The sequence below is a fragment of the Pipistrellus kuhlii genome, unplaced genomic scaffold (assembly GCF_014108245.1).
Source record: "Pipistrellus kuhlii isolate mPipKuh1 unplaced genomic scaffold, mPipKuh1.p scaffold_m20_p_4, whole genome shotgun sequence".
Classification (NCBI taxonomy): Eukaryota; Metazoa; Chordata; class Mammalia; order Chiroptera; family Vespertilionidae; genus Pipistrellus; species Pipistrellus kuhlii.
The window spans coordinates 759,239-897,576 of NW_023425540.1; the positions used below are offsets into that span (position 1 = coordinate 759,239).

Sequence of the window (138,338 nt, forward strand, 5' to 3'; positions counted from 1 at the left end):
GGCTTTCCGTCGGCCAGCTCCCTGCAGACCAGGCCAGGGTTTGGTGACTCCAGTGCCATGCCTCTGGCTGTCTTCCTGGTTTTGTGGTCAGTCCCACCTGCTGTGGCCTCGGTGGGTGACCTTCAGTGTTCGGTCTGACTGCCATCCATCGCCCCCTGTCCCCCTTCCCTCCTCCTTGGAGAGGTGGCCACTCATCAGGGGCCACAGGGCTGGAATCAGGGCCCTGGGAGAGCCTCTCGAGGGGGTACCATATATGGACTGTGGTGTCTGGGATTCACATTCTGGGCATCACTAGTCCGCTGCAGAAACATGCCTGGCATAGTCAGAGAAAGACAAGGATCACATTGTGCCTCGCCAACATGGCCAAGGGGAAGGCTTACAGAAGACAGACAAGAGAATAACTCGGGGGCTAGATTAGAGAGACAGTGCCATGGCCTGCAGGCTGAGTCTTTATTTTTTTATTTTATTTTTAAAATATATTTTATTGATTTTTTTTTTTTTTTACAGAGAGGAAGGGAGAGAAGGATAGAGAGCTAGAAACATCCACCAGTTGCCTCCTGCATACCTCCTACTAGGGATGTGCCCGCAACCAATGTACATGCCCTTGACCGGAATCGAATCTGGGACCTTTCAGTCCGCAGACCGACGCTCTATCCGCTGAGCCAAACCGGTTTTGGCGAGTCTTTATTTTATAGCCAGATCCCACGAGGCAAAGCAAGGGCGTGGCTAAAACATTTACAAGGTTCTCTCGGGTTTCGAATCTACTCAATTACAGGCACCTGATCAAGCTTTGTTTACTTGCTGCACCTCCCACAGCCAACATCACTCAGCCATGTGGGACCACAGGCTCGGACCAGAAGGTCCAGCTCACAGCCATAGCTCCTTAGTCTGAGGCTTGAACCTGTCCAAACGCTGTGGCCGCTCTCCCATACCATATGATCTCACTCATAGGTGGAATCTAATGAACCAAGTCAACTGATGGTGGAAAACAGACCCAGAGTCATGGAAGCAGGAACAGACTGTTGAGCCTCAGAGGGAAGGCAGGGGATTGTTGGTGGGAAGAGATCAACCATTGAACTGGTATACACACGTGCACCACCCAGGGACACTGACAATGGGGGGTGGTGAGGGTCTAGATGGGGACGGGAGTGGGCTGGAAGAGGATCATGGGAAAAGGAGGACCCAGGTAATACTTTCAACAATAACGGTTTAAAAGAAGAAGAAACAGCCAAAACCAGTTTGGCTCAGTGGATAGAGAATTGGCCTGTGGTCTGAAGGGTCCCGGGTTCGATTCCGGTCAGGGGCATGGACGTTGGTTGCTGGCACATCCCCAGTAGGAGGTGTGCAGGAGGCAGCTGATGGATGTTTCTCTCTCATTGATATCTCTAAGTCTCTATCCCTCTCCCTTCCTCTCTGTAAAAAAATAAAATAAAATAAATAAATCAATTATATATATAGTAGAAAACCAGGCCTATGAACTAAGAATTGATTGTTATCTACCTGGCAATGAACATCCATCAGTATCTTACTTTTGCAATAGCACGTGCTAATAAGATGAGCAATACCAGATGCTTGTCACATTAAATTTCCACCACAGTTGTGTCTGTTTTTTAACTTGATTGCAGAGAGGAAGGAAGAGGGAAAGAGAAACATCAGTGATGAGAGAGAATCATGGATCGGCTGCCTCCTGCACGCTCAACTGCTGAGCCTGACTCCTTCCCACTCCCCCACCCCCGGCTCCACCTCAGTGTGTAGTCAGTGTTACTGCTCGGGAGAACGTGAGAGTCTAACATCATGGGGAGAACAGTGAAGACTCGGGAGAAAAGAAAACGTCTTGAGCCTGAGGGTTAACTTGTCAGTGCAGGCTGGTACATTTAATATTCACACACTGATGTTCTGTGTATTAAAGAAACGGGCTCCCCTCCCCCCAGCTCCTCCGCGGGGAGCACCTGGCCGCAGCCGCAGGCAGGGACACCTGTGGGATGACAGGGCTGAGCTGGGACGCACTGGGCTGAGCACTCGGTGCCGCAGTAACTTTCCTGCTGCTGGAAACGCAGCCTTCCCCACGTCACAGGAGACCACGTCCGCCTTCTCCTGACGGTGAGGGAAGCACTCCTGTGGCCGCCTGCCCCCTCGTTGTTGGCAGGGATGGGGGTTTCGAACGCTGGTGGCTGGGATGCAGTGATGGGCTGAGCTGAGTCCCAGCAGCTGTGCAGGAGTGAGGGTGCGGGCTGGTGGCCGCCACGGGCTCCAGCGGAGGTGTGTGTGTGTGTGGCACAGAGGCCACTGTGCTCGCCGAGCGCTGCTCCTGGCCGACGCAGGTGGGTTCACAAACCAGGATCCCTGCCGGCCAGTGACCTCAGCCCCATTCCTGCGCGAACTGGCTCTGCCTCCCGGACCAGAGCCCACAGCACCGCGTCTCCCAGGCCCCAGCAGCAAGCGGTGCCACAGCCACCGGAGGGGGCGGTTGTGGTTAACAAGCTGCAGAGGGATGGCTGTGCGTGTGCAGGCCGTGGAGACCAATCTCTACCCACATTCTTTGGAGGTTTTATCTCAATTTTTAAAAGTTGATTCTGAGAGAGAGATGAACATCCATCAGCTGCCTCCTGTACCTGACTCAATCGGAGAATAAGTCTGCACCCCGGGCCTGTGCCCTGTCCGGGAATCCATCCAACCGAGACCTCCTCGTTCATAGGTCAGTGCTCAACCACTGAGCGATGCCGACCGGGCACTGAATATATATATATTTAAAGACCAGAGATAACGAATCAGAACTTCTAAGGAAGACCCCAGGTCCTGGGCATGGTTAACAAGCACACTGCGTGATTGTCCTTAGCGGGGAAATGTGGGAAATCTCTGGCACGGCTTCTCCAGCAGCACTGTGCTGAGGACTCACTGGGGTGCCGCTGACGCACACATCTGGACTCGGCCCCGGGGGAGGCTGAGTCAGCCCTCTGACAGGCCTGGGGCCCGCAGACTCCCCGGGCGGCCCAGGCACAATGGAGCAGCAGCTTCTATTGTACTTGGAGAATCGGGGAGAATTACCGTAGGCTCACTCACAGCAGGCGGCGGGAGCACGGAGGTTAGCCGCGACGGCGAGAGATCAGAAGGCCGAGCACCGTCCTCAGGCCACGGCGCACAGGACACCTGCCAGCCCAGTGCTGAGGAGGAAGGGACCGGCCGTGGGAGGGACAGCCAGTGTTTAGGACCGTGGTCCTCACCCTTCCTCATGCCGCGGCCCTTCAATACAGCAACTCACTGGTGGTGACCCCAGCCATCACATTATCTTCGTTGTACTTGATAACTGTAATGTTGCCACTGTTATGAATCGTAATGTATTTATCTGTGTATTTATCGATATTTATCTGTGTTTCCCGATGGTCTTAGGAGACCCTGCTAGCGGCTCTCACCCTGTGGGTCGCCTAAGACCATCGGGAAACACAGATACTGACATTACAGTCCATTAGCAGTGGCAACATTACAGTTAGGAAGTAGCAGCGAAAATGGTTTTATGGCTGGAGGACACCACCACCTGAGGAGCTGTAGTGAAGGGTCGCGGCATCAGGAAGGCTGAGAGCGGGCCTTGGGAGCACCTGCTGCTCCAGTTCACTCCTCACAACACGCCCTGGAGGTGGACACTTCTCCCATCCTCACCGGGAAACGCCCCGCCAGGATCGTGTGACCCGCTGGAGGGCAGGGGCCCGCCTCCCGGGCCAGGCGTGCGGCTGCCGTCACCATGTGTGGCAATCACGCGGCAGAGCGCGGCTCTGCTTTATTACATTTTTCCTGGAGGGTAACCTGGGGGCTCACTGGACCTGAGGTTTCCAAATCCTGATGGGCACCCGTCTCCTGGTCACGAGACAGGCCTGGCCACACCCCAGGCCCGCCTCGGACCTCACCGCCTCGGGGCGGAGCCGGCGCTGCTGGTTAACCAGAGCCTGGGGTGACCCCAATGTCGGAGCCTCGGTGTCAGGCCCTTTCGAAGGCCCACGGAAGCTGCACGGAATTTATAATGTGCGGAACCGAGAGGGAGGTGCCGTGTGCGGGAGGAGGCGGAGGACCCGAATTCTCAGTCCCAGACGGGTGTCCCCGAGCCAGTGGCTGAGAAGGGGGACCCCCTCTGTACAGTGGCCCCCGCGGAGGAGGACACGGGAAGCCTTCCCGAGCGGGGCCTGCAACCGTGAGAACAGGCAGGAGAGCAGCCTGCCCCGCCCGCACCCAGGACAGCCCGCACCCAGGACAGCCTGCACCTGGGCCAGGACAGCCCGCACCCGGGACAGCCCGCACCCGGGACAGCCGCACCCGGGACAGGGCAGCCCGCACCCGGGACAGCCCACACCTGCCCCCGCCCACACCCAGGACAGCTGCACCTGGGCCAGGGCAGCCCGCACCCAGGCCAGCTGCACCTGGGCGAGGGAACCCCGGGCTGGCACAGCCTCTCCTCTCCACCTCCTGTTCACGCCACTCTCACCTGCTGGTTCACCAGGGCCTTTTCCAGCGGCAGGTGCAGCCACTGCTGGGGATGGGCCTGGGACTGAGAGAGAGTGCGGGCGGGGCCTCCCTCTGCTCTTGGGAGCGGGCACAGCGGCAGGGCAGGGAGAGGCCGGGAGGGACGAGCACAGGGCACGGAGTGCAGAGCTGGATCAGAATCAGGGAACCGTGTTGATTCTAAAACGGAGGGAGAAGCCGGGTTCCGGGTGAAGACCGGAGCTGATGGCGATCTCACCCACTGTGTTTCTAAAGGGAATGTACTGAGGCCTGGAGTCTGGGTACCCACCGGCAGCTGGCGTCTGTGTCTTCGGGGACGTGTCTGCAGAGACGGCTGACGGGCGTGGGGGAGTCTCCCGGGAGAGGAAGTGGTGCCCCGGGCCCAGGTGTGGATTTACCGGGAACCAGTCCAGCACCAGCCGCGGGGAAAGGGAAGCAGGGGTGTCAGGGAGTGTGCAGCAGGGAAGGGGATGTCGATCCGCAGAGGTCTCTGGGAAGGTAGGTGTGAGGGTGCACGTCTGCTGGGCAGTTACTCCCACACTGTGTTCGTCCTCACAGGAAGTCTGTGAAGAAAATGCCATCCTCCCAGGACACAACGGGAGCTCAGGCCCCAAGTCCACCCTGGGAGAGCCGTGGGAGTGTCTCACCCAGAGGAGAATCTTGGGGAGTTTCTCACCCTGAAGGAGAGCCGTGGGGAGTGTCTCACCCTGAGGAGAGCCTTGGGGTGTGTCTCACCCTGAAGGAGAGCCGTGGGGAGTGTCTCACCCAGAGGAGAATCTTGGGGAGTGTCTTGGAGCAGGTGGCCCCCCGTGAGGCCCCAGCCCTGAGCGCAGAGGTCTCAGGGTTTTCACTTGTGGACGGGATCCAGAGATCACAGAGACCTTCCCTCCAGGCCCCGGCAAAGTGAGGGGAGGCGGGAAGCCATCCACGCGGCTCCAGGAAGACAGGCGGAGCAGCAGGCAGCACGGACAGGCCCGGACGCTGTGCAGCCCCGGCCGCAGACCGAGGCCCCCGAGCCTTTGGTTTCCCGCCGCCGAGAAGCTGCGGCTTCCTCTCACGTCAGATCCCGCACGTCCTCCGAGAAGGCCGGCACCGCATGAGCACTGACACGTGGTGTCTGATGAGCAGGATGAGTGGCGAGCCCAGTGGAGCCGGAGCGTGGACACCAGGAACAGACGACGGGGTCGAGGGGCCGGGGAGGGACTGGATGCAGGAAGGTGAAGGGAAATGCCGAAACCGGTTTGGCTCAGTGGATGGAGCGTCAGCCTGCGGATGAAAGGTCCCGGGTTCAATTCCGGTCAAGGGCATGTATCTTGGTTGCAGACACATCCCAGGTGGGAGGTGTGGAGGAGGCGGCTGATCGATGTTTCTCTCTCATCTATGTTCCTAGCTCTCTGTCCCTCTCCCTTCCTCTCTGTAAAGAAATCAATAAAATATATTTAAAAAAAAAAAAAAAAAAAAGGTGAAGGGATGAGCCAAAGCCATATTTGCACAGCCATGGCACAGACTGCAGCGTGGGGGCCGCCAGAGGGAGGGGTGGGCTGGGGGAGGGACTGGGGGACATCTGTATTAGTACATCTGTATAATTTAAAAAAGAATTGATAAAAAAAAAAAATAGAAGACTGTCTTCAGTGAGTCACTCTGTATTTTTAGCCATTTTTCTTTCCTCCGGACACACTTTTTAGCAACAAACTTTCCTTCTAGAACCTTCCGCGAGCCCTCAATGTGAGTCCTTGTTTCCAGGCTTTGCCTCCTCAGGGCTTCAGGCTCTGCCCTCTGCGTGGCCTCTGTGCTCAGACGGCTCTGCATCTTCTGAGCTCATTCCCGGCATTTTCTCTTTCCATCGACCCAGCCTGTTCTCCGCGGGCTCTGTGGCTGCAGGGACCAGACATTCCGCTGTGTTAGCGCCAGCACGGGGCTGTCTCAGAATAAATGGCGTGTGGTTTCTCGGTAACAGGATCCACAGTGCGGAGCCTGAACCAGCGCTGGCTCTGAGGCTCTCACCTGAATCCCTGAGGGGCCGAAGCTGCTACCCTCAACACTAGGAGGACCAGGGACCCTGTCCTCGACCCTGTCCTCCTCTTCCCCCGCCCCCCGCCCCCTCCAGTGTTCACAAACCACTGTGTCCCCGCCAAGGACGGGCAACAGGAAGGCAGGACTCAGCTTCCCCTCGGTCAGGGGAGCGAGTCCAGCCCAGAATCCTGTCGGGAGACTTCTGCTTCCATCACGTTTATTTTTTAATTTTTATTTTTTAAACATATTTTATTGATTTTTTTTTTTTCTTAGAGGAGGGGAGAGGGATAGAGAGTTAGAAACACCGATGAGAGAGAATCATCAATCAGCTGCCTCCTGCACCCCCCCCCCACTGGGGATATGCCTGCAACCAAGGTACATGCCCTTGACCGGAATCAAACCTGGGACCCCTCAGTCTGCAGGCTGACGCTCTATCCGCTGAGCCACACCGGTTTCAGCTGCTTCCATCACGTTTAGAAAATGCTGCCGCAGAGCCGCCCGGAGGGAGGCGGGACTGCAGCTGGGCAGTCCTGGGAGGGGAAACGTGATCGCACCAAGAACCTGTGTCGCAGATGCACCAAGAACTGGCACCCCTTGGGAACAGTAAGATAACCCAATAGGAAAACGGGCAGAAGATGGGAGTAGGCAAGTGACAGCGAATACTTTCAGGAAAAGATGTCCAACCACGTGAGTGATCGGGGAAGTGCAAATGGTGGCAGTACTGAGATGTACAGTATGCCCACCAAATTAGCAGAGACCAAAAAAACCTCAAAAAATGAGATGTGCATGTGAAAATGCGGAGTCTTACCCACCCTGGCGAGGGGAGGGTAAAACAGTGTGACCCCTAGGGAGACGATCTGGGGTCACCTGGGGGGCCAGAGGAGGGCGTACCCACAGCGATCCGCTCCCTGCGGGGGCAGGCACACAGCAGCACGTCCGCAACCTCAAAAGCAGAAATAACCCGGTACTCGCTGTCAGAAGGATGAAGGCAGTGTGTCCATATGGCAGACTACAACTGCTGCAGCAACAGGAATGCAAGAAGGGGCATTCTGCCCGGCCGGTGTGGCTCAGTGGTTGAGCCTTGAACTATGAACCAGGAGGTCACAATTTGATTCCTGGTCAGGGCACATGCCTGGGTTGCGGGCTCGATCCCCAGTGTGGGACGTACAGGAGGCAGCCGATCCATGGTTCTTTCCCATCATGGATGTTTCTCTCTCTCTCCCTCTCCCTTCCTCTCTGGAATCAGTAAAAAAATATATAGGGGGGAAAAGGTAATTCTGAGTGAAAAAAAATCAAGGGCCGATGATTGCATATACGGCGTAATGTTTTTAAAAGCTAAAAAACAATATATACTTTCAGAGGTACACACACATGCAGAAATGACGGAGCCAGGAGATAAACAGGAAATTCAGAGGAGCGGCCACCTGGCCCGCGGCGGGGCGTAAAGGGCCGGAGCGCACAGAGTCGATGACGCTGAGGTGGAGCATGTATTAAAGCCAGCAGTGGGCTCGCAGCTGCTTGTGATATTACTGTCTCCAGGACCTCCTTATATATATGTCTGCATTCTCTATATTTGTGTGTCAGGCATCACATGAAACTTTAATAAGGGGAGACACAAACCGCGTGGCAATGTGTGCTAAGAGGGCTATAATGTGCGTGAATTGTGGGGGGTGGGGCGCGGCAAACACACTAGGGAAGGAGGCATTGTCTGCTGTTTGAGTTCACAATGCTTCCTGCGAAGAAGAAGGAGAGACTCGGCTGCTTCCGTGCAGGTGGGGAGAAGGGACGTGAGCACATGCAAGCCCAGCACCTTCTGCAGACATGGATGAAACAAGCAGCAGCTGTGGGGACGAGCGGGAGGAGGCCCAGCGAGAGGACGGTGACGGCACGCAGAGGAGGGGAGCAGAGGGAGGACCCAGAGTCTGAAGAGAAAGTGAAAATGGAGGCAGGAAAAACCAGTCTCCTCTTCAGAATGGTTGGTGATGAAGCAGAACAGAAAGCCAGAATCAAAACAAAACCACGCTGCCCAGCCCTTCTCCTCAGTGGGGCCTGCATTGCTGTCATGGGCACAAGTCACAGGTCCCCTTTTAAACCCAGGCCAGCATGACTTAACACATTTTAATGGACTTTGTTTTGCTGATCTATTTTTAAAGCTGTTCTCTGTAACTCTTCCAAAGGGCAAAGAAAAAAAATATCTGTTAATATATCAACTATTTCTTTTAATATATTTTATTGACTCTCCACAGAGAGGAAGGAAGAGGGACAGAGAGCCAGAAACATCGTCCATGAGAGAGAGAAACATCCATCAGCTGCCTCCTGCAAGCCCCCCAATGGGGACGTGCCCGTAACCAAGGCACATGCCCCTGGCTGGAACCGAACCCAGGACCCTTCAGTCCGAAGACCGACGCTCTATCCACTGAGCCAAACCGGTCAGAGCTATCTGACTGCCTTCTCCCCTAAGAAAATGCCTGCTGGCGTGGGAGAGAGAAGGGAAGTACCAGGCACGTGTCACTCTGGGACCTTTCCAGAGCTCCCTGCAAACCCCACTCGTCTCCGTGTGCTTACTGTGTACCCATGCACTGCCCGCTTAACCCCAAGCCAGGCTTCCTCCCTCTGCACCGTCTGCAGGGGGAGACGGTGCAGAGGTCCTGTCTCCCTCGTCTAAGTCTGCCCCCGCCTGTGCAGGGCGTCTCCTGTACTGGGGGCTCCACAGATGCTGAGTAAATGAGTGAGCAAACAACAAACATATGCGTAAGGTTCTTTGAATGCTCGATTCTGAAAAAGTATTTCCAAAGTAAATGTTTACTTATTTCAAAAGCTGTTTAACGCCGTCCCTAGACTGTGCCTGGCCCACATTCCCATCAAGGTGCTTGGAAGGAACACCTCATAATGGTTCCATTTCTGTGGCCCTGCCATCTGGGGGCCTTTGAACCCGGAAGGAAGTCAGAGAAGCCACAGAAGGAAGGAGGCACAGCTATCTCAGGGATAAACTGCCCGAAGCTTTTAAAAGATAAAAAACAAAGGTGCAACCCCCAAATCACATTCCTTTCCCAGAAAAGCCTGCTTCTTCCAATTCGTGTTTGGCTGCGGGGGATCAGGCGGTACTCAGACTCCCGAAGGGCGGCACTGCTATCTCTCCGTTGGTTTTATTTTAGGGGCGTTTCGCAAGAAGCGTTTTAGAAGCAGGGAGTCCAGTTTTCCATCGGCATCTTACGTGTTTGTATGAGGAGGTATGAGTAAGAAGGAAAGACTGATCATGAACATCTATAGAGGGCTTAGTTTAAAAAAAAATTGATTTCACAGAGGGAGAGGGAGAGGGAGAAACATCAGTGATGAGAGAGAATTATTGCTCGGCTGCCTCCTCCCACCCGCCTCGGCGTCGAGCCCAGCCCGGGCCTGTGCCCGGACCTGAGCCCGGACTGGAATGGACCTGTGACCTCCGGGGTCAGAGGTCAGCCTCAGCCGGAGCCACGCCGGCCGCGGTCATTAACCTTCTATCACTCAATCACTCTTCCCGCAGCGCAGGGATGAGCAACAGCCCCTTCCCCAGATCAGGAAACTGAGGCGCCATCTCCCCGGGTTCCTCCGGCGCCGGGAGAGAAGCCGCGGACACTGGCTCGGGCCGGGACGCTGACCCCAGGCCGCGGAGGCCGTGTGGGCTCCGGGACCGCCAGGACAGCGCCGGCGGGTGGAAAACTACCAGGGGAGCAGCGGGCCGGCAGCCCCGGGCGCCCCCACGGGAGGAGGGGCGGCGCCGGCCTGACGCGCAGGCCCCGGGGGCGGCCTCACGGGAGCGAGGGCAGCCGCAGGCCCCGGCCCTGCGCCGGGTGCGGGGGAAGCCGGGCGGCGGCCGCGGGGTCCGGGCGGCCCAGGCGCAGGTCGCAGCGCCGCCGCCCGCAACGCACCGCGTGGGAGACGCCCCCGCCCCGCCCGCGCCGCGCGGCCTGCTGGGGGCGGGCTCCGCCGGGGGCGTGGCCTCGGCGCTGATTGGCCGGAGCGCCCGAGCGGCGGCCGCAGCCCCGCCCCCCGCTCGCAGCCCCGCCCCCCGCGCTCGCTGCGCCGGCGAGGCCGCCGCCGCCCCGCGCCCCTCCCGCGGCCTCGCGGCCTCCCCGCCTCCCCGCCTCCCCGCCTCCCCGCCTCCCCGCCTCCCCGCGCCCGTCCTTAAAGCCCGGCGCGGGCCCCGCCTGTTGAGGGTGCGGGCTCCGGCGGGCTGGCCGCTCTCAGGCCCCGGCAGCGCAGGTCGGAGGAGCGCCGCTGAGGGGAGGGTCCGGCGCCATTGCCGCCCGCCCGGCCGCCACCATGTTCGACAAGACGCGGCTGCCGTTCGTGGCGCTGGACATGCTGTGTGTGCTGCTCGGTAGGTCCGCGCCCGCCCGCCCGCCCGCCCGCGGCACCCGCTTCGCCGCCGCCGCCCCTGAGGAGCCGCGGCGGGGACGCCGTCGCGGGGCCGGGGCCAGCTTCCCGGTCCGCGGAGCTTGCTTTGCTTGGGCGCCCACACCCCGCTGCCCGCCTCACCTGCCTGCGCTCCGCCCGCGCTGCCGGTGCTCCCGCCTGCGGAGCGGGGTGCAGGGCCCCTTCCCCTTCCCGGCGTGTGTGTGCGGCCCGGGTGCGGAGCCCGTGTGCATGGAGACCCGGGGACCGGGAGGTGCGCGCAGCCCCCGCAGGCCAGGCGGCAGGCCAGGCCGGCCAGGCGGCTTCAGGTGACAGGTCCGTGACCTCAGAGCACCCCGGGGGCAGGTCCGTGACCTCAGAGCACCCCGGGGGCAGGTCCGTGACCTCAGAGGGAGCACCCAGCTGGTAGGTCCGTGACCTCAGAGGGAGCACCTGGTGGCAGGTCCGTGACCTCAGAGCACCCCGACGGCAGGTCCGTGACCTCAGAGGGAGCACCCCGTTGCAGGTCCGTGACCTCAGAGCACCCCGGGGGCAGGTCTATGACCTCAGAGGGTGCACCTGGTGGCAGGTCCGTGGCCTCAGAGAGCACCCGGCGCAGGGCACTCCCGGTGAGGCCGGGCCGGGCTGGCAGGCCTGCCGGAGACTCACACTGTTCCCTGGTGGGTCGAGAGGGAAACCCTTTCGGTTTCGGATGTGAACCAGGACCCTGCGCTGTCTCGCAGGGAGCTCTGGGAAGCAAGATTAGGAATGGGCACCACTTTTATAGAGACAGGTGCCAGGACGTTTATCATTACAGTAAAGTATGTTAACATTTACTTACTTCCAACAAAAAGCTTACCTTTGGCAGAGATATTAAATTTTAAGATGGATTTTGATTTTCACTCGATGTCGTTACCCTTCACCTATACTTTCACGGAGGAAGAGGAAGTTTCAGGCAGGACCAATCCGGATAATTCTGAAGTACAGGGTGGTACCCTGCCATTGCCAAGTGACACGCCACCTCCCCCTGTTCCGACCTCACACGACAGACGTGTGTGTGTGTGTGTGTGTGTGTGTGTGTGTGTCTGTGAGAGAGAGAGAGAGAGAGAGAGAGATCTGTGCTGTTGGCTGGTGAAACTTCACGCTCGGAGGTGCTCAGGCTCATACTGTTACACGCAGGCCATGCGGTGGGTGTCCGTTCTGTTTGCTTTTTACACGTGTGCATATCGGAGGGACCGTGTGCAGGCGGTCTGAGAGGGTGGCCCCGGGGTCTGCTCCCAGGGGGATGCTAAGGGCAGTGTGAGCTAAGGGCAGTCACGGGATATCCATCGATGGCTCAGAAAGATAAGGCTGGCCTGGGGCTGAATGCCTGTGATGGTTTTGGAAGAGGCTTGGTCTGGGGTTTATGCTTTCGGTATATTCAGGAAAAGATCTATCTGAAACGTGTTTTGTCTGTTTTTGTTACTAGAGTCTCACTGAAGGCAGTTCAGTGTGTGGTGACGAGACCCCCACCCCCCTTTTCTAACCAGAAATGCAGTACTGCCGGTTCATGTGGTTCTGAGGTGACAGAGGTGACCACACCCGCTGGCAGACAGCAGTGAGGGGACCCAGTGCAGCAGAGAACCTGTCCGCGCAGAGTTCGGGAAAACAGTCTGTTATGGCAAACTCCTTTCTGGGGGAGGCTGTCCTTTATGCTTGTTCCTGTTCCCCCTCCTGGCGGCAGGCGGTGGGCAGCCAGAAGCCCTGGGAGCGGAGGGGGCGTGAGCCTGGCATGGGCTTTCTTCCCACGTGGGGAGGCCTGCAGTTGAGGGCTGACAGAACACTTCCCACGTGCAGGCTGTGTGAGCACGGTCACAGCTCGGACATGAACGTGTCCCATCCCACATGGTGCGGTGTGCCCGCTGTTCTGGGCAGTGCTGCTTTATCGCTTTACAGAAGGTGACCATTAGACGTGTCCTCTGTGTGTGATATGAGGGTACATGTGTGCGTGCAAGCAAGCATTTCTGCCCCCAAGTCAAGGCATCATCTCTGGAAACACGAATTCCACACCCGGGTTCTTCCTGGCATCGGTGGGTCGGCCTGACAGCGCTCGGAGAGGCTGCGGACGGCTCCTTCTGGGGGAGGGTGTCCCGCCCTCTTTGCCGCCGTCGTGGCTCGTGGCGATGAGCTCGGGGATTGCAGGAGCGGCCACGGCATCCTCGAGGGCACTGGAGGCTGTGTTTGTCCAGGTGTGAAGCCAGGGGCGAATAACACCCACAGGTGCTTCCTTGCTGAGGCTCTTCCCAGGCTCACCCCCAGGGCTCCAGGTGGCCAGCAAGTGGGCGCCGAGTCCAGGAATGGGCTCGGTGTGTGCTGGAGGAAGGCTCCCTCTGCCCGGTCCCCGGGAGGGGCCAGGGGCACAGAGGTGACTAACACTGCCCCTGCCCGGTAGGCGCTCGGGTCTAATGAGGGAGGAGAAATAAGAGGCTACAGTCCATCGTGATAAACATAATGATGGGGTTGGAAGAGGTGCCCTTTGAGTGGAGCGAAGGGAGTGGTCTCATGTGATTCACTGTAGGTAAACGGTCCTCTGTTTACTCTCGGGGATGCAGAGGTGACAGAAGTCACTGGATGCTCTTGGACGCCCGCCGTCCCTTCCCCCGCAGGAGGGGAGTGGGAACTCCAGGAGGTGCTGTGTTTAGGGCTGCTCTGCGGGCCGCCCAGGAGGTGCGGGTTTGGTGGGCTGGCAGGCCTTTCCGCTGTGTGCGTGTTTCCGGGGAGGTGGCCACTGAGAAGACTGTTCTGTGCCCTCCAGCCCTTTCGCCACCTGCCCTGTGCTCTGGGAATGACCTCCGGGGAATGAGGGCCTGGGAGAGCCAGCTCCCGCGCTGCTTGTGTTGCCAGAGCTGCTCTGGGTGTGGTGAGCAGTCACGGCGATTCGTGGCCTCCCTGCCGGCCAGCTACGGTTACAGGGCTTGCCGGGTCTGGTCCCTCTGGTCCCTGTGGGCCTGGTCTCGCTAGCCTGGGGGTGTCACCCCTTTACGTCCGCAAGTCCTGCTGCACCTGGAAGATGGAAGATGGTGCGTCCCTGAGTCCTCTCGAATCCTCCGTTGGGTGTGCTGGGTTTTGTGTTTGCCTGGGCACTGCTGATAAGACACTTGCTGCATTTGGCGCCAATGACAGCTGCCCTAGCAGCAGGTGTAGCAGGAGCTCATGGCCGCCCCTGGGCTTCCGGGAAGGGAGCGGGGTTTCCTCGGTGAGCTCCGGCGTGGCTCGCCGTGTGCCGAATCAGAGTCGGTGGTCAGATGACACCTGGCATCTAGACCTGGGCAATGACCACGAGGGGCTGTGGAGTTGTGTTGCTGCTTCTCCCTGTGGGGATCACCAGGATGCAGCCTCGTTCTGCCCCCGTCGTACCCCTGAGGAGCCGTCTCGCTCCTGACCCACCGCCTGGCCCCCTTTCCCTGGGGGACCAAGGAGTTAGCGAGAGGCACTTGCTAAATAGCCCCTAGCACCTTGGGCCCTCTTTTCTCTTAACCTTTGTTTATTCACTCGTTATCGAGTACATTTTTTTTTAATATATTTTATTCATTTCTTACAGAGAGGAAGAGAGAGGGCCAGAGAGTTAGAAACATCGATGAGAGAGAATCATCGACCAGCTGCCTCTTGCACACACCCCCCCCCCCCCACTGGGGATGTGCCTGCAACCAAGGTACATGCCCTTGACCGGAATTGAACCTGGGACCTTTCAGTTCACAGGCCGACGCTCTATCCAGTGAGCCAAACCGGTTTCGGCTCGAGTACACATTTGTTCACTCTTTAGTAGGTGCTGTGCATTGTGTTAGGGACGGAAGAGAAAAAAAAGTAAATAAGTAAGTACAGACAGCCCCGTCAGGACGGTTCGATTTTACAATGGTGTGACAGCAATATGCATTCGGTAAAGCCATATTTGGAGTGCTAAATGTTGGTGAGAGGCGGGCGTCCCTCCTGTGCTGCTGGGCAGGGCACCTCGGATAGTGAGGGTAAGAACAGGCATCCACAGGGCACCACAGGCCAGCGGTTTGGGATCTTGTGTTTTCCATCCCGTTACCCTGGGGCTGAAATTCAAGATGGTTGTCCAAGCCCAGGCCAGTGTCCGTGTCTGAGCACGCTTCCGGGCGGCGGGGCTAAGCAGTGAGGTTCGGCAGGTCAGGTGTAGTAAATGCATTTTCAACCTAAGATCTGTTTGACTTATGATGGGTCTGCGGGGCCTTAACCCCAGGTAAGTTGAGAGGCTCCTCCATGCCAGTGAGCAAGTAGGACAGTGTGTATGCTGGCTGCTGGCCGTGCGGCTTCGAGGACCAAACTGCTTTCGCTGCTGGAATCTCAGGAAGGAGCAAGAAGGGCCTCGCCTGGCATCGGGGCCAGACGGCAGTCCTGCCGGGCGTCCCCTCTCCAAGTGGCCTGGTGGGTCTGTGCCGTGCACTCTCCCTGCACCGCCCTGCTGGAGCAGAGGGAGCTGTTCCCGAAGGCTCCCTCTGTGGCTTTAAGAAATGTGAATTCCTCCTTCAGATTCTCTTGGGTTGCATTCTTTGTGAACTCATGTGCACTCTGTGAGTCTTTATCACTTTGTAGTCATTTTGGCTGAGCTTTACCAACGTTTCCTAGTGTTACTCGGCTGGGGGTCATCCTGATTCTGTCGGGCGAGGAGTTTAAGTGTAATTGCTGCTGCTCACCCCACTAAAAAAGGCAGACATTAGCAGAAAGTCACTGAACTCCAAGAGTTTAAATAAACCCAGTTACCATGTAGTTTCCGTTTTACGGGGAGGAATTTGGAATGTTAATTGTTTGCTTCCTCCTAATTTAGGTGCTTAATTCGGCATTTAGGATAGAAACACACAGTCCTGGTGACAAGCTAGTTCGGGGAATAAAGGCCTGATCTTGTCTCTCTTTTCAAAAAAGCACACAAGCAGTGGCTCCTCCTTCCTTCTGCCCTCCTTGCTCTGTGGGCCCTCTTTCATTTCCACTCCTTCCCCTCCTCCTCCTCCTCCTGCTGCCTTCTCCCTTCTTGCTGTCTGGGTATAAGCCCGGAGGTGCGGAGTTGTTTTTACTCAGTGGAAACCAGGCTAACGCTGGGAATGGCTCATTCTTTATAACTGTACACTTTTCTCTAAGACGTTAGAGGCCTCGGAGTCAGTGATGGACGGTGAGCTCACGTTCCAGCCTCCCCCACCAGCGGGGGCTCTGGGCCTCAGTTTCCCCGCTGCAGTGAGGCCAGGCCCTGCCTCCCACGGTTGCTGTGCGGCCCGAGCGAGTCCACTTGGGAGGGCTGAGCGCAGGGCCTGCACCAGGTGCAGGATGTTTGCGAATGAGTTCTCTGTAATCTACCAACGTAACCTAGTTGATTTAGTAGAAGTAACCAATTAATTTTGTTTTAGGGCACAAACACTTTCAGACTTTAAAACCTCTCCCGTGAGCAGTCGTGGAATGTCCTGAAGTTGACGGCATCTCGCAAGGGGTAGAGTCTTATCAGTCACGTGTGAAACCACAGGTGTGACCTCCGGGTGGAGGTAACCCGCGGTGGTGGAAACTGATCTGCCTGGGAGTGTGCTGGTGTGTGATTAAACAAATGGGGAGCTCTCTCTCTGTGCAGTGGGCATTCCCGATGTCCGCTCCCCCAGAGAATGGAGCTGCGGCTCTCCCTCCGCTCGCCGTGCTGTTCTTACTGCCGGCCGTGGAAATGGCCTCTCCGGGAAAAGTACGCTCAACGGCTCTGACGTTGTTTAATGGCCTTAATTGTACATCGTCTTTGTGTAAATCCTACGCATTTAATTCCGCTCTGCCAGGAAGCAGGAGCTACGGAGGGGGGCGGGGAGGGGGAGGGACACCGCTGTGCACACTCTCTGTGCCCCTCTGCCTTTTCCAAGTCCGGTGGGTTTGCTGTGATGCGCTGTGATGTGGCATGAGCAGTGTTAGGCTCTGAAGTGCTGGCTTGTCTCCATCTCTCACTTGGTTCTCTGTGAGCACCATCATGCGTGGTGCCGTGCTGGGAGCTGCTCCTGTCCCTGGAGAAGGCGGCCTCTGCTGGTGTTGGGGTTTGCACGTGCGGTGGGCGAGTGAGGCCAGCTGGGAGAGGTGTTTGGGGCCTTGGGGACGGCTCCGGGGGAGGGGGCCTCCGGGAGGGGCTGTGATGAGATTTACAGATGAAGGCAAGTGGGACGTGCCGAGCAGAAGGAGGAGGAGTCCAGACCGAGGGAGGGCCAAGGGGCAAAGGGCATTGTCACAGGACGAGGCCAGCGTGGCCGGAATATGGTAGCATCTGGTGTTCTCAGCAGTGACTTCTAGAACTCATTTCTAAATGTCGTTTGTTCAGTGCCCACCGGGCCCTGGGCAGCCTCTGCTGCACCTGCTCAGGGAGGGCCTTGGCCATGTCCGTTCTGTAGATGGTGGGTGGTGGGAAACGCCCCATGACAGCAGGTAGATGTGGGGTGGTTAGGAACTGGGGTACAGTTTGAGGATGGTGACGTCTGGGTTTGGGAAGGTGGTGAAGGGAGAGGGCGGAAGGAGGGATGGGGATTCCCTGGCTGTGAAGGCAGTGGTCAGACTAGGAGGCGGATGTTTTAGGCTGCCGGCTCTGGTGAGGGGTCCCGGGCCTGTGTGTGCTCCCTGTATCTTGAGATGAGCCTGCTGTCTGAAGGTGGCGCTTTAATGTTCCTAACTCATTCCTGACGCCCGCGGAGAGCACCAGGAGGGTGAGCGTCCTGGAAGGTGGTGCTGAGGGGCCCTGTGGGGAGAACGGACCTCCTCAACAGCGCCGCCGCTGGCGTGGGCACCGCCGAGGGCAGGCCTCTGCTCTCCACGGAGCCCACTGCCCCTCAGGGTCCCAGCCCAGCTGAGCGCTCAGCTGTCACTGCTGGGCAGTGGGTCCAGCTTCTGCAGGGCAGGGCGCCCAGGAGATGACACACAGAACCGTAGATGAGCCTGGAGGTAATGGGCAGCTTGGTCCAGCCTTGCCTGGGCTCATGGAGCTCCGCTGGAAGGGGAAGGGCTGCTCGCCTGGTGCTGGAGAGGCGGACCAGGAGGGCGGAGAGCCGGGCCCTGCTCACCGAATGCCTGACCGGTCCTTGTAAACGCCTGAGGAACGCCTGTGGTCTTCCCAGCACTGAGCAGGGCGCCCCGTCTACAGGGCGGGGACGAGGTCTGTTCTCCCCACAGGGCACCTCGGCCTTGTTCCCGGGAAGGGGAGAAGACGGCAGACCCAGACCAGGCCTCCAGGGGCTCCTGCTCGCTGCGCCGGAGCCTGGAGGAGGGGCCGTGCGGTGTGGCCGTAGGAGGGCCGGACGGCAGCCGAGGCGTGAGAGAGCTGCAGGTGTGACGAAGACCCATTCGTGATTGCTCCCGAGACCCAGCTCATCTGGCGAGCAGGGACCTGCAGACCTCTGGGCGCATGCTCTTGGCCAGTCAGGGTGCTGCACGGAGCTCCTTAGACGGGTGCAGGCTGGGGGCTCAGCGTGTGGGCGGCGGGTGGAGGCACTCGGGCCTCTGCTGCCCCTGAACGCCACACCCCTGAGCCCGCCGCTCTGCAGGCCGGTCCTCCCGTCTGTTCTGACTCCCTGTGCGGCTTGGTCCCTGCTCGGGGAGGGCCGGGCGCTCTGACGCTGCTGCGTGTCCTGTCTCAGAGTCCCTGTGTGCCACGGGTGGGGCGGGCGTGGCCAGCCCTGCCTGGGCTGCTGTCATCCTGAGAGGGAAGCTCGGGAACCAGTTGGGTCCCGCTCACCCAGTGTGGTCTTGACATTTGGTGCCGGTGCTGGCTGCTCTTCTGGAACATTACTTGGTGAGGTTTTGGCTTCAGCTTAAATGGCATTGAAGTGGACCCCTGGTGTGTATTTTCAGATTTTTGGTGGGCTAAAGAGATGTCTTGATTGCTTGTAACCTATTTCTCTCTGGAAGCAGATACTGCAGTCAGATCTGACTTTTTAAAAAACACGTTTTTATTAATTTTTAGAGAGAGAAAGAGGAGGGAAGAGGAATAGAGAGAGAGAGAGAGACATCTGGGAGAGAGGAACACCATTGATTGGCTGCCTCCTGCAGGGCCCCTCCTGGGGGCTTAGCCCACAGCCGGTGACCTTGTGGTCCTAGGTTGGCACTTGGCTGCTGAGCCACACCTGCTGGGCAGGTCTTTTGATTAAACAAACATTGTAAAGTCCTCACCTGGGGGTGTATTTATTGAAGCTAGGGGGCAGGTGTCGGGGGAGAGGCACAGGAAGAGAAGGAGAAACAGGAAATCCATCGGCTGCCTCTGGCTCATGTCCCAGCCAGAGATCGAATCCATAGCCTAGTTTCTGAACCGAAATTGAACCCGAGACTCGGTTGGTTGGAGCATCACCCTGCACTGAGAGGCACCTGTTTGGGTTAGGGGTACACCTAGCAGGTGATGCCGTGTGGCAGAAGCAAGCAACCGTGGTGTTTTTTTACTTTTTTTTCAAAACAGCATGGATAAGAGAAAGGAATTTTCAATGTCTCCTTTCCAAGTACTGTCTCTGTCTGACCCAATGGCCCGATTGGAGAAAAGGTTTCTTAAATTGTGATGTTATCAGAACTTGTTGGACAGGTTATGGGTACCACTTCACAGCTGGTGTGGAGAGCTCTGCCAGCGCGGCTGCCTCGTCCCCTGCTGCACCGACGCTGCCGTTACTAGCGAGTCCAGAAGCGAGTGAGTCGGTGCCTCCCAAGAAGATGCCCGTTTCTGCACGGACCCGCTCACTTAGGGTGACACTGTGGGTGGTTCCAGTGAGTGGCAGTTTGCTTGTGTCACTGTATTTATGGGCTGGAGGGGTGCGCTAGCAGTGGAAGTGGTTGCTTTGTCTCAGCTGGTTGAGATGCAAAGTAAAGAAATGAACCCGTAAGTGTAGGATGGGGACCTACGGGTGCTGTGGGGTTTTGGGGAGAGGGATCTGGATAAGAATGGGCAGCTTTGTAAGGTGATGCCTGGTTCAGGGTGGAGCAGCGATTAGAGCAGGGAGAGGGGTGTGGGGATCGGTTAGGGGCTGTTCACGTGGCGCAGCGAGCAGGAGCCCCTGGCAGACTAGCAGCCGGGGCCGGCCCTGCCGGGGCCGGAGCTGGGCCAGGGCTTTTCCTGCGGGAGTGACCCTGCCGGAGAGTGGGACGGGGAGGCCGAGATGGTCGAATGCCTCCCAGATGCTCTTGGCCCAGAGCAGGGGGTCCTGATGCCGCCGTTTCCCTGCAGCAGGTGCCAGGGGGGCGTGGAGCTGTGGGCGTGGCTTCACGGCTGCTTTCTGCCCGATCTTGTTGGGGTCGCAGGCGTGGTCACTGGGTCCGGCGAGGGTGAGGCTCCGAGAGGGCTGCCGCCTGGCCGCCCGGTCAGCACGGTGTGTGCTGAGCCCTAGGAACGCTGTCTGGGAGTTTCCGCCGTCTTCACTCACCTTCTACCTAAAATCACCGAGTGACACAGACGTGCCCTTCTGAGGAAACATATGATTTGCTACTGCAATAATCATAACCATTAAAAAAAGAAATTTACCAAACGCTTTTGGCTTGTGTGCCTTTAAAAAAAAGTGTGTGTGTATTTTAAACAAAGCTTACTAATTTAGATATGCCACTTTGGGGACTTCCTGCCAGAGTAGAGTTTTTATACTTTCCTCTGGGACACACCTTAGTATGACTTTATTTTAGCTTCTGGTCCCTTGCTGTTGGCATAATTTCAGGCTAGACATAATGCAATTTACATAGCACTCTTCAAATCTAAAATACACAATATACCCCGTAGTGGGGTGGGGGCATGAAAAAGGAAAAGCAGTTGAGGTCTCAGGTCCGGGTTTTATTTGGTTGTTTATTTAAAATTTTTATTTGTAGTTTTGGTTGTTGAATTATTTCCTAGTACATTTGAGGCACTGAGATAACCATGTTTGTCCTGGAATGGTGGCATCCGGCAGTCTGACTTCTTCTTCCAAGTTGTCTCCTTAAAGGGTAAGAGCTGGCCCTCCCACCATACCAGCCCCTCCAGAGGCCTCTGTGCTGGCTTTTCCGGGAGATGGCGGCGTCTGCACTTTATCCAGGAGGCATGGCTCGCTCTGTGGACGGCGGGCCTGCTGCCACGGGTGTGGGGAGGGGTGTGTGTGTGGGGGAGGCTCTTGCCCAGCCTCTCTGCGGGGACTTGTCAGGTGGGTTTCTGAGCTGGGAAGGTCTCACCTGAACACAGGGTGCTTCGTTTTACAAGCCAAAAGGACTCCAGTGAGCCCTGCCCGTCACACTCTGGTTAAACTGCAGACTAAACAGGCGGTAGAAACACCTCAGAGAGGAGCCTCGCTCTGATCGCTCCTGCGCTCCCTGTGAGGGTGGCTGGTTACCAGACGCCTTTTGAGCCGGTGCGGGGCCTTCTTTCCCAAGCACCGATGGACGACGTATCGCCACCATTCACGCCCTGCGCGTGGTCAGCTTACAGTCAGCCTGTGCTACGGTCACACATTTCATAAGCTCACCCGAGGCCCGGCAGGGCCAGACCCGCGAGCTCGCGCCCCGGCTCCAGCTCTGGAGAAAGGCGTGTGGGGGGCCTGGGCAGCGCTCCTGTGCACCTGCTCCCGGGCCTCCGTCAGGCCGGGTTCAGGACAAGGTTGGGATAGACTGCTTGGCTTTGGAAATGGATGGCGTTTCGTTGTGTGTGGTTAGCATCATGTACTTATGATGTGGAATACTCTCCTCATAAGATCTAGATTAGCCTTTTTCTTTAAAAGAATTATTAATTTCCAAACTTTCTAAAATTAACATGTAATACATTGGTAAACTCTAGAAAACCCAGGAAATAAAATAAAATCACTACTAATCTTCCCATCACCAAGACACACACACACACACCCCTTTTTTTTTTTTTTTTTTTTAACATTTTGGTTATATATCTTCACAGAGCTTTCTTCATGTGTTCGAATTCACACTTGAAAAAAAACAACAAAAACACATGCTTTAAAAATATTGGGATATTGTTGCATATACTCTTTAATTTTATTTTTTAAAATATATTTTATTGATTTTTTCACAGAGAGGAAGAGGGATAGAGAGTTAGAAACATCGATGAGAGCGAATCATCCGTCAGCTGCCTCTTGCACACCCCCTACTCTTTAATTTTAACCATAGTTTTCTACCAAATACTTTGAATGTTTATGTGATCTTCTGTTTGTATTTGGCATAATCCACTTTAACTTCCATTGTTTATATTTAGATTATTTGCTTTTTCTGTGCTGCTGTTCTGTATACAGCACCCTTTGTACACTGGGAGCTCTGGGGCACCCGTCCGGCCATCTCACTGGGTTCTTGCCTTTTCTGTGCCCCTCCTCCCAACACTCCCTGCTCTCTCACAGTGAGACCACCTCAGGGACACACCATTCTCACGCCGACGATGGACTATCGGCAGGAACGTGCTGGCCTCTGCTGAGTCGGGTCAGATGACACAGACTCGTTTTATTTGCTGGAGAGGAACTGCTCATTACATGCTACATGTCGGGGCAGGTCTGTGTGTCCGGGCCGCTGGGACTCGGAGAGGCCGCGGTGGCTGTGCAGGTGGCAGGCAGAGGTCCGTCGGTGAGAGCGTTTATTATTAAGTCCTCTTCCTGTGCCAGGTGCTGTGTCAGGCACATGGCTGGGTTCTGAGCGTGGGGTTCTGGGAGGTATGTAATTAGGACTTGTTCCCATTCGCCGTAAGGGGAGGCTGAGCTCAGATGGCAGGTAATTTGCCATGCACACTCGGGGGGGTAGAGGTGGATGGGAGGGTGCCAGAGCTAAGCCCAGGGCATCAGACTGCAGAGCCAGCGCTGCCCAGCACCCGCCCTGCGCGCACACTGTGACAGGCCTGTGGAGGAAGCTGGGTGGGGCGTGGGGTGTGGGGCAGGAGGGAGGAACAGAGGGGGTGGCAGCTGAAGCCAGCATTCGAGCTGGTTTGTATTCTGCATAGTGAAATCCACTTTGGGTACCAGTCCGTGGATTCAGACATGCTAGGATGTGGAGAGGGAGCCTCCACCATCAAGATACAGAGGAGCAGAAAAGCCCCTCCAGCTGCGCTCTCCCAGGCAGCGCCTCCCAGGCCCTCCCCTTCCAGATCCTCCCTCACAGGCCCTCCCCCCAAGGCCCCTCCCCCAGGCCCTACCTTCCAAGATCCTCCCTCTCAGACCCTCCCAGATCCTCCCCTCCCAGGCCCTCCCTCCCAGATCCTCCCCTCCCAGGCCCTCCCCCCCAGGCCCCTCCCCCAGGCCCTCCCTTCCCAGATCCTCCCTCTCAGACCCTCCCAGATCCTCCCCTCCCAGGCCCTCCCTCCCAGGCCCTCCCTCCCAGGCCCCTCCCTCCCAGATCCTCCCCTCCCAGGCCCTCCCTCCCAGATCCTCCCCTCCCAGGCCCTCCCCCCCCAGGCCCCTCCCCCAGGCCCTCCCTTCCCAGATCCTCCCTCTCAGACCCTCCCAGATCCTGCCCTCCCTCCCAGGCCCTCCCTCCCAGGCCCCTCCCTCCCAGACCCTCCCCTCCCGGGCCCTCCCTCCCAGGCCCTCCCTCCCAGGCCCTCCCTCCCAGACCCTCCCCTCCCAGGCTCTCCCTCCCAGACCCCTCCCTCCCAGGCCCTCCCTCCCAGGCCCCTCCCTCCCAGATCCTCCCCTCCCAGGCCCTCCCTCCCAGGCCCTCCCTCCCAGGCCCCTCCCTCCCAGGCCCCTCCCTCCCAGATCCTCCCCTCCCAGGCCCTCCCTTCCCAGATCCTCCCTCTCAGACCCTCCCAGATCCTCCCCTCCCAGGCCCTCCCTCCCAGGCCCTCCCTCCCAGGCCCTCCCTCCCAGGCCCTCCCTCCCAGGCTCTCCCTCCCAGACCCTGCCTCCCAAGCCCTCCCCTGGGCAGCCACCTCTCTTATCACATCCATGGGATGGTGCCCTGCAGCCTCCGCACCCAGCATCCTTCACTTCTAACGGGACAGCCGCTCATGTACTGCACGTGACTATGTGGTTTGCTGTCGTTTTTGCCTCTTTCAAAATGTGCTTGTGTGACCCCCAAACTCTAATTCCATGTCAATGGCGTGTGTTTGGGCTGAGAAATTATTATAGCTGTCGCTTCAAATACCAAAGAAGCCCAGAATAGATTCCTGATCAGGGCCGAGGAGAAAGTCAAGTAGAAAACAAATCAGCCGTCTCTCCCCACACCCCGTCCGTCAGCCTCCGCCTCGCTGCGGAGCCCAGCCCGTGGCCGAGCTGCCGTGACCTCTGGGGAGGAGGGACAGCTGTGGCGGGCGGCGGAGGGTGTGCGGCTGGCTCTGCCTCCGGCCGGGGCGGGACAGCAGGTGACAGATCCGTGTCTGTGTTTGTCCGCAACGGAGACCTGCCCGCACGGTCACTGGGAGTGTTTAAAAAGCTCGGTAAGTATATACGTGCTTATTTTAAGTGTCTTAATGGACTCAGACTCCAGGGTTGAGGATATTATAGGTAATTGTTGACAGAAAACCACAGAAAGTGAAAACCTTCTTTGGTAAATGTCACTTACATTCAGTGTCTTTTCCCCTTTGTCCAACTTAAGCACAAAACAAAAGCCAGCAAGACAGCTGGTCCTGTATAGGAGAGCGTGCCAGCCAGAGAGCGGTGCCTCGCCGTGACAGGCAGGTGCCATCGCCGAGTCATTCTCAAATACACCCCCATCACCGGGAGTGCCTCCCGGGCCCCAGGGGTGCCTGAGCCGGAGCGTACTGAGCCCCGTATGTGCTGGGCTTTTCCTGTGCACACGGACCTTCCCCCAGTTCACAAGCGAGGCGCCCTCAGGTCAGCCGCAGCAGCCAGCAGTGACACGCAACGTCCTGACCCCTACAGGACGGCACAGGACAGGTCCCCCACCCCTCCCCGTGACGGCGGAGCTTTCTGCCTCACACTTGTGGACCAGGCTGACCACTGAAAACCTCGGGGTGAGGGCACCTCTACCACTGACCTCCCCCTCCCCTGTGTCTGCACACCGACTCATCTGTGCCAAGTGCAGCTTCAGGCCTTCGCTCAGAGCCGTGCGGACTTCTCACTTCCTGGGGTCAGACCCTTCCTACCGCAGCTCTGCTGCCCCCATACTCTGGTGCCTCCTCCCCTCGCCTGATGTCTGTCCCCTAGCTTTCTGCTGGGCGGGGCTGGGCTCAGGCCCCCCTCGCCTGCATTTGGCAGCGGCAGCACTCGTGCGCCTCCTCCTGGGGACTCTCCGCACCCGCGCCCCTCACTTTCCAGCAGGCGGTGCTGTCTCCAGTGCTTTCAGGACTGAGCGTCAGACAGGTACCTGCTAATCCTGGAGCCCCGCTGACAGTGAGGTCAGCGCCCACCCGCGGCTCCCCGGCCCCTCTTTATTATATCGATAATTACACTGTCTCTCCTGCATTCACCCCTCCCTTCTGCTCCTCCCACGGCTGCGGCCTCTGTCAGCCCTCCAGGACCTGCGTCCCGTCCTCTTCCTGCTCAGCTCTTTGGAGAGGCACCCAGGCCACCGGCCCGTGGACAGAGCCGCCGTGCTGGGCGGCCGTGCTGGGCGGCTGGCGTGGGCACGGTTGATGTCTCCTGTATTGTACGGCGGCTGTGATCACGCTGTGGTCCTCTCTGAGTCACCTCGCCTGTCAGGCAGGGTGATAATACCTGTTTTACAAGGTGCTCTTTGTTGTTCAGCTTGTGCCCAGGGCCTGCTGGCGTTAAGCACTCACTTGGGTGCTGGGATCTGTCCGTGAACACAGCTCAGCTCCCGCTGCGCCTGGAGCTGGCGTGCCAGTGTGGGGAGGGCAGATGCGGTGTGTGCAGACACAGGCGGCGTCCGTGCTCCGCCCTCTCTCCCCTTTGCCATCGGCCACAGGGCCAAGGGCAGTGTGCAGCCTGGGAGAGGGTGGGGCCAGCTCATAACTGGACTTGGCTTTGCTAGAGAGGACCCGGGCCTGACTGAACTGCCGAGCAGCACAACGCGAGCCACCTGGAGGGGGTGGCCTTGTCCCTGTGCTGGCATCTCCTCCCTGCTCCCTTGGAGCTAGCTCCCCACCCTTATTCTAACCCTCCCCCCATCACCTCCTCCCACTCCCTATACTGACAAAAACAAAACAACTAATTTGCCTTTGAAGTGCGGGCAGTTCTCCCCTCCCTTCCTTTTCATTAGAAGACCAGTAGCCCTGCGCACAAATCTGTGCGCCAGTAGCTGTCCGCTGCCTCCTCAGCTCTCTGCCCACTTCCCGCCCTCTGTAGCTCCCCCACCCCCTCTCACAGCTTGTGCCCTGCCCCCTCCTGTAGCTCACTGCCCACTGCCCCGCCCTCTGTAGCTCCCCCACCCCCTCTCACAGCTTGTGCCCTGCCCCCTCCTGTAGCTCACTGCCTCACCCTCCTGCTGATCCGTGATCCGGTAGTGACGTGGTCGGCCATTAAGCTTCACGGCGGCGTAACGAGTAAGGACCACTTGCATATTGCATCTTTATTCTATCGGATAATTACACTGTCTCTCCTCCTACCTTCACCCCTTTCTTCTGTCAGGCTGCTCCTCCCACGGCTGCGGCCTCTGTCAGCCCTCCATGACCTGCTTCCCGTCCTCTTCCTACTCGGCTCTTTGAAGTGGCGCCTGTCCTTGGCCTGCGGGGCGTCCGTGGGCTCACGGCCTCTTGACCGCGTGGCCCGGGGCAGGATCTCCACCTCCAGCTGCTGGGATGTTCACCTTTACCTGCTGGAGCAGTGACGCCGGGGGCCGGCGGGGGCCGTGAGAGGCACTCCTGTTGGGCACATTGCATCGGCTGGCCCTTCCTCCCCGCAGCTCCTCCCTGTGGTGGGCTCTGCGGCCTGGTCTTCTTCCCGGGCATGGCTGTGTCCCCGCGGGCCCGGCCGCACCGCCTGGCACAGCCCCCGCTGCTCCAAGAGTGCAGACACTCGTCGTGAGCCTGAGTGCCCGTGTGAGCGCCCAGCAGTGCTGGCACGGCGCTGCGTCGAGGGCAGAGCCAGCAGGACCGTGTCCGCATGTGCTGTGGCTCTCCCCTGGCACATCCGTGTGCTCCGTGGGTGAAAGCCTGATGGCCCTCTCCTGCGGACACCGGACACCCGTTCCCCAAGGGGGCACAGAGCTGTCCCTCAGCAGGAGGCTCTCCGTGGTCTGGGAAGAATCGCAGCACCTGTTTCCAAAGAAAGCGAGAAAACGGGGTGCATTTTGTTTGAACCGAATTAGACACCAAACAAAGGACATCCCTTAAGTTTGCAATGACTAGAACTTTCTAAAAACGGCTCAGGTAGCTCCGAGTAGCACAGAGCTCACTTGGTTTAGGTCGTCTGGCTTTTCCTTTGTTTTCCATTGTATTCATTCCTGTTCTATATTCCTTTCACTCTGCTGAGCTTTTTAAAAATAAGTAACTGAATGTTCCATTAATTTCTAAGGTATGCGTTTAAGGCTCTAGTTTTCATGTGTAATGTTTTAGCTGTGCACTTTAAAATATATTTTAAAAAAAAAACTTATTGATTTTGTACAGAGAGGAAGGGAGAGAGATAGAGAGCTAGAAACATCGATGAGAGAGAGTCATCGATCAGCTGCCTCTTGCACACCCCCTACTGGGGATATGCCCGCAGCCAAGGTACATGCCCTTGACCGGAATCGAACCCGAGTCCCTCAGTCCCCAAGCCGACGCTCTATCCATTGAGCCAAACCGGTCTCGGCTGCACTTTAAGTTTTGATTTGTATTTTCATGTTCACTTCAGGCTGTTTTATGATTTACATTTTAGCTTTTCTAGACCTATGACCTAGATTTTTAAGTTTTCAAATGTCAGAATTTGGGCACTGTCTTCCCTTCGTGAAATTGTTAGAGAGAATGTATAGGCCAACGCCTGGCAATCGTAGGCACTCGAGAAAGGCTCTCACTTTTCCATAGAAACATTAAACGCTTTTGAGATTAGAGCTTTTTCAGTAAGTGCCATTTGTAGCATAATTTTAGGAAACACAGCAAAAAAAGAAAAAACATCATTTTCATGGTGATAAAGCAGTTCTTCAAAGTCAAAATTAATGATCTTGATTTTTTTGTTGTCATAAAACATTCAAATGCGGAAGTATGTGCAGTGGGAGTGAGGTGTCTGTCTGGTTTTATAGTAAGTGCCGTCTCTGCAGTTGACTACCTGGAAGCTGGTTATGTCTTTTTCTAGGCTTTCTAATGTTTGTTTTAGACACAAAGACCAGTACTTTTTCATACAAGTGAAATACTAATCGTAACGTTCTTGCAGGCCATTTTGCCTTGTTGTCGGTACATTGGACATATTGCTATGTATGAGTTGCTTGTTCTAATACTAATACTACTGGTTAGGTTTAAATTGTTCCCAGGTTCCGGGCGGGCAGTCTGCGTGCAGATGCCTGTGTTAAATGAGGGCGGCGGGTGGCCGTGCTGCGTGCAGGGCCGGTGGGCGGGAGGGCGGCCCTCATCCATCCTTCACGCAGGTCTTCTCGGGCATGCCTGGGGGCCGGGACGTGAAGACCTAGTCACCCGCACAGCAGCTTTGGTCCTCACCACAGAGCAGCCTTGCCTGAGCGTGTGTGTGCGTGTGCGTGTGCGTGTGTGTGTGTGTGAGAGAGAGAGAGAGAGACAGACAGACAGACTCGGGGTTACACATGGCTGCAGGCCAGCAGGTGCTATTTCAGTGTCCTGTAGGCGGGCTGCCTGGTTATTCTAGGGCTTCCCGTCAGCTGACCTTTGCTACGGGAACGGGCCATGTGATCACGCTCTGAGCTGAGGGTGACAGCAAGTGTCCCACGTGGTGCAGTGGTGAGTGTCTCACCCGGGCCTGGAGTGGGCCTGGAGCGCAGCCTGTGCTGCATGGACGGGGTGCTCACGCGTGTGTGCGTGTGTGTGTGTGTGTGTGTGTGTGCGTGTGTGTGCGTGTGTGTGTGTGCGTGTGTGCGTGTGCGCTCTGTGGCCGCTGCAGGTCTGACCGTGGCTAGTGGCTCTGGAGAGGCGGCTGGAGGAGCCGGCCTGAGGGGGCTGTGATGGCGAAGCCTGGCTGAAGGGTTCCTGCTCTGCTCTCTGCCGCCTCCCTGCAGGGGAGCCGCGGGCCTGGGGGAGCTAGGGGAGGAGGTAACAGATTGAATTGGGGTCCACCTTCCCTTCTCGGGGAAGAGGGAGAGCAGTGCTCCTGGCAGGCAGCTCTGTGGGAAGCCGGCTCGCGCGCGGGCTGGCAGGGCCCGGGACCCGCTGTCGGTGCAGGCCCGTGTCCACAGTTGCCGTGTGAGGTGCTCCCCGTGGAGCGTGAGCAGGGACTGTCAGTGCAGGATTGGAAGTGCCTCCCTCGTGGGCTGGGGCCTGAGAGCTCGCTGACCTCCCCTTTCCTTGGTTTGTTCTCACGAGTCTTCTGGAGAGAAATCCCTTACGACTCTTCAGGCCGGAGTTGCTGGTGCACAGATTGTGGTTTCCGTGCCTCAGGCGTGTGCTGCCTGTGTGCTCACTTGTGCATTACGGCGAGTTCTCCGAGGGTCCCAGTGAGCCGCCACCTGTTCCCACGCCGGGCCTCCCCGGGGAAATGACACACTTATTAGTGATAATAACACAGAATAAACTCTGTTTTACGCATTCACACTGTAAACCTACTTTTGCCCATCTGTAATAACCTATAATAACAAAAGCATAACATGCTAATGAGACTGGACGGCCTTCTGGACGAAGCCGGGCTGCGAGGGCCGCAGGGGCTGAGCCCCTGGCTCGGAGTTCGTGCATCGGGCCGCTAGTCCTATATATTAAGGCACCTGTGGTGTGTTTTTTTTTTAATTAATTGATTTGTTAAATTTTTTATTTTATTGATTTTTTTACAGAAAGGAAGGGAGAGGGACAGAGAGTTAGAAACATCGATGAGAGAGAAACATCGACCAGCTGCCTCCTGCACCCCCCCCACTGGGGTTGTGGCCGCAACCAAGATACAGGCCCTTGACCAGAATCAAACCTGGGACCCTTCAGTCCGCAGGCCAATGCTCTATCCACTGAGCCAAACCACTCAGGGCAAGGCATCTATGGTTTTTAAAAATATGTATTTTTATTGATTCCAGAGAGGAAGGGAGAAGGAGGCAGAGAAAAACATCAATGATGAGAGAGAATCCCCAGCACACCCCACACAACCCGGGCGTGTGCCCTGGCCGGGAATTGGACTGTAACCTCTTGGTTCACAGGTCAGTGGTCAACCTTGCCGGCCAGGTGGCACCTGTGGTTTTGAAAACATACTATGTTCAGGCACCAGCAAATGGTTCTGTGTGATTGGGCCCTGAGGGCTGGGGTGAGGGAGACGGAGATGAGGCTGCGGTTTAAGAAGGTGCAGACCACCCCAAAGTCAGTCTTCTTAACACTGAACTCACTTCCTTCCCCCCAACTCCACACTCTGCCAGTCGCCGCCTCAGTGCCCCGCCTGCCTTCTGGGCCGGTCCGCACGCCCCCTTCCCGTGTTGGTCAGCACACACTGACCGCTGATTGCCACGCTATTTCAGAGCGGCATTCCAGCCACGTTCCTGCTTTTTAAACATGTAACCCTGAAGCCCCGTCTCACGCCGTGGCCGACCCCACGCAGAGGGACAGACTTTCCTCCTCCAGGACACGCTCCTTGGAGGCCTGTATTTCAAACCAGAACTTCTCCTTGAATGCGCGTCTGCAGGCACGTCCTCCCGATAGAAGAGACAGCAGGGTCAGAGCAGTCTGCAGAGGCTTTTACTGGGACCGTCACGGCTCCATGCCGAGCGAGCGCCTCGAAGGCAGGCCTCCCCGCCGTCCTGCGTCGCCCATCCCAGTTCTGCCTGGTCCTGAGCCCGCCCGCCCGCCCCCTGAGGCCATGCCCCCCCAGAGCAGCCTGTGCTGCCCTCTGGGTCCCCCGTGCTGGTCTCAGCAGGGTCCACAGCTCTGCGCCTCCGTGATGGATGTGACCAATGGGGGTCTGGTCCCTGTTCCCCGGGGAGGGAGGCTGGTGAGTGCCTGTCGCTCCTGCCTGGCGTGTGAGCACACGAGCATGCTGGCTGTGAGCACCGCTCTGCGCAGCTGTCCGTGTGCTGGGCCGTCTCCCTGGCCTCCCCGGCCGCCCCGGCCGCCGACCGCTCCTCCCGCGGCTCTGCTGCCCACGGTTTACCCGTTCTCTCCATCTGCCTTTTCCTCTTAGCTGTTCCAGCTCAGGGTGACCTCTGAATTCCCAGAGGGCCTGTTAAACCATCTTAGAAGTTAGTCATGCTTTGTCTTTTATGGTATTTCCTTTAAATTCCACACACAGTAGATTGAGTTTTTGGTTGTACAGTTCTTCGAGTTTTGACAAATGCTTAGAGTTGCAGAATTACCATCACAATCCAGATACAGAACAATTTCATCAGCCCCTTCCCCCAAAATACCTCCAGGTTTCACTTCCACAACAATCCCTGAGTGTGCATTCTGACTCTGCATGTGTGTGTGGCCTGGCCTGCAGCTGTCACACTGGCCGTCCTGAGGGGGCCTGGCCGTGGCCAGTGTGAGTGAGAGACAGACACCTGAGCATCTGATTGTTAAAGCAAAGCCTGAGCATGTGCATGGAGTGGACTGCGGAGCTACTGACTGAAGTTCGTTTCTCTTTGGCTTTCATTTTATTTGGGTGAGAAATCTCAAATGAACATTATTCCTGTGTAGCTTGTCATAGTGATTTTGGAGGCTTGCCAGGGCTTAAAAAAAAAAAAACTTAAAATTTTTCTTTGGAATACAAAGGGCTTGGTTCTTTCTGTTTTTATTATCAAATATACTTATTGTTTCTTTTGTTTTCTAACCATATTTTAAATTTTAATGTGAAACAAAATTTTATACCCGCCCTCCTTAATACATTTGGCTGTTTTGATAATTATGATTATTAAACGTATTTACTAAGTTTTCTTTTTTCTTTAATATAATTAAGATATGAAGCAATTCAATAAAAAGTGAATTGGTTACGAAATTGCTTCCCCGGGGCCAGCTGGCTCCCTCCGGGGTTCCGAGGCGCCCCGGGCCGGAGCACGTGTGCTCGGTGAGGCGGGGGGACGAGCGGCCTGCCTGCTGCCCGCTTCACTCTGGCCGGTGGAGCTTGGGTTCCTTCCAGAACTGGCAGAATGTGCTAAGACCCGCCCCTTCGGTAGACTTGACCTCCCGGTGAAGCGAACTGACTGTAACCATGTGTGTCTTTTTTCCCTTCCCCAACAGCTTCCATGCCCATGGCTGTTCTAAATCTGCGTTACATATACCCATTTCAGAGAGGCTTTTTCTGTACAGACATCAGCATCCAGTACCCGTACCATGACAGTACCGTCTCCACCACCATGCTCACCGTACTGGGGCTTGGGGTACCCATTTCCTGTGTAAGTAAATGCACGCGTAGGTAGGTGGCGCTGGCGTGTGGTGCTGGAGGGGGGTGGAGTGATGGCGCTGGAGTAAGGCCGGCTGGCCTTCCAGGTCTTCCCGGCGAGGTGTGCGGACAGCCGTCGCCGAGCAGCAGGCCCTGTGCTCACGAGGGGCAGCTTCTCCAGGACAAGGGGTGCGAGGCCCCAGGGAACGAGTGGGTCTTCCGAAGCATTAGGGTGCTGCCTAGCACGGAGGCTCACCCAGGCATCTGGAGCAACTCCTTTCAGGACAAAGTGCAGACGCTAGGTCAGCCGGTAAGCGTTCCGTGCTGGTAAATGACATGCCGAGCTAAGGTGCTGCCTGTCTTATCATTTATCACATGGGAATCCAGGCCATAGGAAGGAGATGGTTTATGTGTTAAATCTGAGGAATTACACATATGCAGACTAGATCCCTCAGAGTGCCTCAGCCTGGTCAGGGGTTCGAGGTGCTGTGCTGGAGGGCAGCTCATCGGTCTGGGGGGGTGGGCTTCATAATGTCAGACACCTGGGACGTTCCCTTCCAGGCGAAGTCCCCCCACAGCTAAGCAGCTGCGCTCACTTCCTTCATTGTGGGCTCCGGATCCGGGGTCCCCTGTGTCTCCAGGTGCCTGGACGCAGACAGCGGGGGCGGGCGGCTTTCTCCTCTGTCCTAGTCTCTTGCCGCCTGTCTTCCCAGGGCGTGGACTTGCTCAGCAGCCCGTTTCCACAGCAGGAGGTTGGCTTTTCTTTCCAGGTGGGCCCCACATTGCCTCTGAGTGATAACCTACTTCTTGGGTTTTCTAGTTTATATCTCTGATGTCTGATAGATTTCTTCTAATAGGAGACACCCCCTCCCCCAGTGCACACATTTTGTGCACCTGGCCTCTAGTATTAGAGGATATGTTTTTATTTACTGAGAGAGAGAGAGAGAGAGAGAGAGAGAGAGAGATTGGCTGCCTCCTGTACACACCCCAACAAGGGATCGAACCAAACCCACATCCTGGGTGTGTGCTCCGCCTGGTCATCGAACCCTTGACCCTTCAACCCTGTGGTGCACAGGACCAAGCTCCAACCACCGGCCACACCCGCCAGGCCAGCTGGTCAGCGTTCCTGGGACTACACTCACATTCAGTCTGTGCCTTGTTTTTACTTATTTGTATGGTGAACATTTTTGAGTTACTATAGATATTAAACAGCTAAGTTAGGAAAAATACAGCTACATTTTCAAAAAGTAGTGGAAAAAGACTTGGGTAAATCCTTGCATTCTTTTTCCCAATATTGGAGCGATGGCCTGCAAAGACTTTTTAATGAAAACGTGTTCCTAGTGAAAGAAGGAGCAGTGTGTGCGGTGGCTGGGATGCGTGTGCGGTAGCTGAGATGCATGTGCATGTGGCTAGGGTGCGTGTGCAGTGGCTGGTGGGCTGCTGCGGACTTGTGTGTGTGTGTGTTTTCAGTTTACCTGTGACCTTGGGTGAAGAAGGCGGTTTTCTGGAAATGACTAGTGTTGGATGTGACTCAGATGCATGCTTTGTAACTTAATGATGAGGAAAGGAATTTGGATGATAGAACATTTTAAACCATCAACTTAATTTTTACAATTTGAGGTCCATACTCTTTAAGAAAAAACAAAGGCACTCTGTACTGTTTCTTCCTCAGCTAATGGGAAGACGATTGATTTTTGTGTCTTCTTGGCCTAAGGTTTTTTTTCTGGGACTTAAGGATCCAGTTTCACGCTAAATGTTCCTTTCCCCCTGGCTTTGTGTACCTTTCCTCCCGGGTCCTCACACATTTACTTTTAGAAAAAGAAGCTTGAATTTGTATGCAACTTTTAGAGTAACGATAGTAACAAGGAAGTTAAACCCCAAACCCCTGTATGCAAGGCATATACTTCTAGAGTTTAAATGTGTGTGGTCTGGGGAAAGGACACTTGCTCTCTGCATGTGCCAGTGATTTCACAGGACTGTGAGTAGCTGGTTTTCTTAGGTCTTGTTATTCTATAGCTCAGCCTTGTAGTAAACATGTTCAGCCTAAAATAATAGAGGATAGCCGTGTTTGTGTGTGTGTGTGTGTGTGTGGCCAACATACAAACTCCTAAAGAGACATTGGATTATTCAGTGACCTAAACTGCACCATGATGACTGGAAATGCATGTGGAAAGTGAACTGTCCCATATAACAAAGAGCTAATATGCCAATTAGACCAGACTGCAGACTGGCCTTACAGAACAAACAGGCCCTTGCACACATTTCCTATATCGGGCCTCTAGCAAGTCAATAAACACGGACTGTGGTCACTCAGTGTGCATACGATTAGGACACTCGCAATCTGTCGAAACTCTAGAACTGTCCAGCACAGAGATGACCCCTTTCCAGAGCTCTCCTCTCCCCGGGCGCCTAGCTTTCCACAGGCACTTAGTGTGTCTGCAGCAGGCCGGCTGGAATCTCCACAGGAGCTCCGGCCCCGGAGAGATGGACCCTTCCCCTTGTTAACTCCTCCGTGTGTCTCCCCGAGGCCTCTGCCTTCCCTCACTGCGTTTGTCACTCAGCACACACGTTCTGTGAGGTTTGTACCCCAGGGTGCCAGTGTGGTGGATGTTGTAAATGCCTGTGCTTTGAGTGTGGTTTCGGTTGGTGGTTGCTGCGGTATACAGCAGTCACCAGAGTTCTGTTGTCACACTGGAGGCCCGATGCAAGGAGTAGGCCTTCTTTCCCCCGCTGCCGGCACCGGCTTCCCGCGCAGCCCGGTCTAATGAGCATACGATGCGTTTATTATTGTAGATGTAAGCAGGAGGAAAAGAAAGAAGGCATCAGCACATCAGTATGACTGTATGTCAGGTCCTGCGGCATCATTGGACAAATGTATTTTCACAGCTGGCTTTCCCTCTCGGAGTTTTCCCCTTGGCGAATACACAGGGAGATCTCAGAGGCTGCTGGAGGACGTGCCTCCACACTCACGCCTCCCCCCGCAGTCAGCCACGACTCGGCAGGTGGCAGCCCTGCCTCCTGGCAGCGGGGCCTCAGGCTCTTGGGGTCCCGCCTTCAGCTGCACCTCCCCTTCCGGTCAGGCGTCGGCGAAGGGCTGGAGCCTGAGAACTCCCTCTCTGGTGGTCGCCCTCTCTGCTCAGAGTCTGTTCCAGGAGGTGGTGCTGCCTCGCCACAGGTCTCGGGGCCCGGCACCTGTCAGGGTTCTTAGCCCCGAGCCCGCACGCCCCTCTCCGGGCACCCGCGGCTCACGGCCCTGCGGCACAAAGGAGCAGACATCAGCCTCTGCCGGGGAGAAGCCTGGGGTTGCCGTGGTTTCCCGTGAGCCAGGGCCCTGTCTGCTGGACGCCGTCACCAGTCCTCCTGCTAAGACACACACGGGGCCAGGCTGCTGCTCGTCGCTGTCTGGCGGCGGGAGAGGGGCCTGTGGTTGGAGTGTGGAAGCCAAGTGTCCGTGTCACACGCTCTGGTGATGTGTCCTCACCGGCTGGGGGGCGGGGAGGCGGTGACTGTCCGTGAGAGTGTGCATGCAGAGGGCCCTTCTCGTGGGCTCACCACTGCGGACAGCAGCGGGCAGTCTTCCACCGAGGCCTGTGCATTCGACACGGTACGTACGTGTCAGCCAGCCTGAACTGGGTGTTACAGGGTCCAGTCATGGAGGACGGAGCGGGGACCAGCCGTCGCGTGTGCCCACAGCACACTGCGCAGTGACCGGAGCGAGGGCATGACCTCATCGTTACGTGAGTGACAGCCGCACCCAGAACGCCACGCACCACGTGACAGGCCAGTCAGCAGGCGGCAGCGATGAGCGGCCCGGCCGGGGGCAGAGACCCACGGCGTGTCCTGTGTGGCCTCAGCTCCGTGTCCTGTCGCGTCCAGCAGAACCTCGCACCATGGATCTACGTGTATCTGTCCGCTAGGATATTCCCGTTTTTAAAAACGGACTCATTATACCTGTGTGTGACTTCATGTTGTTTTCTCCTATTCTGAAAACACTAAGAATAATTTCTAACATAGTTTCTGTGTCGAAGGGGAAAACACACAACTTAATGAATATGCTCCTGAAAACAGTTTTCAGTACATGTGGGCCCGTAAGTGAGCATTTTTCTGAGAACAAGGACATAAAACCTGCCACGGTGTAGGCACTGGTCGGATGTGGACTCGGGTTCTGTGCTCGGGGCCTGTTTTTGCTGCGGAGAGCAGTCCCCTTGGGAAAAGGAACGCAGTTCAGAAACGCGCGGTGTGTGCTGTGTGGGTTCTCGCGAGTGAAGCGAGTGCTGGACGTGGTGGGTCCCCGTAAACAGCAGTTGCCCAGCGCGGTGTGGGTGGGGAGGCTGGCACCCGGGCAGTCTGTGCTGGTGTCGGAACCTGAATGCAGACGGGCAGATGGGGAGGTCAGTGGGCACAGTCAGCTCCAGTCGGGTTTTTCTTAAAACGTAGCTTTTATAATACGAGAACGTGGCTCTGGGAACCCGGCGAGCGCCTTAAAGACTGCCGAGTTCCCACCGGCCAGGTGCTTCCCCGAAGAAGCAGCCGTGGCCGGTGCTCCGGGAGAGAGAGAAACGGGGACGTGCGCTCCTTCCGCCGGCCGCAGAGCAGAGGGCGGCCTTCGGCTCCCTGGTCGGTGAGAACTGGAGTGGTCGGGCGTGAGCACTAGTGTGTCAGCCTGGCGGAGCGGCACTGTGGGGAGGGGGAATGGGGGGGACCCTCCCCGCTTGGGGCGGACGGCGTGTTGAGGTTTCTGCTAAACTGTCTTTTGTGCAAGATAGTCCTAGTCGGCGGTCTGCCGAGCTCGGTGAAACAGCGCAGGGCTTCTCCGGTCCACGTCAGCTAGAGCCAGGGGGCGGGAGGTGACGGGGACCCAGCCGCGGGAGCAGTGTCTGGTGCCGCTCCTGTGCGTGACCAGGGTCTTTCGTAGAGACCTGGTCTGAAGCTCAGGCTCCTTTCCCAGCTGCTGTGCCCTCGTGACAGCCCCAGCACCGGGCAGAGCTTCCTTAGCCCTCGGTGGCCTGGCCGGGGACGGCCTGCGTGTGGTGTGGCCTAGACCTGAGATGGCCAGTGCTGGGTCGCTTCTGGGAGCCACGTCGGTGACGGATGGTTGCAAACAGCGTGAAGACGGGTGAAATGCCAAGGGCACGAGAAGGCAGGAAGGGAAGGGTCCCTCTGGGTGTAGTGGCGCCTGGAGGCCTGGAGCCGCCGTGGGAGCCGCCGAGGGGGCCCTGCCTGCACCTCCCGCCTGCACTGCTGCGCCCTCGCCTTGCTGACTCGCTCCCGTGGCAGCCGCGTCAGCCTCTGGGGCCATGGTTGCCATTGATGTGATTTGATGTTCCATTTTTAACGATGTTTTCGTTTATTCCCTTTGCTAGCTGGATTGCCTTTTGCAATTCTTACTACAAGGCACACCCCCTTCCAGCGAGGACTGTTCTGTAATGACGTGTCCATCAAGTACCCTTACAAGGACGACACCATCCCTTACGCGTTACTGGGGGGAATACTCATTCCATTCAGTATCATCGTCGTAAGTTCATCCACTTCTTCACGTTCTCCCTCTGGTCGGTGGCTGAATGTGGCTGTCTGTGGATGACTGCGTGCAGAACCTGAAACAGTGCGTGAGTGTGCGTGTGCATGCGTGTGTGCGTGTGTGTGTGCGCACGTGTGTGTATGTGTGTGCACCTTTGACTAAAGCTGTTATTTGATCCAGATGTCATTTACGTCAGGTGGGACCGAGAGAATAGCAATGTGTAACTGGAAGAGCTCGCCGAGTCTGTGCCCCTGTGACTGATGGGGCCCGATTCCCTCCTTTAGTAACCCTGCAGTAGTGGATGTCAGTATCCATGTCCCTGCTTTAGACACAGGTTAGACGTTGGTTTGTAACCTAATGAATCTGTGTATATGGACTGGTTCTGGAAAAGAAAACTTGCTAACTAATGTTAAGCCTTCATTTAACCCACTTTTACTTCAAAGGACTTTCAGGGCACGCCAGGACCGGCGAGGAGCTCTGGCAGTTAGTGACCGAGGAGGGACTGTCCCCAGTCAGGCAGGCGAGCCCCGCTCTGCGGGAGGCCTCAGGCCCAGAGGAGGCGCTAGGATCTGTGCTTCAGGACTCAGTTAAAAGCGGGAAATGTGGCCCCCTCCAGGAGATAGGCCACCATCACAGCCTCGTGCTGTGTCATTTTGGGAATTAATTAAAAATGCAGACACTTCCTAATTCAGAAATGTGATGCCTCGCTCAGGAACAGCCACAGCGCCTGAGCGCCCAGGTGAGTCGCTCTCGATACAAGGAAACCTCTGCCCCGGGTCTCCTGAGCCCGAGGCCCTGAGCAGCCGGCGCCGTTCCTCGGGGCGTCCTGGCTCGGGGTACGCAGTGACCTCGGAGACTCCCCTGGGAGGGCGAGGGTTAGAAACTAGTGTCCCTGCTGGGGTTTACCACTGACGGGGAGAAACCGCGCCTCTGCTGTTTCCACGGAGGGTGGGTGCGAGGAGGGTGTCCTCAGTCCGTGTTTTGGGAGATGATTGTTACAGGTGCAGATAGCAGCCTCCTTCCTGGGCTTCGCTTGGTAGCAGATGCTCTGCAGGCACAGCTGCTGAAGTCGCTGCAGGACAGCCAGTGGCTCTGCGGGGCCGGGTGCCAGCCGCCAGCACCCAGCCCTCCTGTGCCGTCAGCGACGCGCAGCTTGGACGGTGTCAGCCTCCATGAGCACGTAGTCTTCCTGCTGAGAGTAACAGCAAGGAAACCGAGGGTCCGTTCTACACCACGGCCCGCCTGTCGCCGGGCTGTGAAGTGCAGCCCTTGCCAACACACCAGCCGGGACAGACTGCTGAGGGCAGTGGTTTGGTGCTGGTGTCGAGTAACTGCAGTTTATTTGTTAACTCGGCTCCCTCCAGGCCCACGTGGTCGGAAGTGCCTGTTGCACTTCATTTACTGCAAGTAAATCCTCTCTTTAAAAAAGCCTTTAGGCCTCACTCAGACTGGTGCCAGGCCTTTGATGTGAAATGCAGACGATCCTCAAACACCCACAAGCACGAGGGATGGCTGCTCCGAGGAGGGCGAGGCCAGGCTGGCCGCATCCCCTGCGAAGCCAGCGAGGCTGCCCCTGCGCTGCTGTGAGCGACTGAGGCTGAGGGGGACAGAGGAGAGTGGAGACGCGGTGGTCAGAGGGGGGCACAGGCCAGAGGTCCCGGACGCCTTCGTGGGAAGGCGGGCTGAGCGAGGACGAACGTGCAGACAGCAGGCTCTCTGTGGCTGAGACCTGTGCCCCGTTTCTTTAGTTCGTGAATGCTTTCCTCTCTCTAGGCTGAGTGAGTAACACGAGATCAGGCCACAGATTAGGTCACGGGAGTGTGGGCATCCCAGGCTGAGCGTGGACATAGGTGGCTCAAAAGCAGGAGAGAGTGAATGAAACAAAAAGATGGCTGCCCGTGCCGTCCGCAGACACACCCTCCCACTGGGGGCGTTCTCTCAGACGATGCAGGCCGGCTGCCTGCTCAGTGTCCGAGTCCCTCTCTCCGGCCCGCAGCTGCATGTGAGTGCGCCTGTGGGCCGCCGAGCCTGCGCCCGGCTCCAGCACGCCTAGGCCCTCCTTCTCCAGGGCGAGAGCCAGGGCTCCGTGCTGACGGTGGTGCGGGCTCAGGAGTGCTCGCTGGGGAAGGTGGCTGACCGCCGGTGCAGCGACAGCGGGCGTGGAGGGCTCCCTGCCCACACGGGGCCGCCTCGCTCCGAACTCGCTGTACGTGGTCCACGACCAGCTCCACAGCCAACCCCAGTCTGTCTGCTGGTCGGTCAGGTGCTGCCCCAGCGTCTGGGCGGCGGAGCGGGCGGCAGGGAGATCATTCCCCGGGGCCTGTCGGGACAGGCGAGGTCTGCCCACGGCACCCAGCCAGGAGCCACCAGTGGGCTCCCCGTGTTTGCCCCGAGGCAGCCTTTTCAGTTCTCAGCGCCCTTGCTGAGTCACCGGCGGCTGAGCTGGAAACCCACCTGCTTTCGTAGGAAGGCCCATGGGCGCGGCAGGGCTCCGGCTCAGGAGGGGTTTAGGAGCCGGGCGGCCAGGACGGAGGGACGTTGGGCCCGGTTCTGAGCTCCTGTGAGGTGGTGAGGCTCGCCCGCTCACCGCTCAGAGAACCATCGTGTGGATCGAAGCAGGGAGCCAGGAGGTCTCGGGAAGCGGGGACTCGGCAGCGGACTGCTTGGCGCCGGTTTGAACTCAGGCAGCCAGTGTGGCTTGCGTTGTTAGCAGATGTAATTGGCATACTGTTGCCGTTGGGTGTTGGTAAGATTTTCAGGGTGTTAGTGTGTGGACTTGTCAAGCATTTGGACACTTTTTGTGCCTCTGACCTCCCTCCACGGCTGCGAGCTGGTCCCCGCTGCTCAGGCCCGGGCGGCCGGCCTGCAGCTCTGCGGGGCAGTGGGAGGAGGCAGGGGACGTTTTTCCGGGAGAAGGGGCATCAGGGCTGCGCTCTCACAGGCGCACCGGCACCTGCCTCCCACTCCCTCGGCACCACTGGCCTCAGGGTTAGGTCCCTGCTTGTATTTTCCATGTTTTGCTCCTTGAAATTCTCTTCCACCTTTTTTTCTCCCCTTTTCACATGCTGGCTGTGAGCTGTGCGGAGTGTCGGGAAGAAGGAAGCTGTGGCCTTGCTTAGGGAGTTCCAGCTGGGGAAGCCGTGCTCTGAGACAGACTGTCCACATCGCTGTCTCTCCTTCCAGCACAAGAGGCGAGGGGAGGCGAGGCGAGGCGAGGCGAGGCGAGGCGAGGCGGCCACCGTGGTTCAGGCGGCACTGCCTTGGCAGCGGCTCCGCGGCGGACCAGCACCCTTCGTGTGCTCGAGCCCGAGTGCGCGCTGCATTCGTAAAGGGGAAACGCTGTTTGCCATTTTCTCATTTATTTTTAGTTTTGTTTAAAGTGCCCGTTTGCTGCTCTAACGTGCTTTTCCGTTTCCTTTCCAGATGGCCATCGGAGAAGTCGTGTGTGTGTACTGTAACCTCTTGCACTCGAATTCCTTCATTAGGAATAACTACGTGGCCACCATTTACAAGGCCGTGGGCACGTTCCTATTCGGCGCAGGGGCCAGCCAGTCCCTGACCGACATCGCCAAGTACTCCATCGGCAGGCTGCGGCCGCACTTCCTGGACGTCTGCGACATAGACTGGTCCAAGATCAACTGCAGCGACGGTTACATTGAATACTACGTCTGCCGAGGGAACCCGCTCCGAGTGAAGGAGGGCAGGTGCGTGTCCGGGCTGGTGCCTGCATGCTGGTGCGGCTCAGAGTGGGTGCCAGCGGCCGGCACCGAGCTGAGCGCCGGCTCTGGTCTCTTCGCTGTGCCCGTCCTCTGTTTCCCGCCCTCGGCTTACAAGCACGTGGTGCAGCTTTGTCTCCCTGGCATCATGACGGACCGCAGACTGGTCGTCACTGCAGCCTGGATGAGAGCCGTCTCAGCGCAGGGAGGCGATGCTGTAGGCTCTGCGGGCCGAACGGGTGTCTGACAGGCCAGTCCAGGCTGTCGCAGGGAAAGCAGCCTCGACAGCCTGGAGGAGCCCAAGGCTGGACGTGTGCCCACGGAGAATGCTAGCCCATCGCTGTTTAGACCTCAGAACCTGTTGGTAAAGAGCAGTCACTTCTGAGTGCTCGGGGGCGGGGTCGTCAGCGCCGACGTGCGGTGGAGAGCAGTCTGCAGCGTGCTCCGAGCCTGTGACGCAGGCAGGCCCTGGGCCAGCTCTGGTGTCAGAGCTGGCTCCCGGACTCGGCATCCTAAGTCTCACCGCGGCCGCCCCGGAGCTGGCTCTAAAGGGGAAGAGGGCGCTGGGGCCCCTGGGAGAGAACAAGCTGATCTCCTCTCTTGCAGGCTGTCCTTCTATTCGGGCCACTCCTCCTTCTCCATGTACTGCGCGCTGTTCCTGGCGGTGAGTACACGCCTGCTCCCTGCAGCTCCCCTGGTGTGTGGTGTGTGCGTGTGGCCTCCCCCGTGGCCACCCCATGCTCACTCCTCTCAGCTGACGTCTGCCCCCTGCCCCTGCATGCCCTGAGCTCCTTAGAGCGGCTCCCGTCTGCCATGCAGCGCTGCCTGCTGCCAGCACGGCCCCTCATGCCCAGGCGGACCCAAAGGCTGGCTCTTCTCCAACTGCTTCCTGGCTCCTGATGGCCACGCGCCGTCTGGGGGGGCGTTGATTTGCTTGGACATGGGCTGGTCGGGTTCTCCTACCAGGGACGGGGGGTGGGCAGGCTTTGCGGTGGCCTGTGTCTCCGGGAAGCCCACTCCTTTCCTGTTACAGAGGGGGCGGTCCAGTACGAGGTCTGGTGTCCTTTAAACCACGCCTCCTCTCAGGGCAGGTGGGCGGGACCACCAGCAGGCCTAAGCTAGCCAGCCCTTCTGGTCTGGCAGGGGCGGGATTCCCCCACGGGGAGCCCGTGTTAACACCTGTCCCACCCAAGCACCACACCGAGGAGTCTGCTGTGTGACGGGAGTGCCCAGCTGCCCCTGCTGCTTGCACCGAGGGGTCACTGCCCTCTCCCTTCCCTCCAGTTGGCAGGGAGGGGGCTGTGGAAAGCCGGCAGCACCTCAGCCCACCGCTGAGAGCCACCGCCGCCGGCATGCATCTTCAGAACCCGGTGCTCCCTGGTCCAGCCACAGAGGACAGCCTGCAGCCGGGCGTGGCCTGGCGCTCTCTTCTGAATAAGCAGCCACGGACACTTTCCTGTTGGGTTTTTATGCCCTCACTGGGTGGAAATTAGACCAAAAACGTTTTTAATGAGCCCAGATTTGCCAAGGGACTCTTCGGAAACCACCAGACGCCTCGGTCAGGCGGCAGGCCGGGAGGAGCCGCTCAGGCTCCGGGAAAGGTCGGAGCTGGAAGGGGTGCAGGGAACCCTGTGGGGCGAGGGGGGGCTCCAGCGGCGCTGGCTCAGGCAGTGGGTGCACTTGCCCAGCTGCAGACGAGCGAGCCTCGGGCATTAAGCTTAGGGGGCTCAGCCCAAGACAGGCTGTCGGCAGCGCTGGCCTTCACAAGAGCCCCCAGCAGACTGCGGGGCTGCAACCCTACCCACAGGGCGCCCCTGCCCTAGGCACGGAGCAGTGGTCTGCCTGCGGAGGCACAGATCCTAAGCACACGTTCCTGGGCAGTGTTCAGGACTCCTGCCTGGAGCCTCATTCCACACGAATAAACAGTGCCCATTACTCAGTGACTAGGGTCATGCCTGCGGGTCATGTGTAGCACGCCCGCCGTGCAGAGGCGAGGGACGCCTGACGGAAGTCGTGGAGCCCGTGCTGACTGGCCCTCCTCTGTCAGCTCTACCTGCAGGCCAGGATGCGGGCGGACTGGGCGAGGCTCCTGAGGCCCACGCTGCAGTTTGGCCTCGTGGCCACGTCCATCTACGTGGGCCTTTCTCGCGTGTCAGATTACAAGCACCACTGGAGCGACGTGCTGATGGGGCTCATGCAGGGGGCGCTGGTCGCAGTGCTGGTGGTGAGTACCGGGCCGCGGCACGCCGTGCGATGGCACGTGGGTATCTGAGTGGAGGTGATTGTGAGGAGACCTCAGGGCAGCGTGCAGGACTGCCCAGGCACAGCAGGGTGGACACGGGCGGACCCGGTTCTGTGTGAAGGCTCTGACGGCGGCTGTCTTATTGGTGACGAGCGGGGGCCAGCAGGGAGGCTGTCCGCATCTCAGCGCGGTGCATCCCTGACGTCCCCGTGAGCCTGAGCTGTGCCCTCAGTCTTGCCCGCACCATGTCCTGCTCTTCACGCTCAGTTTTGCACACGCCTACTGAGACGGAGCCGAGGGCTTTTAAACTCACTCGGAGTGTGTCTGTTCCCTGTAGGTGGTGTACGTGTCAGATTTCTTCAAGGAGAGAAAGTCTTTTAAGGAAAACGAGGAGGCTTCACATACGAACCTGCACGAAACGGCCACGGGGGAGAATCACTTCCGGAACAGTCACCAGCCTTGAAGGCGGTGGGCGAGGGAGACTGCCTCTCCTGTCTGTGCACAGCCTGACGGACTCTGCTGCTACCCCGACGCTCACGCCCCGTGTACATAGCTCCCCCGGCGGCTGGCCACAGCTCCCAGTCCACGAAGAAATGCCAGCCTTTCACTCAATGCCTCACTGTACATTTTTATTAAAAATGCAATGCTTATGTACACATGTCTGGTGCTGGGCTCAGTGTCTGAGGACAGCTGTGGGAGGGCGAGCCAAGTGCTGCCATGAGCATGCAGTCACCTGCAGTCCGACGGAGGCAGACCAGCCACTCCCCGTCCCCGGGGCGCCTACAGGTAGAGGCTGGCAGCAAACACAATGTCCCTCTTGATCTTGGTGATGCCTGAGGGGAAACACGGCTCAGGTTAGCCTTTAGACCACAGAGATCGCCACCCCGCCCTGCTGTGGAGACAGCACCGGCCCTGCTGGTCCGAATGAGACCTGGGAGTTCACAGCCGGCCGAGAGGCAACCTGGAAACCACACCCTGGTCTGATGCCTCGACTCCCCTGTGCCCCAGTGTGTGAGTGTGTCTATGGGAATGGGGTGGGGGGTGTCTAAAAATATCACAGAAACCTGTTTGGGAAAGGACTAAACTAAGGAAGTTTGACCACGTGGGTTCTTTCTGAGGCAGGACGAGTCCCTACAATTAGACTTGAGGCAGAGTGGCGTAAGGCCAAGGCCGTGTCTGCGGTCTCATGGACAGGTGGCAGCAGAGGTCACTGGGGACCCTGTGAGCCCACCTACAAGCTTGGTCCCAGCCACCCCCTGGCTCTAGCCGTCTGTCTGGAGCTGGACTCCCCGCTCCGTGCCTCTACAGACGGCCTGCAGAGCGACAGCAATGGGCCTGGGGAACCCGTCTGCCTGGCATCATCTCCAGGGAGGCAAGGGCCGCTCACTGCTTCCACCACCGCCCCTCCCTCGCCGGCTTGGCGCCAGCAGGTCCTCACGTGAACCAAGCACGTGGGAAGGGCCTAACAGTTGCCTGAGGGGTGCCTGGGCCATGTCCACCCCTCCCTCGTCCATCCTGTCTCTTGCTTTGCTCTGCGGAGGGCTGGCTTATCTGTCTCTGGCGCTGGGACAGGAGCTCCAAGCAGGCCGGGTCCATCCACTCCCTGTCCCGTGACCCGGGCGGTGCCCATAAACATCCATCATCTTAGCAACTTGGCCCAGACCCTGAGGCTTTACTTAACCACTAGAGGGTGCTCGTGGCCACCCGGGGAGACGGTGGACAGGTGCTGGGACAGCAGACACGAGGGACACTGACCTTCCGCGAACTTGTTCTCCAGCTCGGTGTTCCCGATGGCTTTCGCCGCCTGACACATCTGCCGCAGCAGCTCCTCCAGGCGCCGCATGCAGCGGATGATGCTGCCTGGACAGAAGGGACACGCTCGTCAGGGGCGGCAGCCGCGGCGGCCGGGGAGGCCACGCAGAGGGCGTGGGACCGGGTGTCCCGGGGGTGCCTGGGCCCTCCCTTCAACCTCCATGGGACCCAAAGCTCCTCCCATCGTAGCCTTCTCGCAGCGCACCCTCTAGCGGGCAGCGTCCTGTGGGTGATGGACGTGCACGTGTTCACCCACTGGCAGCCACGTGGGCACACGTGTGTGACAGGCAGCTGTCCTGGAACAAACCACCCTCTCCTTCCCCAGCAGCACCCCCCTCCAGCTTTCCGGCCCCCGAGTGCTGCCCACGCACGCCTGGCTCCTGTCCACGTGATTCTGAGGGTCTGACCGAGGTCAGCATCGCCAATGTGCGTTCCTCACACATGGGCGCGGGCGCGGGCGCGGGCCGACCCTTTCTGGAGGTGGCTCTGCTGTCCACCCCGGGGCTCAGCAATTCATCGAGTGAGTGAGCGAGCGAGGAGCGAGCACCAGGTGTCATCGCTAAGGCATTAGTACCAGCTGTGCCCAATTTAAGCACAGATGATACGCACTAATAAAAGCTACCGTTATTTTTAGCGAAGTATTTCTGAAAACAAGGCCAGTGGAAAGTCCCTCATGACTCGGGCACCCCAGGCTCAGGAACCACGCCGGATGCCAGGCCTCTGAGGAGTGTGGTGGGCAGGGGGCAGCAGTTTCAAATAATGACCCGACGGCTGCCAGTGCAGGGCGGTGGGTGCGGCAGCGGCTCTGTCAGAAATGGACAGTGACGGCGCTGCCCGGAGGCTGCCCTGGATCCACTCCGTGGGTCAGCAGCAAACCACGGGCAGAGCGCTGCTCACATTCGCTGGGCATTATAAGTGACTACAGCCAATCCAGTTCACTGGGCGTAAGCAGCGACTACAGCCGATGCAAGAAGAAACCACTGTTTATATGAAGCCTTCAAAACTCCTCAAATGAACCCAGCAGACACCCCTCCCTCAGACACATGCCCCAGCTAATGCCTCAAAAGTACTGACAACTAAATATTTCTTAGCACCACGCTCTAACCAACTGAGCTAACCAGCCAAATGATCGAAACCGTTTTTGTTTTGTTTTTCACAGAAAAAGAAAATTAGGACTCTGATTAGAAACTGTGGTTTGTGTGTAGCTCATTAAGTTCCGAGCGCCGCGCTAGGGCAGTGCTCAGCTTCCTGTGTTTCTCCAATTGTATAACCATGTGCGATCACAGGAGTGAAGGCCACTCTGCAGGGGAAGAACTGACAACAACATGGCAAAGGGGGCAGTATGTTCAAAGGAGAAAACACTATCCTAAGTAAATCAGGTCTTCAGCTTTTCTTTTTCTGGTCAATTAGCCATTTTGTTTTTAAGGGTTAATGCATAGTCTAATTTTGACGCGCACTGACTACCAGGGGGCAGACGCTCAACGCAGGAGCTGCCCCCTGGTGGTCAACATGAGTGCACTCGGCCAGAAGCCAGGCTCACAGCTGGGAAGAGCACAGCGGCGGTGGCAGGAGCTCACCTGTGGTAGCGCTGAGGAGCAGGGGGGGCGGTGAGGAGCGAGGGTCCCGGACTGCGAGAGAGCGCAGCCTGGGCTGCGGGACCGCCCTGGGTGCTCGGACCTGCCTGACCAGGGGCACCTGCTCATGATGGCAGAGACGGCAGATCACACACAGTTAGAGCAGTGTGCTAAGCACCCACAGCGAGGGCCTGGCTTGTGCAGGGCACTCTCTCCCGACACAGGCAGGAGATCGATCCGCTTTATCACCAAGAAGTAACAGCGTCAGCCTGGCATGTTTACAGTCACTGGACAGACCTCCTCAGGGGGGATGAACAAGGGCGGAGAACAGCCCCTGAGCAGTAAGCTCCCATGACAAGGAGGTTCTGACCAACATCCAGCAGTTGTATTTCAGCTCCAGGCCCAGAAAACCAGCCAAACCAGCCAGGACCAGGTGCACTGACCTATGACCCCCAGGTGCCTCTGCCTCCCCCATGTGTTCCCTTCACCCCTCTCTCGCCTCAGGCCAAGTCCCCGTCTGCTCACTGCCGTCTGTCTTTCCACATAACTCTCTCTTATTACAGACAAGCCAGCGAGGCCCGAGCCCGTGCCCCTCAGAGGAGCGTGCGTGAGCCTGAGCCGCACCTTCAAAGACGTCTGTCATCTTGCAGATGTGGGCAAACGTCGCGCCCGTGGCCCACGTGTGCACCACGTCCATTAGGTGAGGTTTGAAGGAGCTCAGGTAAGTCTCCTCATCAATTTCCAACTTGGCTTCTGCTGAGACTTTTGCAATTCGTTTGGCACATTCCTTTGAAGGTAAAGGGACGGTTAACATAGCGGTGATCTCCCACCCACTTCTTCCTTACCTCCCGGGCGGGCGCCACGTGGAGCTGCTGCTCAGCAGCCTCAGGGTCCCTCCCATTGTTAAGGGAACAGACTTTTCCCATTACCCTGAAGCAACACATCACCATTTTCACAACAAACAGCAGCTGCTGGAGCATTTGAGATTTTGCTCCCCAATAGTTTGCTCAAATGAATTCTTATAAAAGTTTAAAAAAGGAAATAAATAAAATAAACCCAGGAACTTCATAAATACTATACAATAGCACTTAACCAATCTCTAATTGTTTCATTTACGAACAAAAACAGTAATAAAACAGACTTAGAGAAACACCAATCATATAACAAAATGCTTTTTCCCCCAATAAAGATTCAGAGAATGTAATCTAAAGATGGTCTTTGCCACGAGAACCTTTCTCCTTGGTAATTACAGGTGGAAAGCACCTGCAGCTACCGAAGGCCTGGGCTCCACAGGCCCTCTGCTCTGACGCCCACTCCGCCCTCACAGCGTCTTACAGCCCACCCAGCCCTGCCTCTGTGTGACCCTGAAAGGCAGACAAAAACCAATTCTTCCTAAGAAAACAGGAAGACACAAATCCATCACTGTAAGTTACTGTGACTTTGAGAAGCCAGAGATAAATAATTTCTTAGGATAAAACAGACTTTAAAACGTACTGTAAACTAGAATGGAAAAGTAAACCAAAGGTAACGCTAACTAAACCCTCGTCCATCCCGATGGTGTTCTTCACCTTGAGGAAGCGGGACAGACATGGAACTGCTGGTGTTGCCCTCTGCAGGTGGCCAGGAATCTGAACTCACAGCCCCTGTGCGATTGATTACACTAAGTCCGTGGTCGAGAAACTGTGGCGCTTTGGCCCCTTGAGTGTGGCTCTTCCACAAAATACCACGGCCTGGGCGAGTCTGCTTTGAAGAAGTGGCGTTAGAAGTTTAAGTTTAAAAAATGTGGCTCTCGCCGAAACCGGTTTGGCTCAATGGATAGAGTGTCGGCTTGGGGACTGAAAGGTCCCAGGTTCGATTCCGGTCAAGGGCATGTACCTTGGGGGGGGAGGGGGTGTGCAAGAGGCAGCTGATCGGTGACTCTCTCTCATCGATGTTTCTAACTCTCTCTCTCCCTTCCTCTCTGTACAAAACCAATAAAATATATTTAAAAAAAATAAATAAATAAAAAATAAAAAATGTGGCTCTCAAAAGAAATTTCAAACATTGTCCTGTTGATATTTGGCTCTGTGGACTAATGAGTTTGCCGACCACTGTACTAGTGAAAAAGACTGTTTAACTGTTTTAAGTAAAAACCACATTAAATGATGAGACTAACATCATGTGACATCTTCAACCCAGAGGAAGCTGTCTCTATTGAAGGACATGCACTCTAGGCCGTCAAAAGCGGCTATTTTACACCCCCTGCTCAGAAAGGGGCAGCTGAAGGAACCCACCTGCATCTGACGAAGTGGCCCCGCCAATTGCTCGGTCAGTCTGGGCATCTCACTGGACTGGGAAGAAAGGAGGGAGGGTCAGCTGTGAAAACCACACCCAACCAGACCTGCCTCCTCCTGTGACCTCGCTGCCAGCCCAGACTGTGTGGGCTGTGAGGCCTTCGGTGACCGGGAGCTGAGAGTGCCGTCTCCTCCCCCCAATGCTGATCTGCCGCAGGAGGAGGAGCAGCGGCCCAGAGCCCGGCAGACCGGGAAAGCCCACCGGGACGCTGTGCGTGCAGGCCACGGGCCTTGAGAGCAGCAGCAGCTCACACAGTGCTGTGCAGAGGCAGGTCTGCTCTGTCCGTTTCACCCACACACACAGCTTAAAACATGCCAAGTGAGACATGTCCGTGACCGTTTTAAACAGGTCACGTCGTTTTGGGGTGAAGTGCAGGTGGTCCCGTGGACAACTCCATGCGGACCCAGCGCTGAGGCGTGGGCCAGCCCGCACCCCTGACCCAGCGACCCACCTGCGGAGTGGGAGCAGCTTCCCGGCGACCCCAGCTGGGAGGGGACGGAGACCCAAGATGCCCTGTCGTTCACAGGCCGCCAATTCCATTCTCACTCGCTTGTCTCTCCGGCCGTCTTCCAGGCCAGACCTCTGACAAGGCACCGGGCTATGGAACCGGCTTAAAGCCTGGTGTCTGGTTAACACCACCCAGAAATGAAATCTGGTTCTCTCTCCTTCCTGGCAATCCGCATCTACTATCTGATTCTCACTGTGCCCGGGCTGACGCCGCACGCCTGCACCGCACGTCCCCCGCACGGTGTAACGGGAAGGGGCGCGTTTGCATTGCAGCCGGGGACGGCCGTGGGGACTCACGTTCTCCTGGAACACGAAGCAGCTCAGCAGGGCGGTGGCCTGCTCCGCCGACAGGTCGTTGAACAGCCCGTTGAACATCATCTCGGTGAGCAGGAGCTCGTCGGCACTGCGCCCGCAGGAGAGAAGAGCGCATCAGACGGGCACCCCTTACAGGGCGTGTACACACCATTACATGGAATGTACACGCCCTTACACGGAACGTACGCATACTTACATGGAATGTAAACACCCTGACATGGCCTGTACATACCCTTACACAGAATGTACACACCCTTACACAGAATGTACGCATCCTTACATGGAATGTACACACCCTGTCACGGAATGTACACGCCCTGACATGGCATGTGCACACCTTTACAGTGAATGTACATGCCCTGGCATGGAATGTACACAACCTTAGATGGAATGTACATGGCCTTACATGGAATGTTTGCGGCCTTACATGGAATGTACACACCCTTACATGGAATGTACGCGGCCTTACAGTGAATGTACACGCCCTGGCATGGAATGTACGCGACCTTAGACGGAATGTACGCAGCCTTATATGGAGTCTTTAACAGCTGAGCTATTTGACCCCCAAGTGTAATCAGTGAGAGTGACCAGTTCACTAAGGAAAGGGCAAGTCACTGTACTGCCAACATACAAATGAACTTAACGTGGGCGTTTCAAGCAAATACCAAGCTGCACGTGTCCCTGAGTTAAAGAGCATCACTTAACACTCAGGAACCAGGAGGAAGTCATCACCAATTATTATCTGGGCCCAACCATCTAATTGTTTCTATCTCTTCCTTCCTCACTAAAATCAATAAAATTATATAATGACAACATAATATGCAAATCGACCGAACAGCCCAAACGAAGGTGGGGCTGCACAATGAATTTTGTGCATCGGGCCTCTAGTGTTCTATAGAATAAAGAGATAATATGCAAATTGACCCTCACATTGTAACACCATCACAAGATGGCGGCACACATAGCGAGGGCAGGGCAGCACGCGGGTTCTGCCAGGGTGTCCGCAGCCCCCCATGCACGCTGCGTGCAGCCCGGAGGCAGGGCGTCGGGCGGCATTCCAGGACTCAGGGCTGTCTTGCGGTGCACCAGCCACACGGGGCAGGACTTTGGGATTCCGAGTGTCCCCATGGTGTGGGGGTGGGGTGGAGGGTGTCCTGGGTCTCACACAATGGGTCACTTATATAACTATAATATATATATATATAACTATAATGCGCACACACACACACACACACACACACACACACACACACTTGGATTCCTAATGGTAACATGATAGGACACGATTACTTTAATGCAGGAAGAGACAAGAAAGATAATCACAGCAGAGTGACCTGGTTTACACAGGTGACTGCATTAACAATGCTGGAGTTTTCAGAGCACGTTTTGGAAGGACGTGAGGGGGAGCACGAGAAAAGCCATGCTAAGCGACAGACGGAGGGAGACGTGGCCACAGGCATGTAGAGAGCGAAGGGGACGAACACTGCCTTAGGGTGTTCATTCTAAAAGCCAGAGAACCCCCAGACTGCTGCCGGGGGGCACGGAAGGGTGGTCTGGAAAGAACTCCGAGGATGAAGGACAGGCTGCAGAGGCGGCACACACACAGGAGGGCTCACGTGGACCTGACCCCCGCAGGAGGCTGAGGACAGCCTGAGAGGACGTGAGGAGACAGGGAGGGAAAGGGCTGGAATGCGGCTTGAGAGCCGCAGTTTGCCGACCACGGTTCTAGAACATTCCTGAAGGGTGCTAGCCCGCTCTGCACGTCACGTGAATGGCTGGAAGAGCCAGCCCTCAGACAGCTCTTTCTTACCGAAGAGCAGCCCTGCGCCAGCCTCACCTGCTGATCTCGCAGGCCACGCGTCCCTTCATCTCTATGACATCGGACGACGTGGCGAACCCCAGGCGCCGCAGCACGCGCTTGCGGCATTTGAGCTCATCCATCTGCAGGACCGTTCTTGCTTTCTTGAGTTCACGCTTTGCAGATTTAATATCTATTGCGATCTAAAGCATCCAGAATATAAACAAAGCTCTGTTAAGTGAGCGAAGTAACATGGGACTTACTCAGGACACAAAATCCTCCCCAAGGACGCTCCCCACACTGCCCTGTCAGTGCTCATGGGCAGGGGGGACACAGGAGTTTCCAAAGCTGCGTTCCTGGGCCTTTCGAGGGAGGAAGACCAGGGAAGATGGTAAACTGGAAAACACCGCCGTCCACGGCAAGTCAGAGCCGAGCAGGAGGGCGGGGCTCAGCCTCCAGAGTTGGCGGGAGAGGAAGGGCTGGCCGCGGGGAGTGAGTCCCCGCTCAGTCACCCGCTCACCCCTCATCCTCAGGAAGAGGGCCTCTATTACTCTCATCTGTCTCTTTTTTAAAATACAGATATTTATTTTGGAGAGGAAGGGAGAGAAAGAGAGGAACGGAAACATCGATGATGAGAATCCCTGACAGGCTGCCTCTTGCACGTCCTCACCAGGGAGATGGAGCCCGAAACCTGGGCATGTGCCCTTGACTGGAATCGAGCCCAGAACCCTTCAGCGGACGCTCTACCACCGAGCCAAACCGAACAGGGCAGCTCTCCTGACGCCCTGGATTGTCCTCACCACCCCGGGTGAGTGTCCCTTCTCTTTGTCCTCAAATGCATCCCACCCTGGAAACGGCTCTGGCAGGAGCGGTCTTTGCCCCACAGACAGAGGAGAGCTTCCGAGCGCATGGACCTCGAGGCCGTCCTTGTGAGTGGACGAGTTTTAACCTTCAGCGATCAGTAACTGTGACAAACGCGTCTGCTGGGACATGAGTACGACAGAAGCACAGAATCCTGAAGCACAGGCTGATGCTCAGAAAAACACTGACACGAAGGCAGTTAGGGACTGGGAAGCTGAATTTTTCAGACTTTACATTAAGCTTCAAGTGAGGAGTAGCTGTTCTGAAGGCAAGGATGGTGGTCAATGTATTCACAACTAACGGGGTGCCGTTTACAGTTACGTTGTCATTCTCACAGAATCACACGCAGTGGGAACTGACATTCACTGTAGGCCTTACGAAGAGGCATTAACAGCGTTAAGCAGGAAGTGACGTTTGATTGGACAAAAGATTCCAGGTGCAGAGAGGTGGGCAGTGGAGAGGGGTATGTTCGCTTCCAAAAGCTTTTTCTGAGTTCACTATTCAGAATGGCTGTAAGATCACCTTTCCTGCTTAGAGATTTCAGCTGATTACCATGAAAAGCTGAACTACCACTGGATGGCTACAATAAAAACACAGACGACGACAAGTGTTGGAAAGGATGTGAAAAATTGGAATTCTCATAATTGCAGGTGAGATGTAAAGTAGTGTAGCCACTTTGGAAAAGCTTGGCAGTTTTCTCAAAAAGTGAAACCCAGAGTTACTCTATGACCCAGCAATCCCAATGCCACCCAGGAGAAAAGAAGACATATGTCCGCACAAAAATGTGGACACAAATGTTCACAGCATCATTACTCATGGTCGCCCAAGGGGCAGAAACCCCCCGTGCCATTCTGACGGCTGGATAAACACACTGCGGTCCAAGAAGCCATGGAGCCCAGCCCTCGAGGGGCAGCCGTGTGCCCTGCGGGAAGCGCCCTGCGGGAAGCGCCCTGCGGGAAGGCGCGGATCCGTGCGGCGCATGGGGAACCTGCAGACACACGCCAGCACCAGCTGCACTCTATAGGACTTTCTGAGAGGAAACTCCAGCGCGGCCTGGCGTGGGGCAGGGAGCAGATGTGCGGCTGTAGGACTGGAGGGGGAGTGGGAGTACTGATAATTGGTACGAGGTCTCTTTCTCGGGGTAATGAAAACATTCTGAAACTAGACGGTAGTTATGGCTGCAGATAGCTGTGGATTTACTAAAAACAACTGAAGTGTGAGCTTTAAAAAGGTGAACATTGCCCTAGCTGGTTGGCCCAGTGGGACGATAGAGCGTCGGCCTGCAGACCGAAGGGTCCCAGGTTCAATTCCGTTGAAGGGCACGCACCTCGGATGCAGGCTCCATCCCCAGCCCTGGTCAGGGCTCATGTGGGAAGCAACCAATCGATATGTCTCTCTCACATTGGTATTTCTCTCCCCCCCCTCTCTCTCTCTCTGTCTCTACCTATCCCTTTCAATCTCTCTAAAAATCAATGAAAAAATATCCTCTGGTGAGGATTAACAAAACAACAACAACAAAACTACAAAGAAAACGCCCCTTCAAATGCCGAACTATATTGAAATGATCTTCATCTTGCCTTACTGAGAGTCCGTACTTTCCTTAGCTGACGAAACCCATCAGAGAAGAAAATGAGCACCACACGCTCACTGACGTGGGGAATACACAGAATTCCAGGCTCCCATCAGTGTCTTCATACCTGTGCTTTCTTCTCACAGAGCGTGTACACCGTCTCCAGGTTCGGGTCGTTGTGCAGCGGGTGCGAGTACATGCGGTGCTCGAAGGCCTCCACTTTCTGGATGACCTTCTTCAGGCCCTGGTCTTGAATGCCCATGTCATCGATAGGGTCCAACAAGGGAACACCGTCCGGAAACCGTTTCTGAACTTCCTGAAACAAGCATTTAAGGTTAACGCTTATTTATAGACAAACTTAGGGTTAAAACAAATCGGTATTTTCTTTTATGCTTTTCTATGTGCAAACACAAAAAGGCTGCGGCATTTCCCCAATCGCTCCCATGTGAGTGCATCCCCCACGGCCTCTGGTTCCAGAAACGCCTGTGAGGACTTGCTGACCGGGGCGCACTGGACCAGACTAGGAACCCTGCACACAGAGCTCACCGTCTGGCTGTGGCACAGCTCGTTGGTGAGCCTCTCTCTGGCATTTGGGTTGTGAACACAACTTGCCATCATAAACCATCATGTACTGAATATCTCTTAAGTGTATCAATTGTTTTCAATTTCCTGATAAATACCTTGGGGTTGATACCTAGGGAGGGCACAACTGAGTCAAAAGATGAAAATTTTAAAAGGGTCCAGAGATCCCTCTTGCTATTTTTTTTACATGACTGAACTGTGAACATGGTGAGCATGGGAATTCAGAGAAGGGATGGTCCACAGCAGACTAGCGCCCCCTGGGGGACTTCAGGGTCTAAGACTTCAAAGATGAGAGGATTTGGCCAGGTAGGAATTAAGATAAACAAACAATAAATAAATACCTACAGCTTAAAAATGTCCCGTGAAAGTGGCCTGTTCCTTTATCTTTGTTGTCTCAGATTCTAGTATATAAATTAGCAGATGCTAATTTAAATGTTTATTGACTAAATAACAAAGTTCCTTTTTTAGTAGAAAATAAAGTTTCTACAAGTTCTCATTTTCTGTTGAAAATTTGACCATTCTGAAAATGGCTAAGTCCTGGCCCGGGACCTGCCCTCCTGCCCTCCTGCCCTCCAGGGGCTCACGAAGCAGGCTCTGCTGCCCTCAGGGACCAGGAGCCGCCGCTGCCGGCTGCTCACAGCCCTTCCGGAAGGAGCGTGCAGCGGCCGCACTAGGGGCCTCGGTGGGTGTGCATGGAACGGACGTGCAGTGCGTAAGGTCGTGTGTACCTGTATTGACTTCAGGACGCTCTGCCTGTTGTCCAGGGGCCGGAGGTCTTTGGGGATGTAGAGCCGGACACTGCTGATCGCGGACAGGAGGTGCACCAGGACTGGAACAACCTGCGACGAAGAGTTCCACAACGCTGCGTTAAACTTACACCTTGTCACGTTCTACGTTTCCCGACATCCAGTGTACGTCCCTAACAGGAAGCTGAAGTTACAGCGGGACAGCCTAAACAGAAATGATCACTGTGGAAGCTTTCATCTTAGTAGAGACCGTACTTTAAAAGTAAAAACCAATTCAAACCTAAGTAACAGGCCTATAAATGGCACACAGAAATAAGTGAGCGCTCACTACAGAATCCATGCTTGATGCACCTTTGCTTCCTCCTAGCTGGCCCTCGAACCCCGATCCCTCCCACAGCAGCCAGAGGGAGGGAGCCTCCCCGGGTTAGAGGCCGAGGAAGGGCCACGAAGCGAGGGGTGGGCGGCAAGGATGGCGAGCAGTGCTGCGCCAGACGTACCAGCCAGGCCACCTCTCTAATGGTCTGCCAGGCTTCCCAGGCAGAACTCTCCCCTCCCCATTCTGCTTCCTTTCAGCTCAGAGGCCTCCCTGAACTGAGGTCCAAATTCATCTGGGTCTCCTATGGTTGCCTTCACATAATCAGTAACAAACAACCATCACTGGCTTGCTGGAAATAAATGTGTTGTTTTACTGAACAGATAAGAGTGGTTAAGCATGGGTTCAAGTCCAGAGTATCCGGGTTTGAATCCAATCTGCAGCTCGTTGTATGACCTGGAGCAAGTTTCCACATTTCAGAAATGGGGACAAACTCTTATCTGTCTCACGTACTTCAAATGTACAGAAAGAATAGGAAAAGAGCTCCCACACACCTTTACTCAGCAATCATTCACATGTGACCGACTGCTTCGTCACTCTCTCTACAGAGCAAAGATGGAACTCTGATGCTGATACAATGACACTGAATCTACCGTCATTAAACATGTGTCTACGTTCCCAATGTCTTTAAATCACCTCCCCTCTCCCCAACTAGTCCACGGTCCAATCTAGGATCATGCAGTGAATGTAATTGTAACAGTTCTTTGTTCTCCTTTCCCCTGGCACAGTCCCTCTGTTGTCTGTGACACTGACATTTTAATAGGATGTCATTTTGGAGAATGCCCACCATGTGGGTTTGTCTAATCACGAGGAACCACAAGCTTGAGGTTATGCATTTTTGGAGAAGTGATATATTTTTTTTTTTTGGGGGGGGTCTTCATTCATTGGTCAACATTATTGGTGATGGTAACTTTGATCACTTGATAAAGTGGTATCTGCTAGCATTCTCATTTTATGTTTTACTTTTGTCACTATTACCTTGCCATAATTTGATTTTTAAAAGAAGGGCTTAAATCTCATTACTCGTTTTACTGATATTTAGATAGTTTTAACAGACCTTAAAATACCTTAAAACTTCCCATTAGAAACACTGACCACGTTTACTAGAATCCCATTTGGGAAGCCTGGGGCCTACAGGAACTCACAGATGCTGGAGCCCAGGGAGCTCAGCACACACCTGCATCTCCCCCTTCTCCTCGGGCTTGGCCGGTTTTGCAGCCTCCGTGGCCGAGTTTTTCAAGCTCTCTCGGCTGCAGCGCAGAAGCACTTCCACCACATACAGTGGGTCTAGCTCACCAGAGTTGGGCTGGAAAGAGCAGAGCAGATCATTAACTCCTAGACCCCGGGTCCAGGGACGGTGCGCTCAGCACTGATGAGTTCAAAGGAGAAATATAAATTATCATGAAATTATAAGTAGTTGTTGTTAGGAAAATAACCCATCCATTTTAAGCACAACATTTAAGATTATTCAACAAATTATTTCCTTATGGCAGTATTTATTACGCCTTCTCTTAAGATAATATTCATTAACAATTTATATAAAATTCTATTTTAAGAACAAATAGTTTACCTTAACATTTGACTTTTTGGAGAAATTCACGACTACTCCCCAGCCAAAATCATCTCCTTCATTCTTTACCTAAAAGAAAGTAAAGCACATCAACAAGGACATTGCAGGCTAATAAAACTGAGTCGTCCTGATGAAGTATTTTTGAGAGATCGCTGTTAAACTTATGGGAAAACCGCTGCCAATTTCACAGACCCCTGGAACACAATAACAAGAACCTCTCAATTGGCAAAATGTCAAAAAAAATGATAACTGGTGTATCTGTTCTGAGAACATCTAAAGTCGTTCGTATTTTATAGCTAATGAATTCATCCTACATAAAACTGCCTTTACTTTAGATTTTATAACTAGAACACTATCTGCCTCAATTTATATCCTCTAAAATAAAATCTGATTAACCACCCCCTCCCTTAAGCAGAGTCATGTGGAATCAAAAAAACCATATAATTACTATAGCTCAACTGCTGTAGCAGAAAGCATTTTATCAATATAAAAAAAATAGAATAGCTATTCAAAGATTACCCAATATTAAAATATTCAAATGTTTTTTTTAAATTAACATACCTTTACCAAACGACCTGGTTGTAGAAATGGTAGGCAATATTTTGGTTTGTGAATATATTCTTCAATTTCTTTACCCAGTTTGGCAAGCTGCTGTCTAATCTTGTAATAGATGACCACACTTTCTTCATTGGGTATGACTATTTTATTATATTGTTCTTCTGAGTTCCTTACCTCTGTCAATAAAACACATGCACAATATAAAAACTGTACATCCCAATGGTGTATGTACAGAGATAATAATTTAATTTAAAAAAAGAAAGGTTGATAAAAAAAATAAAAACTGTACATCCACAATGTATGCACCCATCCCCACCCTCTAGTTCATCCTTTCCGAGAGGAAACTCACCCATCAAGCCGACACTCCTCATTCCCATCCCCCCCACCCTGGCTGCCTTCCTGTCTGCTTCCTTTCTGGTTATTTCCTACTGACTAAATCAAACAATGTGTAGCCTTATGTCATTCATGTCGTAGCATGTACTAGTGCTTCTTTGGCTGAATAATGCTCCAGTACAAGGGGGGAACCATTTTATTTATCCTCTTACCAGTTGATGAACATTTAGATTGCTTTCACCTGCCCTAACCGGTTTGGCTCAGTGGATAGAGCATGGGCATATGAACTGAAGATTACTTTCACCTTTTGGCTGTAAACAGTGCTGCTATAAACATTTATGCAGACAAACATGAGTTTATTTGAACATATTTCCAATTCTTTTGGTTATGTACCAGGAGTGAAACTGTTGGGTCTTATGGTAATTCTGCCATTAAATTTGCTGAGGACGTGCTGAACTATTTCCCACACAATGGCACCATCGTGTTAACTACCGTTTTAAAAACAGCCCTCCTGAGGAGTGTGAGGTGTGCCTGTGTGGTACAATGTGCATTTCCCTAATAACTGATGGTGAGTGTCTTTTCACGTTTGTGGGAAACTATCTTCTTTGGAGAAAGGTCCATCCAAAGCCTTTGCCCATTTAAAAATTACCCTTTTTGCTGTTGAGTTGTAAGAATTCTTTACATATTCTGGACACTTGATCCTTATCAGGTATGTGATTTGGAAATATTTCCTCCCAGTCTGTGGTTTTTTTTTTCCCCACTTTGTTGTTGGTGTCTACTGAAGTATAAGCTTTTAATTCTGATGAAATCAAATTAGTTTTCTTTTGCTGCTTGTCTTTTTGGTGCATTCTCTAGGAAACAACTTGCCAAATCCAAGGTTATGAAGATGTAAGCCTGTGCTTTCTAAGAGTTTTACAGTTTCAGCTCATATTTAGGACTGTCAGCAATTTCAGTTAATTTTTACGTGTGGTCTGAGGTTAAGGGTCTTACTTCCTCCTCTTGCACGTGGCTCTCCTGTTGTCCACGCAGCATTTGTGAAAAACCCACTGCCCACAGATGCATGAATTCCTGCTTCAGCACTGTCTCTATGCTCCACTCCCATCACGCTGTGCTACCGAGTCAGAGTTCTGAGACTGTGAGGCACCTGGGGTCTGTAGCTAGGACTCTAACCACAGCTACAGCCCACTCCCAATCACAGAGCAGAGGGACGCGGCATGAGCAGCTGCTTTCCTCACAGTGCACCCCACACCCTAGCACAGTCTCAGCCTCAGCATTAGGAGACAGCAGGGGAGCCACAGACATAAACTGCTAAGATTGAGCAACCGAGTTCCTCCTTCTGAGGAAGGTGAGACACAGTGCTTCCAAAGATGCATTCCTATCAAATTATATGTAAAACATGTAACAGACTTGTGAGTGATGACAAAATGGACTGCTACTCCAGTACTGAGCAAATTTTTGAATAGTTCAAGTTTAAATGGCTTTACTGATCTATGGTAAATTATCAATAATTAAGCAGGTAGTTTCTGAGCATTTAATGTAAATTATCTCATTAAATTCTCATGAATTGGATGAACTAGATAGTATCTCAATTGCATAAAAGAGCAAACTAAGGTTCAAGTAGTCCCATATGTAACTCCACAGGCCTTGCCATGTATTAACTAATGCATTATCTATTAATGAAACCAAACAAAAAAATTAAGACTGAGTCTGCATTTTCTTTTCAGTAAATAAACAATACAATTCTGGAAGTTCTACTCTTATGGCTCACTAAGAAACCTACTGTGGATTCAGTCAATGAACATGTCATGTAAGCCAGCCTTCCCAGTTTCTTAGTTAAAACAAACCCCCACTGTATTTGTAAAATAAAGATGGATGGCGACAGCCTCTATTCTAACTGTGGGATGTCTAAGGTTCCAGCAGCATCAACAGCAAAAAGGAGATACACCTTCCCGGTCCCGGCACTGCCTGCAGCCAGCTGCTCCGCAGTGAGAGCAGCAGCTCAGGGCCTCCCCTGCAACCACTCCGCCCCACTTGCTCTCTGACCACTCTATGCAGCAGGGAGGGCTTTCAATCCCTCACCCATCCTCTCATCTCACCACTTAAACTCCTACTTCCTCCACTAAGAAGCCTGTTACACTTTGGGTACTCAGTCTTTTGTCTAATGGTTTCAAAATGTTAGAATAACAAGACTTGCTCCTTTAAAAACTGGTAGGGAAATGCAGGGATAATTCAATTGAGAAGATTCAAGGGTACAGGAGCAACACTGGTCAGAACCACACGGAAAACAGTGCTTCCTTCTCATGGGGCTTGGGAGACAGACAGAGGGTGGATAAATGGTGGCAACGTTTAAGTTCACAGAATGGGCAGCAGACTGTTGGTCAAGTCCTAACAAACGATCTGAGCACAGCTACATAAAAGTTATGATAGGTCACCATTATGTCCTCCTCCTTAATTTAAGACCTTAATGAAGACCTGTTTGAATCAGCCACAGAGAAGTGTCCTGACCGGTTTTCTTCCTTCCCTTTGAATGTCTGGTCGGCAATGAGCACTGGCTGCAGCTCTAGCCTTACGACATGACAGGGCCCAGACCTGGCTCCGGACACCCCAGGCCAAGCAGCACACAGGTGGAGGGAGTGCAGCTGAGAGGCCGGGAGCCGTCATACTTACTCTCCACCACCCCGGGAATGGCTCTGTAGTGCTGGAACTGGTAGAAGGACTTCTCCAGCATGTACTCAGGGTTGATTTCTTCCACACGCAGGAGGTTCAGAACCATGTTGTAGGTCAAATGAAATGCACTGTTCAGAGGGTCGGCCGAGCCCTGGGAGGAGTGAACGTCACTACTTCAGTTATTCAAATACTCACACCAATGGCTTCCACCTGGCAGAGTGCTTCACTTCCCTCTATATTAGGGGTGTCGAACTCAATCAGAGAAGGGGCCAAAATCTAAAATCCAGCCTAAATCGCGGGCCGAATGGTTTACTGAACAGTCATAAACTGTCACTGTGATGGAAACGCAGCGGAGTGCAGTGATGACAGCGCGGTGCGGGCCACACTGCAAGGCCTGGCGGGACGGATTTGGCCCGCGGGCCTTGTGTTTGACACATGTGCTCTATATCAATGTTTCCCAAACTTTTGACATATGTGTACCCCTTCTATAATTTTCTTAACACTGAGGACCCCTCGTACTCATGAGAACGTATAATTAGGCGCAGCTAAGCACAGTGCAACGCGTACCCCCACCAAACTCTTCCTGTACCCCTGGGGGTACGCGTACCACACTTTGGGAAGACTACAGAAGTGGGTTACGTTTTCCTGGGAAATGTTCCAGGCCAGCGAGATAAGCAAGCTCTGGAGACCTGCTGTGTAACACCGTGTCTGTACTCAAAACCGTGTTGTGAAGAGGGTAAATCTCATGTTGTGCTTTGTTTCTTCTGCAATAAAATTTAAAAAAAAAAAAATTTAATGAGCCCTGGCCCGGTATAGCTCAGTTGGTTAGAGCATCATCCTGCACACAAAAAGGTTACAGGTTCCCAGCCAGGGCACATACCTAGGTTGCAGGCTCAATCCCTAGTCAGGGTGCATACAGGAGGCAACTGATCAATGTTTCTCTCTCACATCAGTGTCTCTCTCTCTCTATCTCTCTCTCAAAAAAAAAAAAGTAAATAAAAACATTCTCAGGTGAGGATTAAAAAAGCAATAAAATATAATATACTGACCTATGTATGTCTTAATGTAGTTTGAAGCTGTATTTATTTTTTTGTTTTAAAATTTTAGTTTTGAATTGCAGTTTACATTCAGTATTATTTTAAACTGGAGGCCCAGTGCACAAAATTCGTGCATGGACAGGGTCCCTAAGCCCAGCTGCCAGCTGGGGTCTTCCTTCATTCTGTGCCACCCCAGTGTTTAGCGCACGTAACGGAGTGGTCAAACTCCCGAAGGAGTTTGCATATTAGCCTTTTATTAGGTAGGATTAGTTTCAGGTGTACAGCACAATGGTTAGATAATCACATTACGTTAGTTAAAAAATGGTCCCCCTAATATTTCAATTCTCCACCTGGCCCCATACACAGTTATCACACTAACTGTATTCTTTACGCTGTCCTTTCCATCCCTGTGGCCACTCTATAGCTACCCATCCGCACTTTCCACCCCGTCGTCTGTTTCACCTTTATTTTAAATAGCTAGTGAGCTTGCCTAAATTTAATTTTATATTTTTAATTAATGGTAAGTTTCCTATCTTAGGGATTTAAGAATATGGAGGACAAGGAAAGCAACCAGGTTGAATTTCCTTGAGAGGCTCTTCAAAACAAAACAAAACATCTTAATCTAAAACACAAACACTATGAAAGCAAAATGAACAGGCTAATTTGAAATAAAGCTCGAAGTTTTTAAATTAGTTTTGTAGTATTTAGTCTATCAACAGGCTGAAACAGGATGGCAGATTGTAGAATTAATTATTCAGCTACCTGGGCTTGCAAAGGTAGAGGCAGGTAACTGCCCAAACCCTGACATCACGGGCCTCACTTCCTGTTCGGACAGGGGATGAGCAATTCCTGCCACAGAGGGAGATGTCAAGGTCACCTTAAATGTGAAGGGAAAAGGAGTGTTTCCACTCCCACGAGGATCAGCACAGCCTTCCAAGCGCTTCCCCTGCTACCTCCCCAGCCCAGGCAGTTTTGTAAATCAGTCCATCTCCTTAGACAGATGTCTGGACTGACTGCAAATTCCTTTTGCAAATGCAGAATCTCAACTCTGTTACCTTAAGCAGTTGCTTCCCAATGGTTGGGCTCATCTTTTCGTCAACCATAAGAATCACGATTCCTCTGTCATCCATCCCCCTCCTTCCGGCACGACCAGACATCTGAATGTATTCACCAGAAGAAATCTGAACAGACGAAAGAAAAGTTCTAAGTTTAGGAGAGAACCTGGTAAAAATATACTCTTACTCTTCTTTTCTTATAAAATACACAAGTACAAGTTACATAGTAAAAAAAAAACACCCCAAAAGCCACGATTAACCACGATTAAAAACATGAACTTTTTGGAGATTGTAAGTGAAAACACAAAACTGCAAAACACATCAGAGTAACATTCAAAATTTAGCTCCAAAACGATCAAATCCATACCTACAGGGAAATACCAGCTAATTCACTGGCATAAAAATTTTTTACCTTAGATATTCTGAAAAATGGCCGTCTACAAAAGCAGACAATGACTAAACTACTGAATCCTAATCCAATCACAAAGTGTCTTGATGTGTATGAGGTTAGTATAATACAAAATCAACCTTAGTCTGAAAGAAGCACAGTTATTTCCTATTTTCACAGTGCATGTTCTGGGAGTTAGGCAGAGTCCATTCATCACCGAGAACCACCTCGGGGAGAGGGTTAGGTGCTTCATATACCTTACACTGACGAAATAAAAAATCGGTGTGTTTAAGATGATTTAAAGCATTCCCAAATCATTTGCCCATTTATTCCTCCCAAACTTTTTCACTGAAAGGTTTTGTTTGTTTGTTTGTTTTTTGGCTAAAGGATAGAAATGTAAAGGATCTGAAGCTTAACCTTGATAAACTTGTTGTATTAACTCAGGTTCAAGTTCATGAGTATTTAGAACTTGTCTGTTACCTTAAGCAGTAACTGTCAGTCCAGTTACCTGCCTCTAAACATCTCAAAGTAAAACAAAATCACCTTAAGTAAAACAAAGATAAAAGCTACTTCAATATCGGAATCACTTTACTTACCCATCGAAAGTCTTTCCCATCAAATTTTCGGGCATTTGTAAATAAAACTGTTCTAGCTGGCATGTTAATTCCCATAGCAAAAGTCTCCGTCGCAAATAACGCCTAAATAATGGATAATTATACAATTATTCATCAAGAGGGAAGAAGATAAAGATACTTTATTTCACAACTCACATAATGCTATTCATCCGTTAAAAAAATGAAGAGCTATTCATATGAGGAAATTGAATAACATGGGCAGTACAATCACTTTTGTTTAAAAAATAAAGCATGTATTATTTGCATGTGTGTTCATGGAAATATCTAGAACATGAGGGAAATGATGGTCTTTCATTTTTTACTTTATGCACGATTGTTCTATTTGAACTTTACAACCAACAAGTATCACTCATGCTTTCTTAAAAGAGACTTTAAAATGGCCAGAGCCTGAACAAGATCCAGGTACAAACAGTGACCAATTCTTCACTTAAAATACCTCCTGTATGTTCTTTAGGACGGTGGTCACCAACCTTTCGGACCTCATGGACTACCAATGGTACCTGAACCACCAGTTGGTAACTGCTGCTTTCGGATGAATAAATTTCTCTCAAATATTTTACATAATGCTGAAATTCTCATAATAAGTTTCTAACCTAATTTTAAACAAAACTTGAGTCATATATAAGCTGATGACTACATTTTAAAGTTGTATTCCATTTTTAACATCCCATTTCTGGGTATAGACACCAACATAATTTTAAACATTAAATCAGACTGCTGAGTTCAAATCAGAATATCATCTGTATGTCCATCTGCAATTCTCCCATCTTCTCTAATCTTTTAAATTTGTCTACAGAGGGAGTTCACCTATAGAATCAACTCCAGGTCTGACAATTCAATAGCACCTTTTATAAAATGAGTCACTGTATCGATCGTGTTAGCATTTCTTATTAAAAACTAGAGGCCCGAGGCACGAAATTCGTGCAAGAGCAGGCGCTCCTTCCCTGGGCTGCCAGCACCGGCTTCCCTTTGGCACCTGGGACCCGGGCTTCATCCGCATGACATCCCATCTAATTAGCATAGTATGCTTTTATTACTGCAGGTAAAAGAGATACAAATGAGTTTTACCTACAACCCAGAATGTATGAAGTACATTTTGAGACCTCGCACCTGCCGCTTTGCTTTCACATAGTCCTACAATAGCAGCTGTTTTGCTAACCAAAAGAAACCCAAAGAGTTTTGCTTTTACCAAAAAGGCCAAAGGCAAAAGCAGTGTCAGCATGTTCTGCTGCAGTTGTCAGAGGCTGGGGCACCGCGCAGCGAGGTGCCCTGTAAGCTCCTTCCCCAGGAACCACCTCAGCATCCGCCGCAGCCTGAGCTGCTCAGGGAGCACTACACTCTCTCCTGACGGACTGTGCATCGGTCAGCAAGACGTGTCCTAAGGAATCAGAAAGCCTCCGAGCCCATAAGCGTGAGGCCCTTGGTATAAGACCGGGTGCGAGGAAGCGTTTGGATGGCAATGAATGGAATAAAGACACTGTGTGTGTGTGTGTGTGTGTGTGAGAGAGAGAGAGAGAGAGAGAGAGAGAATTTGGGTCTGGGAACACGCAGTAATTTCCCATTTAAGTTAATGGAAATGCTTCTACAAGTTACACGTGTCAGCTGACGAAGGCTTCCTCGGAGCACCCTGCTTACACTACGTATAAAAACCAAGTGTGTCCCTCAGCTACTGTGTGACTAGTGAAAACAACGTAGCCTACTTATAAACAGTGTTCTCAATGCTTTTCAAACTGTTCACACAGTGATTCTAGGGCCTCCTCTACAATGAGAGGACTATGCCAATTACTGGATCACTGGATCCCGATCTGCAGGAGGGTGGGGCAGTGAACTACAAGTGGGCGGCGGAGAGCTATAGGAGGGGGCAGGGCAGCGAGCTATAGGGGGAGTGGGGGGAGCTACAGGAGGGCGGCCACGACCTACTGGCATACGGATTCTTGCGCAGGGCTACTAGTAATAAACAAACATGAAATCATACCTTTATCAACCCTTCAGAAAAGAGGATTTCTATGGTTTCTTTCAAAATAGGAAGTAAACCACCATGGTGGATGCCAATTCCCCGCTTCAAAAGAGGCAGTACATGTTCAACCTGCAATTGGAATATTTATTTTACAATGTGAGGAAGAGGGAAATTAAAATCCTTAACCAACCAATTAAGGAAAATGGGTAATCAAGAAAGAATGCTGTTTAAAGAGACATCACATAACCATTACAGAATAAAAGCAAAAACTCAAACCTGTATCCCCTGACCAAACCCAAAACATAAGCAACTCTATTTGGCTTCCAGGCCTCCTTTAAGAAAACAGCGTATGAAAAAGTCTGAAAGGCATGTTTTAAATAAACTTTATAAATGCTTTAACCTCATTCAAATGTTACAGCATCACTTTATCTCCTCCAATAAAGATTTAAAGCTTATGAGGAAGAAGATAATGTCTACACAAAATAAACTTAAACACTGGTCAACTCAGACCAAAAAGAATTAACTATAATACATGTTTAACATAATATATGTACTCCCTCTAAAAGTGAGGTGCCAAAGAGGTCCTTCTCATCAACACCTTACCAATGCCATGTACGGTCCACTGTTTAATAAGTGTGCTAGGGCCACAAAATATGTAAAGACATGGCTCAGCCCTTCTCTACTAACAATTCAGCTGGGAAGAAAAACAACAACAAAACTGTATGAGTTAAGTATTCTCTGAAATACCAATATACTGGCCCGGCCAGGAAGCTCAGGTGGTTAGAGCATCATCCCAACATGCCATGGTTGTGGCTTTGATCCCTGGACAGAGTACATATAAGGATCAACCAATGAATGCGTAAATAAGTGGAACGAATTAATGTTTCTGTTTCTCTCTCTCTTTAAAAAAAACAATAATGAATATACACCAATATGCTCCTGCAGTCTTATAAACTCCATGAAAGGGGAAGTAATCGTTGGTCAGCAGATTGTGACCTCCCAGCTCTCAGTCTCTGAAAGGTGAGGCTGCACAGAGACCTCCGGGAGCTTCAGAAGGAGTCTAATGACCAGGCAGCTCCAGACAATGAAGCTCTCTGGGAGTGACACGCAGGCACTGGAAACTTCAGAATTCCCAGGCAATTCTAGCGCAAGACAAAGCAATGTGGACACTCCTTTCCTGACTACACACATGACCTCGCTAGGGAAGCCCCTGTGCTCCACAGCCTGAGACTCAGAAGACTTGTAACTGGCACGGCAGGAAGGAGCGATCAGCTCAGACCAGACCGGTCAGAAAGACGCCTCAGGCAGTAGTCTTTCCTGGAGCCACCTTTTCAGAAGCTTAAAGTGTAAGTCAAGACACCATTTCAGTCACAACACAACTATCTCCTGCAGGGGCAAACATTACAACATAGCAACACAACTAAGAGCTCCAGTGTGAATTTATGCCACCCACTCAGAGCCAAAACTCCCTGCTGCTAAACACAAACCTGAGGGAGCTTTTTATCTTCATCCGACAAGCAGTCAATTGCGTTACTGAACACTTCCTCAACCATCTTCTTTTCTTCATCTAAGAGAGAACATCCAAAGGCACATGAATAGCTTAATGAGTCAGTGATACCTCACTTCAAACATGCAGAGAGCAAGTCTATAAAGAGTAAAAATAGCCAGTGTTTGACTGCAATTATTTAATAAAGTTCACTAACTTTTCAAACACATATAACAGACCTAATCTGTGAATAAAAGTACTGCCGTATAAAAACAGTGGCTAACGTGCTAACTGCTCTGCATGCAGGGTTCAGTCTAGAGGTCACAGGTCTCGGGCTCTCACTATCCGCCACTGAGGAAAGGGCGTTAGAGCGAACAATGGGTGCTGCTCCTAGCTGTCAGAGCAGCAATTCAAAGCCTCTGTACTACCCGCTACACTGCCTGCTTGTACCGTCTATTATGTAATAGGCAGTCAATAAATACTGGTCTAACTAATCAATAGTAACATTGCAACAGTGCGTAGACTCAGCACTGGTAGTTATAAAAAAACATGTCTCATCCTAGACGGTTTGGCTTAGTGGACAGAGCATCTGCCTGTGGAGTGAAGGGTCCCGGGTTCGATTCTGGTCAAGGGCACATGCCTGGATTGTGGGCTTGATACCCAGTGGGGGGTGTGCAGGAGGCAGCCAGACAATGATTCTCTCTTATCACTGATGTTTCTATCTCTTTCTCCTTCTCCCTTCCTCTCTGAAATCAATAAAAAAAAATTATTTTAAAAATTTAAAAAGAAACATGTCTCAGCAGAGCAATTCAGTCAGAACAATAAATGCAGTAAGTTCTCACTTAACAGAGCCGACAGGTCCTCAGGGAAGTGATTCATAATGACTGACATAAAAAGACAAGCTCCTCCAGCATCCCGGCCTTGAAACAGAAAGATGCCGAGGAAAACGTTCCTGGAGGACCTGCTGTTGGCTTCCAGAGGCGTTCTGCCACGTGTCCCTCTGGCCCGGGGGAGTGAACCCGGCTTTAACCTGATGGGCTGAGTGTTGTCCCGGAAACAGCCCCTGACATCCAATTCTGGGCGGCGAAGACTTCCTTCTCCCTGCACAGCAGCACGCCAGCCAAGACTGAGCCGAAGAACACGGGCTGGTTTTCAGCACACCCCATGCTTGGCTAGGCTGTGCTACCACCTAGCTGTGTGGCTTCAAGCGAGTTACACGTACAGTTAATGTGTGAGAATAACGTGCACTGGCTACAAGTCCTCGGGCTTTCTGGAAGAGTTACGTAGGTAAGGGGAGCTCCGGCTGGGAGCCTAGAAGGATGGAGCACAGGACGTCCACAGGAGGCGGCGAGGAGAAGGCCCTGCGCAGGCGGACAGAGGCCGCACCACCTGGAGCTGTGCAGGGAGCGGAGGCACGGGCCCTGCTCTGCAGCAGGATCTTGGGGCTGAACAGAGCATGTGCTCACACCTCCCACAAAGAAGACAGAGGAGGACGACGTGATCAAGCCTCTCCACAGCCTCCTCGGCGTGCTAAGTGCTGTCCCCGGAAGGTGAGCTGTGGGCCTAGCCACACAGCAGGGACAGTCTCCCAGGATGGCTTACGCTCCTCACGGAACATCAAACTGCACTGAAATCGCACAGTACCTGTGTTGAAATCTAACTTGGTCATTTGAAGAGCATAGGCTTCACAATCTTTCTTACTGAAACTGAAAATAATTACAGGTTGAAAATTTCTTTCCATAATCATCTTCACAATCTTGAACACATTTGATGGTCCTGCAAAAAGAATATATAAAACCAAATCCAAAAATTAACTCAAGATGGATCACAGACCCAAACGTAAAAGCTAACACTATACAACTCTAAAAACACGTGGGAATGCCCGGCTGGCAACTAAGCAGGTGAAAGTCAACCCAGGAACCGAGAGATCGGGTTCAATTCCTGGTCAGGGCGCATGTCCAGGTTGTGGGCTCAATCCTCATAGGGACATGGAGGAGGCAGCTGAATAACGTTTCTCTCTCATCAATGTTTCTATCTCTCTATCCTTCTCCCTTCCTTTCTCAAAATCAATAAAAATATTTTTTAAAATAACACATAGGAGCAAATCTTCATGATTTTGGGGTTATGCAAGGCATTCTTGGATATACCAAAAGTACAAGCAGCAAAAGAAAATAACAGATTAAGTGTATTTCATAAAAATTAAAAAATATTGTACTTTACAGACACCAACAATAAAGTGAAAAGACAATCCTTACTCGCAGAAAGAAAATATTTACAAATCATGTATCTGATCTAAGGGTCTATTACCAGAACATATAAAGAATTCTTACAATTCAACAACAAAAAGACAATGTGATTTGAAAATGGGCAAAGAATTTGAATAGACATTTCTCCAAGAAGATGACGTATGGCCAGAGAGCACATGGAAACATTCTCGGCACCACTGGCTACAACGGAAGTGACTCAAGGTACCACTGCATACCACCAGGAGCAGTGGCAAGCTTGTGGAAGATATGGAAACCCGACACCCTTCCAAGGGGAATGTAAATGGTGCAGCCACTTCCGGAAAATAATCTGACAGCTACTCCTCGGTTAAACAAAGAATTACCATATTGCTCAGCCGTTCAATCCCTAGGTACATACACAACAGGGAACATGTTCATACAAACACGAAGAACCCACAGGATTACAGCAGCAACATTTACAGTAACCAAACAGTGGAAACAGCTCTGGCCAGAAGCTCAGTGGTTAGAGCAGCATCCTCATATGCCAAGACTGTTGGGCTCACTCTCCAGCCAGGGCACATATAAGAAACAACCGATGAATGCATCAATAAGTGGACAAACAAATCTCAATCTCTCTATCACCCCACTCCCTCCCTCCTTTTCTCTCTCCCCCTCCCATCCTCTCTCTTTAAAAAAAATTTTTTTTTAAGTGAAAACAACCCAAGTATCCATCAATTTATGAATGGATAACAATGAAATGTTATTTGAATAGAAAAAGGAATGAAGTATTGACACATAGATGAACCTTGAAAACATACATGAAAGAAGCCAACTACAAAAGACCACATACCATATGAAACGTCCAAGAAAAAAATGACCAAAGGATGAGGGAAGGGAAAGAGGTTGGGGGGAAATGAGAAAGGACTGCTAATGGGTATGGGGTTTCTTTCTGAGCTGATGGACAAGTTCTAGAACATCTCAATTGTATAACTTTGTGAATATAATGAAATCCATTAACTGAACACTTAAACATGGTGACAACTGTGGCATGTGAATTACATTTCAATAAAAAAATGCTGTGATGGTTGCAAACTCTATACTAATCACCACTGAATTTGGACACCTGAGTGGGTAAACCGTACAGTCTGTGCATTATATTTTCATAAGGGACATACCCATTCACCTTTACCATATATTATCAGAACTGCATAGCTTCCTGAGGAAAATCATTCAATAAAAAGTTTTAAATGTCATTTGGAACTACAACTTACACGTTAAGATGATCTCAAAACAAAGTTCAAAGTTACCTTTTGTTCCTCCTTTCCGGCCCTTCTGGTCGCCTTTCGCCAGGTCCCCCGCCTCCCGGAGAACCTGCATCGCGGTGTTGAAGTTGTCTTCTCGGAAGTCACCCTGGAACCAGATGTGTTTGTTTCTTCACTAACATTCAATCATAATCTAAACATCTGTCACTCTCAAAGCTAAGCTTCCTCAATAAAAATCTCTTAGTAGTTAATAGTTATAACAAAGACCATGAGAATCGTTCAAAATGTGTGCTAAAAGGTAATAAAAGGGGATAAAGAAGTATTAAAATTGGGAACATGTCCAGCATCCCTATTCTCCAAGCATTTTAAACCCTGGAAAAGGAGGGAAATGCAATTATGCACACGAGAAACACAAGTCTTAAGTACGTGTTTGAAAGCACACAAAGCCAGCAGTCACTTGGGACTGTAAAACCATTTAGAGAAAAAAGGATTTCTACCATTCTTCTCTAGAATTACAGGCACAGAAGGAGTCACTCCCTTACATTTTCATCTACCACGAGGTGCAGGCCGTCGCCCCCCGCGGGGAAGATGTAGTGCTGCAGTGGAGTAGGCCGGTAATCTGTGTAAATCACATGGCAAGGCTGCAAAGAGAGGGAATACAATTATTCGCACAATCTTTATTTCTTCAGCAATAACACCGTGTATCTGACCTACCTAAAAGGTCTAGGGAAACGAAATGTTTGAATTCAGCATGTCAAAAAGAAAAAAAGAAGTTAAATATCACTTTAAAACCAGGCAAGAGGAAAATGTGGAAAAATTAGATCAAATTATACAACCATCTGTTCAATTTTACTCATTTCCTACTCAGGGTCAAATACCCGATTTCGGCGTTGACAATGACTTCAGATCGGCACCCTGGACCCGTGCTGCCACCACAGACGCCTATTCCGAGAGCAGGCTGTGGTGACAGTGAATGCTCTGAGGTGTCCTGGGCCTCTCTGGCCACCCCCCCGGCCCGCCCACTCTGGGACCTTGGAGCCTCAGCAGAGCAGCAGGCTGACGGCACTCCTCTGGAACACCCCCTGGGTTTCTAACCTGCAGAAGCGACCTGAGTGCCACAAAATGGCTGCAGAGTTTAAGGGAAAATGAGGGCAGGAGAATGAAACCAAGAGCGAGTTTATTACACAGGACAAATGCCTGTTACAAGGATGTAGGCCACTGCTACAGCTGGACTAGGAAAGCAAAGGGACAAAGTAGAAAGTCTGACTGTGTGCATATGGGAAGAAGCGCATGCCCAGCTCTCCTGGCACCACCATCTTGGAGGAAATGGTCCCCCTGGCTCACTGTACAACAAAAAGCAAGTACTTCCAAATCTGCGTCTAAGGATCCACTTGGGAGCTTGTGCAAGATGGAGCTTCCAAGACCCTCCTCCTAGAGACCTGACATACTGAGTCTGAGATGGGACTCAGAGACCCACGTTTGTAAAAAGCTACTCCGGTTCACTTTGAATAAGCATACTTGATTTGAGAAGCAGTTTCTTTATTTGTATGGCATTAGGAACCAAGGATAGGACATGGTTAGGCTGGCTTATAACATGGTAAATATTGAGGACATTAAAAAAATAAAGTACCTGCTTATGTAAATGGCAAATCCATTCAGCAAACTGTCGGGCATTTGGGATAGTAGCCGAGAGAAAGACATAGTGGACATTATCAGGAAGCAAAATGATCGTTTCTTCCCACACCACACCACGCTCTGAAAAAGGCAAACACACCCTGCATTTCAGTGTCACCTTACTGACAACCTAGTTACCTTCTCCTGAGCTCAGAAAGCAGACACGCAGGCCACTAACAGGATGTTCTTGGCCTCAGACCCTTACTGACAAATGCTCCGTGTGCACCGTGGTTTATCCAGCAGAGAGCAGACCAAACCACGTTAACACAGGATCTCTGAAACAGGAGCCTGGAAGGGCAGCTTCAGGCTGGAACTTTCTGCAGGGGGTTTTGTCCAGCATCTAGAAGGGTTCAGGACTCTGGAGAAGGCTGCAACAAATTATTAGAGTCTAGTAACAAAACATAATTTTGGAAGGCATTTTGAGGCGTCAGAGGAGATGAAGCTAGAGAAACCAAGTCCTCCTGAATCTCTGGACTCCTTGTTCTTTATTAACACCATTTGTCATAAGGCAAAATAGATATACATATCAAAGTCAAGTCTGGTATACAGTAGGCACTGTTAGGGGAACTGGCTTCCGCTGTTCAGCTGGTTGGAGAGCAGGAGGCAGTAACATGTAGATTGAAATGCCCTCAGCTGTCTGGCAGCAAGCAATCATCTAAGCATCCTTTTCAGGTTTGGGGAAACGCCTCAGCTGATTCCAACAGGCAGTAACGTGATTCTCCAGCCTTGCTGAAGGCTCAAGGTTCACCAGCTTTTGGGTGAACTTCCATTTCTGACTGCTGGAATTAGCTTTCCAACTTATTTCAAACAGCCTAATGAGATTCCCATGACAGGAAATAGTATCTCCATCTCACTTAGGAAGCAAAAGTTAATGGCTTGTAGAAAGTTACAGCAACAAATCTCAAAGAACACTATTACCATACCATAGGCAACTTTCATCAAAATTACCCTCATAATCTCTAGAGATAAAAGACAGATATAACGAACATCAAAATTCTAAGTCAGTTATTAAAATGGGAAAAGCCAGAAAAATCAGTTTGAGAGTTTCCCCCTAAAATAAACAAATCAACACAGCATTCATGATTTTAAAGCCAAAACAACTTTATTTAGGACTTATGTCTATGATTTGTAAAGGGTAAAATGTTCAAAGAGTACATGATTTCTCAGATTGCTTCATTTTCCATGTAAGTACAGGTCAACCCAGTGCTTTAGTTTAAATAACTACGGCACAGACCAGTTTGGCTCAGTGGATAGAGCGTCAGCCGATTCCAGTCAAGGGCATGTACTTTGGTTGGGGACACATCCCCAGTAGGGGGTGTGCAGGAGGTAGCTGATCAATGTTTCTCTTCAATTGATGTTTCTAACTCTCTATCCCTCTCCCTTCCTATCTGTAAAAAATCACTGATATATTTAAATAAATAAATAAAAACTGTTTTATGTGTGTACACATTACACATTTAACTTTTTTTAATATATATTTTATTGAATTTTTACAATAAAATTTTGATCACTTTTATTTCATAATCCCATTTTTTTTTTTTTTTTTTTACCATAAACATGTATTTCTTAGTTTTATTTTTAAAAACAAAAAGAATTTTAAAAAATCAAGAAAAAAATTTTTGGCTAGAATTTAACTAACTATGGTAGAGAGCTCTATATTTGAAAAACAAGCTAGTTTGAATTGAATTTCATTTGTTTTATTTGAATTTGCATTTTCTTACTTAGAAAAAGTTAACTATTTAAAAAACTATAGGTAAATGAGATTCCATTGGAAATATTACATTATGTTGTCCAAAAATTTAATTTACTGGACCTTTAGCCCATGAATATCAGAGCAATTTTCTTTAGGTTTATCAGTTTACAGTAATGGATGCACATGAACAGCCAGATGGAATACATGGAACAAGGTGTGTGGGACAAGGCATGGAGTTTTCACGCCCTCCCTCTCTGACTTTCCCCATGTTCACCAACCCAGAAGCTTTTCCAAAGCAAAATTCTTAATGCCATTCTTAAGGAAAACTCATGGCACATACATCCCAACACAGCAGAACATACCTGAATCTCTCATGTAATGAATTTCATCAAATATGACCCAAGCAACCTCTCGCATAACTTCAGAACCTCTATACAGCATACTTCTCAAAATCTAAAGAAAAAAATAAAAGACTTAGCAGAATTTTGACATAACAAAAAGCTGTTCTTTTTAAAAATAAATTTTGGGAATTCTTATTTAATGGAAACAAACTAATTTTAGGAAGTTACACACACATTTTAAATCTATTTCACAAATTATATAAATTCCTTTTCTCATATAAGTAAAACCAAAAAAATGACTTTTCAACATTTAGTACTTAGATACAATATAGGAAGAGAATTATAACCACCTCCACCTTTCCATATCCCAAATATGAAGCCCTTCCTTATGTGAGTGTGGGAACCATGCCAGAGACCCAACAGTCCAGACCACTCAGAGGGCGAAAGGCCTTGCTGCTAGTACGCCGGAATGGCCAAGGCCACTGTGAATATGGAATCTTCATCAGAATGTTCAAGGCTAAGATACCGTAAGCAGCTGCAAGGCCACAGTGATCTCAGGGTACACTGTGCCCTTCTAGAACCCAAATGATTGGTGTCACTGTTGGCAACTGGCCTTCTTTGCCTAAGGAGTATAATCCATGTCACTGGCCAGCCAGTGTGCTGGGCAAGGGAGACAGGAGAAGCCGCTGAGCCCGCGAGGCTGGAAAGGCTACCGAAGCTGCAGCTGAGGGAGAGCTCAGGTGCTATTGCTACGTAAAGTGATCAGCCTAGAGGCAGCACGCTGCGCTGCTCAAATAGCTGTGGGCAGAGATCAATGCTACTATGTAGAACAGATACGTATTGCCAGCCTGTGTACGGCTGCCTGATGGAACTTTGCTGTTTTGTCTAATGCGTATGGCCACTGGCTCCTACAATAAAGACTTACGTACCAACAACTTCTCATGGCTTCTGTCTACCACCAGGCATCCACGAAGGTCCAGCGCCTGGCAGAGGGGCTCGGCCCCAACCGTCAGTGCAATGGGCAGGGTTTGAGAAGGAACCTGCCCTTGACAGTTGGCAAGTGGAGCAGAATTTAGAAGACTACGTGGACCTAGAGCAGCAGTGCTGTAAGTGCTCCAGCTGATTGTGATAGAGAGTGGCTGGAAGTTATCAATCCAACACACCAGATCGCACACTGTGTACCCATTCTTTTACTGCCTCATCTCACAATATGGATACTTTCTAGGAACCATTATCCTGAGTTTGGAGTAAAAAAAAAAAAAAAAAAAAAAAAAAAAAAAAAAATCACAAATGGCAAAAAGTTTTGAGAGTGGGAAATAAGACTTACTTTGGGCACCAAAGTGAAAAGTGAGCAATGCTTCTGGCTGGCTCTGCAGACCAGAAGCTAATTTCTGCTCTATCGTCCCTTGTGGGTACAAGAATGTAATTTATGTATGAAAGTATTTAGAGAGCTAATTATGTCCAAACCTAAGAAACTGTGTGTGTATATGCAAAACTTAACTGTGATTATGAGAGAAACTAAGCATAATTGGGCATCTTTTTTAAAAGTCAGTTATTTACCTATTTTTGTCAACATTCAGATTCAGAAGGAAAAAATTACATGGAAGAAGATCTAATATGAAACTATGTATTCAAATCTTCGTAACTATGTAAACAAAAAATCAATATTTTCATATCATTGACAATAAACCTTTAAAAACACCTGGTCGAGAAAAAAATTATAGCTAGCTTATATGACAAGTAATATATATTGATAATTTGTAACAATATTAATACAATCAGAACGTTTTAAGATAGAATTTATCCCTTTCAAGTAAATCTATTCAAATCATACTTTACTTCTATAGAGCAAGTGATAAAATATTAGATGTTCTAATTGGGTACTTTAATTAAATTAAAAAGGAAAAACTGGATGGGCACCATATAAATTACCTCTGTGGTCATAACAAGACAAGATGCCGTAGGATTAATAGTAACATCTCCTGTCATCAGACCAACATCTTGAAATTCTTCATACATTTCACGGTACTTCTGGTTACTCAGAGCCTTAATCGGGCTGGTAAATATTACCCGCTGTTTTTCCCTTAAGGCCAATGCGATGGCATACCTAAAAATGGGAAAGCCAACAAGAACAAAGTACTATTTACAACGCCTTTTCTTCCAAGTATGTGACTATGTACATCTGAAACATGTAATGTACATTAACTCTTAACTGAAAAGGAAAAATGATAAATACCAAAAAAATTATTTTAAAAATCCTATTAGCATATAAGTTGTCTGAATTTTCAATAATTACTTATTCTAACTTGACTCTGCAAAACATTAATATCTTCTTTTATTTGCTATCAACAAACTGTTAGAGTAGTAGTAACCCTATATAATAAAAACTTAATATGCTAAGTGCCCAACTGTTCATTCGACCAGTTGCTAGGACATGCACTGACCACCAAGAGGCAGAGATTCGGACCTGTAGGCTAGCTTGCTGTGGGGGTCTACAGACTGGACAAGATGGGTTGGACACGCCCTGGAACCTTCCCGCTGTCCCTCCCAAGCCAGCCAACCTCCTGCGGTCCCTTCTCCGCCTCTAAGATATTTCTTCTAATTAATTTCCTTTCAATGTGCATGAATTCCTTTCAATGTGCACCAGGGCTTATTGTTATGATAAACCTAAATTGTAGTGATCTAAATAAATAAGAAAATTTTAACCTCTGGTGTTGGAATTGGTGTACTTAATTACTAATACCAATGAATTATTAATTGTTACCCTATTACTTGTAAGCAAAATACCTTTGGTCCTATAAGTGGGTCTCCAGAAGCTTAGAGCCATTTTATACATATAGAGTATGAACAATTAGAAAACACTGGAAAATGCTGTTTTTTTCTTTTGAGTTTCATAAGTAAGTTAATCCATACATAGTCTTTCCCCACAGGTAAGAGTTACCAAGTCAGTCCTTGGTTGAAAATCATACCAAAGTCAGACTAACTAGACTTAAACATAGATGCAGTAAGAGACTTGAAGAGCATTACATAATGATGAAGGGTTATCCACCAAGATTGAACACCTGTGAAATGTTTATGTAACCAACACAGAAGCACCTACATACACATAGCAGGTATTAATAGACCTAAACATCACATAAAGAAAGCTACTCACTCAGCGCATACAGTTTTTCCGGCTGATGTATGTGCGGAGACTAAAACAGACTGATTATTGTCAACACACTGGATGGCTTCTCTCTGAAAAGCATCAAGAATGAACGGGTATTCCTGTAAAGATACACACAGATTAATACCCACATGAAAACCTTAGCCACATCAGAGCATACTTAAAATCAAAAAACATTATCCTCAGTAACATTCCAGAAGATTTCTTTATGATTCTATGTATTTAGGACACATGTGTCAAACACAAGGCCCGCGGGCCAAATCCGTCTCGCCAGGCCTTGCAATGTGGCCCGAACCGAGCTGTCATCACTGCACTCCGCTGCGTTTCCATCACAATGACAGTTTATGACTGTTCAGTAAACCATTCGGCCCGCGATTTAGGCTGGATTTTAGATTTTGGCCCCTTCTCTGATTGAGTTCGACACCCCTAATTTAGGATATACACCACTAGAAGAAGAGTAAAAAAGTCTTTAGACAGCATAGAAGTTAATTCTGCTGTGCCATCTTCCAATTATGGTGCACCAGGGCTTATTGTTATGATAAACCTAAATTGTAGTGATCTAAATAAATAAGAAAATTTTAACCTCTGGTGTTGGAATTGGTGTAATTACTAATACCAATGAATTATTAATTGTTACCCTATGTACATGCTTATATGTACATAACATTACTTAAAATATACTAAACATTACTTTTATCAAGGACATGCTTTGTGTTAGGCATTCTGCAACCTATTTTCCATGTGTTAATGCTAACATTCACAACAACCCCTAACTACGAGTTATTTTCTCTCACAGGTGGAAATTGAGGCTCTGGACAGTGGAGTTCCTCACTAAGTACTTCCAGCAGAGTTTTACCAGAAGCTGTTAACCTGCTAAAACTATAGGCAAAGCTATTGCACATGTGCATTGTTTTCTGGAGGAAGATTGGTCATTTTCATGAGATTCTTTAAAAGGTTGAGAACCATTAGTTTTTTAAAATGTCATCACATGATGCTTGGTTCTCAGCATGTTTTTTACTGATTCAGTTCTCTATAATAAAAACTTAATATGCTAAGTTTTTAATTCCCGGTAGCTGATTCTTTATATACACTAGAGTGGATAAAATCTCACTTGAAAGAATTTATCTTTAAGATATTTTAGGAAAAAGAGACTCACAAAACTTTAAAAACTGAATGCTTAAAGTACAGACCTTTGCAGCTTTTCCAACTCGAGGTTTAAGTGGTACATAATCTTCATCTGCAGGAAGTGCAACCTGATGTAGAAATAAACAGATAAATAAATCACCAACTTACTATTTAAGAATTGATGCATTCAGCACTCCACAGCCAATGATGGTTTGAAAAATAAAGGTGATGAACTAGTGTTTGAAAGTCCTGGACACTGACACTCAGTCGCTGCCTTTAAGAACAAGTCAAAATGCTGAAGCTATAGCACTCAACCTCTGCTAGTGCTGAACCTAAAGGCAGGGTAAGCAGGAGCTCCTAAGTCTGCCTCCCTGAACAAGCTCTGCTTTTCGGGTCCAGGACCTTTCTCATGCGCTGCCTGACATTAACGGATGGTCAGAAAGCTGAATGGACATGAGAAGGGATGTCACTGTATGAAAGAAAACTGTGGAATAAAATGATGCTTCCTATTTCCTGGAACAGAAAATCCTCCGGTGAAGATTAAGATCTGAAGAGCAGTTCACAATTACATCTAACTTCCTAGGACTTAAACCTTGTGGCAGAGCAATGAGACTGCAACACATGCCATCAGAGCAAGACAGGAGAGCCTGTGACCTGGAGTGGCAGGCTCCCTGACTTCGGGAGAATGGAATGAACACGTACTGACCACCTGCTCCACACTGGGTGCCTTCCTAATTTCCTTGCAGAATCTCACAATCACCCCATGAGATAAATTCCATTATTCCAAGTTTATGAATTAAAAAACAATGACAAAGATAAGAAAGAAGTTTATCAAAGACTGTAGTTAGAAAATGTGCGGTAGAAGGACCTGAGCTCAGGCTTGGCTACAGGCCCCAGATCCTCCCATTAGACTGTCCTCTCCACAGAAACTCCTTACTGTCTCCAAAGTCTTCAAGGCCAAACTGCTTGCTGACCATCACCCAAGAGAGCCCCAGGCAATATCCCATTTACCACACCAACCTACTGGAGGGACACTGCACTTACCTCATGTGTACACCCTTCAACAGTTTCAACTGACTGCACTTTCACTCTGGGCATCAAGTCTGCCAAACTTAAAAAAAAAAAAAAAGTTGAAATTACCTTAGCTTAGAATAAATGATCCTTAATAATAAAAGGCTAATATACAAACCAACCAAATGGCAGAACCACTGGTCACTATGAAGTGCACTGACCACCAGGGGGCAGACGCTCAAAGCAGGAGGTGCCCCCTGTGGTTAGTGAGCTCCCACCCAGGGAGCACCACTGTCAGAAGACAGGAGTGCACAAGCACACACCCCCCCCTCCCTACCACCTCTCCACCCCGCAGCTTCCGCAGCTTCCTCAGCTTTGGGCTTTGTCCAAAAGGAGGTTCAGCTGTTCGGTCTAATTACCATATTATACTTTTATTATTATAATTATTAAAATTATAGAATGGCTTCATTTCTCTATCTCAGCACGCTTTTTCATCAAGTAGCACGGAAGCAATTGTCAAAACTTCATGCAACTACCAATTTACGAGTTACTAACATTTCTGACAATGGAAACACTACCTTAAGTCTTCAGTTACGGACTCTTCTACCCTGGGCTTCTTTCCAAAAATGGGTTCATCTGCGCCTTCAAAATCCACATGTCTCTTGGCTTTTCCAACATCAGTTGACTCAGATTGTAAATTACCATCAGAACGTTTCCTGAGAAGTAAACAGTTTAAAATGAATTCTGCAGTACTGGTTCAGAGTGACTCCGTAAAATCCCTTCATCCATCAGGAAACCAAAAACACAACCAGATACCTATGTCAATCGACACTGAAGTTCCTCGGGACACAGCTGATTTCTCTTAAAACTGACAGAGAATCAGGCAGGCAGGCAGGCAGGTGAATGGTTATGAGCCAGCAGCCCAAGATTGCGGGAGGGATATCCGAGGGGTCCCAGACTGGAGAGGGTGTGGTCCTGGCTGAGGGACACCCTCCTCCCCTATGCACAAATTTTATGCACTGGGCCTCTACTATTATTATAATTGCTACTATTATCATTAACCTTAAGCTTCAAGTGATGGTACATAATCTTCATTTGTTGTGCCTGAATTCTTTTATGTCCTATTTTGCTCCATTTACTTTAATTCTTAACCACCAACTTATAAAGGAATAAGAAATAAACCAGTTTTGTTACAAAAAAAAAAAAAAAAAAACCTGACAGAGAAAGAACAAGCATGTATCCTACCTTTCCTCTATGAACTGTATTTCAAAGCACACAGCTGATGAGGGAATGTGGGTCTTTTTTTAATAGATGGATTCCAGATAATAAATGCAGAAAAAAAGGAACTACTAGTGAAATAATGGAATTGGGCAATCATCACAGATGCTGGACTCATTATGAGAGGCTGACACTCAACTCAGAAGCTTGAACACCAGGTGTATCTTATGATGCAATGCAAATGGAACTAAGCACACAGCACCACTGCTAAGTATTTTCATTTAATACAACTGAACCTGAGTGTAGTTACGTTCCTTGCCCTACTGTAGTACATGCATAATCCAACTTTCAAAATCAGAGCAATAGCAGCTACTGCATCTGTAATCCTAAATTTCTAATAACTACTGTATTTTTCGGACCATAAGACGCACTTTTTTCCCCCCAGAAGTGTGGGGGGGAAAGTCCCTGCGTCTTATGGTCCAAATATAGCCTACACATATACTTTAAAAAAAAAAGTTTTTTTAGTTGCCCGGCTCTGTGTGGGCTCTGTGTGCTTGCCCAGCTCTAAAATGGTTCTAAATGCTGCTGTTTACTTTACAGGGTTGATTACATGTGTTTATGACTGTGATGTTGGGTTTTAATGCACATAAAATATTTTAGGACACTATTTGTTTCAGAATCTTTTTTTCTTCATTTCCCTTCTCTAAAAACTGGTGCATCTTATGGTCCGGAGCATCTTATGGTCCGAAAAATACGGTAATTAAGACTTTAAAAGAAATCAACTTTATTCTCTTTCCTTTAGCCCCATGGTTGGCAAACTGTGGCTCTCGAGCCACATGAGGCTCTTTGGCCCCTTGTGTGGCTCTTCCACAAAATACCACGACCTGGGTGAGTCTAATATGAAGAAGTGGCGTTAGAAGAAGTTTAAGTTTAAAAAATCTGGCTCTCTAAAGAAATTTCAATCGTTGTACTGTTGATATTTGGCTCTGTTGACTAATGAATTTAGCCCAATAGATATTCAAAATATTGTCATTTCATTATATAATCCAGATAAAAAGTTATTGGGGTATTTTACATTTTCTTAAGTCTTCAAAACCCGTTATTCACACTCACAGCACACGTCAAGTCTGACTGGCTACGTTCTCGTGCTCAGCAGCTACTGCTGGGCAGGCCTATGGTGTCAGGCAGCGTGGCTCTGGACGGACAGTTTACAGCGGTTCTTGAGAGCAGAGTTAGATAACAGGACAGGAAGCAAAGGCAGCACGTGGGAGACTACAGGACAAGCACACGGTCCTCCTCTCACCAGCTCTCCATAAACATGCTGATGGCGTGTGGAAAAATCATGAGGCTGCTGTAGAATCGTCTTAAGGGGTTTAACAACCTAAATAGTGCATGGACTTTGGATTCTGACTCAAATAAGCCAACAAAACAAACAAAAAAATCTTTGAGATAACTGACAATTTCACTCTAGATTCAATGACATAAAAGGGAATTACTGAAATTTTGTTGGCTGTAATAATATTACAGTTATGATAGAAAAGAAAGTCGTTATCAGTAAAGAGATTCATACTGAAATATTTAGGGAGAAATAACATGATGAGGAGCATTTGATTTACAAAAAAAAAGGTGTGAGAATAGGCTGACAATGACCTGATATTGCTGAAATTGATCTACGGAGTCTATGGAGTTCTTCTTACTATTCCTTATCTGGATCTCCGGACAATTCTCACAGTTATACTTTAAAACCACCCACATTAAAAAAAAATAATAATAAATAAATAAATAAATAATAAAACCACCCACAGCCCTAGCCAGTTTGGCTCAGTGGGCAGAATATCACAGCCTGTGGACTGAGGGGTCTCGGGTTGATTCCTGTCAGGGCACAAGCCCAGTCTGTGGGCTCAATCCCCAGTAGGGAATGTGAAGGAGGCAGCTAGCTGATCAATGATTCTCTTTCTCTCTCTCTCTCTCTCCCTTTCTCAAATCAATAAAAACATACCTTTCAAAGTAAAAAATAGCCGAAATCCGTTTGGCTCAGTGGTAGAGCGTAGGTCTGCGGACTGAAAGGTCCCAGGTTTGATTCCGGTCAAAGGCATGTACCTTAGTTGCAGGCACATCCCCGGTAGGGGGTGTGCAAGAGGCAGCTGGTCTCTCTCATTGACGTTTCTAGCTCTCTCTCCCCCTTCCTCTCTATAAAAAAATCAATAAAATATATTTTTTAAAAATAAATAAAGTAAAAAAAAAAAACACTATCCACTTGTTTAAACACATAATTCCCTCTAAAGTTCCATGACTTGCCCTCCTGTGTTACACAAATCAGATGGGAATCATGCTACACGTATTGATTACATATAGTACTTGGAATTGAGCAAGTTGGATTTTTCCCTAAAAACACCTATAAGACAAGAAGTCTTGGGTAGTGAACAAAATCCCCTAAGTTACTAATGTTCTACATCTTCTTACATATTTTCCCTCACTAATATTCACTCATTTCCTGTTCAGACTAAAATGTAAACGAGATCATTTTCTCACCCTATAAGTTTTCACTTTGGAAGGTTGTGGAAACAGCTGCGAACGGAAGCACAGTATTTCCTGAAGTGGGGAGTTGTATGTGCATGGCCTTCATAATATCCTAGTTGCCCATCCAAACTATAGCAACTATTATTTATTATTGGGGGTGGGGGGTGAAAACCTGTCCTTTCTCACGTTCCCTGCAAAGTTCCCCCAAACTCTCCCACGCCCTGCAATGCGAGAGAAGACGGTGTCTCTCCAGGGTCTGACTTTCCTTACCACACCTGACACCACACGGAGGGCTGCGCTGGCCCTCACCTCCGGGCTAAGGTACCCGTCCTTCCCCCTCCCGCGGTGCCAATTCCAATAACTTCCGCCTGGATTACAGCTGCCGATGGGCATCCCTATCACACTCACAGGTCCGCTTTCCCTTGTCCTAAGCAAACAATTCCGTACACTTTCCCGCTAGTTATCTTGCAATCAGTGTGTATACCTGGATGGGACCAGCCCTTCTTTTAGAATTTTCTTAGGAAACTCAACGACAGCCAACTTTTGAAAACCTACACCGTTAGGCGCTCTACACCGATTGTCACTGAACCATCACCATAAACCACCCCGGGGCGGGCGCCGGCACCTCCTTCTCAGGAGCCGGAAAATCGTCCCTCTCTCTCCCGCGTCCCGTTGCTACTGTCCCTTCCCCGGCAAGTCCACCCAAGTCGGTTTTTCGAAGCCTCGTAGCCCTTTCCCCCGCCGGCCGCTCGGTCTGTGGACCACAGACTGCCACCAGGCGCAGGTCCGGGGCGGCTCGGCCTGAGACCGGACGCCGCCCACCGCCCGCCGCCCCGCGCGCAGACGGGCGGCGAGGCAGCCACGAGCGGCCCACGCGGGGCCGGGGCCCACGCGCCTGCGCCCACCCGGGACCCCAGGACCCCGGTTCCGATCCCCCATCTCCTCCCTCTTCCACACCGTCCCCGAGGCCCCCGCCTCCCGAGGCCACTCAATGGGCACCCCGCTTCCCTGGGCTGCTTAAGGGGCTCGTACTTCCTTCTCTCGGCGCTCAGAGAGAGGGAAGCACGTTGGCCATCTCGCTCACCCGGCCTTTTCCGAAGACCCCGGAGGCCCCTTCCATTTCCCCTTCTCCTTGTCTTTCCTGGCTCCAGGCGCAGCGGCGGAGTCGTCCTCGAACACGCTGAAGAGCTCATCCCCGAAGGCGTCCGCCATCTTCCGGAGATGCAGTTCCCAGCAGCTGCTACCCACAATGCCCCGCGCCTACACCAGCCCTGACGCGGAGGCCTCGACGGTGGCCCGCGGGAGACAAAAGTAGTCGAAATCGAGCTGCCGCCGCCGCCGCGAAACCTCTCTATTTTCTCTTTCCTGACCTTTCCTACCCTCAGGACCTTTTCTTCCTTCCAGACCTCTGGGATTTTTTTTCTCCTTTTCGACCAGTAGCGGGCGGGTAGCTCGGGAGCTAGGGCGAGAGCGCAGCGAGCTCTGCACGCTGCAGGCACGAAGCGCGGGGCGGAGCGAGGGGGCGGGACCTCCGTGCGCCGGCCAATCGCGAGGCGGCGCCCGGCCTGAGACGCCCGGATGGAGGACGCCAGCTGGCGGCGCGGGGCCCGGGCGCTGTGAAGAGAGCGCTCGGGGGCTGTGCCGAGGGCGCCGGGCCGGGCCGGGAGCCGCCTTCCGCCGGCGCTGCACGATGGGCGGCAAGAACAAGAAGCACAAGGCGCCGGGCGCCGCGGCGGTGCGGGCCGCCGTGTCCGCCTCGAGAGCCAAGGCCGCCGAGGCCGGCCCCGCCGCCGAGGCCCAGACCAAGAAGCCTGTGGCCCGGCCGCCCGCCGCCGCCGGGCCCCGGGAGCCCCGCGCCAGGCCAGGTACGAGCGGCGCCCGCGGCCCGCGGCCCGGTGAGGCCTGAGCTGCCCGGGCCTCCCGCGCCCCGACGCCGCCGTGCGCCCCGTTCTCTCCCCCCGACAGCGAGCAGAGCAGAACCGCGGCGGGCAGCACCCGGGGCAGCGCCCGGACCTCCTCCCTGCTGCTCCCGCTCCTGCAGCCACGTGTGGCGCTGCCATGTGTCACGGGACATGGAGGCTCAGCGAGGACGCCGGGCCGGGCTGGCCGTCTGTGCGGGGACCCGCGGTCCGGATCCGGGCGGCAGCCACGCGCGGCGGCGGGCCGTGCGGCTGGGGGAGGCGGGTAACCTGCAGAAGGACGGTTCCCTAGAGCTGGTTTCCCACGATGGGCAGTCACACGCTGTTTTTGTTTTTGTTTTGTTTTTTCCCCCTGCATAGCCTGGTTGTTTTACTGAAATAGCCACAGAGTTACTGACCACCTGCAGCGTTAGGGGAGGGACGTGCCCATGGGCTGCACCACCTCCCGGAGGGGCGTCCAGTCACAGGACCCAGGCTGCAGGGTTGATGTCCCGTCAAGAGGGCCAAGGGGCCAGGCCCCTTGGCTCAGGGGTTGAGCGTGGGCCCGTGACCCCGTTGGATTCCCCGGTGCCCCCGTTGCTGGCTTGGTCCCCAGTGGGGGGCGTGCAGGAGGCAAACCATCTATGATTCTCTCTCATCCATGTGTCTGTCACTCTATCCCTCTCCCTTCCTCTCTCTCTCTAAAAATCAATGAAAACATTTTTAAAAAAAGAAAAGCGGTGGGCTAATGTGACTGCAGTGGGCCAGGGGTTACGGGCGGTCTCGGAAGGTTTCCGGGAAGCTGAGATCAGAAGGATGTGCAGGTGTTCATTCTGTGGAGAGTGGCCGGCAGTGTTCCTGGCAGCGGAGGAACCCCGTCTCCGGGTCCTGGAGTCAGGATTGAGCTCAGGCCTGAGGGCCTCGGGCAGGCAAATGTGGCCTCAGAGAGAGAGGACGAGGAAGCGGGCAGGGGCACCCTCCCCCCTGGAGGTGGGTGATACCTCGGCCCTGCAGAGCACTGTAGCTTTTAACGACAGTTATCCTGTGCCTGTGCTTGCAAACACGGGCTTCCCCTGGCATGCTCCGAGCCGCAGCTCCTGTCTGTCTGGCCGGACTTCCCCTGGATTCCAGTAGTCGCCTGTTGTGCTCTTTGCTCCCAGCCCCAGAATAGGCCCTTCCTTAAGGTGTCCGTCTGTGTCCTATGGTTCCTGCCCACCTCCCTCTGGGAGGGATCATCTCCTCCCAGCGGGTCTGTCTTTTACTTGTAGCTGACTCCTCAGTCACAGGTCGCCTCCTGCTCTGCTGCAAGTTCAAGTCGCCGTTTCTGCATCTCCTGGGACCTTTGGGCCCTGTCCTGCAGGCCTCTCAAATCTGACCAACTCACTCCCCCCTCCCAGGCTCCCCCTCTCCCAGGCTCCTCCTATCCCAGGCTCCCCTCTCTCAGGCTCCCCTCTCCCAGGATCCCCCTCTCCCAGGCTCCCCCCTATCCCAGGCTCCCCCTATCCCAGGCTCCCCCTCTCCCAGGCTCCTCCTCTCCCAGGCTCCCCTCTCCCAGGATCCCCCTCTCCCAGGCTCCTCCTATCCCAGGCTCCCCTCTCCCAGGATCCCCCTCTCCCAGGATCCCCTCTCCCAGGATCCCCCTCTCCCAGGCTCCTCCTATCCCAGGCTCCCCTCTCCCAGGATCCCCCTCTCCCAGGCTCCCCTCTCCCAGGCTCCCCCTCTCCCATAGCGCCTCTGGGTCAGTGTCAGTAGGTACTTGTGATGCCTTCCTTCCTTCCTCAGGCCCAGTCTGCTGCCCAGCTCTGCGGTCTTCAGGGGCTTATCTCCCACACCTACCTTTCACTTCCCGTTGAGCTCCGCACACCTCAGCCCAGGCTCCCAGGCTCCTGGAGCACCAGCGGAGCCTTCCAACGGAGCCGGCTCTCCTCTTTTCCTCCCTCGTCCGTCCTGTGTCAGAGAGATCTTTGAGAAACGCTGCTTTCTTTGCCCGTAGCACTTCTGCTCTCCCATGGCATCCTCAGGGATATGATCAAGTCTGACCATTCAGCACCCTCTAGGAGCCCTGGCCCAGCATTTTTACTCATCGCTATGCCCAGCTGTAGGCTTTCTACTCCCTCACGTTTACTCTTGCCGTTTTCCGTAAACGGAATGCCATCCATCCCTAACCCTGTGCACCAGAACCCTACAATACCCACCCAGATGTCAGTTCCCTTTCAGTTCTTCTGGTGCCCACCCGTCTCCCATGTGTCACCGTTGAGTCACACCCGTCTTCTCTGCCGGGACTCGGGTGTCCTCTGAGAGGCCTGCCTTCAGCTAATTCTATGCACCAAAGCACCTAATTTAAAAAATAACAAGAGGAAGATGATTTGATCTAAAAGACTTCCGGGCATTCTTACTTTATGGGAAAGTGATTAACCTAGAAAATGCTGATTGGCAAAATGTTTTTGAAAACTTCAAGGGAATGCTGTTCATTTCTAGATTAAGTTATTTGGTGAAGCAGAGAAAAAGCTGAAATCGCATATTTAGCAACCTTTATAGGGAAAATAGTGTAATGGATATTAATCATTAAATTGCCTTGACTACTTATTCTCTGTTATATACAGGTCCGAAAATTTATAGTTTTAATTCTGCAAATGATTCTGGTGGTCCTGCAAATCTGGATAAATCTATTTTGAAAGTAAGTACCAAGGTTTTGAGTTACTTCAAGAAATGCTCCTGTAAAAAACAAAATAAACCAAAAAACATATAATCTTAAACAGAACGCAAAGATGGATGTTTTAAATTTTTATAAATAGTACACTAGCTGCCAATCTATACTAAATAAGTAAATCGTACACGTGTTGAAAGCCAGTCAGAAATTAAATAAGGGTGGATGAGTCCAAACTCTAAACACAGCCTATCCTTTCCAACCCTTTCTCTCCTCTTCACTGCAAACATCAGTTCACATCTCACGTTCCTCCAAATCCCGTATGGTTTTGAACTGCAGGCTTTTGCCCTGGGCTCTGTCATGTGTCACATCTGTGACCTTGGTGAAGTCCTTTGTAAGGCACCAGGTTGACTCTCTTGGTGGTTTTATCAGCATTCCACCTGTATTTAATGATTGCCATGCTGGGTTGTCTTTATGTTTCCTATGCTATACAGAATCCCTGAAGCATAGTTTTGTGTTTAACTCATAGTAGGCATTCAGTAAAGTCGTAATCAAGGGGAGGGATTTTTATAGGTAGATGCTTGTGTGCTCTTAAATTAAAAATATGCAAGCAACAAAGGATTGAATGGTTAATGGGGGGGAAAAATGGGAATCTAACTCCAGAAGCCAAAACAATTTGTAACCAAATTACCATTGTATAGATTTGACTTTTCCTGGCTCTGCCTCCCCTTTTTCGTGTGGCCTCTGTTCCTTCAGAAATGCTGTGGTTGGGCTAGTTTGCATGAAAGCAGAGTACTGGGCTCCAGCCAAGGAGGCTGACTTGGTGTGCTAAAGCCAGGGCTGAGGAATCTGTCCGAGGAACAGAGTCTGAGGAGGTCCAAGGACCATGTCCTGGACAGCGTGGCTTCTGGAGCCTTTCGAGGAGGGCTTTGTTCTTGCCTTCTAATGTTGCTTTTTCCATGTCCCATTTTTCTTCAATATATGACAGGAATGCCGTCTGGTGAATCGTAGTCTGAAATATAATAAGCACTGATCTGATTTTAGCTGAAAGTTTGGCCTTGGTTGGCAGAATATAGAAAACTGATTTGCTTCTAATTATTTAGTTACTAAATCTGATTTCATAATTTAGCTTCTAATTAACACGATCTCTTGTCATCAACAGGTGGTGATTAATAACAAACTAGAACAAAGAATTATTGGAGTGATCAATGAGCATAAAAAACAAAATGATGGCAAGGGTGTGATTTCTGGAAGACTTACTGCCAAGAAATTACAGGTATTTTTACAGGCAAACTGTTTTTAAGGTTCTTATTTTTAGGGGAGCATTTAAAGACAGCATCACATGCGAGGTAAAATTACTTTTTCCGTTTCCATTGAGATTTCACATACATCATTTCTACCTCCAAGAGCAGGGGAAGAATTGTGTAAGATACAGATGTGCACATTAAAATGATGATATGAAAACCAAATACTCTCTCAGAGTTACATTATTATACACTGTGGGCACTTTCCTTACATTTTCTGCAATCCCTGAAGATACGTTACCCTTTTTTCTGGTGAAGAAATTGAGCTTGGAAAGATTGCACAAGTTATGGCCTGAGGTTAATAATAAATAAGTAGCAGGGCAAGCAGCATCTGGGTGGGAACCCACATCTGTCCAGCTGTAAAGACGATGCTCTCGCAGGTCATGAACATGCTTTCCTTCATGTGTGAGCATGTTCACTGGAGCACTGCCTCTGGTGAAGAATGAGAGCATCCTAAGTGACCGCCAAGGGAAGACGTGTAACCAGATTAGGAGACGCCTTCCCCCTGGAATGTTGTGTAATTAAAGTGGAGAAGAGTTTCTGCTGACTGGGGCAGATGCTTATGTTACAATGTTAAGTGAAATTTGTTTTTACAAAATAATAGAAATGTGGCAGAAAGGAAACATTGTAAGAAGTACCCTATATAATAAAAGCCTAATATGCAAATTGATCAAACAGTGGAACAACCAATAGCTATGATGCACACTGACCACCAGGGGCCAGATGCTCAGCACCTGGTGGTCAGTGCGCTCCCACAGGGGGAACACTGCTGAGCCAGAAGCTGGGCTCATGGCTGGTGAGCACAGCGGCAGTGGCAGAAGCCTCTGCCATCTCCGTGGCAGTGGCAGTGGCAGTGGCAGCAGCAGCACTAAGGAGCAGCCAGCCGAGGGGTGAGGAGCAGTGAGCATCTGGGCAGTAAAGAGCAAGGGGTCCCGGACTACAAGAGGTTGAGGGGGAACCCCCATCCAGTGCATGAATTTTATGCACCAGGCCTCTAGTCTTCAGATAATGAGAATATGAGTAATTTCTCCAGCCCTTTTACCTATAAAATGTATCTGTAATTCTCCACACACTGAGCACATTTAATTCTTATCACTGAAAAAGAAAAAGTGTTTGAAATTATGATTTGTGTCAAAGATTTAGGTTTAAAATGAGTGGGAGAGCCTGGCAGGAGTGACTCAGATGTTGAGCATCCACCCAGGAACCAAGAAGTTGCTGGTTGGATATCCTGTCAGGACACATGCCCAGATGTGGGCTTGATCTCTATTTCTATCTCTCCCTTCCTCTTTCTCTAAAAATCAGTAAAACAGCCAAAACCGGTTTGGCTCAGTGGATGGAGCGTCGGTCTGCGGGCTGAAGGGTCCCGGGTTCTATTCCAGTCAAGGGCATGTGCATTGGTTGCGGGCGCATCCCCGGTCGGGGGTGTGCAGGAGGCAGCTGATCGATGTGTTCTCTCTCATCGATGTTTCTAACTCTCTATCCCTCTCCCTTCCTCTCTGTAAGAAAATCAATAAAATATATTTTAAAAATAAGTAAATAAAAATCAGTAAAACATATTTAAAAAAATAAAAATGAATGGGAAAATAAAATCAGTAATGAAAGGAAATTGCCATGGTGACAGTTTTACACTTCCCTTTTGTAGGATTTATACATGGCTCTGCAGGCGTTTGCCTTTAAGACGAAGGACATTGAGGATGCCATGACCAACACCCTGTTACATGGAGGGGATCTTCACTCAGCCCTGGACTGGCTCTGCTTAAACCTTCCCGACGGTGAGCAGACGGTCATAGCATTCTATCTCTAAAACCTTGGATGTAGTTTCCATACATGTGTTATTTGCCTAAGCTTTTGACTTGTACTAGAAGTTTTTCACTGTGCTGTATTTATTTATTGTTCAAATGGTCTTATTTATTCTCTTTTTATTCTTTTTGTTATATTCTCCTTATAGGTATAGTCTGTGCATGAATAAATCATTTTTGTGTGTGTTGTTGATAGTTATGCTACAATCCACTTAATACAACAAATTTTCCAAGTGTGCCTGTCTGTGACCTATTAGGTTTTGGGTCTCCTGATTTTAGTTTAGAAATTAGGGCCATCTGGCCTTGGATAAATAGTATTTGGTTAAGGAGAGGGTCAAGGTTATAACCTTTGGGGAGAACCTGGAGTGCACATTACTTGTATGACTCATTAAGGATACTGCTATGTGCTGCAACAAACAACCAAGGAGTGAAAATGGTTAAGAACTTTTTCTGAAAATTCAGGAGCTGTCAATTCAAGGGTGACATGAACAGCCATGCAGGTGGGCTTCTTGTCATCTGATGACTGTTCCCACTTCTGGTGTGGCCATAAACCAGGTTCCTCATAGAACTTCTAGTCTTACAAGAAGAGGGGTACAAGAAAAGCAGGTGCTTTTGCCTAGAAGGTATCGTGTGTGTTTACTAAATGTTGGTGTGCCCCATTCCCACATGCATGTTCATTTCATCTCGATCTCTCTTAAGATGCACTTCCTGAGGGATTCAGTCAGGAATTTGAAGAGCAGCAACCTAAAAGTAGGCCCAAGTTCCAGGCGCCTCCAGTGCCAGCCCCTGTTTCACCTCCACTGCAGCCTAAAACAAACTATAAGGAAGAGGAGCCCAAGGTTAAGGTAATGTAAGAATTAAACACTTAAAGTTGAATAAAGTCAGAGGGAAGCAGATCTAGCCATTCATTAGAGAATAGGTATTCAGTTGCCATACTTTTATTTATTGTGTGTAACTGACTGGTTTGCCAAGCTTTTCTGTCATTGTCTGTTTCAGTTGCTGCCTAACAAGCCAAATTGTGGTGCTTAAGCCAGCAGTGTATTCTTTCTCCCGATTCTGTAGTCTGGGCTGGGCGCAGTTAGGTCTTGGGTTCATAAGGTATCTCCTGGGGCTAGAATGTCCAAAATGTTTTTTTAGTCACATGACTAGTGCCTCTGCCTGGGGCCAACCAGGACTAGCGGGGTTTCCTCACAGTGGGACTTCTAAGAACAAGTATTTTAGGGTGAGAAGCCCTAATATACAAACCTTATCAAGCCCCTGCTTGTAACACTTGCCAATGTCCATTCTGTGAAGCAACTGACATGGGTCCTTCCAAAATCCACGTGAAGGAGACTGCAGGAAGGAAGCGTGATTACTAGAAGGCGTAGGTCATTAGGGCATCACACTTGAATACTCTGCACAGTGTCAAACATCTGGGAGCCTGGGTGAACCCGAGAACATGCTAAGGAGAATAGGCCGGTCACAGAAAGACAACACTGCCTGATTGCACTTTCCTGAGGAATCTGAATAGACCCCTAGAAACAGAAAATCAGCGGTGATTCCTGGGGCTGGAGGGAGGGGAAGGCAGCTGCTGCTTAATGGTGATACACTCAGTTATGCCAATGAGTCGGCTCTGGAGATGTGCTGTGCAGCCCTGTGCCTCCAGGGACAGCACAGCATCGAGCTCTTTAAGTACATCAAGGGGATGGACCTCAGGGTCAGTGCTGTACCACCACACCTCCCTCGCCCCAGTCCGGGCACACACACAAGAACAGAAGGAAATCTGGGGAGGTGATGGACATGGTTAGTACTTGATGTTAGTGGCGGTATCATGGGTATAAGCATATGTCCAAACTCCTCAACATGATGAGTTTATATGCACATTATGTATGCATTACATTACATATATGCAATTTTTACATATCAGTTATACCTTGATAAAGCTTAAAAACAAACAAAAATATATGGAAGCACTATCCTCAGAAAAACAGTGGTTGTAAGGAGTAACACTTGTTTTTTAGTTTTTAACTGTCCTTTCATTTTTTTTCCCCTTTATGTAAACATATTCTTTGGATTATTCAAGTTTAGACTTAATGTTGAGTTTCGTTATCTGTCCTTGAAAAGCATGATTTTGAGGCTCTGTGCCCACTGTTTTTGAGTGTAAAAGGATTGTAAAAGCAATGACAGTTGATGATAGTTTTGACACCTTTTTCTAACCTTGATTTTTCAGATATTTGTTTTTTATTTCTAGCCAAAAAAGGAAGAAGAAAATTTGGAAGTGAATATGAAAGAATGGATTTTGCGGTATGCTGAACAACAAAATGAAGAAGAAAAGAGTGAAAATTCTAAAAGTTTAGAAGAAGAAGAAAAATTTGATCCTGTAAGTAGACATTTGTATGGGAGTTCTACCTGGAAAGACTTCTAGACTTGCACTTTCTTACAAAGTTCAACATACATGTACCATATGGGCCAACAGTTTCATTCCCAGGCATTTATTCATTCAAGAAAAATGAAAACATATGTCCACCAAGAAAAACTTGTACACAAATAAATGTTTATAGCAACTTTATTCATAAAGCCAAACACTGCAAGCAACTCTCAAAAACATGATACAAGAATGAGAGAAGCCACACAGAAATGAGTACAACTAAATCATTTTATTACATTCAGTACCAGGAAGGTAATCTGGGCAATCTGTGGTGACAGAGAGGTCAGTGGTCGCCTGAGTCCGGGGGGCTGAGGAGGTGGGCTGTAGGCACATGAGGGATAATGGAGTATTTTATATCTTGATTGTGGTGGTGCTTACACGGTTGTACACATTTGCCAACCTCATTCACCAAGACACTTTAAAACAGGTGCACTTTATGTAAGTAGATCAGACCTAACACAGTTGGTTTAGAAAGGAGCAGAGGTTGCAGAACGGCACAGGTCATGATGAAGCTGCTGTGTGACAGGAAGTGCGTGTATTTGCATCTTCTGTGCAAAGAGCACATTTGGAAGACACACAAGAAGCCCCTACTGGGTGGCAGGGTGAGAGGGAGACTTCTTTCGTACCCTTTTCTGGACCTGTACATTTTTGAACCACCTGCCTGGTGTTAAACTAAACAAAAAGTGTTCGGATGTACAGGTCTGTTCTGAGGTTCAGAGAACGGCCTCTTGTGATTGGAGCATTAGGGAGGCTTCAGAAAAGAGAGGGGCCTGAAGGGTGCAGTGTGCGTGAGCAGCAGAGGCGGGAAGGCCTCGGTGAATGAAGCAGGATTGTGTCAGGGCCCCAGGCGTTAAGAAGTGGGTTGGATGGGCATTCGGAGAGGATGAGTATGTGGAAGTGTACTGGCAGAGAGGAGTCAACAGATGAGTTCCGCTGCGACTAGATTGTGATGCCCAGAAAATGAAGGTGACGACTTTTCCTAGTGATCGTGAAGAGCAACTAGAGGTTTGGGGCGGTGACGGGAAGAATTTAACATTATAGGTCAAATTTAGTGGAGTTTCGGGTGGTTTGGAATGTGCAGTAGTGTTCCAGGTGGTTTGAAACATCCAGTGGAGTTCAGGTGATGGAAAGGCTAGGAAGGCCATTTTGGGAGCTTTTGCTTGGCCAGGTGGGAAACAGTAAGGTCCAGGTTGAAAATTGGAAAGGAAAAGGAACATTTAAAGCTAGGAGCAGTAGAAATTGATTTACTGAACTTAAAGGTTAAGGAGCCAGAGTCTTAGGCGACGGGCGGGAATGAGTGTGATGGGGGTGCGTTAGAGGAGCTCGATGTCCCCGCTGCCTGTTCCCGTCACTGTTTGCGTCCACGCGAACCTGCCCCAGCCCAGGGCCGGGTTTCCTCCATGGTCTCTCCCGGCGTCTGAGCAGTGTGTCTCAGCAGCACGCCTGGGCCCTCACCTCCCCCACCCCGTGTGTGGCTGCTTCTCACCTGCTGTCAGGAACCTCACCTACAGCCTCTGAGCTTACAGTTCAGCCTTGGCTGCTTTCTGCTCAGCAGTTAAGTGCTTAAGGGATAGGACGTCCATTTTCCTGAGGCCTGTTCTCAGTGTCCCTCTCTTCTGTGGGACAGAAGTTATGGGAAGGCGGCTTCCAGATAAATATTCTATTATTGCATTTACAGCCCTTTAAATATGTACATTTATAAAATGTGTAAGGTAAACATTTTTTAAAGACATCTGTCTTCTGCCGTTTGCGTTGTGTCTGGGAGATGTCAGAGTGTCGGTGTGGGTCACCCTTGTTCTCTGGCTGCCCCGATTTTCCTCCCACCGCCACCCCTGCTTTCTAATTCCCTTTCAGTCAGGCCCACGGGACACGTCTGTGTACCTGCAGGTCTGCACATTTGTGTTATTTCTCTATGAAAACTTCCTAGATGGAAGAGAATATTAAACATGACAGGGTTTTTGTTTTTTTTTGTTAATCCTCACCTGAGGATTTTTTTTTTTCCATTAATTTTTTTAGAGAGAGTAAAAGAGTGGGGGAGAGACAGAAACTTAGATGAGAGAGAGATACATTGATCGGTTGCCTCCCCCACGCACCCCGACTGAGGCCAGGGGTCAAGCCTACAAGGTAGGTAGGTGCCCTTGTCCAAATCAAACCCGAAACCCTTCACTCCAGGAGCCAACATTTTAACCACTGAGCCACACCAGCCAGGGCACAGCTGACAGGTCTTTCTGTGGCCCATTGACAGGAGATAAGTGATCATGCTCTTCTCTTTACTTTCTCCTCCCCTACTCGGAGCAGAATGAACGGTACTTACACCTGGCAGCGAAACTTCTGGATGCAAAGGAGCAAGCAGCTACCTGCAAACTGGAAAAAAACAAGCAAGGGCAAAAGGAAGCTCAAGAAAAAATAAGGAAATTCCAAAGAGGTAAACACTTTTCAGTTCTTTGGTGTATAAATGTCTGTTCACTTCTGGCCTGGCTGGGGTGGAAGTGGCTTCCCTTTCAGATGTCTGCTCTCCGCTAATGATACACAGATGGCTTGGCAAACTGCTGCCCCAGCCAAGGAGTGACTGTGGTGGGTTTTGCGGCCACACAGGCTCTGGCTGCTCATTCCGCAGCATCGAGTCTGACACAGACAGGATATGAGCAAATCACTGTGTTCCTATAAAACTTCACACTTGGACACTGAAACAGGAATTTATACAGTTTTCATGTCACCAAATACATCTTCTCTTTGTCTTTTCATCCCATTAAAAATAGAAAAATCTCCCTGGCCAGTTTGGCTCAGTGGATAGAGCGTCGGCCTGCAGACTGAAGGGTCCCAGGTTCCATTCTGGTCAAGGGCACATGCCCTGGTTGTGGGCTTGATCCCCAGGGGGCGTGTGCAGGAGGCAGCCGATCAATGATTCTCATCACAGCCAGGGAAATTCTCCCTCTCCCTTCCTCTCTAAAATGAATAAAAATATATTTAATACATAAAATTATACATATAAAATCCTCAGTTCAGAGGCCACAGGTTGGGTCTGGCCTGCAGCCACCGTTTGTGGATGTCTGATGTACCTCCATCGAATGCCACCTCCACTCAAGAAGGGAGCATACACTCCCACCAGCGCTCCTTTCTAATGCAGATTTCCCCAGGCTCCTATAGCTGTGAAACCGCTTATTGTAAAAACGTTAGGACGCCCAAGGTCCTAGTAGGAAGTGTTGAACAGTCAGCTGCAGGGGCAAAGAGGGTTTTACAAACCATCGTGCACAGTGGAAAGGCATAAGAAACCAATGCATGAAACTGAGCAGCATGCGTTTTCTTGGTAGAAATGGAAACTCTAGAAGACCATCCAGTATTCAATCCAGCCATAAAGATTTCGCCTCAACAGAATGAGAGGAAAAAGCCTCCTGCTGCCACAGAAGGGGAAGGTGCTTTGAACTTGAATTTACTTGAAAAATCTACAGCTGCTACTGAAGAGGAGAAAGGTAAAAGGAAGAGGCAGTGTTCTGGGTGTATTTGTACCTAGCAGAATGTCAAGGAATACGTAATTAAGAAATTCCTGCCGAAACCTGTTTGGCTCAGTGGATAGAGCATCGGCCTGAGGACTGAAAGGTCCCAGGTTCGATTCCGGTCAAGGGCATGTACCTACTGGGAATGTGCAAGAGGCAGCTGATCGATGATTCTTTCTCATCGATTTTTCTAACTCTCTATCCCTCTCTCTTCCTCTCTGTAAAAAATCAATAAAACATATATATATATAAAAAGAAAAAGGAAAGAAAATATTTTTTTAAAAAATTCTATTACTGCCCGGCCGTTGCTCAGTTGTTAGAACACCAGCCCATGGACTGGAGAATCTCAGGTTTGATTCCTGGTCAAGGTTACAGGTTCAATCCCTGACCCTGTCGGGGGCAAGAATGGGAGGCAACCTATCGATATGTCTCTCTTGTATCAATGTTTCTCTCTTCTCCCATTCCCTTTGACTCTAAAAATCAGTGGGAAAAATATCCTCATTCCTAGGGTGAGGATTGAAAAAAAAAAGAAATTATAATGACTTTAATAACTTACTTGTGCAGCATTTTGTAATTAGAAATGTTTACTTCAGCCTCATCCCTCTCTAGTTTATCCTCCAAGCTCCTGCAGAATTCTCTCTCCATCACACAGAGCTCAGTGGGATCCTGCTGAAAACCTTAGTCAGCGGCAGGTGCAAACCCTTTGTCATGTCATTGCAAGCCCTTTGCCGTCTGCCGCAGTCTCCTGCCACGTCTTGCCGTGTCCAGCCACGTCCTTCTTTCAAACCCGTTGTCACTCCACGACAACTTCGCCAGCCTTTCCCTCGCTTCGCAGCTCAGCTCACACAGCTCAGTTCACACCTCTCTCAGCCTTCCGGTTCCAGCCGTGCCCCAGGCGTGTGCAGTGGGCGCTGCTGAGGGCCTGCTAAATTGCTGCTGGAGCCAGTCTTCTGTTTATCAGTCTGTAATACAGTCAGTCACGCCCACTGCATTCTCAGTTCTTTTAAGTATATATTCTTTCCACAAATACTGAGTCCTGATTGTTGACAATGGCAGGTTCTATCTGGACAGTTGTCAACAAAATAACTACTCTTGCCCAGCTGGTGTGACTCAGTGGTTGAGCGTCGACCTAGGAACCAGGAGGTCAAGGTTCAATTCCCAGTCAGGGTACCTGCCCAGGTTGCAGGCTCGCTCCCCAGTGTGGGATGTGCAGGAGGCATCTGATTGATAATTCTCTAATCATTGATGTTTCTATCTCTCCTTCTCTGAAACCAATAAAAATATATTAAAAAATGAAAACAAAATATAGGAACCTCTGTAAACCCGCTTCTGCCCACACTGTATCACTACTTTTAAAGCCAATCTCTGCCTCTCATTTTAGAGAAAAAGAAAGAAGCTCGTGATGTAAGAAATTTTGACTACACTGCTCGGAGCTGGACGGGAAAGTCGCCCAAACAGTTCCTGATCGACTGGGTCCGGAAGAATCTGCCCAAGAGTCCAAACCCTGCCTTTGAGAAAGTTCCCGTCGGTCGGTACTGGAAGTGCAGGTGTGTGGTTCTGGTGACTGAATGAATGAACGTTGGAAGAACTGAAGGTGCAAGTCATCTTTGTCTCTTAGGCGTTAAGTCGACATGTAAGAAGCTCTCTAATTCCAAGCTCAGGTGACGGTGCTTCTCAGTCTCAAGTACGGTCTTCTGCGGAAACAGGAAGTGTAAACACTGAGTGTAAGCTTCGGTTCCGTGTGACTGGAGCTCTGGCTGTTGGTGCTTTGTCAGTTCTGTGGGAAATTTCTTTGGCTTCTTTGCAGGGTGCGGGTGATCAGGTCAGAAGACGATGTGCTGGTGGTTTGCCCTACGATCCTGACGGAGGACGGCATGCAAGCGCAGCACCTGGGGGCCACCTTGGCTCTGTACCGCCTGGTGAAAGGGCAGGTGAGCGGAACAGCGTGCAGGAACTGGTCTGCATAAAACCGTGTCTTCGTGTGCACGGCAGTGTGTGTTGGATTTTGGCCTCTGCACAAGTTTTCTCTTTACTGACTGCTGCTTCTGACTCATCATCACTTCCGCTTATTCATCATTTTTACTCTCTCTCACCCCTAAACATAGCCAGGGCTTTCTCTTCTAGACCAGAAACTCTGAGACATTTGATGGGCCCAGATGTTGAGGCCAAGCTAATTTACAGAATAAAAGTCATGGTGCTGGGGTGTGAATTAGGAATTGTTAGAGTTTCTCTTTAGTGATACTTTGTCTCTCAGCTTTAACGTGTTACAGACATGGGTTCCGTACCACTTTTAAGCTACCAGTCTCAGGAAAGATTATAATAAAATAGCATGAAGGAAGTGCTTCTACGCTTTTGAGGGGAGTGTCTTCCTTCGTGGGAAATTAAGAGCCACTGAAAAGTTCAGACACTGAGTAAGTGGAACTCAGAACAATAGTTCTTTCCACTTTCTGTCAGTAAAGTTCTTAGTGCCGTTACTTCCCTTATTCTGCAAAATAAGTTCCCGCGCTAAGTGTCATTGACAGAGGTGAGGAGCGCGCTGTGGGGATGATGGTGAGCTCCAGGAGCAGTGTGGGGGGACACAGAGCCACCTGGGTTCCACTTAAAGTGCTTCCCCCATGCTTTCAGCGGGCTGTTACCGTTTTTCCCTGAAAATAAGACATCCTCCGAAAATAAGACCTAGCGCATGGAAAGATAAGACATCCCCTGAAAATAAGACCTAGCGCAACTTTGGGGGGAAAAATTAATATAAGATACTGTCTTATTTTCGGGGAAACGGTAGAAATGCGTCCGTGGTCAGCCGTCTGTCCTATAGCAGCTCCAGGAGAAGTCAGACACCTCTGCTCAGGGGCTTCCTGTGCTCCAGGAGTAAGCACATCACATGTAGTAACTGAAGTTCACCTCGGAGTGGGCAAAAGGGAGGTCGTTATACCCCACTTACCAATGGAGAGAGGGAGACGCAGCGGGGTTACGTCATTCGCCAAGGTCACACAGCCAGGAAGTTTAGAAGCTTGGCCAGGACATGCTGTTGATTCCTTTGCATCAGGTGCATGTGCATTTGACACTCAAGGAGTAACTAGTGTAAGAGACAGATTACATTTTAGGGGGAAGATAGGATCCTGTGCCCTGACCTGCTGGGTTCTGGTCCCCGGAGTGAAAACAATGCTGCTGTTTCTTCTTACAGTCCGTTCACCAGTTGCTTCCTCCAACCTACCGAGCGGTGTGGCTGGAGTGGAGTGATGCAGAAAAGAAAAAGGAAGAATTAAATAAAATGGAGACCAACAAGCCCCGGGACCTTTTTATCGCCAAGCTTCTGAATAAAGTGAAGCAGCAGCTGCAGCTACAGCAGCAGCAGCAGCAGCATTCTGGGGACAAGAGAGAAAGCTCTGAAGACCCTGAGGAATCCTGGGAAAATTTGGTTTCTGATGAGGATTTTTCTGCCCTGTCCTTGGAGTCAGGAAAAGCAGAAGATTTGGAGCCTGTTCGGAGCCTCTTCAGAAAGCTGCAGAGCACTCCCAAGTACCAGAGCCTCCTCAGGGAGAGGCAGCAGCTCCCTGTGTTCAAGCACAGGAGTGCGATTGTGGAAGCCCTGAAGCGGCACCGAGTGGTGGTGGTGGCGGGGGAGACGGGGAGCGGAAAGAGCACGCAGGTGCCGCACTTCCTCCTGGAGGACTTGCTTCTCAACGAGCCGGGGACCAGCAAGTGCAACATTGTCTGCACCCAGCCCCGCAGGATCTCCGCCGTGAGCTTGGCCACCAGAGTGTGTGACGAATTGGGCTGCGACAGCGGACCTGGAGGAAGGGTAAGCTGTCCACGCCCCCTCGGGGGACGTGCCTCTGCCCCGGGGGTCCCGGGGGCCCTGCTCAGCCGAGTGTGACGGCTGCTGGTCGGCCGCTGGCACGTGTCAGGCCCTTGTCGCGTCTGACGGATGTGACACTGCCACTGGCCGTCAGGGGAAGAGGCTTGTCAGTGGTTCTGTCATTAAAATTCTATCATGGGAGAACATTCAGTTTAACAGTTAAAAGCTCAAATGTGTTACATACTGAATGGAACAGTCAAAGATTATAGACAAATACAAACATGACTCTAGTAGCATATACCTCAAGTTTTTGCAGGTCTTTTCTGTGCATGTATTCCTGAATGGATGTCTTTAATTATTTCCAATGAGGAAAAGGGAAAAATAATGTAGAAGAAAATTCTAGACTATTTTCAAACCTAAATTTAAAGCAAAATAGGAAAAGTGCTTCGGTATCTATTCTGCATTTTGCCACGCCAGTGTACACAAAACTGGCCAACCCTACCTAGAGTGACTGGCTTGTGACTGCTAAATACAGGAACCAGGAAAGCTGGTTAGAACCAAATATGAACCCCAAGTTCCCGGAACTCGGCTCAGTTCTAATTGGCATTGTTCTTCCCAGGGATGCTATTTAACATTTCCAATTCTGTCTCCAAGATAGGCACCTCTTCATTAAAAATTTTCGTGTAGCAGATTGCTTGGGTTTCATGAAACATAAGAGAGAGAAAAGACAATTTGTCTTAAAAGGAACTTACGCAAGGGAATGACAGACAAGGACTCAAATAAAACAGGGATGTCTGCGGAAGTCAGGAGAATGTGGGGGGGACAGACGTGAATGCAGGACCCGTGGGTCACCCCGTGTGATGTGGCTGCTGCTCCTGGCAGCAGCTTTTAGGGCATCTGACAGAAGAGCAGCCCAGATGGGCAGGCAGCTCTAGCTTCTGTTCCTGCGTGCCTCGATACTTTGCTCCCAGATAATTTAATAAGAAATGATCATAATCATGGCACTCGAGGCAGAATAGCTTTTTGTCTCAACACTTTGAAATCCACAAAGGTTTTGCTTGTTTAAAATGAACAAAACCGATGTTGCAGCTGTCTGAGCCCAGAGACCATGGGAAAACAGTTTTGTAACCAGTCGCACTGAGTTGATTGCTCTGAGGCTCCGTCTGGCAGCAGTCAGCGGTGCCTCCCTTCCGCCTCACTCCCAGGCAGGCCTGTGAGAGACTAACTCGCCTTGTGTGCTCCCTCAGCACTCCTTGTGTGGCTATCAGATCCGGATGGAATCTCGGGCCAGCGAGTCGACCCGGCTGCTCTATTGTACCACAGGGGTTTTGCTCAGAAAACTTCAAGAAGATGGTCTCCTAACCAATGTGTCTCACGTGATTGTAGATGAGGTGAGTATGTTCTGTAGTCATGTTCACAAATGTAAATTCTAAACATTTTTTTTATTAAAAAGGTGCTATTTGTAACTAATACTGGCCAACATTTTCCTTGTGCATATAAATGCCAGACACTACATATAATTATTTCATTTGCTCTAATAAATGTCATGTGTTGGTTTATTTAGTAAATATTGTACTACATGTGCTCCATGCTAGATGCTGTTGTGAGGACTTTATGTGTAAATCCGTTTAACCCTCCAGCTGCCCCATGTAGGTGTACTCTCCCTGAGTTACCATCCAGGAATCGGGCAGAGGTTAAACAGCTGTGCCAGGTCACACAGCGTGGGCAGGGCATAAACATTTCTTCTTGGACAGCTGATAGAGACCTATGAGGTTCCTACTGATCCAGCTTCCCTTTTTCTAGAAAGTGGACAGACTGTGTGTCTTGTGTTGGCAGTTAGTGGCAGAACTCCAGGAGTCACTGGCCTTAAGTGAAAATTAGAGATGCCCTAATCTCACCGCAGGCTGGCGGGCCATCTGCTCGGCTGGAGCCCCAGGCCGCAGCTGGGGTCACTCAGTGCTGACGTTCGCTGGCCCCGGTGTCAGCGGGTGGCTGTTCCAGTTCTGAACGTCTGTTGTACTTGCAACACACAGCGTCTCTCCCTCCCATGTACGGACTGTGTGTCAGTGCTGGTTAGCTTTTCACTTTGAGTGTCTGGTTGATGTAGCCTCTTACCAGGCCTTATATGCGATTAATTTTTATTCCCTTTTTACCAGGTTCATGAAAGAAGCGTCCAGTCAGACTTCTTACTGGTTATCCTGAAGGAGATTTTACAGAAGCGCTCTGACCTGCACTTGATCCTCATGAGCGCCACGGTCGACAGCGAGAAGTTCTCCACCTACTTCACACACTGCCCCATCCTCAGGATCTCGGGGCGCAGCTATCCCGTGGAGGTGAGTCCTCTGCAGCCTGCGTGTGTGAACAGCAGCCTCGTTCCCACCAGAGGGACCAGCGGACGGGTCCGAGGCTGAGACGTGTTCCCAGGCGCGGCGAGTCTAGAGAGGGCCTTGGGGGCCAGGGGGTCAGGTGGCTGCTGCCCTGACTCGGGAGGATCTGCTGAAAGACACGCCTGAGAAACAGACAGAACACACCTCATACCCCCGCTGTCACATGCAGAGCGAGGTGGCTGTGGGCACGAGGGAGCCCCTCCTCGCCCACCTCTCAGATTTAGGGGGCTGGAGGCTTCCTTGCTGCCTGGTCTTGCATCTGTGCTCACATGTGGAAAGTACACACCTCCTGGGGTTTGTTCTGGACTCCTGGGGGCAGACGCCCTGACACCAGCGAAGCTCTTCGTTCCCAAGTGACAGAGAAGAAAGTGTTTTCGTCACGTTCTAAGGGGGCACTCAGTAGTGTGGCACACACCCCCGTTCTCTTTAACATGCTGTTTACTGAAGTGTCTTGGCGTTCACCATTTACATGCTTTAACCTGCGCAGGTTTTTCATCTTGAAGATATAATAGAAGAAACAGGCTTTGTACTGGAGAAAGACTCAGAATATTGCCAGAAATTCCTGGAGGAGGAGGAAGAAATAACCATTAACGTTACAAGCAAAGCAGGGGAAATAAAAAAACACCAGGTAAAAAGAAAACTTTTTGTTTTTAATCCTCACCTGAGGATATATTTATTGATTTTAGAGAGAGGAGGAGGGAGAGAGAGAGAAACATTGATAGGTTGCCTCTCATATCTGCCCCGAACAGGGGACCGAACCCTCAACCTCAGTATATTCCCTGACCAGGACTGGAACTCACAACCTCGTGCTGTATGGGAGGATGCTCAACAAGGGAGCCACACTGGCCAGCAAAAGAAAACATTTTTATTTTATTTTTTTAATAAATCTTTATTGTTCAGATTATTACAAATGTGATCCTCTTCCCTCCCTCAATTGCTCCCCTTCACCAGGTTCCCACCCCACCCTCTGTCCTTTCCCCATCCCCCATTGTCCTCATCCATAGGTGCACAGTTTTTGTTCAGTCTCTTCCCGCACCCCCACTCCCCTTTTCCCTGAGAATCGTCAGTCCACTCCCCTTCCATACATCTGATTCTATTATATTCACCAGTTAATATTGTTCATCAGATTTTTTAATTCCCTTGGTTTTTAGATTCACTTGTTGATAGCTATGTATTTGTTGATCATAATTTTTATCTTTATCTTCTTCCTCTTCCTAAATAACCTCCTTCAGCAATTCATATAATTCTGGTTTGGTGGTGATGAACTCTTTTAGCTTTTTTTTATTTGTGAAGCTCTTTATCTGGCCTTCGATTCTGAGTGATAGCTTTGCTGGGTAGATTATTTTTGGCTGTAGGTCCTTGTTATTCATCACCTTGAATATTTCTTGCCATTCCCATCTGGCCTGCATGGTTTCTGTTGAGAAATCAGCTGACAATCGTATGGGTGCTCCTTTATAGGTCACTACCTGCTTTTCTCTTGCTGCTTTTAATATTCTCTCTTTGTCTTTTGCTCTTGGAATTTTAATTATGATATGTCTTGGTGTGGTCCTTCTTGGATTCCTTTTGTTTGGGGTTCTGCGGGCTTCCTGGACTTGTAAGTCTATTTCTTTCCCCAGGTGGGGGAAGTTTTCTGTCACTATTTCTTCTAGTACTCTTTCGGTATCTTGCTCTCTCTCTTCTGAAATCCCCATAATTCTGATGTTGGTTCGCTTGAAATTGTCCCAGAGGTTTCTTACACTATCTTCAACTTTCTGGATTCTCTTATCTTCTCCCTTCTGCAGAGGAGTGTCCTCTGGCTCTTTGTGTTCTAAATCTTTGTCTTGATTCTTGCGATCTTCCATTCTGTTTTTAGGACTTTGTATAATATTTTTTATTTCAGACAATATTTTCTTCATTTCTTGTTGATCCCTTATAGTTGCTCCCTTTTCATATCCTCATAGGTCTCATTTATTTTATCGGCCTTTTTTAGGATATTGTTGAATAACCTTATAACTGTAGTTTTGAACTCAATGTCCAATCTTTTCTTTTCCTCCATCTCCTTCCTTTGTGTCCTTCTTCTTGTCTGCATTTTAGTTGTTTCCCTGATTTGGTGGAATAGCTTTGTGTGCTAGATGTTCTGGTAGAGCCCAGTAGCACAGCCTTCCCAGTTACCTGTGGTGGACAGTCTTGGTGTAGCCCTTTGTGGGCTGTGTGTGCAGTCTTGTTGTTAAGCCTTGCTTATTGTTGGTATCACTAGGAAGCGTTGATCTCCAAGCCAATTGGCTGTGAGGATCAGCAGTGTCTCAGCTAGGAGGGTTTCCGTACTCTGCTTGAATAGGGCGGGGTCTCGGGGTGGCACAGACAATCTTTGGTTCCCTGTCAGTCTCCCCTTAGAAAAGTCCTGTTCGTGGAGAGTTTTGGAAGATTGGTTGCAGGCGCGCGCACCTCTTTGGTAAAGGCACAGACAAGCTTTGGATTCCTGCAAGTCCCTCCTTAGAGAAAGCCAGCCTCTGGGAGAGCTTCTGTGCTCAGCCACAGGTAGGGCGGAGTCTCGGGTTGGTGCAGACAAACTTTGTTTTCCCTTCGGCTCCTCCCCAAGTCCCGCAGTAATGGCCTCTGGCTTCACACACCTCCAAGAGATCTCTGCCCGCTGCCTGACAGTCTGGCCTCTCCCTGTCTGGGGCCGTTTATCAGAGCAATAGGGTGATTCTGTTTTCCTCTCGAACAAGAAAGCCAGCCGCGTTAGCTGTTTGCCCTCTCTGCGCCAGGAGTAAGCCAGTAGCGAACTCAGCCCAGCCTGCCCTCTCTGCGTGCAGGGAGTAAGCCAGCAGCAATCTCGGTCCGGCCCTTCCTCTCCGCACCGGGATTAAGCCAGCGCCTTTTCGCGCACACAGTTCTCCGTACCTTCACAGTTCCTGAGGTTCAGCGTGCCTTCTCTCTCCTTCCCAGATGGCAGAGCCTCCTCTCAGCTAGCCGTCTGGCGCTTCAGGGCAATTCCTCCCGTTTTTCAGTTCTAAATTCAAATTTGTTGTGGTAGGCTGCATTCGGGTGTCTACCCTATGCCGCCATCTTGGTTTCTCTCAAAAGAAAACATTTTGAATGACATCTGATAATGCTCCCCAGAACATAACCTGCCGTGAGAGCTTTAAATCATGCTGGCACGGAATTCCAGTATAATTTGGTAGAAGAGAAACAGATACAATTAAAAGCAAAGTTTAAAGGACATTTCTTCCGACTTTGTTTCATAGAGTTTAGTGTTTAGTTTATGTTATTTTGTCTTCTTCCATTGTTATGGGCCACATTGGAATACATGAAAAAATTAAGGACCCTAAAAGTCAGAGATAACTTTCATTATCTCACAGCGTGACCCCTTACTGAGGAGGAAGTATGTAATGACTTTCACTTATTCACCTGACCCCCCCCCCTCCCCCAGGTGGCTAGGAGGGGCAGACTGGTCCTGGCCAGCAGTTTCCTGGCAGCCCGTGTCCCCGTGTGAGCCCGGCTCTGTAGTGGAGCTGCCCAGGGCAAGCTCAGTTCTCCCTGGAGACTTAGTTTCAAACACATGGTTGGAAATGCCACAAAGCAAAGGCACCTTGCATGTGGCCAGGGGTGCTGTTCTCCGGGTTTTCATTGTGCCCGTGATGGTTCCTGTATTGCCGTCTGAAGAAAGCACAGTTACTGTATCTCTGTAAGCAGATGAACCAAGAACGCAAAATCTAACCTCTTCCCCTAAAGCTTCAGAGAAAATGAGAAACGAAAGACTCAGGAAATAAAGGTACTCAAAAGAGATGACTGAACTCAGCAGCCACCGTAAAATCTAGAAAGAAGGAGAGATGTACCCTGTAGTGGTGGCAATAAGAAAAAGGCGTATCTTTCTCCTTACACAATCCTTAATATTTGTGTCATTTTTCTGATTATGTTTCTGTCAGGAATACATCCCAGTGCAGACGGGAGCAGGTGCCGGCCTAAATCCCTTTTACCAGAAGTACAGCAGCCGCACACAGCATGCTCTGCTCTACATGAACCCTCACAAGATCAACCTGGACCTCATCTTGGAACTTCTTGTGTATTTAGGTACGTAAGGATTTCTCCTGTGACTCCATCTGTTCTGATAAAGCTTCTTCTGTTAATGGAGGTATTGTATTAATATCTTATGTGCTGTTCCTTATCTTCTTATTTTGAATATTGTCTCTTTCAAAAATCACAGACAGAAGTCCCCAGTTCAGGAATATGGAAGGAGCAGTGCTGATCTTCTTGCCGGGCCTCGCCCACATCCAGCAGCTGTACGACCTGCTGTCGGCGGACAGGAGGTTTTCCTCTGCACGGTAACTGCAGATCCTGACTCAGTTCCTGGTGGCTTTAAGATAGAAGTGTTTCATGCAGTGACGCTCCTGATCGAGCTGAAACTGTCCATGGGAAGCAAGTGTGTTGTCTAACATCACTATTACAGCATGTTCTCTACATTTAACGTGGTTAGCGGAGGGAGTCTGCTGAGCGCCCCTCCCCAGCGCCTAGGTGTGCAGAACCGTAGGCTACCTCCCTCCCAGCCAGGGCTGCTCTTCCTCGCCCACACACTTACTGCTGCCGAATGCTTTCCACAGCAACCTCAGGACATGCAAAAGTCCTGGAAACCCTGTGCTCCACATAATTCATTCCGTTCAGTGTTTTGTCTTTGATGATTACATGGGGTTTCATTGTGCATTATCCAAACTTCTGTGTAAGTCTAAAATGTTCCTAGTGAAAAATGTTGAAGTTGTTTCCAAAGCTCCTGCTAAGAAGTATGATTTCCCTTTCAGATATAAAGTGATAGCTCTGCACTCCATTCTCTCCACCCACGACCAGGCCGCGGCATTCACACTCCCGCCTCCGGGAGTCAGGAAGGTAAAGCCCAGTGCGCACACGGGCGTGCCCTCCCTCGGAGGGACCCAGGGAGGTGCTAGGGCGTCCGTCAGAGACAGTCACAACGTTAGGCACCTGACGGTGCATGGCAGCCTTCAGGCTCCGCAGCTCACCCCTCGCAGCTGTGGACCCAGTGAGAACTGGGGTATCGGAGCCCGTCATCGGGTGTTACTGAGGGGACGGGACTGTCCGGAGGCCCGTGGTGGAATAACGCCATGGGTGCTGCCTGGGAGGAGAAAAATCACTCCCCCCCCCCAGAAGGCATCCTGAAGGCTGCTGGTGTTGAGAGCTCTAGGGGTCCAGGGAGGGTTCTTGGTTGTTTTCTAGGCTGTTCCCTGGGGTTTGTTTGTAATACGTAGACCGTTAGGTTGGGGGGAATCTCGCGTTTTCGTTGTGTCTGTCCTCTGTGGGTCTGAGTGGAGAGAGTGCGGCAAAGGGAGTTTCCAGATGTTGCTCCTCGGGAGGGAAAGAACACCGGTGGGCTGTGGGACAGCGCTCCCTCCCGGAGGAGCCTCGCTGTGCAGGGCCTGGGCTCAGCACTGCACTGCTCCAGGTCTGTGGCCTTCGGCAGCCCACTGGGCCTCGCTTTCTCCTCCTCAAAGGCATGCAGCCGGCGACCCTGGCTCTCAGAGCCGTTAGAGAACCCTCGGTCCACCAGCCGCTCTGACCCAGTTTCCCATTGGGCGCCTGTCATTCCGAAGAGGACTGGCTAGAATTCAGGGAAGAGGACTTTTGTAGAATAAAAAGGCGTAGCTTTAATGAGCAAACTGAGGTGGTGGGACTGATTATAATTAGAGCAAATTAAAATTACACAGTAACAGATGGTGGATTTTTACAAAATTGAAATTCCCTTTTTAAATTCATTTCAGACTCTAAAGTAGTTTACATTATAGCACATTGCTGAAAATTGTTACTAAATATTTGGCTTTTTGTTTATTTTCAGATTGTTTTAGCAACAAATATTGCAGAGACAGGCATCACTATTCCAGATGTTGTATTTGTCATTGACTCTGGAAGGACAAAAGAAAATAAGTAAGTTTGACTTTCCCAACTCCAAACACTTTTCACCGGAAAAGAGTGTGCGGCTCTTGAATTCTTAGGAGAAGTCACAGAATCATAGAGGATAAATCCAGATGTCCCAATGCTGCCGAAGCAAACTGGAGGAAATTTTAGAATGTCTGAGAGCCAATGTCAAATTCATGTCTCAGGTTTTCCCAGCAGTACTCCAACCACCAGTATAGCCAGCAGTTTCCTCAGATGTAAATGGGGAAAGTGAAAATCTCATGGTTAAAGTGCCGAGGTCAGTGAGGGGTGCAAAAGCAGCCTGTACTGACTCTTCATCAGACTCTTCATAAGCGCTCAGCAGCCTGGGACCCCTGTGAACACGGGTTAGAACGGTAGCACTGCTCGGAGATAGGTGCGGCTGTCCAAACAGGGAGCCCGGGAGCCCGGGAGCCCTAGCCCGTGTGGCTCACTGGATAGGGGACTCAAGGGTCCCGGGTTGTGGGCTCGATCCCCAGTGGAGGGCGTGCAGGAGGCAGCCAATTAATGATTCCCTCTCATAGATGTTTTTCTCTCTCTCTTCCTCTCCTTTCCTCTCTCAGATCAATAAAAATATATCTATATTTTAAAAGCCCTTGATTTTAAAGCTGTAGAAGTGTTTTCGGGATTTAACTATATCTTGTGAAAAGTAAGGTGAATTACGTTCACAATAACACTTCAAATAATTCTTGTGCATAATTAATAGACATTCCACTGAAAGAGAAAGTATTCCATGGTCAGGTTAATTTGGGAAAGGGTAAATTAAGTAGGGTTTCTCTTGTGTTGAGTTTTAATTTGGTAGTATGTGACTGAGTATGTGATACTTGTTAAATTGTATAAATATGAAACATAATTTGGAAAATATTTGTCCACAATGATAATGGACACATTTTAGCCTATCTTCAACTTAATTTTAAGAGTCAAATACTTTGGCATTTTCAGATTTTTAGTTAAGTCAGTCATCCACATGCATCTCCTCACCCACACCATTTCTTTAGGTTCCACGAGAGCAGCCAGATGAGCTCTCTGGTGGAGACCTTTGTCAGCAAGGCGAGCGCTCTGCAGCGCCAGGGCAGAGCCGGGCGGGTGCGCGACGGGTTCTGCTTCCGGATGTACACGCGCGAGAGGTACGTGCGGCCCAGCCTCGGTGTGGAGACACGTGGTTGGGGCAGCCGCGTGGCCAGTGCCGGACGTGATTGCTGTGGTTTTACTTTCCAGGTTCGAAGGCTTCATGGAGTATTCCGTCCCTGAGATCCTCCGTGTGCCTCTGGAGGAACTCTGTCTTCATGTTATGGTAATCCCTCAGGGACGCAGATCCGGCTGTGCTCTTCACCTGAAGCTTTTAGGAAAGAAATGAGGACCTAAGCTTGTCTTCCTGTGTCGCTCCAGATGTTCTGCTTAAGTGAACGTCCCCTCTCACCTTTTCATAGAGGCCCCTGTGCTTGATTTAATTCTGCCACAGGCCCTCGCAGTGTGTGGATTCAGTACAGTCTCACCTGGGGCAGTGGGCTGTGTCCACAGATGGTTTTGGTTGTCAGCCTCGGGGGCATCGATGCTATTTAACCTGCAGTGACAACAGTGACCTGGCTCAGAACAGCAGGGCTCACACTGAGAAACCCTGACCTCCACCCAGGGCTTCCTGGTCTGAGAGGTCTGTAATACCCTCAGATCTTAGGCTTTTTACTATAAAAATCAGGAATGAAGAAACTAAAAATGTGCACTGGAAGGTCTCTTCCACATGCCCACCCATTAACTCGCACGCACCACGCACACACTGCCAGTTATTGAAGAGGAGGTATCCTTACTCAGACGTTTATTCTGTGCTCAGAGTTTCATGTGACTCACAGTTCTGACCTCTGTGGCTCATGTGAACTCTGTTGCTCCTTCTCAATCTGTAGAAATGCAACCTGGGTTCCCCTGAAGATTTCCTCTCCAAAGCCCTAGACCCGCCTCAGCTCCAGGTCATCAGCAACGCAATGAATTTGCTCCGAAGAATTGGGGCTTGTGAGCTGACGGAGCCTAAACTGACTCCTTTGGGCCAGCACCTGGCGGCTCTGCCCGTCAACGTCAAGATCGGCAAGATGCTCATCTTTGGAGCCATATTCGGCTGCCTGGACCCAGCGGTAAGATTACACCGCTGCTGCCCCTGCTGCTGCCCCTGCTGCTGCTTCACTTTCCATCTCAGTTTGGCAGAGAAATCGTGAAGTTTGGAAATAATTTTAAAAAATATATATTTTATTGATTTTTTACAGAGAAAGGGGGAGGGATAGAGAGAGAGAAACATCGATGAGAGAGAAACATCGATCAGCTGCCTCTTGCACATCCCCCACCAGGGATGTGCCCGCAACCAAAGTACATGCCCTTGACCAGAATCGAACCTGGGACCTTTCAGTCCGCAGGCTGACGTTCTGTCCACTGAGCCAAACCGGTTTTGGCAATAATTTTTAATTTTTAACTGAATTATGAATGTCTACTAACATTAAAATGCAGGTGGTCTGAATGATTAAATGATAATTTTTAAAATATGTTTTTATTGACTTTTAGAGAGTGAGAGGAATGGGGAGGGAGAAAGAGATAAAAACATTAATGAGAGAGTCATTGGCTACCTGCTGCACATTTTCTACTGGGGATGGAGCCCGCAGCCCAGGCATGTGCCCTGACCTGGAATCGAGCCGCTGGCCTCTTGGTACATGGGACAGTGCTCAACCGCCTAAGCCACACCGACCAGGCATAATGAGACTTTTTTAATATTTAACCTTATGTGCAAGAAATATATTGATCTATCTCCTTACATATTCTATAGGTGCTGCTTAATACAATACATGGGTTTTTCTATGAACCATCCCACTTGAAGTATTTATTTAATTGAATATGTAGTAGACCAGTGATTTTCAACCTTTTCCATCTCATGGCACATAGAAAGTAATTACTAAAATTCTGCGGCACACCCAAATATATTCTTTGCTGATCTGACAGAAAAATAGGTTTGATGTTGATTTATCCCCACCCGGTGGCCATTGTGTTTGCTGTTGTCATTTTTTCACTTGACAATCTGAGGGGAAAAGTCAGTGCCCTAAGAACGTATTAGACATGCTTAGGGCACACCAGGTGAGAAGCGCTGTGTCTGCCAGTTCTTAGGGAGCTCTGGCCCGTCAGACCCCCATACGTAGAGTCAGAAGCTGTCTCCCTCCCCTTCCTGGGCAGGGCTCTGTGCTTGCTCTGCCCGCATCACACTGTGGGTGCACGTGCAGCTTGTGTCTGAGCACCAGCGACACCAGCAGCTCTGGCCTCAGGCATCCCGAGATGGCCAGCTTTGTGCCTGAGCTGGACTCTGGGCTCCTGCGTCTCCAGGCAATTTCACCTCCAGTTCCTCCCGCTGTGGCCACTCCTGGACAGCACACAGGCTGCCCCCCCCCCTCCCTCTCTCTCTCTCTCTCTCTCTCTCTCTCTCTCTCTCTCTCTCTCTCTCTCTCTCTCTCTCTCTCGGATGGGAACCAACAGAATCATGCTGAGGGCCTATAGCCGACCTGAAGGGCTGCAACAAGGGGGTGGTGCTTTAGCCAGTTCTCCTAAAGTACAGGCGGGGCAAAAGTCGGTTTACAGTTGTGAGTACACAAAACAGAGTTTATTCTTGTGTTGTTATTGTATTGTTTCCCATACGGACCGCTGTCAGCCCACGTCTGCCCCCCTTGTACTTAAGGAGCACTGCAGGCAGAGGGCACCAGCAGGCTTAAGTCGAGAATTAGAGTGTGATTCTGGGATTGCTTTCCACTGGGACAGACTACATGTCACCTGACCATTCTGTTTCTTTTACCTCTGATTCCGGTGGCACTGCTCCTGTCTGTCTCACAGAGATTATGTACAAGGACAGTGACTTTTTTAATGCCACAAAATGAAACAAAGGCCACTGATATGGAAGTATGTGAGCGATTGTAGGAATGTAGAGCGTGAGAGCACTGAACAGGACACATGCACCTTCAGTGTGGCTGTGAGACTGCCCTTCACAGACCGCTGTCAGGCGCTCCCTGTGTGACCGCGGTCTGCTTTCTGGGTAGGCCACGCTAGCTGCAGTCATGACCGAGAAGTCTCCCTTCACCACGCCCATCGGCAGGAAAGACGAAGCGGACCTTGCCAAGTCAGCGTTGGCGACGGCCGATTCCGACCACCTGACCATCTACAACGCGTATCTAGGGTAAGAGCTATGCCAAGTGTTGTGAAGCCTGGGGCGAGTTTCTTCCTAAAAATTTGCCTGTGACTTTCATTAAACAAATTTAAAGCATCTCTTAAAATTTTATTTTATTGTTATGTCACCCAGGCATAATTATGCTATAGATTAATAGTTTTTTTTGTTTGTTTTGTTTCTGTTTAAATATATTTTTATTGATGTTTTTACAGAGAGGAAGAGAGAGGGATAGAGAGTTAGAAACATCAATGAGAAACATTGATCAGCCACCTCCTGCACACCCCCCACCGGGGATGTGCCCGCAACCAAGGTACATGCCCTTGACCGAAATTGAACCTGGGACCTTTCAGTCCGCAGGCCTACGCTCTATCCACTGAGCCAAACCAGTTTCGGCTTGATTCATAGTTTTATAATTCTTTCAAAAATTTAAGAACAATATACTTTATATTATTACATGTGTATTACCTTGTATTTGAAGTTAATTTACTGTTATGCATAAACAGAAACAATGTCTTTTGTTCAAAATTCTTTTTTTTTTTAATATATTTTTATTGATTTCAGAGAGGAAAGGAGAGGGAGAGAGAAATATCAATGATGAGAACTATTGATCGGCTGCCTCCTTCATGCCCCCCACTAGGGATCGAGCCCACAACCTGGGCATGTGCCCTGACCGGGAATTGAACCCAGTGATTTTCTGGTCCTATAGGTCAAGGCTCAACCACTGAGCCACCCGGCCGGGCAGTCAAAATTCTTGGTGGCTTCTACAAGCAAGACTCCTCCTCTTAAATGATTCTAGTTTAAAGACGCTTTGATTAGTTCCTCTGACAAAGAGAGTTTGAAGGGAAGCACGTGCCCTGTGGTCCTTTCGTTCTGTAGGTGGAAGAGAGCGTGGCAGGAAGGCGGCCCTCGCTCTGAAGTGGCTTATTGCCGGAGGTACTTCCTCAACAGAACGTCCCTGCTCACCCTGGAGGTGAGTCTCCCGCAGGTCTGGCTCAGGCTGTGGCTGAGGGACCCTGTGTTTTGGAAGAAGTGCCTAGGTCAGTGTGGGCACTCCCCTGAGCCATTCCTGGGTGCCCGGAGGCCCCGATTCGACAGGGAAACGAGGGTGAATGCTTGCTGCTCCCTTCCCCTGGCCGTTTCCATCACGAGGCGATGCCCAGCGTTTCCACGGTGTCAGGGAGTGCGTTTTCCATAAAAGGCATGAGCCTGGTAGCTTACCGGATTCATGTGCTCCTCCTCTGGGTACTTTTCAATCAGACCTCCCCTCTGGACAGTGAGGGCGCCCCTTCAGGTTTCCCGAGTCCTGGCCGCGCAGCCCCACAGCTTTGTGCTTCCTTGTTCTGGGAACGACGTGTGCGTTTATGCTCCGGCTAAGCAGCACTCACTTCCTCAGAGTTCCGGTTCCTTCAGGGAAATCTCACCCGTTCCTGCATGTCGGCAGTGCCCCGGCTGCAGCGTGGGGTGCTGTCCCTGGGAGGCATCTGGCAGCGTGTGCGGCCGCTGGTTGTGAGCAGGCGTGCCAGCCTGCTCTTGGGAAGGGCCTGGCGACTGTCCTGAGCAGCAGGGAGGCTCAGGCGGACTGTGAGGGAGGCAGAAAGGACGCATGTGCAGTGACAGTGAACAAACCGGTGATCCTGGCAGGGCTCCGCATGCTGACCTCCGCTCCTGGCGCTTGGGGAATGGTGTGTGGTGCAGCCCCGTAAAAGTATCCAGAAAGTTACCTGCGGGTGTGCCTCACCCGATCCCTGTCTGTGCTCCTACGGAAAAAGGTTAAAAACACTTTTTCCTGTTTGTGACCTCACTGCTGGGGCGACAGCGGGGACTCCCCCCGGGGAATAAGCCTGTCCTCCTCGCAGCAGAGAAAGGGGTCCCGGAACCCCCGCCCAGAGCCGGCTGGGGACTCCGGTGCGGAGCCTGCAGCACTCCCTAGTCCATGCCTCAGCCTCCTTACCTGAGCCTTTCTTCACCACAGGCCTGCTGGGACAGCAGCTGTCTGTAGGTCTTTCCTCCCTAGAAGCAAAGTCCCTTGGACCAAACAGGAACCTAAAGGAAATCCCAAATGTAATGTCACCGTTCAGACACGTGTATCTTGTTTGCTTTGAAAAGTGCTCATCTTCGTGGCACTGTCAGAGGCAGGAGGGGATGGTAGACCCGTGTTCGGTGACAGGAAGTTGCCGTCCATAAACTTGGTGGAGATTCTTAGGGAAGGAGGGAGGTTCCAGAGACGAAGGAGGAGGCCTGTGCAGCCGAGGCCTCTCCCTCCCCTTCTGTGTGGCCGTCCTGACAGGGACATTGGAGAGCCATCACGCGCGAAGGGGACAGTCCCAGGCAGACATGCGTGTGTTTCATGACTCGGGTCCCAGGATGGTGGTAACAGATGCCTCATCGATCCTTGACTCCAGGATCGTTTTTTCTTCCTACTTTACTTTGGGCTGCAGCAAGCCAATAAGCATCTGGCATCTTCCCAGCTTTAGCAGGAAGCAGGAATGAAAGTTCCAAGGTTATTTGGCAGTGTCGCTATTTTAACCAGGTCTGATCTCGTGTCTTTTCCTCCGAAACTGATCTAGGACGTGAAACAGGAGCTGATTAAGCTGGTGAAGGCAGCAGGGTTTTCGGCGTCCACTGCCTCTAACGGCTGGGATGGAAGCAAGGCCACCCAGACCCTGTCCTTCCCAGAAATCGCCCTCCTGAAGGCAGTGCTGGCCGCGGGGCTCTCGGACAGCGTGGGCAAGATCCTCTGCACCAAGTCCGTGGACGTCACTGAGAAGCTGGCCTGCGTGGTGGAGACAGCCCAGGGCAAGGCGCAGGTGCACCCGTCCTCTGTGAACCGGGACCTGCAGACCTACGGCTGGCTCCTATTCCAGGAGAAGGTGCGTGCTCCTTAAACCGCAGGGCGCTGTGCTGGAAGTCACTCGGCACAAGTTAGAGTGCCAGCAGGTGTGATACTGGGTTCTCACACCAAGCTGTTCGTTTCTTACTCACTAATGAAAGAAAACATCAAGGCTGTACGTGATCATCATCATCATCTTTTCTACCTGAGATAAAGACAAAAGCAGAACTTGTTCAAGTAGCAAGGATCCAGAATTTCAAGTGCTGGCTTAACTCCCAACATACCATCCACCTTACATGTAAAACGATGGCATTCGCTGAACATTGAAACTTAATCATAACTTGTATTTTTGCATTATTAATTGTTTGACAACATTAGCCTTATAAAATTGCTCGCTGATAGTTTCATTTAGTCAAGGCACACAGCTGGAGCAAAGGTAGGGTTACAGTTTCGATCGGGAAACAGTACAATGAGTAATAACACAAGAATAAGCCCTGTGGTTCTCCTCACAACTGTAGACCTTTGCCTGCCCTTATACCACAGGTAATGGTTACAATGTCTGTACGGGCTGAATGCACAGGTGGTGATGGCGGTGACTATACACTTGGCAGGTTATGCTCATGAGAATGTGCACATGAGTTTTATGAAACTTACACCTGAACACGTGTCCCACGTGGCAGAAAGAGCTCATGGGAAGCAGATGCAGATTCCTGGCTGAGCTGTGATGGCTGCCTTCCTCCCGGCAGGTCAGGTATGCCCGCGTGTACCTGAGGGAGACCACGCTGATCAGCCCCTTCCCGGTGCTGCTGTTCGGGGGGGACATCGAGGTGCAGCACCGCGAGCGGCTCCTGTCCGTGGACGGCTGGATCCACTTCCAGGTACGCCCCGCAGCGCACTGCTCACCCCGTCCTACTTCTGGGCCGTTGAGGTGCACTTCTTCTTAAGTTTGGCATTTGCATCTTTCCCCTATGATTTGACTTAGCTTATTTTATCCTGTCTGTATGGCTTTAAATCTGTGACGTTTGAAAATCCGGGTTTGTTGCTGTCAGACTGCGCGATCATCAGTGACGATGACAGTGCCGGGCTGTGCGCGTCACTGTTCCTTTACGTGGGAGCCAGGGAGCACCTCCTGCCTTTGCAGTCCCTTCCGAGGACCGAGGGCCGCACCGGAGCTCCGGGAGCAGCTCAGCCCGGAAGGGTGTGCCGTGTTCGCCGAGGCTGAGGCGGTGGGATGTCCTGCCGAGGGGCCCTGCTGACCGCGGTGCAGCGGTGGGCTCACCGACATCACTGAATAGTGCCCTCAACAGGGAGTGAACCTTGATGGTTTGCAAACTGTGCCTCACTCAGTAAAGCTGTCTTTTTAAAAATTCCCGTCAAGTTTATGGATACTTCACAAGGAAACAGAAGTCTGCATAGTTTAGCCACAGGAAGTGGTTTGCCTATGTTTTCCCATGATGCTCTATGTTAAAATCAGGATGTGCTGAGCAGAGCAGAAGGTATACGCAATTATCTTGATTTATGTAAACACATTCACATTCCCGGGATTAATTCTGTCCAATTTATCGCTTCCTCTCAACAGGCCCCTGTGAAGATAGCCGTCATTTTCAAGCAGCTGAGAGTTCTCATTGATTCGGTCCTAAGAAAAAAGCTGGAAAACCCTAAGCTGTGCCTTGAAAGTAAGTGTTTGATTTAACGTAGGCAGAAAACAGTGTACTTTTAAGCAAGGACGCGCACGGGGTGGCACACTGAAGTCTTACATTCCAGGTGATTAAAACTTGTTTGATAAAATTTATTTAATGCTGAATTCCATCTGACTCATAAGCAGTTGTTCAAACCTACTTATTCTCTGTGTTAACGATTCCCCTTGTATCAAGTGAGCTGTTTTTTATGCCTCTGACCCTCCAGAACCTCTCCCCAGGAACCTCACTGGCAGGCCCTGGGCCCCCTTACAGAATTCCCGCTGCAGCCGTCGGCCCCAGCGCCTTGTATTGAAGCCCCCAGTATAATAGAGTTTCATCCGATCACTTAGCTGTCTGGAGAGTGGTTGGAGTCTTCGAAAGTCACATCAGAGCAGCTGCTAGGAGAGCAGCTGGTAACAAAGCCTCCTGAGCAAATAAGGGGGCCGCCATTGTCTGTCTCCTTCGCTGGAATGTGGATCCTCATGTGGCGAGTCTGTCACGTCCCATTGACACCTCTGTGGGGCTCCCTGTGAACGTGTGTGTGTCCCGGGACAAACCTGGAGACACGGCCGCCCTCCGGCTCCTCCTCAGGGAGCTTCCTCGCTGAGCTGGCGGCCTAGTCTTGGGGATCTGTCCATCCATAGTTCCGCAGGAAGGACTGACAGCGCTTCGCCTCCTCTCCTCCGGCTCAGCCTCCTCTGCCAGGCAGAAGCACAGCAATCAGCAAAGCAGGGCTGTGGGCGACAGAGGACATGGGTGTCTAGGTTACAGTGAATCTTGCTGGTGTTGGTTTTTATTTTAATGTAAAGGCATTTTTAACAGGGACACCTGTGGGTTACCTGTGACTACATTGGAAAACTCACCAGTGAATTTGCTCTTGGTTTTTTTTCTCCCACTCAGATGACAAGATCCTACAGATCATTACGGAATTGATAAAAACAGAGAATAATTGAAACTCAAGTTCATGGTGAACTGCTTTACACATCAGGTGAAGACCCAGTCGTGAAGAGATGTGGACACGGATGGTCCAGTGAGGTGTTCAGGACGCAGACCTCGGTGCTCGCCAGGTCAGAGGCGGCGGGAGAAGCACAGCCTTTACACGCGTAACTCTCTAGTTCCGTTTTCATGACAGTTCTTCCCAGTGTATGTGCCATGACATTTACAATAAACCCTTTGGTGCCAGCCTGTCTCCACACCACATGTGCCTTTCGGGCAGGGCGTGTCTGCAGTGTGCGCCCCAGTGATGACCATGCCTGGTCCCCACACATCCTCCCTCCGTCACTGCCACCTGGAGCGTTTAGACTCTGACCCCCAGAGAAAACGAGCTCCACGCCAGCTGGCAGTAAATCCCGTAAGGAACACCGGGAGGAGTGGGTGTTTAAGATTCGACACTCAAAATAAAGCTGAAGAAAGGCACTGTTCATGCACACCAGCGGGCCCAGAGCCCAGCACCAGACTCGGAAGTAGTGATGCTGCTGGGGCAGATGGTGCTGCTGGGACTGCCTCTTGCACACCCCCTACTGGTCATCCGATGACTAGGGGTCAGGAGTCGCACTGGAGACCTCTTTGTGTACAGATGACACCCAACCACTGAGCCACACGGCCAGGCCCAGGGGCTTTCACACATCTGCCCAAGCTGGCCTCCGCTGGGGACACTGCTGCTGCTCTTACCAAACAGGCCTTCCTCCTCACCACGCTCCCCGTTCTGAAGCACATCACCCCTTTAAAGCCGAAGACGGCACGCACAGGACTCCATCAGCGTGGGCCCTCTGGACCTCCTGCTTCCTGTCTTCCCCGCAGACCACGTGCTGCTCGGGACTCGCTGACGTGCAGGGGCACAGTGTGGCCCACAGGCAGTCGGTAAGGCCTGCTGGATGAACACGGGTGGGAGAGGAGGAAGCTGCTGGAGGAAGGTCACGACAGACAGACCACTGGGCTAGTGAGCAGCTCGGCCTCTGGGAGCAGTTTGAACAAAGGGTGCTGAGGAGGGACACTCAGGTCCCACAGCCATCACACACTCAGCGATTCGCTGGAGGATGAGAGAGGATCTGCCACAGGACCACGAGGCAGAAGCTGGAGCGGGGAGCTGAGGAACCTCCAGAGGCTCCTGCACACGCAGTGTCTGCCCGGGAAGCCACCTCAGGCTCAAAGACAAAGCCGTAGCTCTGGGAATTCGACTCCCAGAGGAAAGGAGGCGTTCAGCGCCCCGAGCAAGCAGAAGAGGCGCCTGAAAACTAGGGGCGCCTCCAGAGCAAATACTCGCTTCCGCCCAGGGCCCCCCCTACCCCCACAGCAGGCCTTCAGAGCCGGCTCCTGAGGCCTGCTGGTTGCCCCCCTGCAATCACACAGCCTGCCTCGTGGGGAGTGAATAAAAACGCAAAGGTGGGTACCAGGTAGCGTGCCAGTTGCAGACGTGATTAAGAAACAACAGCTCGCCGGGACCGGTGTGGCTCAGTGGTGGAGCGTCGGCCTGCGGACTGAAGGGTCCCGCGTTCGATTCCAGTCAAGGGCGTGTACCTTGGTTGCGGGCACATCCCCAGTGGGGGGGTGTAAGAGGCAGCTGGTCGATGTTTCTCATCGACGTTTCTAACTGTCCCTCTCAATTCCTCTCTGTGTAAAATCAATTAAAAAAAAAAAAGAAATAACAGCTCGCTGGGACTGATTTGGCTCAGTAAATAGAGCGTCGGCCTGCGGACTGAGGGGTCCCGGGTTCGATTCCGGTCAGGGGCATGTGCCTTGATTGCGGGCACATCCCCAGTGGGGGGTATGCAGGAGGCATTGATGGATGATTCTCACTCGTCGATGTTTCTATGTTTCTAACTATTCTTCTCTCTTCCTCTCTGTGAAAAATCAATAAAATATTTTTTAAAAAAAGAAAAAGAAACAACAGCTTGAAAATAGGCGTTTCAGGATGGCAAGACCCTCGCTCGTTTGCAGACAAAAGAAATAGCCAGCAGAGAGTGAGGACCATGTTAGCGCAGACCCTAACCCTGACCCCACCAAGGACCGCAGAATGTAGGCACCAGCCTGGAAAGGCTTTCCCGGCCACCCTGAGTGCCGTGGTGAGGCAGCAGGTAACATGGAGAGAGGGTGCTTTTTGCATTCATGTGGCCGTGGGCTCTTAGGAGGAAAGAGGCCGTCCCATTGAAATGGCTGACTGAACATGCTTACCTAGGCAAATGGGGCCAGAACAGAGACCATGGACCAGGCAGAGGAGAGGCTGAGGGACTAGTTAGGGTCTAACACCAAAATCATGCATGCTGCTGTATGTTCTTTGCTTCCCCTCCCCTCACTATTCTCTGTGATTTGGCTTTGACAGTCTGTTGATCTGTCTTGGCATTCACTAATGCTGTCTTCTGCTATAACCAGGCTGCTGTTGAAGCCATCCAGTGAGTGCTATTTTCAGATGTTTTCAATGACATGCTCATTTGGTTATTTTTTATAGATTTCAATTCTCTAGTGCAATTCTCTTTTTGTCCATTTTACCCACCTTACCCTGTATTTTAACATACTAACAATTATTTTTTTTAAATATATGTCATTGATTTTTTACAGAGAGGAAGGGAGAGGGATAGAGTTAGAAACATTGATCGGCTGCATCCTGCACACCCTCCTGGATATGTGCCTACAGACAAGGCACATGCCCCTGACCAGAATCGAAACTGGGACCCTTCAGTCCGAAGGCCGATGCTCTATCCACCGAGCCAAACCGGTCAGAACTACTTACAATTATTTTAAAGTCCTCATCTGCTAACCAATAACTGACGCATCAGCAAACTGAGGGACACGTATTCTTCCCTAAAGGAGACATCTCTCTGCTTGCACAGAGCAGAACTGCAGCAGCAGCGCACCCACCTGAGCCTGTCGAACCCTCAGGACTACCTCACAGGACACTTACCCCGTGTCTCAACAGCGAGGAAAGCAGGAATGTAGTCGGGGAACCGTTCAAGCTTATGGGTGCTCTAAAGCCAGGGTTCCAACCCAAGGAGTCTGGCTCCAGAGCTGAGGGCCCTGTGATCACACGACACCACCTGTGCCAGGCAGACCAGTCGTGTGTGCGCCTGAGAGGAAGCCATGTGTGGAGGGGGCGGGGAGGAGCAATGGTCTTGAGCGTGTCTGCCGAACCCTTGATGATCTTGGCAAAGCAGCAGGTAGGCAGGTAAAAAGAGATGGCCTTTCCCCAGGTGTGGATTCCAGTGGACATGTAGACATGGAAGTCAAATGTCTGGCTTTAAAAAAGGGCTGAAAATTCCTGCCCTTTGTTTTACTAAATACCAGCAAAACTATCGTAGTCTGACTTCAAGTACCTTAAATATTTCTGGATTTAGGCACTTATAAACATCAATAGAAAATAGCCTTAAATAAATAGATATTTTTGTGGCAATGAAACCCGAGTTTAAGGATCATTTGAGGTGCTAACAAAGCTGTCCACATTTAGGTAGCAACCTACTTGTTTTGTTTGATAAAACAGGTGCTGTCAGCCAGGGCCGACCTGCTTCACGCCCAGTGGGTGCTTTCTGCTGAAACGGAAGTGCCAAACTGGGAAAAAAAAATCAAAAATCAAGGCAACTTTGGTTCCCTGATATTAATTCCCTGGCAGGTTCACAGCCCGCACCTGACGTGAAGCAGGGCCCGGGCTGAGCAGCTTTCACTAGAGAAGCCTGGGTTTAATGAGGTTTGACATTTTTTAAGTGTTTTAGGTTTACCTACTGCCTTTAAGGTGCATTGGGCGCAGGTCCCAGAGAGATTAGAAAACAGGAATTAATTTTAAAGACCTTTTGTAGAGCAAATAAAAAGCCTTAACTTGGGCTGCGTTGTTCATACCGCAAGTACTGCACCCAGATGGCCTCCAGCCCTGCCCCCTCCGCCCCGTTTCCCGCTGGGCAGCCACAGGGACCTTTAAAAACAAAGGACAGATGGCTCCGTGGCTTCGGGGAAAGGCCAGACATTTACTGTAGCAAACAAGGCTGTGCCATCTTGGGGTTTCAGGACTTGCACAGTGATCATGGAACAGAGCCAGGCTAAGTGGACCCCGTTCTGCCCTTTACTGCCTGCATGCCCTTGGGCAAATTCCTTGTCCGCTCTAAGCCTCAGTTTTCTCTTCTGTAAAATGGGGACAATATAGAATCCATCTCATGGCATAGTTTGGAGATTCAATGAGTCCAATGTACATACAGAACATAGCTGTAATGGGCACACAGTAAGCTGTATGAAGATTAGCTATTATCCTCCTACTTCCTTCCCCTCCCCTCCCAAGGCCCGTGTTCAGGCAGGCTGCAGACCAGTGCTTCCAGACCCTCCCACATTCCCTTCCTCTCCCAGAATACTCCCACCCAAAACCCCCTCCTCCTCTCCATCCCACCCTCTGTGTTAGTGCCAGCGGTTCTATCAGGCTCCGAGATCACAGGGCGGGCTGCCGCAGTTACATTTGAATGGCAGCTAACAGCAGAGACTCTGGGTGTAAGTATGCCCAGGCCGTATTTGAACTTCAGAAAAAAGTAATTTTAGTATGTGTCCCATGCAGTATTTGAGACATACTAAACGTTCTCACTCACTCGAGTTAACAGGTGTCTGTATTTTATGTATTTTATGTCCTACATCCAGGAGGTTCACTCACAATCCTCACCGCCCTTTAATCCCTAAGAGCACATGACGAGCGGTCTGCCTCCCCACGGGCTGGCCGCTCTGAGGGCAGGGCCCCCCGGGTGGCCATCTTTTTGCTGCTGAAAGGTCTTACCTTCAGTTTGTGAAAAGGAAACATCTGTGAAGCACAACAAAGCCAAGAGCAGTATAACCAGCCTCTGTCCTGGAAGACAGCTCCTCCGGCCAGGGCTGGCACCCCCAGGGGAGCAAGGCCTTTCCCTCGAGGCCCCCAGCCTCACCCACGGTGGCAACGAGGATGGCACGCTATGCTGTACCGGCTCTCGCTCCTGCTCCCCGGGTTAACCGTGCCCCCCACCCAAGGATAGCGTTAGTGGCCCTCCCACCCCCATTTCACATTCACCCAGGGCTGCCTCACACCCCAGTGGGCAGCACTGGTCTCGGGCAGTACTGACACCTGCATTGAACAGGGAGCCTCACACTGAAGGCCCCGTGGGGGACTGCATTCTTCCCACCATCCTGCTTGGCCGTCCCTGATGGGAAAGTCAGACCCCGGGTTCTCCTCAGCAGACCTCCTCACAGGTCTAAGGGTGCCTCCCTCCAAGCTTCCCACAACAGCCTGAGGAGGAGGGAGCCCAGGCTGCTGTTTGGAAATACGGGTGATCCTTAGCTCCTCTCAGGTTACAATCCACACTAAGTCAGAACCCACTGGCCCTGTGTCTTTTACTGCGTCTCCAGAAGATACCACCTCAAGCCGAGTACATTGGGGGGCAGATTTACACTTTGATTACTGCAGCTGGCAGCTTTTTCTGGAAGGGCTGAGGAGGACTGCGGGAGGGGTGAGGAAGGCCCCGCGGCTCCTGGGGTGGGCTCTGCCTGGGACATGCGGTTAAGACCCCCAGATGCTATTGGGCCGCCAGAGCCCATCTCCCAAAAGGTCCAGTTTCTCCCAGACCGGGAAGCTGCGGGCCAAGCCAGCAGGGCCCAGGGAAGCGGGGGGGGGGGGGGGGGGGGGGGGGGGGGGGTCAGTGGTCCCGGACGCCCTGGCCCCACCCCTGCAGCTCCGCGCCCCTGCAGGGCTGGTGGCTTCCTCCGAGGAAGCAGGAGGAGCCGGGAAAGGCCGGTGGGAGGAGAGGGTCGGTGAAGGGGATGCCGCCCGCGGCCCTGCTGTTCCCCAGCCGCTCTGCCCGGGCGCGGGGGCAACGTGCGGAGACCGCTGCCCGAGGCTGCACCGGCCGCCAGACCACAGCCGGCGCCGCGGGGACCAGGCTGCGCGGTCCCGCCTTCACCGAACCCGCGCGGCCCCTGCTCCCGCGGCCTCTGCCCCCGCGGACCCTGCCCCCGGGTCCTGCCCCCGCGGCCCCTGCCCCCGCGGCCCCTGCTCCCGGGTCCTGCCCCAGCGGCCCCTGCTCCCGGGTCCTGCCCCCGGGTCCTGCCCCCGCGGCCCCTGCCCCCGCGGCCCCTGCTCCCGGGTCCTGCCCCCGCGGCCCCTGCCCCCGGGTCCTGCCCCCGCGGCCCCTGCCCCCGGGTCCTGCCCCCGGGTCCTGCCCCCGCGGCCCCTGCCCCCGCGGCCCCTGCTCCCGGGTCCTGCCCCCGCGGCCCCTGCCCCCGCGGCCCCTGCCCCCGGGTCCTGCCCCCGCGGCCCCTGCCCCCGCGGACCCTGCCCCCGCGGACCCTGCCCCCGGGTCCTGCCCCCGCGGACCCTGCCCCCGGGTCCTGCCCCCGCGGACCCTGCCCCCGGGTCCTGCCCCCGCGGCCCCTGCCCCCGGGTCCTGCCCCCGCGGCCCCTGCCCCCGGGTCCTGCCCCCGCGGCCCCTGCCCCCGGGTCCTGCCCCCGCGGCCCCTGCCCCCGCGGCCCCTGCCCCCGGGTCCTGCCCCCGGGTCCTGCCCCCGCGGCCCCTGCCCCCGCGGCCCCTGCCCCCGGGTCCTGCCCCCGCGGCCCCTGCCCCCGGGTCCTGCCCCCGCGGCCCCGGCTCCCCGGTTCCAGCAGAAACTCCGCCGGCGGCCTGTGGACCGCTCCCGGGTGCGGGGCTCCGGGGCGGACCGGGGGGGACCAGACCCGGGCCCGGGGGAGGCCCGGACCACCCCCTCTGGAGCCGCTCAGCGGGCGCCGCGCTCACCTGGCTCCGCTCCGCCCGGACCCCGCCGGTTGCCCGGGGAACGCGGGACGCGGGCAGGTGCGCGGGCGGCGGCTCCGCCTCCCGGGCTGCGGCGCCGGCGGGCGTTTAGCCGGGAAAGCCCGCTGCGGCCGCGGCCGGCCCGTGGGCGGCGGGGCGGGGCGGGGCGGGGCGGGGGCGCGGCCGTACTTAGGCCCCGCCGCGCGGCCCCGGCTCCTGCACCCTCCCCGCCTCCTGCTCCAGAGCCGCGGGCCGGCCCGGCATGGGGACCCCGTGCCCCGCCAGCCCCGCCGCCGGGCCGGGGAGAGCGCCCCGGGCCCGGCTCCCGGGCGCCCCGGTGAAGAAGCCCGGCCGCCCGCGCCTCCGGAGGAAGCAGCCGCTGCGCCCGCGCTCACCGCCCGGCGGCTCGGGCGGCTCCGGCTCCGGCTCCGGCTCCGAGGGCGCGGGCGGCCCCGGGGCGCGAGGCCCGGCCCCGCAGCCGGCGCAGCTGGACCTGCGGACCTTCCGCGACTACGGGCAGAGCTGCTACGCCTTCCGCCGGGCGCGCGAGGGCCTCTTCCACGCGCGGGAGGCGCTGGCGCGGCAGCCGCAGGTGAGCGCCCTCCTCCTCCTCCTCCTCCTCCTCCGCCGCGGGCCCTGCCCCGGCCCCCGGCCCTGCCCCGGCCCCCGGCCCTCGGCCCTGCCCCGCCAGCCGGGCCCTGCCCCGGCCCCCGGCCCTGCCCCCGGCCCCCGGCCCTGCCCCCGGCCCTGCCCCCGGCCCTCGGCCCTGCCCCGCCAGCCCGGCCCTGCCCCTGCCCCCGGCCCCCGGCCCTGCCCCCGGCCCCCGCCCCGGCCCTGCCCCGGCCCCCGTTCCCCGGCCCCCGACCCCCGGCCCTGCCCCGCCAGCCCGGCCCCCGACCCCCGGCCCTGCCCCGGCCCCCGGCCCTGACCCCGGCCCCAGCCCCCGGCCCTGCCCCGGCTTCCGGCCCTGACCCCGACCCCGGGCCCTGACCCCGGCCCCCGGCCCCCAGCCCTGCCCCCGGCCCCCGGCCCTGCCCCGGCCCAGGGAGGGGCCGCGGTGCTGCGGAGCGCAGGGCCGGGCCGCTGAGGGACCCGCTGGTCTCCCTCAGCCGGGCGGACCGGCGGGCGGCGGCGCAGAGGGCAGCGGGCGCAGACCGGCCGGTGGAGTCGGACGGCTCCGGGGGCCGGCGAACTGCTCCCCGACCCCCAACCCCGACGGAGCCGCGTCTTCGCCTGCGAGGCGGCCCCGCCCCGGGGCTGGAGCCGGGCGGGCGGGTCCGGGCGCCCAGCCGGCCCTTTCGCAGCGGCCGGCCCGCGCCGCCCGAGCTCACGCCTTCGCTCGCACCTCGCCCCCGGCCTCCAGGGGACCGGAGCCCCGGCTCCTCGGCTCGGCCCTGCCCGGCCCCTCTCCGCCCGCAGGTCACCGCCGAGTCGCGCTGCCGGCTGCTCAGCTGGCTGATCCCCGTGCACCGCCGCTTCGGCCTCTCCTTCGAGTCGCTGTGCCTGGCGGTCAACACCCTGGACCGCTTCCTCGCCACCACGCCGGTGGCCGCCGACTGCTTCCAGCTGCTCGGGGTCACGTCCCTGCTCATCGCCTGCAAACAGGTACCTGCCCCGGGTCCGGGCCGCCGCTCCGCGGGCCCCCGAGCGCGGTAGACGGCTGCACGCGGTGCGCCCCTCTCGGCCTCGCCCCGGCCCCGCCCCGCCCCCACAGAGCGGGGCTGCGGCGGCCCCGCGGCTCCCGTCTCCCGCGGGCAGTGGTTGGAGAAGGTGGGAGTCACGGCCGTCCCGCGAACGGGAGGGGGCCGGTTCCTCCGGGCGGCGGCCGGGTGCGGCGCGGGCCGCGGGCGCGGCGGGGCTGAGCGGCCTGTGCTGCAGGTGGAGGTGCACCCGCCGCGCGTGGAGCAGCTGCTGGGCCTGTGCGGCGGCGCCTTCTCGCGGCAGCAGCTCTGCAACCTGGAGCGCATCGTGCTGCACCGGCTGGGCTTCAGCCTGGGCGCGCCCACGCTCAGCTTCTTCCTGGAGCACTTCACGCACGCGCGCGTGGACGCAGGGCTGGCCGCGGCCCCCCGGGCGCTGCAGACGCAGGCGCTGGCGCGCGCCGTGGCCGAGCTCAGCCTGGCCGACTACGCCTTCAGCCGCTACGCGCCCTCCCTGCTGGCCATCTGCTGCCTGGCGCTGGCCGACCGGCTGCTGGGGCTGCCGCGCCCCGTGGACCTGAGCCTGGGCGGCCACTCCGAGCCCGAGCTGCAGGACTGCCTGGCCCAGCTGCGCCTCCTGGTGGCCATCAACGGCGCGCCCCTGGCCCACGTGCTGCGCCTGCAGGCAGGCGACCAGGGCGGCCTGTCCGCTGAGGGCCCCAGCTGGGAGTGAGGGCGCCCTGGCCCAGGAGTCGGGCGGCAGGAAGCTGAGGGTCGTCATGGTTGTGTGGTTGTGTATTTATTTTACTGAGCCCCCGGGAGAGCGCCTCTCCTCAATAAACAGGCTGTCTGGCCGACTGCTCTGTCCGGTTTGTCTGAACGTCCCTCTGGCACAGGCTGGTCCTGGGGGATGACGAAGTCTGGGCACCAGGAGCAATCGCAGGCCCTCCCCTCAGCTTCATGCCCTGGCGTCTGTCAGAGCCCAGGCCAGCCAGGCTGGAGCGCCCCTTTCCACCAGTTGCCGGCCGGTGCCTGGTTTCCTGGCTGGGGCACACACCTGGGTTGCAGTCCCTTGTGAGGCACCCCTAGCTGTTTCTCTCACATCGATGTTCCTCCCTCCCTCCCGCTCTCAAAAACCAGTAAGAACCCCACCAGGTCCCAGAGGTCCAGGTGGCTGGTTGCGTTACAAGGTGAGTCAGTCACTTGTAGGCAGGGATCCTGTGACCCCCCCTCTCCTGTCCCAGAACGTGGATGGCTCACCCCAGAGGTGTGGAGGGTGTGGGGATACGGCAGCCGGGAACCTGCAGCCGCCCCGCTGCCTAGGGGGAGAGGGTGCCCACCTGGTGCCCACAGTGCCCGGCCGGGAAGCCTTGGGACTGGCAGGCCCGGGCACGGAGGGAGCGCTCCCGCCCCGCACAGGGGCTGTGCAGGGTAGGGATGGCCGCCACAACCCAGCCTGCCACCTGCGAGCACCTGGTCCCAGCCCAGCTCCTCACACCTGCTACACGGGAGCCCAGGGCGCCGGGCATCATGGTAACCATGGCTACCATGGGTGCTTAGGGTCAGGCAGTGTGCTCAGCGTGCCTCATTTCAGCCCAGTCCTAGGAGGACGGACCCTGGCAGCGGAGCAGGTGAGGAGGCGGCGGGTGCTCCGCATCCAGGCCCCTCAGCCACCTGCTCAGCTCCCACCACGGGGCTCTGCGAGGGGCGTGGCCGCACCCCTCTCTAACCCGCTGTTGAGAGCCACCTGAGATGGCTGTGAGGCAGTTAGTGTAAAGCACCAATTAAACAACTGGGGCCCTCGCCGGTATGGATAGAGCGTCAGCCTGCGGGGTCCTGGGTTCGATTCTGGCCAATGGCACATGCCTGGGTTGTGGGCTGGATCCCCAGTAAGGGGCGTACAGGAAGCAACCAATCAATGATTCATCATTGATGTTTCTATCCTCCTTCTCTGAAATCAATAAAGAAATATAGCTTTAAAAAATAAATGGGGACTGAGGTCCGTTGGCTGAGTGACCTTCAGCAAGTCTCATCGCTGGGCGGAGTATCTCCTGTGAAAGGGGGATCAGAGCACTTATCTGCAGGCGGAGGTCTGCATTTAAGGTCCCCGGTGGGGGCCCAGCGCGCAGCACGCCTCCGAGGAGGCCGGCGGCAGCCTGCACTGTGGACGGAGGGGATCACGGGGAGAAACCTGGAGACAAACGGAGATAAAGCAGGTGCAGGAAAACGTTCCCACCCAGAGGCGAACACACTGCTGTTCATGATGCTGTTTATTCAGACTTCCTGGCTGGTTGAAGAAGACATTCTGTTCATTAGAGGAAGTCTAAAGACGTGATCAGTATGCCCAGACAAAATGCAAACACATTCAAAGCAAAGCAGAGTGAGTCTCCTTGCACCTCTCTTCACTAGCCCCTCCCCCAAGCTCTCCCCAGACAGGCCCCTCACTCTGAGCCCTCAGCACCCTCTCCTCCTGAGAAGGCCGTTCCCCAGTATGCAGGGTGGTCTCCTCCTTGGCTGGGGAAGGGGATGGGATCCCGCGCTGACGGGAGAGGCTGGTCTGTGGTGGTAAGAAGCAGGTGGATAAGTTCCTCTCCAAATTCCAAAGTGCCCGCCTCAGCCAGGCGGGGGCGGGTGGCAGTGGGAACAGGCTCTTCACGTGATCTGGGGAGGAGCTGTCTCCCCAGCGTTGCTCCACGCAGCCAAGGTGTGTGGTCACCTCCTCCAGGTCCTGTGCCACAGGTTTCCGTAGAGCCAGACCATCAGTGATCATGGCCATCAGGGATCCGAGGACCACGGGTTGGCGACCGCTGCTCTAGGACAGGGGCCAGCAAACCGCGGCTCAGGAGCCACATGCGGCTCTTCGGCCCCTTGAGATTTTAGCAAAGGCCAGCTGAGGAGTACCCTAATTAAGTTAATAACAATGGGCCTACCTATATATCGTGTTTCCCCCAAAATAAGACATCCTCCGAAAATAAGACCTAGCGCATGGAAAGATAAGACATCCCCTGAAAATAAGATCTAGCACCGAAACCGGTTTGGCTCAGTGGATAGAGCGTCAGCCTGAGGACTAAAAGGTCCCGGGTTCGATTCCGGTCAAGGCCATGTACCTTGGATGCGGGCACATCCCCAGTAGGGGGTGTGCAAGAGGCAGCTGATCGATGATTCTCTCATCGATGTTTCTAACTCTCTATCCCTCTCTCTTCCTCTCTGTAAAAAGTCAATAAAATATATTTAAAAAAATATAAGACACTGTCTTGCCGAAACCGGTTTGGCTCAATGGATAGAGCGTCGGCTTGGGGACTGAGAGGTCCCGGGTTCGATTTCGGTCAAGGGTATGTATTATACCTTGGTTGTGGGCATATCCCCAGTGGTGGGTGTGCAAGAGGCAGCTGATCGATGACTCTCTCATCGATGTTTCTAACTCTCTCTCCCTTCCTCTCTGTACAAAATCAATAAAATATATATATTTTAAAAAGACACTCTTATTTTCAGGGAAACAAGGTAGTTTGTTTAAAAAATGTGGCTCTCAAAAGAAATTTCAATCCTTGTACTGTTGTTACTTGGCTCTGTTGACTAATGAGTTTGCCATCTCTGCTCTAGGATACAGTTCGTGTACAACACCCGTATTTTTCTGCCCCAATGTGGAACTCACTGATGGAAAATCAGCCTGTTTTGGAAAGTCGGTGATGGTCTCCATGCATAGAGATCACCCTGAAACCTAGCTGAGAGCCCCCCTACTTTACAGACTTGGGATTTGGAGTGAAGAGGGGAGTAGGGATGGGCTGGCCAGTGGCTGGCTGCTCAGGAGACTGAGCCTGGACCAAGCCCTGGGAGGCTGAGGTGCAGCCCAAAGGTTCCTAAGGCAACAACATCAATTCATCCAGCCAAGCACCAGTCACGTGACACCGTCACAGCAACATGCCTGAAGTCAGCTTGTTTTCCCTGAACAATTGGGCTGCATGCACCCAGGGGAGCCAGTTCTGATCCCCTGCACTGACCCCAACGGTAGAGCTGGTCCCGTTACTCTCCATCCCGCCCGGGGTCCTGTTTACCTCCATCACCGCTAGCTGTTTGTTTGTTTCATGGCCAGACTCCATGCGGCAAGGGAAGGGCGTGGTCCAACCTTCTGGGTTTCATCCCACTCAACTGCATGCACCTGAGCCCTATCAAGCCCAGGGCACGCAGGCCCGTGGAGCCACGTCCGGCCAGGTTCAAGCTCACAGCCACAGCTGCTGGCTCTCCTGGCGCTGGAGGTCTGTCCGGGCTGGAACCTGTCCAGACGCTGTGGCCACGCCCCACAGCTCACCGTCCAGACCCCCAGGTGTCAGACACACACACAGGTGCCAACAGGAGGCCCCACCCCGGACCTGGGGGTTCTCCTGGGGAGGAGGGGCTGCTGTGATGGGAATTCCCGGGGTTCCCTCTCCCACAGAACCCTGCGGGGGGCCGGGGAGGGAGGTGTGCAGGCTGCCCCCGCGCCGGCTCTGGAGCCGCGTTCAGCTCCCGCGCGGGGGATGGAGGGCCAGGTGGGGCGGGGGATGGGGTGGAGGGGGACCGGGTGGAGGGGGGCGGGGAACGGAGGGGTGGAGGGGGGTGGAGGGCCAGGTGGGGCTGGGGAAGGGCTGGAGGGGGGGATGGAGGGAAAGGGGGGCCGGGCGGGGCGGGAAGAAAAGGGCAGAGAGGCCCCGCGGTTCCTCCCGCCGCCGCGCGGGAACCCGGCCCTGGCGCTCGGTTTGGCGCGGCCCCGAGGCGGCGGCGCCAACACCCGCCAAAGGCCGGGCCGGGAGCCGCCGGCGGCTCAGCGCCTCCTGCGCCCGCGCGTCCGCCGGGCCCGGCGCCTCCTCCGGCGCGAGCGCCCCTCCCTCCCTCCGGTCCTCCCCCCGGTCCTCCCCGCGGTCCTCCCCGTTCCCCATCCTCCTCTCCCCTCTTCCCTCCCCCTTTCTCCCCTCTTCCCTCCCCCCGCACCTCAGTCCCCGGTCCGCCGCCGCGGGCCCGCAGAGCCGCCGGCGGAGCGCGGGGTGCGGGGTGCGGGTGCGGCCGGGCCGGCGGGGACCAGGGCGGAGGCGGCGGCGGGATGCAGGCGCGCGGGGGCGCCGCGGCGGGACGCCGGGCCTTCGGCAGCCTCTGCCCCAACCGGATGCCGGAGCTGCGCGGCCCGGCCCCCGGCAAGCCCGGGCGGCTGGAGGGCAAGGTGGGGGGTCCCGGGCCCGGGCGGCTGGAGGGCAAGGTGGGGGGTCCCGGGCCCCGGCGGCTGGAGGGCAAGGTGGGGGGTCCCGGGCCCGGGCGGCTGGAGGGCAAGGTGGGGGGTCCCGGGCCCCGGCGGCTGGAGGGCAAGGTGGGGGGTCCCGGGCCTCGGCGGCTGGAGGGGAAGGTGTGCGGGCTGGAGGGGGTCCCCGGCGGCTGGAGGGAAGGGGGCCCGCGCTCACCGTCTCTGCCCGCCCAGCTCGTTCCCCCGCGGAGGGTTCGCCCCGGCGGCGGCAGGGACCCGGGGTCCGGGTGCGGGGACCCCCCGGGCGCCTTGCCCGCGGCGCTGCCAGGTGAGCCTCGGGGAGGGGCGCGGCCGGGAGGAGGGGCTCCTGGCCCGGAGCAGGGGCTCACGGCCCGTCCCCGCAGCCTTCGCCACCATCGACCTGCAGGACCTGGCCGACTGCTCGCTGCTCGCGCCGCTCGCGCCCCTCGCGCCGCCCGCCGGGGACCCGGCCGCCCCGCAGGTACCCCCGCCGCGCCCCCGCCCCGCGCCCTCCGCAGGCTCGTCCCACCTCGACTTCCTCCCCCTCCCCCGGGCACGGCTCCTGCTCCAGACCGGGCTCCGGGCCTTCCGGCCTCCCCCCTCCTCCCCTGGAGCTTCCACAGAGGAAGGGGTGACGGCTCCCCAGGGACAGGGACCAGGCGGGGAGGGGAGCGCACTGGCTCCCCTGGCTCGCTGGGCTTCTGACACGCTCCCAGCTCCCGGTTTCCCGGTCCCCTCTGGCCTCCCACTCACCACCCTCACCCCGGCATCTGAGGGGCGGAGCTCTGGTGGAGACCGGAGGGGGTTTGCCTCAGGAGGAAGGGGGTGGGGGATAGAAGACCCGGAGACCCGGCAGGAGGCCCGTGGGCAGCGGGCGCTTCTGAAACGTTTCCTCCCCACAAAGGCTGATGCTTCCCTCTCCGGACAAAGAGGCATTTGCCTGTTGTTTTTTTCCCCCCAAAAAAAATACCGTCTCTGCTTCCTCCCGCGGTGCTGCTCGCCTGGGCTGGCCCTGCCCCTGCCCTGCCCTGCCCCGCGGGGTGGCAGCCTGCTCCTCTGGGACCTGCAGCGCCAGCAGGCCCCCAGGCCTGGCTGCACGCAGGGAGGGTGCAGGCCAGCTTCCTGGCCTCGGGCTGGGACGGCCCGCAGCAGGCCTCACACCGGACTCCCTAGAAGACAGGACGGCCCACAGCTGGAGTAGGTGGTGGGCAGAGCCTCCCAGGCCTCCTGGGTGCTCACAGCTTGGGACAGAGCCCGGGGCCGGGGCCTCGGCGGAGTTGGCCACCGAGAGCAGAGGTTGTCCAGGCAGAAGGTGAGCAGGGCTCGCCCTGCGGAGGCTGGTCCTTTGTTCCTTTAGTTAGACCCAGGTGCTCAGACAAGGAAGGACTCTGGCTCATTTCCTCGGACCCACAGCTACACACGCCCCCATCCAAGGGTTTGCTTTGCCGGTACAGGAGCCTGGCAGGCCCCCCTGGACCTGTGCTTACCTCTGGGACTTCACGTTTGAGGGCGTGTCCTGTGTCCGTCTGTGTGTGCATCTGTGTGTGTGTGTGTCCTGTGTCCATGTCCGTGTCTGTGTGTGTGTGTTTTGCTGTTGTACTTGGAGAAATGCCAGGTTTTTGTCTAATTGGGGAGCTAACACTCAGAATCTGAGATCAGAGCGCACATCTCCGGCCCAAGAGGCCAGCACTCTCCTGGAGAGACAGAGCGGACACAAGGGGCGGACCAGGGAAGGCCCCCTCAGAGTCCGCTGGCCGGTCCAGGCTCCCTCACATCCCCATCCCTCCGTCTGGGGGATGCGGACGGACTGACAGGTGCTGGGGGCGCTGGAGGTCTGCAAGCTCCCCGCCCCGACACGGCTCCCGGCCTGCCTGCCCCGGCGCAGGCTGCCCTGAGAGACGCCGAGGCTGGGGGTGCAGGGGAGGAGGACCCGAGGCGCCGGCCTCCCCCGGGCCCCAAGTCCACTGCGGAGCTGGCGGCGGCACTGGGCTCTCAGCACCTCCCCTGCACCGCGGAGCCGCACTCCCGGGCTCCTCCCGCCTTCCCACGTCCTCGAGGGGTTCTATCGAGTCAGGTGCTCGGGAATGAGGGGGGAGGCGCCTGGCCCCACCGGCCCGCGCCCCGCGCACAGCACAGCCAGGGGCGCGCGGGTCCGATGCCGCAGGTGCGTCGCCTCCGGAGACTCAGTCCGACTTTCAGGAAAAGAACGCGGCTCGCTCCGCGCCACCTCTGGCCCCACGTCCCTCCCCTCCGTGTTGGGCGGGAGGTCTGGCTGCGACCCAGCCTCGGCGGGAAACGTGGCCTCGAGGCACAGCCCGTGGGAGCCCCGCGCTGCCTGCCGGGCGCGGGCAGGAGAGGCCGTTCTCCCCGCGGCCCCCGGGCGGGGCCGGGTGAGTCCGCGCTGCGGTTCCCAGGGCGCAGGCCGCTGATTGGCTGGCAGCTGGCCAATGGGAGCGCGGCTCCAGGAGGGCCGGTGAGTCCCTGCCGGGGTTCCCGGGCGCAGGGAGCGCACAGGCCGCTGATTGGCTGGCGACCGGCCAATGGGCGCGCTGGAGGGGCGGGGCGGCTGCGCGGAGCTCCGAGGCACCCGGCGGGACTCAGAACCCGCGGTGGTGCCCGGCGGCCCTCGCGGCCGCCCCCGCCCCGCCCCGCCCCGCTCCCCACGGCGGTGCTCGCCGCCGGGCCCCGCGCCTCAGGGGGGGCTTCGGCTCTCGGGGGCGGCGAGGGCGGGCGGGCTCCCGCGGAGCCGGGGACGGCGGCGGGGCGGGCCGCGCGCCCCTGACCCCCGCCCGCCTCCCCCAGAGCCATGGCCCGCAGCCGGCGGCGGCCTGGGACCCGCAGGACTTCAGGGCGACGGTGGAGGAGCTCCTCGCAGGCAAGTGACGCCTCGGGCGGTGCGATGAGATGGGTCCCCGTCCCGTCCGGCTTCGTGCCGCACCCTGGTCCGAGGCGCCTGTCCCGGCGGGCGGCAGCGCACACGGGGCGGCCAGGCTCCCGGACGCCGGGGGACCCGGCCTGGCCACGGAGGAGATGCTCGCGGGTCCACAGCTCCGCTTCGGCGTGTGGGCTCTGGGGGGGCCCTCTCCGCGGGGGGACCGGGAGGGGGAGTGACCTGGGCAGGACCCTGGCCCCAGGCCCCGTGAGACCCGCTGGGGAGCAGACGGTGAGCACCCGCCGGGTGCCCGGTGCCAGGCGGGAGGGTGCGGGGCGCGGCGCTTCGCCCGGCAGCTCCGGTCCGGTCCGCTCAGCCCCGCTCTCCCGCAGACTCGGCCCCCTGGCTGTCGCCTCCCTCGGCCGGCGCCGACTTCCCCTTCTCTCCGGGCGACCCGCTGCCCTTCGGGCCCTGCCCCTCGCCGCCGCCGGCCCCGGCCCCGCCGCCGGAGCAGTACTGGAGGGCGGTGGCCGACCAGAGCCGGCGGGCGCTGGGGGACGCGCTGGCGGAGAACAGCCAGGTAGGGGCCCGCAGTCCGGGGGGCGGGCTCCCCAGTCGGGCTGGAGGGACCCAGGCGGCTGCCAGGGCTCCCCCTGCGCTCCCAGCCCCACCGGGTGGGGACAGTCTCGCCCGCTCGGCTCCCCTCGGGCCGCGGCGACCAGGAGGCTCTGGGGGCCGGACTGGCTTCCCTCTCAGCTCCCTGGACCCTGGACGTGACAGGCCTGCCCTTTGGACCGGAACCCCCCCCACCCCCCCGTCCTGCTGGGCAGGGCGGAGGGAGCGCCGGGCCGGGAGCGCATCCTGTTAATAAAGCCCCCGGCACAGCTCAGCTCGGGCCGGTGTGAGGCCCGGGCTCGTTCCTGCTCCCGCGGGGCCATCGGGTCTGGCCTCGCTCACCGGCTCCTCCCGCAGTTGCACGCGGCGCTGACCCGGAAGCAGGAGGAGATCGCGGCGCTGCGGGAGCGCAACGTGCGGCTCCGGGAGCTGGCGGGCCGGACGCGGCGCCTGGCGGCGGCGCTGGACGTAAGCGGCGCGGCGGGCGGCGGGGAGCGGGGCGGGGAGTGGCCGGTGCACCCGCTCCCCGCTCGGGCCCCGTGCCGTGCGCCCCGCGGTCCCAGCGGCCCTCCGTCTCCCGCAGAAGCTGATGGTCACGCAGCCGCCGGAGGGTGAGGCGGCCGGGCCCCGCCCGCCCGGGGCCGCGGCCAAGCGGAGCCTGGAGGAGCTGCCGGGCGCCGCGGGGCCGGACTGCGCGGCGCTGGACGCCGCGGCCCTGGACGCCGCCCTGCGGGACCTGGCCGCGCGCTGCGAGGACCTGCTGCGCGGCCGCGACCCCAAGCGCCCCCGCCTGCAGCCCGCGCCCTCCAGCCCGGCCCGCCCGGGGCCCCTGCGCGGCGCCTTCCGCGGGCTGCGCACCGCCTGCGGCCTGAGCCGCGGGGAGCCGGGGGCGGGCGGCGCCTTCTGCACCCCGATCCGCAGCCACGGCACCATCCGCACCCTGTCCTTCCCCCAGGGCAGCGCCTTCACCATCCGCACGGCTGGCGGGGGCTACAAGTTCCGCTGGGTGCCCAGCTGACCCCGTTTCCCGCCTTCAGGGCCAGAGGGGCTTCGGCCGAGGGGCCGTCCTCTAAGGAGAAGGTGCCCCGGCTTCCCGAGGGAGAGGGGGGCCCTCCCCCCAGGTGAGGTCCTTCCGGCGGGAAGCCCTCGGAGGAGCGCAGGCCAGGCCGGCCCGCCCTGAGCCCGGCCCCAGGCCGGGGACTGGGCTGCCGGGATGAAAGGAGGAGCCCTGCCCCACGCGTCTACAGGGCCCCCGAGCTGCCCGCCACGTGCGGTTGTGACGCCCACCGGGTAACGGTGTGCCATATGGGAAATGTTTATGGTAATTTTAAGCACAGCTTCGTCTGAACAGGAGAGCCGCGGGAAAGCTTTCAGAAGCAGAAGCTGTTGTAAGCACAGCCCACATCAAAGTTCGTATTTCCGGCCAGAAACCAAGCGTGGAGTCTGCAGAAGCAGAACTGTGAACCCCCTGGGGAGAGGGGTGCCCCTCCCCGGACGATTGCTTTTCTGGGACCTTAGACGCACATACAGTGCGGCCTTCCCTGGACCTCTCTGCCTCGGTGTGGCTTCCTTTCCCTCTGTGTGAGATGATGTGTGTAGCCTGTAACCCAGTTCTTAACGTGGGGGTGCTTGTGTGGGGCTCAGCCTGGGGCGTTCCCAGCTCTGTTACCCCCATCCCTGCAGAGGGGCTGCCCGCTGGGCACAGGGCTCCAGTGATGGGCCTGGGCGGGCAGAGCCGGCTCCTCCAGTTCGCCTTGCCGGCTGTCATCTGTATTTAGCCATTCAGAAGAAGAATGTGATAAAAGAGACATGTTTCCTCGAGTTTTGTCTAACAAATCAACTTAAATACACACTGATGGCTCAGATCCTTATCCACTCACTATAAAGTTAACACGTCAGGACTAGAAACAAGAGTCCTT

General features: G+C 53.0%; 5 protein-coding genes and 1 long non-coding RNA gene across 15 annotated transcripts; 4 read left to right on the forward strand and 2 right to left on the reverse strand.

Moving 5' to 3' along the window:
* The first annotated feature begins 10,675 nt into the window (after positions 1-10,675).
* Positions 10,676-44,262, forward strand: PLPP1 (phospholipid phosphatase 1). Of its 2 annotated transcripts, none has more exons than XM_036409179.2 (6): positions 10,676-10,858; positions 31,991-32,145; positions 41,074-41,354; positions 41,973-42,030; positions 43,414-43,590; positions 43,946-44,262. In XM_036409179.2, the coding sequence occupies exons 1-6, from the start codon at positions 10,801-10,803 to the stop codon at positions 44,069-44,071; spliced, it is 855 nt and encodes a 284-aa protein (XP_036265072.1). In that variant the 5' UTR covers positions 10,676-10,800; the 3' UTR covers positions 44,072-44,262. The 2 variants fall into 2 exon arrangements, with proteins under 2 accessions (XP_036265072.1, XP_036265073.1); XM_036409180.2 differs by lacking the exon at positions 31,991-32,145 and adding an exon at positions 37,496-37,647 and having other exon boundaries at positions 10,680-10,858.
* Positions 24,332-35,128, reverse strand: LOC123651218. Its single transcript, XR_006739773.1, has 3 exons — positions 33,942-35,128; positions 31,005-31,007; positions 24,332-24,346 (listed from the first exon to the last, which is right to left on the reverse strand). It is a non-coding gene; the product is annotated as an uncharacterized LOC123651218 (long non-coding RNA).
* On the reverse strand, positions 44,217-85,406 carry MTREX (Mtr4 exosome RNA helicase). Of its 6 annotated transcripts, none has more exons than XM_036409175.2 (27): positions 85,086-85,400; positions 80,842-80,979; positions 80,297-80,363; positions 79,318-79,380; positions 78,116-78,228; positions 76,894-77,068; positions 74,983-75,073; positions 72,884-73,008; positions 71,796-71,894; positions 71,299-71,401; positions 69,411-69,542; positions 67,768-67,847; positions 66,299-66,409; positions 64,285-64,386; positions 63,301-63,426; positions 61,209-61,359; positions 58,212-58,384; positions 57,651-57,719; positions 57,262-57,386; positions 55,690-55,804; positions 54,507-54,695; positions 51,988-52,151; positions 50,133-50,238; positions 49,268-49,324; positions 47,619-47,781; positions 45,364-45,468; positions 44,217-44,441 (listed from the first exon to the last, which is right to left on the reverse strand). In XM_036409175.2, exons 1-27 carry the CDS (start codon positions 85,211-85,213, stop codon positions 44,389-44,391), a joined length of 3,123 nt encoding a protein of 1,040 aa, XP_036265068.1. In that variant the 5' UTR covers positions 85,214-85,400; the 3' UTR covers positions 44,217-44,388. The 6 variants fall into 6 exon arrangements, 5 of the variants coding, with proteins under 5 accessions (XP_036265068.1, XP_036265067.1, XP_036265069.1 ...); XM_036409174.2 differs by having other exon boundaries at positions 55,690-55,800; positions 57,258-57,386; positions 85,086-85,399; XM_036409176.2 differs by lacking the exon at positions 49,268-49,324 and having other exon boundaries at positions 55,690-55,800; positions 57,258-57,386.
* A 151-nt stretch (positions 85,407-85,557) lies between these two features.
* Positions 85,558-119,526, forward strand: DHX29 (DExH-box helicase 29). 4 transcript variants are annotated; one of them, XM_036409170.2, is made up of 27 exons: positions 85,558-85,866; positions 88,503-88,576; positions 89,709-89,822; positions 91,493-91,622; positions 92,349-92,494; positions 93,880-94,008; positions 96,355-96,481; positions 97,368-97,526; positions 98,932-99,097; positions 99,358-99,481; positions 100,732-101,349; positions 102,594-102,737; positions 103,503-103,679; positions 104,221-104,361; positions 107,642-107,786; positions 107,920-108,037; positions 108,509-108,593; positions 109,555-109,643; positions 110,651-110,779; positions 110,871-110,946; positions 111,551-111,775; positions 113,708-113,844; positions 114,712-114,805; positions 116,403-116,705; positions 117,412-117,543; positions 118,245-118,341; positions 119,245-119,526. In XM_036409170.2, exons 1-27 carry the CDS (start codon positions 85,692-85,694, stop codon positions 119,295-119,297), a joined length of 4,107 nt encoding a protein of 1,368 aa, XP_036265063.1. In that variant the 5' UTR covers positions 85,558-85,691; the 3' UTR covers positions 119,298-119,526. The 4 variants fall into 4 exon arrangements, with proteins under 4 accessions (XP_036265063.1, XP_036265064.1, XP_036265065.1 ...); XM_036409171.1 differs by lacking the exons at positions 85,558-85,866; positions 88,503-88,576; positions 89,709-89,822; positions 91,493-91,622 and having other exon boundaries at positions 92,365-92,494; positions 93,859-94,008; XM_036409172.2 differs by lacking the exons at positions 85,558-85,866; positions 88,503-88,576; positions 89,709-89,822; ... (1 more) ...; positions 92,349-92,494; positions 96,355-96,481 and having other exon boundaries at positions 93,878-94,008.
* A 6,782-nt stretch (positions 119,527-126,308) lies between these two features.
* On the forward strand, positions 126,309-128,468 carry CCNO (cyclin O). Its single transcript, XM_036409562.2, has 3 exons — positions 126,309-126,654; positions 127,482-127,667; positions 127,941-128,468. The coding sequence occupies exons 1-3, from the start codon at positions 126,325-126,327 to the stop codon at positions 128,433-128,435; spliced, it is 1,011 nt and encodes a 336-aa protein (XP_036265455.1). The 5' UTR covers positions 126,309-126,324; the 3' UTR covers positions 128,436-128,468.
* A 4,308-nt stretch (positions 128,469-132,776) lies between these two features.
* On the forward strand, positions 132,777-137,437 carry MCIDAS (multiciliate differentiation and DNA synthesis associated cell cycle protein). Its single transcript, XM_036409563.1, has 6 exons — positions 132,777-133,239; positions 133,316-133,413; positions 135,735-135,807; positions 136,197-136,384; positions 136,777-136,887; positions 137,003-137,437. The coding sequence occupies exons 1-6, from the start codon at positions 132,777-132,779 to the stop codon at positions 137,435-137,437; spliced, it is 1,368 nt and encodes a 455-aa protein (XP_036265456.1).
* Positions 137,438-138,338: the final 901 nt, after the last annotated feature.

What these genes read in the sequence shown, in the direction of transcription:
- MTREX (XM_036409175.2), bottom strand. Translation starts at nt 85,213, where the DNA reads ATGGCGGACGCCTTCGGGGATGAGCTCTTCAGCGTGTTCGAGGACGAC. An exon ending in TCTGTGAGAAGAAAGCACAG is followed by an intron (nt 52,152 to 54,506) that starts GTATGAAGACAC and finishes TGGATGCTTTAG; the next exon opens with ATCGCAATAGATATTAAATC. An exon ending in GCTTCGTGTTCCAGGAGAAC is followed by an intron (nt 49,325 to 50,132) that starts GTGAGTCCCCAC and finishes CTTTCTTCCCAG; the next exon opens with TCCAGTGAGATGCCCAGACT.
- DHX29 (XM_036409170.2), top strand. Translation starts at nt 85,692, where the DNA reads ATGGGCGGCAAGAACAAGAAGCACAAGGCGCCGGGCGCCGCGGCGGTG. An exon ending in TTACTGCCAAGAAATTACAG is followed by an intron (nt 89,823 to 91,492) that starts GTATTTTTACAG and finishes TCCCTTTTGTAG; the next exon opens with GATTTATACATGGCTCTGCA. An exon ending in GGTCGGTACTGGAAGTGCAG is followed by an intron (nt 99,098 to 99,357) that starts GTGTGTGGTTCT and finishes GCTTCTTTGCAG; the next exon opens with GGTGCGGGTGATCAGGTCAG.
- MCIDAS (XM_036409563.1), top strand. Translation starts at nt 132,777, where the DNA reads ATGCAGGCGCGCGGGGGCGCCGCGGCGGGACGCCGGGCCTTCGGCAGC. An exon ending in GGGACCCGGCCGCCCCGCAG is followed by an intron (nt 133,414 to 135,734) that starts GTACCCCCGCCG and finishes CGCCTCCCCCAG; the next exon opens with AGCCATGGCCCGCAGCCGGC. An exon ending in CGCTGGCGGAGAACAGCCAG is followed by an intron (nt 136,385 to 136,776) that starts GTAGGGGCCCGC and finishes CTCCTCCCGCAG; the next exon opens with TTGCACGCGGCGCTGACCCG.
- CCNO (XM_036409562.2), top strand. Translation starts at nt 126,325, where the DNA reads ATGGGGACCCCGTGCCCCGCCAGCCCCGCCGCCGGGCCGGGGAGAGCG. An exon ending in CGCTGGCGCGGCAGCCGCAG is followed by an intron (nt 126,655 to 127,481) that starts GTGAGCGCCCTC and finishes CTCCGCCCGCAG; the next exon opens with GTCACCGCCGAGTCGCGCTG. An exon ending in TGCTCATCGCCTGCAAACAG is followed by an intron (nt 127,668 to 127,940) that starts GTACCTGCCCCG and finishes CCTGTGCTGCAG; the next exon opens with GTGGAGGTGCACCCGCCGCG.
- PLPP1 (XM_036409179.2), top strand. Translation starts at nt 10,801, where the DNA reads ATGTTCGACAAGACGCGGCTGCCGTTCGTGGCGCTGGACATGCTGTGT. An exon ending in CATGCTGTGTGTGCTGCTCG is followed by an intron (nt 10,859 to 31,990) that starts GTAGGTCCGCGC and finishes CTTCCCCAACAG; the next exon opens with CTTCCATGCCCATGGCTGTT. An exon ending in CGCTGGTCGCAGTGCTGGTG is followed by an intron (nt 43,591 to 43,945) that starts GTGAGTACCGGG and finishes TGTTCCCTGTAG; the next exon opens with GTGGTGTACGTGTCAGATTT.